We start from the raw sequence: 144179 nt of genomic DNA on the forward strand, positions 1-144179 counted from the left end.
TAGGAGCATATGTCAAAGCATGTACGTACGATCGTTTATTGGGGGCAAGTACTTGTCCCACAAGTTATCTTCCATTCTAAGGGCCCCCTTCCTAGGCCAAGCCTATTAATATTCAAGGATAGTTGTCAAGCTTACTTTTCTATACACCATGACCTTGTCATTTACAACAAAGCATGTCACATTTAGACCCAATCACCAATGCGATTTTTTAAGGTGATCATTTAAAGCTTGATACATCCTTTTATCCATGGCTTTCTTAACTTGTGTGCATTACCTACATTCCTTTTTTGACATTCTTCCTCATGCCATAATTATTTATTCCCAACTCCAATCCACTACATGCATAGGCCTACTCATCCTTCATCCCCTAGAAAAGGTTTTCCATTATGGCTACACTCTTCATGATCTTCGAAATGTAGTACCTACTTGTACTTTCATATTTGGAGTCATGTTTTGGACAAAACAGCACTTTGATCAGACCTATGAATCGTGCAAATTGAAGCACTTTGGATCATATTGGTTTATTATGGGTGTAACTCTACCACCTATTGTCTTCATGAATCTTGAGAGAGAAGATGAGGCATCAAGGTACAAACGTCCATGAGCATATCATTTGCCTAGGGTCAATTCTTATGAAAGAATCTCAATTGCATGTAAAGCATCATTGTTCCTAAGCAAATTGCATCCGTCATTCAAGTAGAGTCAATTCTTATAAATAACCCCAAGTGTGTGGTAACATTATTGCTCCCTCAACAACTTATATCCAACTTTACCAATATATTAAACATATTGCTTCTTTCACAATGTTTTGCAAGGGTAGAGAGAGGTTGACTTGTAATTCTATGATAAATGACTAATTATTTGGTTTACTTTGATAGTAGCTACGAGAAAAAGTCTTTAGCAAACTTTGTGAAGATGTAATACTAGATCAAATATCAACTTGGTTATCCATCACATAATTGAGAGTGGGAATTATGTGAAAATTTGCATGTAGGCCAAAGTTAACTTTCCAAACACCTTATGTAGTTGGAGGCTACAAGAAAGAACAACTAAATTATAGTGCTTGGGAGAAAATCTAAGGAATTGTCACATCAACACAACTAAACCTTCCTTTACTTTGTAGAAGATGAAAGGTGAGAAGGATCGAAGCTTGCATGGGAGAGCTATGGCGGGAGAGCAAGAGCGATAGAGAGAGAGAGAGAGAGAAACTCACAATGTGGGAACTCCAATAGTCACAATGTGTGATCGGCCTTCCCTTTATTCATCTGTCACTAAAAGAATAAGGAATAAAGTGACGGTGACGAGCGCCTGTGCGTACTATTAGTGTAGTAATACGTGGGTGGCTAGGTGGAGGCGCCTTTACCCCCAACAAAAGAAAGACAAAGGATGTGACACATCAACTCAACTAAGAACCTTCCTTCACTCTTAAGACTCTTGTAACTTCATTTGATACTTATACATTATTTCAATTCACTCGCATTGAGTCCAGTCATTATATAATTGTTGCACATGTAGAAGATATATAGGAATCATGTGGCCACAACTAAAACACGAGTGAATGCCACCCCAATCAATTCCTTCTAAAAGGAGACTTAATTTGCTTCTACAAGACACGATATCATTGATATCTAATTTAACAATTGTGAGCCAAATATGAATTGATTATGATAGATTATGCATTTTCTTATGGAGCACAACTATTTTGCCATTCCCTTGTTTAACCTGGTCACATTCATGAACCTTTGAGTTGATATCATGATAACATTTTACAATATCCAAATTTTAAAAGGTGAACCCAAATTGCACTTTATGCATGGTAATTCCCATGCCTAGCATAGCTAAATTTGTAGCCATAATTAGTTATCTTATCCTCTTGCATCAACTAGATTTTGTGTATCCATTTCTTACCTCACATTATATGAAACTCGATTTTGCATATATATTTCTTACCTCACACCATATGAATATGTGCAAATAATAGCTTACTATGGCAAGAAAAATTATGATAAGTGTGAATAAACTCAAAAGCATAATAGAATACTAGTATTTGATCCAATCACATGAACCTATCCCACTATTAAGTGAGAGGTGAATATTAAATAGTATTCTTCATTTTAAACCCACATGAACCAAAATAATATATTAATGTTTTTCCCAGTAGTTCACATAAATGCTAGTCCATGTGTTGTTATAGTGCTAATAATGCTCCAAACTTGTCATGAAGATTGCATTAAGAACTTCTATCACCATCATATATGCATGTGCAACTAATGCCACTAATCAATTGACCATTTTTCATGCATAAATCCTAGATAATGGCAAACCAACATAAAGTACCACATCTACAATGGCAACATGCAAATTTGAGATGAGAGGTCTAATTTAAAGTTATCCATTTCCAACCCACCAACCTCATAAGACTAAGGACTATTGATTACCGTACATTTTTATGTTCCGTTTTCTTGGGCATTTGGTTATTAAACTTTCCCTAAAGAGGGCTATCACTCAATTAAGCATTATGTAATGCATAGTATTGGAACAATTTATACATATTGTTCTCTTTAGTTTATTAATCATAAATAAATCACAAGCCTAGTTATGTAGGACTTAGGATGCCACTCAAACATGTTTTTGAAATAGATTGCTTTATGCTTGTGGTGTGGACATGGGCAAAGTGTAAAGAGATGAAGATTGTCCCAATATAATTTGTACTATGAAAGCTACAAACCACATAATCATGTAAAGCACACTTTTTGCACAATTCAAAAGAAAATCAGACATTTCTATGAATTAAAGCTCACTGCCATGACTAAGAATGATAAATAGCTTAGGCTTCTATTTGACAAGTGCAGAGTAAATATGAGTCTTTTCTTTGACAAGTAATTAGTAATAGAACCTTTCCAACACATGGATGTGCATCTCTCTATGTGTCATAAAATATGAAAGACTTGATGTATGGATGCAACCTCCACATGCTCATTTAGGAAAAAGAAATGTCAAAACAACATTTTGTGTGCATTTAAAGTCATTCCATAGGTACGATGAACGAGACTCTCCAAAAGTCTAGGGAAGCAAATTTTATCTTTTAGATACAAAGTATGAGGAAAAAAGAACATCCTACACAAGTGCCATTGCACCTTACACTATCTAAGTGTAAGTACCAAGATAGGAGCCTCTCCCACATGTAAGCCATTAAGAAAAACATTAACTGATATTAGGGAATTAAATGCCGAAACATGCCTTCTCTCACCCAACCTACATGCATGCAAGAGGGAGCAATTCAGACAAGAGGCAAAGACTAGAGGACAATAACCTAGCTCCTCTGCTAGGGCATGGTGGATAGGAAGAACGTATGGATTACAAGCAAGCTTTGAAAAACATAGAGGTCGATATGACAACATTAGAAGAGTAGCTCCTCAATGAACAAGCCCACTATAATCAAGTATGAAAAGTAGTTATTGCTCAAACTAGTAAGAAGATGCATAGAGCCATGGTCGTATGTCACTTGACAAGGTCAAGCAGAGGTATTTTTATAATTTTGTGGGCCGTCCTCCTAGTGAGGAAGAGTTCTCTCACTGGTTTGATAACACATATCAAGGCAAAGTAGCACTTGTGCATATAGATATGTTGGAAATGCATTTTTCCTAGTACTCATGGGTTCTCACGCAAAGTGTGACTGGATATTGGCATTTGTTGTTGGTCATAGAGGGAATCTTGCTCTACTAATTTCTCCTCTGTACATTTCTCTTCCATAACATAATTTCAATCCACAAAAGAACTTCCCAAAGAGCTTCATTTCTGAGATGCCGTATAAACCTAATTATAACTAGCCTAAGTTCATCCCAAAGCTTTAACATCCTTCATTTAGCTCACCAACATCATCAAAGAGAGATACCTTTAGATTAATCTTACTCTGAAAACTTGCAAGTTCCATCCACTTCATTATGTTTCAAATACCTTTAACCTTTTGATATTCCCCCAAAAAAGTGGGCTAGGAATTCATCGGCCTTGCATTAGCATCACAAAAGGGAGTTCCACCCTTTACTAGTCCTATCTTTTTCTAAAACGCCATATTGAGTCTTCTAGAATATGTAATCTTCCAATCTGAAATCTCCCTTCTTTTCCAAGTCATGATTTTAGCCCTAGGGTACTTTTTCCTCCAAGGTAATATTTCATTCCCTTGAACTGTTCTATTTCCAATCATTCTACAAAAAGGATTCCCGTAACAAAAACTATGAACCTCATGTTAGCTACAATATCTCCATCCTACATCAGATTGAGAACCAAGCCTTTGACCTTTTCACATTCATGCCAACTCTTTGTCAAATCAATCCAAACCATTTTCCTATCTATTAGTTTTAGCATTCACTCAAAGCTTACAAAAATGTTGGATTGAAGTATTACTCGAATCTTTCCTCTTCATGTAACTCCAAAGATTCTTAACACTACTAGTTGTTAAATACTTAATCAATGGGTATACCAATTTTAAATGACATGATGATGGTCACCAATCTTTCATTTTGTAACTAAGAAAAGCCAATCTTCCCTTTGACATTCGGCTAAAAGTGCGCATATATATATCCAACCCCATCCAATTCAAAGATATAGGGTCTCAAATATTATGCTAGTCCTAAACACCTTTGTCAAATATAGACTTAGAAAGTTTAGGGTTTACTTTGATAGATGAAACATGCTCCATGAAACATGCTCCTCATAAGCATCTTCAAAAAACCAAAAACGTGATTTAGATCAAAAGCTCCATGACTTTCTTCAAAGCCAATTCACTTGACTATGACTTAATTTAGATTCTCTTTCACAATCAAACCATAGACTAAACCTTCTTAACTATTGAATTTTAAGAATAGTAGTTTGGCTATATTCGACCTAGAATCTTGCTTATATTAGTGCTTGACAATGTGGTGTTTGTTTAAGCTAATTCTCTTAAGTTGAAAACTCTACCTTATCTTTCAACCTCTCTACACTAGACAACCCTTCTTACTGTAAGAGCAATACATCCCATGAAATAGAGTACCACCTGGCTTTATTAGCATGATTCCAAAGAAAGTCACAAACCTTCTGTAAAGGATCCCAAGTAAACTTGCTAAGTTGGAAATCATAGCTACAAAATATATAGCAAAGCAGCCAACATGCACTTTAGAAGAACTATCTTCCCTTAAAAGTACTAGGGCATAGCATCCCATTTCTCCACCTTGGCAACAATTTAGCCTCCAATCATTAAATATTTTCCTTAAGAGTGATTGTAATTCCTAGAGGATAGCCTAGATATCGACACGTCTTGATAAGCTTGAATTTTCATTGGTTAAATTATTCATGAGTGTTAAAATGTATGTATGGTGCTAGAGGCACATGTAACTGAATCCCATAAGCAAAGTGAGGTGTGTATCCAAGCCACAAGGCTATAAATAGATGTACTTGCTCAACCATGAATCATCAAGTTCTTCTCCATTTCATAATTGTCTCAATTTTGTTCTTCTTCTTGCCTCCTTAATCCCTTATCTTCTCTATGCTACTCTACCATGTTTCTTGAGATGGTATCAAAGCCTCTTTCCTCGAGGCTATGAGGAAGAGAGGCATCCATTGCTCCATAGGAGGTGAAGGAGCTCAGGAGGTTCAAGGCTCGTGTAGCTCAAGACAAGGAGGTGTTGCTTATAAGGCTAAAGCTTGTTTTGAAGCTTACGAGGGTGTGGACTCTACTTGAGTTCAAACAGGCTACATTAAAGAAATGTATCCTATCACTTGGTCATTATCATTTCAATTCATTTAAAAGGCTTCTATTATCAAGAAGGAGAGGTTTGTAGCCATTGAAAGGTTGAGTTCTCAATTTTCATTACCCACAAGCAAGGGGCTTGCACAAGGGGGACTACTTGAGTCATGTAAAGGGCATGCTTAAGCAGGGGTCTAGCTCATGCTCAAGTTGCACTTAAAGGGCCATCTTGTCTTGTAAGTTAGGGGTGTACTTGTCTCAACAGAAGATAGAGATGAAAAGAGGAAGAGAAAAGAAAAGATCCTAAAATCTCTTCAAAATATTGTTGCCCTACTCCAAGAGGATGTCATTTTGCATATTGAATACTTTTTTGTAAGGACTGTTCACACCTCCACTATCTAAACTAGTTCATCTAAAGCCCATTCTCTTAAGGACAATTCACACTCATAAGCACCTGAAAGGTCATAAAAGTGTTACTTTATGCAAGTACTCATCATTAAAATCTACGTTCACAAAATGTCTAAAATCATAATAGTGGAAAATTTCAATGGCAATGGTTTTCAGACTTGGAAAATGAAAACCATTTATCACCTAATGCAAAAAGTCATTCAAGGAATATTTGAGGAACCCGAGGAGCCTAATGATCTAAATTGGAAAAGAAAAAATAGTAAAGCACTCTCGATAATAGCATGGGGCTTGTCAGATGATGTTCTTCATCACATAATAGGAATTACAAAATCAAAAGAAGCATGGGATCGATTGAATAAAACCTTTAGCTCCCAAGCAAATAACTCAAAGATAAATCTTCTAAGGAAAATTTTCAAGCTGGATTTAAACAATTATGACACCCTAACCTCACTGACTAAGTGAATTCAAAAGCTTGAAAGTGCAACTATCTTCCATTGGTAAAGATATTGAAGAAGATGAAGCCAATGTCATACTACACTCAATAGCGTGGATAAAGCTAAGAAAGGCTATGAGCAAGCAATAGCAATGTTGAGGAATGTACCAAATAGAAAACTCAACTTAGTGGAAGAAGCTTTGTACGAGCAAGAGAGCAAAATCAAAGAGAAGGCCCAAGAGAGTACATCAAACCCCATAATCTCTACACTCTACAACAAAGGGCCTTCAAAGATTGTCTATAGGGCATGTGAAAAAGCAAGACACAAGGAGCAAGATTACTACAAAAAAGGGAAGCCTAAGTGCAAGAACTGCAAGAAATTCGAACACACAAGAAAGAATGTTGGAGCTAGAAAGTAAATTTTGTAATAGAAATGAACTGTGAAGAATGCCTTGAAACCCTTTTCTAAGTGAAAATTTGCATACACTTTTGTTTTTGACACTGCATAGGCTAGAGGCCTTGCAAGCATTCAAGGGGGGTACCTATGCTCTTAGGTGTACTTGTCTAAAGGATGAGATACCACCAAAGCGGGGTGTCAAAGTGTGTGTATGGTGCTAGAGGCACATGTAACTAAATCCCATACGCAAAGTGTGAGGTGTGTGTCCAAGCTACAAGGCTATAAATATATGTACTTGCTCAACCATGGATCATCAAGTTATTCCCCATTTTATTATGGTCTCATTTTTGTTCTTCCTCTTCCCTCCTTAATCCCCTATCTGTTATGTGCTCTATCATGCTTCTTGGCAATGAGGAGAGTAATACTTCAAGAAAATAATTTTAGTCCTACTCTATCACAAAGCCAAATATGTTTACAAAAAGCTAAAAGTTTTTCAATAAAGCATCCCTAGATCCCTCTCTGATTCCAATATGTTGGAGATATCATATGCAAAAGACTTGAACATGAATTAATTCCCGAAAGGAAGATTAATTCTTGATAGATATCAGCCCTAATTGATAGACATCTTTAAAGGAAAGAGATCCAATGAGCTTCCATTTAAATGTACTCAATGAGTAGCATTATTGAACAATTCACAATTCTTATAAAACTCGACCCAAAACCCATACTTTGCATGTTGTATACATTGAGCTTTTGACTTACCTGGTCATAAGCCTTGTCAAAGTCCATGTTGACCAAGATAAAATCTTTCTATCTACTTAATGCCAAATCCATAACAAGGACTAGATTGAGTATGGAATCTTATATCTTCCTTCCAAAAACAAATGCTATTTTTCAAGATTATCAAAGACCCCTTTTCCATGAGTCTATATGATAGATTTAGAATAATCACATGATGTCATTGAGACATTTATTGCTACTTAAGGACTTAGAGAGAATCTTAATCACACCAATATTTAAAGATTGTGCATTGACCCTACAAATCTACAATGGCTTAAGAATCAACATCAAAATCATCACAAGTTTCCCTATTCCTTTGAACATTGCTAGTACATTCCATAAGGATTTGGAGACTTACCATGCTTCATTTACATTAGAGCAAATGTATCGTATCACTTGTAAGTATCCTCTCAATCATTACCTTAACATTAGAGGGGGAAAAGTTCCCATAACTTAAAAATAAACCTTGAGCTTATTAACAAAATTCAAAGTCTTGATAGATTCAAAACCAATAATCAAAGGTAGGTGTTCTTTAAAAAGGTCCTAGATGTATCCATTGTCCCATTGTCCTTGATTATAGCTCTGGCTTCATGTAAATAAAAGATATAGCCTCTCTCATTTGTTTCACCTTCAAGGAATTGAGCTAGAAAGGTGTAGATGCATCTCCTTGCACCAATATCTACAGTTTAGTAGCTTCAAACCTATCTACTTGTTTCTTAGGGAAAGACTTAGCTTTTGGTAAGAGTATGCATAAAAACCAATCATGAGGATGAAGAAAAGGAATAGAAAGAATAGAACTGTGAACTAGGTTACAAAGATCCAATGTCTTCTTCTTATTCAAAGCTCTAAATTTGCCATCATATTTTGGAAGCCACAGTGATTACTTTGATAAACTACAAGCACTATTTAAAAGGCTTCCATGAGTTATACTTCTAGCTTTTCTCCACCCTTCCTTGATCTCCTTTTAGAAGGGCCTAATCAATCAAGATGTACATATTGAGTTTGGGGGGGCAATCCTTCATTAGATCTCTCACATATGAACATCCTAAATATACAATGTAGAGGATAGTGATCCAACACAATAACATCCAAAAGCAAATTAATTTGTAGTTAGGATCTAGCCACCATCCTCCCTTATTAACATACATCTTATCTAATCTTGTTGTTCACCAATGAATCCCAATATGATTATTATGCCATGTATAGAAATAGATTTTCACTTTTTTAACACCAAGCCAAAGTCCTACAATTGATGACTCATCATAAGATCATTCCAACTTTCCTTATATTATGTGATTATGTTCCTTATTCTAGCATTGGAAGCATCCATGAAACTTAGTGGATCATTTCAATGACTCCAAAGTATTTAAGCATTTCTCTCAATTTTGAGAACTTTGTGTTATGAAGCAATTGATGAAATATATAAGACCTTGTTGAAGCACTCTATGAATCCAACAATCTCTCCATCCATCCAAATGGAAAGGTCTAAAAACATGGCCCATATAGGGCATTTGCATTGTAGCACAACATTGGAAGAAAAGATTGAGCTCTAAGTTAAAGCATAAACTAAGACAAGTTTCTAATCAATAGCACTTGCACCTATGAATCAAATCTCTCTCACTCTAAGACCCAACCAAGTCCATGAAGAAGCCTTTCGAATAAATTTGTATTGACTAGCATGGCTTTGGCTTTGGCGAAGCTAAATGCAACCCACTTTGCCAAAGCCATCAGTCATGCATTCTTAATTATAGATTTTGCAATGATGTTTTACACTTACTCGCATTTTACCATGTGCTCAAATATTTCCAATAAGCACATAAAATTTTTAAAGTTTACATGTTGCAATGTGGATATAACATTCAAAACCAACTCCTTGAAATGATCTAATTAAATATTGCTCAATGGTGGTATTGAACATGGATGGAGCACATTTACTAATATGTATTTGACACATACCATAGTCATTGGATTACTCTTGAGGTTCATTTGCTTGTAATGAACCAAATTTAACACATATAATTGCATCTCTATGATTATGTTTGGAGTAGTTAACATTTGCAATAACCAACTCAAAAATGTATTTCTATGTATTAATGCATTGGTCCACATTTGCATCACATCTGGTCCAAAATAATTATTTTAGTCGCATAAGATGTTGAGCATATGAGTAACATTCCGATATATTCTCATAACATTACATGAATCATATTGGCATGGAACTAATGAAATTCACATAGAAAAGTGAGGTGCAAATGGACTGTATGTTAGTCATGTAATCCACCATGCCCAAAAATAATATATGTTCCAAATACATGGCTGAAAAGAATGCATGTAAACCCTTGGAGCACCCATTGTAACAAACCAATTTATTGCTCTTTTTTGCACTAAGTTACCAATGTTAATTATTAAAAGTTCACTATTTCAAAATCAATTGTTTGCAATTCAAGTTTGAGAAATCTAAATTCGAATATATGGAATCTTATAGAAAGCCCTACTAATGAGTAGGAAAAGTTTTAGGACTTGAAATAAGTCGTCTCAAACATTTATGTGTTCACTCACTTTTCCCCGAATATAGTGGTAAATCTATTATTGAAAGTGATACCTTGTTCATGATAAAAAGTACATCCATTGTTAGGCATTTCAATGGTATCTTCTAACATGGGAGGTGAATAATGCGTGAGATGTGCTGATAAATAATTACTCCTTAAAGGTTTCAATAGACCAATAATGGAGGTGAATCATATATACAATGTGCTAGTAAATAACTGGCCCTTAAAAGGTTGCAATAAAGCATTAAGGGATGAGAATCACACATATGATAACCTAGCAAATAATTGGCCCCTACAAGATTGCAATAGACCAATTGTGAAAGCTACTACGAATGATCCAATGAGCAAGAAGATCAAGCTGATAAGCATCATTGATCTTTTTAACTACCTTGAAAAGTGAAATTCAAGGGTGAGCTTAATAGTTGAATTATCCTTACCCTCTTTAGGCCTTCTTTCTTATATTCCAATCCAAACATGTTCCTACTTTAGCTAATATATGTTTGTTGACATGAAACACGGTATTCTTGGGCAAATTATAGTACGTATGATTGTTTAGTGCGCATTTCGCACATATGGAATGCTAGGCCGCTTTGCGGCGACTTCACCACCATGAAGTGGCAAGCAAAGTTGCCATGCTATTGCACAGCAACTTCGCTCAACAATCCATTTCTCCTCTTTCTCTCTTCTCTTTTCCCTCTCTATTTCCAATTTTTTTCTCCTTTCTCTCTCTCTCTCCCCCCCCCCAATTTTCTATGTCTAATTTTTTCTCTCTTTCTCTCTCTGCCTTCTATTTTAGTTTATTTTCTCTCCTCTCTCTCTCTCTCTCTATGTTTTCTTACTCCCCTCTCTCCTCTCTCTTCCTCTCCTCTTTTTTCTTTTTTTTCTCTCTCTCTTCATTCTCTCTTGAAAATGTTTCCTTCTCTCGTTCTCTCTCTCTCTCTCTCTATCAAATTTTATCTTTCCTCTCTTTATTATTCTCTCTCTCTGTGTCTATATTCTCTCTTCTTCTTCTTCTCTCTCTCCTTTTTTTTCTCCATAGTTTTCTTCTCTCTCTCTCTCTCTAGTTTTTCTTCTCTCTCTTTTAAATTTTATATTTTCTCTCTCTATATTTCTTTCTCCATGCTCTCTCTCTCTTCTTCTTCTCTCTCTTCCTTTCCCCCCTCAGTCTCTCTTAAAGTATGTAAATTTTATATTTTTCCTGTCTATAATTCTCTCTTTTTATGTTCATATTCTCTCTTATCTTCTTCTTCTCTTCCTCTCTCCTTATATTCTCTCTCCCCTCCCCCTTTTCTTCTCTCTCCCTTTCTCCTCTTTTTCCTTATTTTCTTCTCTCCCTCTCTCTCTTTTAAATTTTATCTTCTCTCTCTCTCCTTTTTCTTCTCTCTCCCTTTTTCCTCTCTCAAAAAACATTTAAATTTAAAAAATTATTTTCTCTTTTTCCCCTTCTCTCTCCCTCTTTTCCTCTTTCTACTTCTTCTTCTTCTTCTCTCTCTCTCCCCCTTTTCTTCTCTCCTTGCTTTTCTTCTCTCTCCCCCTCTCTCCTCTCTTTTCCTTCTCTCTCCCTCTCCTCTTTTTTCCTTTTTTCTTTCTTTCTTCTTCTTCTCTCTCTCTCTCTTCATTCTCTTTAAAAAAATTTATTTTCTCTCTCTCTTTTAGTTTTTTTCTCTCGCTCTCTTTTCTCTCTCAATTTTTCTATTTCCTCTCCTCCCCTTTCTCTCCCCCTATTTACTCTCTCTCAAATTATATATTTCCTCTCTGTCTCCCCTCTCTCTCTCCTCTCTTTTCCTTCTCTCTCCCTCTCCTCTTTTTTCCTTTTTTTCCTTTTTCTTCTCTCTTCATTCTCTCTTTAATTTTTTTCTCTTCTCTCTTTCTTTTAAATTTTATATTTTCTCTCTCTATAATTCTCTCTCTCTCTATGTTCAAATTATATCTCTTCTTCTTCTTCTTTTCTCTCTCTCTCTCATTTTCTTTTCTCCCTGTGTTTCTTCTCTGTGTCTCTCTCCCCCTTTTCTTCTTCCCCCTCTCTGCTCTATTTCTCTTCTCTCTCTCTCCTCGTTTTTCTTTTTTTCTTATCTCTTAAATTTTATGTTTTCTCTCTCTATAATTCTCCCTCTGTTCCCCCCTCTTGTTGAGAAATGACAATTTGTGTATGCTCCAGAAAGAGATACCTTGAATCCCACATGCATAATGAGGAGAGTGGAGAAAGGTCAGAGACTATATAATGATGTACTTGGTTCACTTTTCAATGCAATGTCATAGTACTTTTTGTCCTTCAATCAAGTGTGAGTGTCATTGTCAAACACACAAGATTGTGTTTATAAGTCCAAGTCTCAATCTTGGAACCTAATTCACTTGACAGTTGATCTTGTCTGTGTCTATGTCTACGTGAGTCCTGTCTACATCTTCCATCCTCCATAGCTCATGCCATGCTCTAGATCCACATCTTCTGACGTCTCTCTCTCATCTTCTTTCTTTTTTGCTCTCTTTGTATCTTTCTCTCAATTTTTTGTTCTCTCTCTCTCCTCTTTTTTCCTCTCTCTTTCTCTTCTAAGTTTTTTTCTCTCTCTTTTCTCTCTCTATTTTTCTATTTCTTCTCTTCCCCTTTCTCTCCTCCTATTTTCTCTCTCTCTCAAATTATATATTGCCTCTCTATCTCTCTCTTTAAGTCAAAAACTATATCAAAAAAGGTTTAATTTAAAAAATAATATTCTATTTCCTCTTTTTTTCCTCTCGCTCCCTCTTTTTCTCTTTCTTCTTCTTCTTTTTATTCCTATCTCTCTCTTCTTTTCTTCTCTCCCCGATTTTCATCTCTCTCTCTCCTTTTTTTCTCTCTCTCTTTAATTTTATCTTTTCTTTCTCTATATTCATATTATCTCTTCTTCTTCTTCTCTCCCCTCTCTCTCTCTCTCTCTCTCTCTCTCTCTCTCTCTCTCTCTCTCTCTCTCTCTCTCTCAAAGTTTATCTTTCCTCTCTCTATAATTCTCTCTCTTTGTTCTCCCACTCTCTCCTCTTCTTTCTTTTCTTCTCTTTTTGTATCTTTCTCTCGGTTTTTTATTCTCTCTCCTTATTTTTCTTTTCCTCTCTCTTTCTTTTTCAAGTTTTTTATCTTGCTCTCTTTTTATTTTTTATTTTCTCTCTATTTTTCCCTTTCCTCTCTTCCCCTTTCTCTCCCCCTATTTTCTCTCTATGTCTCACAGTCAAAAAAGATTTAAATTTAAAAAAACTATTCTCTTTCCTCTTTTCTTCCCTGTCTCCCTCTTTTCCTCTTTCTTCATCTCTCTCTCTCTCCTCTTTTTTCCTTTTTTCTCTTCTCTCTCTCTCTCTCTCTCTCTCTCTCTCTCTCTCTCTCTCTCTCTCTCTCCGCCCCCAATAGTATTTCTTATGTGTCTTATTCTTGATTTTTAATATTTTTCCCATGCTTCTTTGTCTTCTTTTTCCAACAAACTATCTTTTCATGCTCCTTCATAAGTCTCTTTGCACTCTGTGTTGTTTTGCACCTTTACACCTTGTTTTGTTTCGAGGGTTAACATTACCCCCCTCTTATAGAGCTAAGTGCCACTCCCATGGTACTAGATGGTATGGGTGGAGTGTTGAGGGTTGTCTGGGAAATGGTACTTGGGGCTTTTGGGAAACTGATCATGTAGAATAAGCATGCAACATGAGCTTAGAGATTGTTAGTGCTAAGGACATGTTGATTGATCAAAGAGAGCCTTCGAAGTTGTTGGCTAGTTGCATGGCTACAAAATGTACCTGTAAAGGAAGAGTAGGTGCACTACCTGGGGGGTGACGACCTTACCCTGAGTGCATTATGCAAGTGGTGGTGGAATTGGACGAACCCCATGCAAAGGGTGTTGTCCCACACTTGAGGACCCAATCCATGGAAAGGGGAGGTGCTTCATATGACTTAGGAAGACATGTCTATCATAATGTCTTGCCCTTGATGTGCCCTAAGTACATGAAGTGGGGAGGGGCTAGGGGTTCAATGATCCCTAGACGTAGTGTTCATGGCACTCATATATCACAAATGAAACAATGTATGTTTTTTCTTTTCTTTTTCTCCCTCACTCCCTTTTTCTTCATTCTTCTCTCTTCTTCTTCTGCTTTTTTTCTTTTAATATATAATATAAATAAATTACAAGGATGGATGCTAAGTTGCATCCTATTCTCCTGCAAGGGCAGAGCTAGGCGGAGGTTTGAGCGACCTACTTAGGAGAGACTAGTGTTGGAATATTACAATGTACTCATATAAACATGTACTTAGAGAATATCTAGGAAGACAATATCTAGATATTTAGGGGAGCTAGATAAGATTAATCTAGAAGATGTGGATGATACTTCACTAAGAGAGCCTACCATATCCATACCTTCATTGTATATATATGTGTACTCTCAGCTATTCCAATGTAAGTGTGTAAGCAAGTGTGCATTACAAGTGTGTGGTTCATTATCTATCTCATTGTCTCATTATCTCTCTCTCTCTTTCTCTCACAATCACTTTCACTACATGGTATTAGAGCACACCAAGCTCCTGAGGGCCTAGGTTATTAGCTTTCTAGCTTTTGTCTACTCAATTAATCCTTATATTATTTGTTATATGCAATCAAAATCAATTGCCTTGTATGACGATTAGTAGGATTTGAATCCATGTTAAGGTAAACTAACCTTATCCACATGCACCTTATCCTCATTATCTTGATCTCATCTTATCCTATCCACCTACTTCTTGTGTATTCTTATCATCTTCACCTACTCTTATCTTCTTCATTATCACCTCTTCTTAAGAGAGAGAAAGATATTTGTTCTCTTTATCATTATTATCCTTATCTCATCTTATCTCCTCTCTCTACCTACTAGCAATATTTGGCATTTTGAGCATCTCTCCTTGATTTCCTCACCTACTCTCTTTTTCTTTTTGTTTTCTCTCTCCCCTCTTTAATTCTCACCTATCTCTCCTTGCCAACTTTGCTATTCTCATCTACTTTATATTCTCCAAATTTAGTGAGAGAAAGAGAGAGAGATAATGAGACAATGAGATAGAGAATGAACCACACACTTGTAATGCACACTTGCTTACACACTTACATTGGAATAGGTGAGAGTACACATATTTATACAATGAAGGTGTGGATATGGTAGGTTCTCTTAGTGAAGTATCATTCACATATTCTAGATCAATCTTATCTAGTTCCCCTAAATATCTAGATATTGTCTTCCTAGATATTCTCTAAGTACATGTTCATATGAGTACATTCTAATATTCCAACATTCCCCCTCTCTAGAAAAGGTTAACAATATCTTCTAGAGCACACCAATCTCTTGAGGGCCTAGATTATTAGTTTTCTAGCTTTTGTCTACTCAATTAATCCTTAGATTATTTGTTATATGCAATCACTATTTCTCAATGTGCAATCCTGAATCCCTACACATGATGTTATCCTACCATCACGTTCCATCCACACTATATTTATTTATGTCCCATAAATCCCAATCTATCAAATCATCATTTCTTTCTATCCTATCCTATCCTACCTTCCTCTTGCAATCATCTTGCTCTAATTGTATACCCAAATCTCAATCATTATTCTACGTTATATGGCAACAACCTCATCAACAATCGCAACTATTCTCTCTTCCAATTTTCTCTCAGTATCATCACGAAATGGTCTATCTCTTGCCTTACCCAAATCATCATTTACGAATTGTATCTTTCTCAAATTGGCCAACTATTTTGGCCTTCCAAAGGAGGGAAAAAGAATTCGACTGCTCGCGTATTTCACAAAAAACCTATTGATTTGATGTACATGTTGTTGTGAAGAGAGCTCTTTGGAAAGGTTGAAGGCTACGTTATTATGATTGAGTTCCAAAAGAGGGGACTACCACATTCTCATACTTTGCTAATTTTAGAGCAGTCTTTCAAACCTTCTTAAGCATGCCACGATGATAGAATGGTTTGTGTTGAGTTGCATGATAGAGTTAAGTTTCGAGCCTTATTTGAGATAATTTCAAAATGCAACATTCATGGCACTTGCGAACAATTGAACCCCAAGGGTCTTTGCATGGAAAAGGGTAAATGTGCTAAAGGCTACCTTAAAAAATTAGTGACATGATAACAATTGATAGTTTCGGCTATCCCATCTATCGAAGGTGAGAGGATGCAAACACGGTGACCATAAAAATTAATGTTATTGGTAATCAATGGGTTGTTCCATATAATCCTTTCTTAAGTAAGAAGTATAATGCACACATCAATGTAGAGGTGTGCTCGACAATGGCGACTATTAAGTATTTGTATAAGTACATGTACAAGGGACATGACTGTGCAACCATAAAATTTTCTACCAGTATTGATTTAGCGCAAAATGGTGGCAATTTTCGTGAGGTGGAAGAGATCCTAAGTTATTTGGATGCACAATATGTTTCTACCTTTGACATGTTGGCGAATCTTTGATTACTCATTGCACAATGAAAATCGTGACATACAACGGTTGCAGGTGCACTTGCCTAGTGAGAACTATGTGGTGTTCCAAGATGCAAATAATATATCAGATGTTGTGCAAAATGAAGATCTCCAAAAGACTACCCTTACTAAATGGTTTGTGTGCAATTGCATTCATTCAAAGGCTAGAAATATCCTTGCTATCAAGACTTCCCAATGTACCAGGTGTGGAATGCATGACATAAGATGTGGACAAAGGGAAAGCATGGGAATACATGTGGTTGGATGTATTTTGTGGCACCTACTCGTGGTGAGCTTTATTATTTACATATGCTTTTAACGGGGCATCGGGGGTGTACTTCTTTTGAAAATCTGTGTACTATTGATAATGTGGTCTATGACACTTTTAAGGATGCTTGCATTGCAACGGGTATGTTGAAGAGTGCTAACGATGATGCTATTGTAAAGGCAATCAACCGCCAAGACCCACGAACTACTTATTGTTCAAGCATTCAAGCAAGCACTAATGGCTACCTCTCACATAGTTGATGCGATGTCCCTCTCTACAAGTGTATTGAGCTCACCTTGATGCCCGATTGAGTACCTTCCTCTCTCGAGCACTCTGGTAGCCCCATGATCCTCGAGGCAAGCTCAAGCAACCTCAATCCATCTCCACCAAGCTCCATCCCCCATAGCCGCACGAGACAAGAGAAGAGGAGAGAAGGGAAGAAGATGAAGGGAGGAGATGGGGAGCTTCTTCTCTTCGATCCCTCACTCTCACACACTCACTCCTTCACTCTCTCACACTGCCTCACTCCCTCACTCAAGCGCAAGCTAGGAGACTAGAGAAGAGAAGAAGAAGAAGAAGAAGAAGAAGCTTTCTGTCACCTGCCCAAAATGCTCTCCCATTCACTTTTTGAACCTTATATACAAAAACCCTCTTTCCCTTGGGCAGTCTTCCCCTTTTTACATGGCCAGCCATAGCCTAGGCCCTTTTCTCCATTGTTCTCCTATATTCCTAGTTTCCTTCATACTGTCCATCTACCTTTACAAATTGCATGCCGACGCTCTTTTACAGAGGTTTTGGCAACACCTTTATAGTTAAAGGTTCACCTTCTTGCTTTGTGGCTTCCCTTGTTGCGTCTTGTACTCCTGGTGGTTGTTCCCATACTTTCAAATTTCTTCCAAGCCCACTCTCTTGTAGGGCGCCTTTTCCTTTTTTTCGTTGTGCTCTTTTCCTGTCGATGTCTCATTTTTCGCTTCCTTCTCTTTGCAGTACACATTACCCCCCTCCTAGTTGAGTGCCAGTCCCATGGCACTATTGGTGGTGAGTTGGACATCGCTACGGGGGCAACAAGGTGGGGTTTTGAGTCTGAATACAAGCCGAGTTTGGAAGGTGTATTGGAGGGATGTAGGGATCTCGAAGGCCTTGCATGGAGAGAGGTTGATGGGTGGATCCCTCTTTAAAATTGAATATGGTGTTAGATGGATCTATGTCCTGGCCCGATGCGGTTGCCTTCCTTGGTGCTGTTCCAAATGAGCTTCTTCATTCACTTTCTGATTGGGTCAGCCTCAGTGTGCCCCTACTTTGTTTTACCTGCATGGTGGTATCATCGTATAAGATGGGAAATGCATTGCATGGATGATGGGGTCTCTGAAGCTGGTGGTTGGGACCCTTGTACGTACTTGAAAAGAAAAGAAGATGCACTATCTGGGGGTGGTTCTGCCTTACCATGGAGAGGATGGTGCTCGTGCTTGTGGAACTAGGAGATGGGTCTAACCTGGGAAGCCTTGGGTATGTCCTGCACTTGAGGACCCAGTTTGTGCATAAGGGAGGTGTGGTGCAAGGGGCTTGGGGTGACAAGTCGAACCATTGGCAAGAATTACCTTGCTAGGTATGTCCTACCCTTGATGTGCTCCAAGCATGTGTCGTGGGGGACGGGGCTAAGTATGGGAATCCTAGGTTCAGTGATTGTGGTGCATAAGGTGTTTTTTTTTCTTCAGGATGTAGATGACTATATCCAGCTTTGAATGCAAGGGATACTTTCAGGCCCTATCCTAACCTCCCTTGGACAACGAGGTGGTCCTAGGGATTTAGTTAAAAAGGTGTGTCTTTGTAGATATTCCTTGATGTTAGCCTTTGCATTGAGAGGTGTGGTTGATAAGAAAGGATGGTTGCATCTCGTAAAGTTGCTATCATTCATGTCTTCAAGGATTCTCATACAAAATGAGGGAAGTAGGGTTGCCCTCATCATGAGCCTAGCCATAGTGCAGCTATCTATTCCTAGGTTAATATAAAGAAAGAGTGGAAGAAGGTGGGCTTCCTTGGTTACTAGCTTTTGTTTAAGCAAAAACCTAATGATGCTAAGGTAGTTGCAAGTGGTTATGAAGGCTGGGTCTGGGTAGGAAGAGAAATCCTTGAGGAAGCGGTTGATGGAAGGGTGCAAGTCCCCTACTCTAAAGGTCATGCATTCTTTGGGAGTTGTTGCATTAACATTGTAGACCTTCGAAAAGTCATACCTCCCATGCACCCCCTATCATAATCCACTCTATGTCTACGAGGGTAGGGCATGTAGACGGGAGCATTCCATTCTTCCCGCAGCATGCTGCAAAAGGCCATCCATGCACAAAATTGGTGTCCCAAATCCTCCTCCGTTTGGCTGCACCTCATAGCCTTGGACGGTTTTGGGAACCTAATAGACCTTGTCTTGCCAGTAGTTCATGGGCTCCCAACTCCATTGTCTAATTGTACTGCTTCGCTACTCTACCCATCGGTTCACTAGAGTATTGCCCAAAAGAATGATTCTTTCCACTACCTCCAGGGGTAAGACTCGGTCCAAGGCTCATGGGTAGAGGAAGGAGAACTCAAAGGGTTGGGATTGGAGCTCCTGTTGTTGCCATATAGTTAGCTCTTATTGCCAATTGATGAGGTGGTGATCCTCATTAGGTGGCATGGGCTCATCAAGAAGCTACTGTGGCCGTGCTTGTGCCCTCTGTTGGGCTTGCTCCACAAGTTCTTGTCTTCTTCTTCTTGCAGCAATAACATGCTCGGGAACTTGGGCACTCTTTGGCTCTTCTGGGGGTAGATCAAATAAGGGTGGACTGGCCTCTCTGATTTGTGGTTCTTCTTCGAATGCCTGCTCGAAGTCCGGCCCTTCCTCGATGTCTTGTTCCATAGTGAGTTGGATTGGGGGTGGATGGAGCTGCTCTTGTTTCTCGGATCCAAGTTCCCTAAGCTCATCGATGGAGAGGCCAGCTTATCGCAAGTAGCTACATTGCTGCTCCTTGGTTATGCCCGTGCTGAGAGGGATTGTGCACTCTTGCGGGCCATACCTCAAAGCTTTGGTTGTCAATTCCAACTTTCTCTTCATTCTCTCCACTGAATCCTCGCCTTCAACTTGTGTGACATGAAGAATAGTGCTCAAAAAGGCTTACCTCTACGTGTTGGAGCATCTGGATTCTGTGAGCACCCTCTCACACTCCAATATTGCTAGGCGCTCTGTTAGTCCTCACACTCTTTCAAAGTTCTGCCTCTCCCATTGATGTGCCTTTTCTTCCAAGTTTTCCCTACCCCTCTCTATCTCTTGAGACAACATCATTACCACCTATTCTTGCTCATTCCACACTTCCATCATTTGAGTCTTCTCTCTATCCCGGCGGTTCAGCTGCTCCTCTACTATCCTCCTACCTTGCTCAGCCACGGAGCACTACTAGTAGGCTTCTACGATCCTTTCTGACAGATCTTCAGTAGTTTGCATGCATCTTTCTAGTTCCGCCTGGTGTAGCTTCCTTTCGATCATGGCCATGGCCATTAGTGCCTCCATCTCCTCCTGAGCATTCTCCAAGTCGTCTTGTAGGCTCCTTGTGGCTTTGTCGATGGCCTCTTCCTTCATTTCCAAAACGGCTCCTATTTCTCTCTCCAACCTTCCTTGCTCTTCCATCGCTGACCATAGCTAGAATACCAAGGCATCCTCCTACCCTTGGCATCATTCTCCCAATGCTTGGTCTCCTTCTTGTTGTGGGCTCTCCCATAGTTCTACATGCATAGCTTCCACCCATGCCATTCATTGTTGGAGCTCAACATATTGTTGGATGAGCAACTTGTGGTCTCGATGCTCCGCCACTAGGTCTTGGGCTTCATCCTCTAGTCTTTGCCTTAGGCGATCTTCGCTCTCTTGAACCTCCTTTTCTTTGGCACTGAGTTGCTCTTTCAAGTTTCGAATTTCTTTTTGATGCTCAACGGCTTGTTGTGTCTTCTCTAGCCATAGGGCCGCGGCAACTTCTCTTTCATCCTCTAGTTCCATAGCAACGGCCTTCTTCTTTTTCTTAGCCCTCTCTAGTTGGGCTAGGAGTTCAGCCACATAGGCATCATAGTCCGCAACCGGGGGCATCGTTGTCAGTGTTGTGCTAGATACTTCCAACTGTTGCCACTTTGGGTCTTGCCTAGACTCGGTGTCCGCCGTAGCCAACCTTTTGGATCCTGGCCCTGGCATCATTTCTTGCACTTTAGTGACCAAGAATTGTACCATGGACATGAGCTGAGTGGTGTCCATGACAGACGCTAGCTCCTATGTGGTGGAGGTGGTGGTGGCAGTCTGAGATGTGAGAGTCGAAGGTAGGGGATGCAACGGGGCCTTGCCCTTCCCCGCGATGACTAGGGCTACTTCAGCGCTGCCGCTTGGTTCGCCTTTGTGCTGTGGGCTCAAGGTGGCCATTCCTCTGAAGCGGTGGGTCTCCTCTATAGACCTATGCATGGCCTTTGCCATGTCTTCATCTTCCTTTCTCCTTAACTCTTCTACCTCCTTCTTAGCCCTTCTCTTTCTCTCATCTTCGGCCCTCTTGGACTCTTTTTGGGCCTTCCTCAACTCGGCCCATTCATCCCTTGTCGTTGTTTCCTTTGTCTCCTTGTGTAGCTTTGATGGAGTTTCCTTCATTTGTGCCTTTAGCTCTCCTTGGCCGAGACTACATCTCCTGCTCTTTGTTATCGCTTATAGTCCTTTCATTTGATGGCACCACCTGTTTATGGTGAGGCAATCGGTCAGGGGTTTCCCCTACTCCCTCTCCACCTTCCTCTGTGTTATTCAAGGCCTCCTAGATGATGGCCGCTAGGATTCCACCAAACCCGATGGTGGATACATTGGAGGAGGACTTCTTTTGAGCTAATCTTGTTGTGGAGGCCGGGGATTCTCCTCCTTCCACTGCTCTACCCATGGTCAAAGATTTTGCTGAGGTTTCAATAGTTTTTCGCACGAAGGCATTCCAATCTATTTCATCTGGGGATTTTGTTGCGATTCTCTCCAACATCGCACCCCGATTCTATTCATAAGGGCATTGTACCTTTGACTGGAAAAGAGAGCATAGACCATCTTTTCCTATAGTTTGATCTCAGGATTTGGGATATCTGCTAAGCTTATCCCATCCACTGTGCGCACGGCATCTTTGTTCATCCCCAGCATGCTATACACATCCCCCTTTGGGCATCCCTCTATTCTACTAGTCAAACCTAGGGCCTTCTCCACCACTGCAAGGTTCAATTCCACCTCCGCTTGGTGGGATTCTTCCCCTTTCTTGATTGTCACCATGCCACATTTCCTTTTGGTATTGAAGCTCCTCAAAAATTATTTGCACTTTTTGTAGTTGACCGACCCTTTCTATGTACTTCTGTAGGCTGCACTAGTCCGCGAGTTGTTTTATAAGCTGCTCCTCCATGATGGCGTCTTCTAGGTTTAAGGCATGCTTGGATGTGAACTATTGTAGCCTCTCGTTTCTACCGTCAAGTCATACTTAGCTTGCTCCTCCTCTGTGAACGGAAGCTTGCTACCTTTATCTTGCCCTACCATTTTAGGTTTCTGTCATATATCATGGTTCACCATTAGTAATCTTAAGACATTTTCTTGCTGGAGGACAAATAGGGATTGGTCATGCTTTTATGGAAAGAAGAGCATGCTTTAAGCATAAAAAGTTAATTTTCCGTCAAGCAGTTCTATTCATTTATAGGATTTTATGATACTTTCCCTTGATTTTACCTTACATCCTCCCCCCTTGGGAATGAGAAGAACCCTTCCTATGATTAGACATTGGAGCACAGTATGGCACTATCTACTTTGTCATAAGCCAATCGTAGAAATTAGGATTGTATTCCAAGTGGGCATGATGATGGAGATTATAAGGACTAATGCATACTTGGGTAATGTAACTTAGGACATCGGTTAGAAAATTTCCCGAATTGATGTGGTTAGCCACATGTAGCTCCTCTTCCATGTAAGGATGCAATCAATGTAAAGATAACCTGGTCATCTAGGTGTTTGTTTCAAGTGATGGTCAAGACCTTGAAAGAGGTTGATGCTATATAAGTCGGGTCATACTCGATTGTTTTGATGGCTCGTTGCTGCTCAACATTAGTCATTATTTAGAAACCCCGTTTCTCCCACTAGATATGTAAGTTACACCATTTTTGTAGGAATGAGGAGTCAGAGTTAGCCAGGCGAGTGAGTTCCTCAAGCTCAACAGTTGACGCAGGCCGTTGGGGCTTGCAATATAATGCTATTAGTCATCTGATGAGCATTTGCTCTTTTGAGATTTCACCACTATCGATCAACACCTTTGAGACTTTGGAGGCTATTATAGTCATAAATTCGTATTCTTCCCAAGTGCAGGATAAGGAACGAACCTCAGCAGCAACAACAAGGGGTTCGTCAAGCAAGTTAAGGTCAAGTCTTTCGTAGCTCCTTGCGAATGTGGTAAAGGTGTTATCCAAGAGCTTGATGCAAGTCATTAAGTCATCTCCCGTATTCTCAACAAGGTCCTTGGTGACTAATAGAAATGATCGTCGCTCATAGGAGGGCCTAAGACCTGTTGGCGGCTAGGGTGAAATTTAGCAAGACACTAATGGTTCGAGGGACAATAGACTTGATAGTGGTGTTTCTAAGGGTAGCTCCGTAGTCTGATACGTGCATCTAGTGCTGCTTTGGGGTACTAAGGGTGACTCCACTGGCACAAATGGTGCATTGCCCTCTTCTTACGCACAACCACTGAGGTGCCAAGCTCTCCGGACCTAGATGATTCTGGGATATCACGCAGCTGTTTGGGTTGATAGATTGGTTGGGGTTTTTTTACCGCAATCGTCGCTAGTTCTGTATTCTTGGTTGCTCAGGTTTTTTGGGTGTTCACTGCCTTAACAAGAGTGTAGCTTCCTGGGGGTGTGGTGGCAAGTGATGATCATGGTTGGACTATGCTTCTAGGGTATTTCTTCTTAGGCACCCATATCCAGGTGTTGCCTTCGTAGTATCCTTAGGCTTGCAGCTGATCTTTGGGGATCCATTGCGCCTTGATTGTGTGCCTATGTTGATAGTGCCAGATCAATCGCTTAGGTTTTGAATGATAGTTGTTAGTCTTGCAGGGCTGTGCTTGTTGGCTACAAGTAGGTCATTTTTTGTGGTTTTGCACCCATTTAAGTTTAGGCACAGTGGCATTGGGGATGGCCTTATTTGGTGGTTTTGTAGTCTGGGCGGGTTGTGATGACTCAGGATCCCCATCCTTAGGCTTGGTCCAAAGTAGCTCTATTGGTGGCATGGCAAGTTTGGGTGGAGCCTCGCTATCCTTGTTGAAAGCTGTCATGATTCGAACGTTGCCGATGGCAAGGTGAATACGCTGCAAATCATAATCGGTGTTGCAATGTGCTTGCTTCTTAAAAGTGCGTCCTAATAACAATTATTGGCCTGCATTTTTTGTATTTGGCAACACATAGAAGATGACTGATAGGCTCTCAGACTCGATAGAGACTGTGATCTTACACTTTCCTAGAAGTGTATATGACTTGCCCCCGAATGGGCTAAGCTTAGCATTGGTGGGCTATAACTATGGTTGACCAATGAGGGTTCAATGAGCGTGAGTCAAGACATTGCAGTCAGCTCCCTCGTCAATCAAGATATCAAAAGTGTGCGTGCGCCAAGCGGTGGCCGTGATGCATAGGCATGTCGGTGCTACAACCACTTCATCCTCATCCTCTAGTTCAGTGATGGTGGCTACGTGGACATTGATAGGGACTTCCAGCATAGGCGGCTCATGCATCGGGTGTGTGGGAGGGTAGTACTTCTTTATGCAACTGCCATTAAAGAAGCCTATGCCCTCGCCTTCAAGGGTTTCAAGTTCTACGTTGCATGTCCTACTAATGGTGCGCACTCGAAAAGGTCCCAACCCTCCGAATTTCATTTTCTGCTTGTGGCCCTTTACAGAGTAGAGCAAAACAAGATCCTCCTGCTCAAAGTCATGTTGTTTGACATGTTTTTTGAACCACATCTTCCATCGTGCTTTCTCACAAATTAGGGCATGGGTGGCTAGGAGCCGAATCTCAGTGAGTCGTTCCAATTCCATGAGGCAATTGGTCCAGGCTTCCTTCCCTTCCCATCTCTCCTACACTGCTGTCCTCAGGCTAGGGACAAAGGATTCTAAAGGCAAAATTTCCTCATTCCCATAGGTCATCCTGAAGGGCATTTGTCCCACAACCGTTTTATGGGCCGTCTAATGAGCCCATAATGCTACCATAAGTTTGTTGTCTGAGTTCGCGAGGTAGAAACTACCTTCGTAAGGACGTTGACTAAGATCTTGTTCATGGATTCTGCTTGGCCATTAGCTTGAGGGTAGTAGGGTGAGGATTTCCTATGGATGACTAAGAAAGTTGAGAACAGGTGGGCAACGACCTCCTTGATGAAGTGTGTGCCTTGGTCGCTTACTAGTTCAATAGGGCAACCAAATCATGAGATAACTTGCTCCCACACGAACTTCGTTGTGGTCCTGGCATCGTTCTTCCTGGTGGCTCATGCCTCTGCCCATTTTGTAAGATAGTCAATTGCGATGATGATGTATCTAGTTTGTGAGTCCACGGGCAAACACAATAAGCCGGATCCTAAAAGTGTTAAATGCATTTTCATTAGCTATGGAGATGCAGGAGAGATGGGTTATCGTCTATGGGATCCGCAGTCGCGAAAAGTGATCTGCAACCATGATGTCATCTTTCATGAGGACAAAATGCATATGCAGCCGGAGAAAGTGGTTGAGGTACGCATAGTTATCTTTCAGGAGGAGCCACCTGCTCCCGTTCAGCCCGCCGCTCCACGACCAACTAGACAACGTGCAGCATCACCTGATGCTCATGGTCCAGATGTTAGACATGCTGATGTTAGACAGGACATCACTCAGGTAGCAGAGTCTGGATTGAGGCATTCTACTAGAGATAGACGACCTCCTAACCATTTTGTGCCCTCTATGGATTATTTATTGGTTACAGATGCAAGAGAGCCTCTTACTTATGATGAGGCTATGCGCAAGGGTGGTTATCACTCTTGGGAAAGGGCTATGCAGTCTGAGCTTGACTCATTACATAAGAATAAGACTTGGGATTTGGTTTCTTTGCCTCAGGGTAAGAAGGCTTTTCCATGCAAGTGGGTATACAAGCTGAAAAGTACCCCTGGACACCCCAAGCCGGCATGTAAGGCTTGATTGGTTGCTAAGGGTTTTAAGTAGGAGCATGGTATTGACTTTGATGAAATTTTTTCTCCTGTGGTCAAGATGACCACCCTATGCTTAGTCTTGGCCTTGGTTGCATAGCTTGACGTGGACTTGTACCAAATGGATGTCAAGACGGCTTTTCTACATGGAGACTTGCATGATGAGATTTACATGGAGCAGCCTAAGGGCTTTGCAGACCCTAGCAGGGAACACCTAGTGTGCAAGCTAAAGAAGAGTCTATATAGCTTGAAGCAAGCACCTAGGGAATGGTACCATAAGTTTGATGCATTCATGCAGTTACAGGGCTACAGCCACAGCGCTATGGATCCGTGCTTGTACATGAAGAAAGCCCGTGACAATTCTTTACTGATTTTGGTACTCTATGTGGATGACATGCTTTTAGCAGGGATAGTTCATGAGGAGCTAGATGCTCTTAAAGCTCAGCTCAAAAAGAGCTTTGAGATGAAAGATCTGGGACAGGCCTCTCATATACTTGGTATGCGCATTACGCGGATAGATCTCAGGGACTACTATATCTATCACAGAGGGAGTACATTCATAAAGTCCTTGAGTGCTTCTACACATGTAGGATGTTAAGCCTATTGGCTATCCATTACCTTCTCATGTGAAGGTTTCATAGGCTGATTGTCCGCAAACAAATGAGCAGAGGGCCGAGATAGCCAAGATTCCCTATGCATCAACCGTGGGCAATCTTATGTATGCCAAGATAGCCACCCATCTATATACTGCTTTTGCAGTTGGGGTTGTGGCACATTATATGGCTACACCTGGCAAGAAACATTGAGATGTCGTGAAGGGTATCATGAGGTACTTGAAGGGCATAGTAGATATGTGTCTTTGTTATGGCAGCCAGGATACAAGAGTCGTGGGATACACTGACTCTGATTATGCAGGACATGCAGATAGTATGAAGTCCACTTCTGGCTATGTGTTCACCTATGCTAGAGGGGCTATCTCTTGGATGTCCAGGGCACAGAAGTGTACGGCCCTTTCTACTACAAAGGCCGAGTATATTGCAGCCACAGAGGCTTACAAGGAGGCTATCTAGCTAGGCCATTTGATTGCAGACCTTGGTATGACAGATACTATGCCTACACTGCATTTGGATTCTATGAGTTCCATTCAGTTGGCCAAGAATCCGATCTTCCATGCGAAGACGAAACATATTGAGGTGAGGTATCACTTCATTCGCGAGGTCGTTGAGGACAGGTCTGTTGACCTTGTTAAGATTCCGACTGAGCTGAATCTTGCAGACTTGCTCACGAAAAGTCTCACTACCAAGCGCTTTGCCTTCCTTAGGAGATTAATGGGCATTGGATGAGATGACATCTTTTTCCTCATCCTGTTGTACATGTGTACATGTTGTACTGTCTTTCCTTTTTTTCTCTCACTCAGGCAGATTCGCCTTTAAGTGGGAGGTTGTTGGGGGTAAAGGCCCCTCCGCCTAACCGCCCGTGTATTACTACACTGACAATACCTACCACTGCACACTACATGTGGTGGGTGCTCGTCACAGGTCACTTATTCTTTATTCTTTTAGTGACAGTTTGAATAAAGAAAGGCCCGGCCACACATTGTGGTTGTTGGAGTTCCCACTTTTGAGTCTCTCTCTCTCTCTTGGCTCTTGCTCTCCATCCGCCCTAGCTCTCACTGCCCAGCTTCTTCCTCCTGGGTTCCACTTTCCTTTCAAGAAGTGCCAGCTGGGCTCCTCTTCCAAGGAAATTCATCGGCCCGTTCCCCAAGTACGGCGGGTTGTACTGCTGGACATAGGAAAATCTCCTAGGCAACCTACAGTGCATGGCATCGTGGCCAAATCTACCACAGTTCACGCAAGGCCTCGACCTAGGGTCCTGGTACTCGACTGGGAGATGGTGGTCACCACAATGTACTCATTAGACGTGCGGTCATGTTGGTTTCCTTACCGATTCCTGCAATCATGCTAGCTCCTTTCTCACCTCAGCTAGCTCCTGGCCTTGATCTATACTCTTCCCCTTGTCCTACATGCTAAGAGTTGATTCCTCGCTCGAGGTGGTGGTCCTCTCTAAGGCCCTCTCACTGGAGTTGTCGTGGTTCAAACTTCGAGAGTTTCTCTCTCTCAACTGGTCATCCACCCTAATTGCTTCATCAAAGACTCTAGCTAACATGTCTCGCTCTAAATGAGAGTTACTTGCCAAAGCCTTGTACATTTCCTTGCTATGAATTCCATTCATGAGCACGGTGGAGACTGCTCTTTCATTTGGTCACTCATTTATGGGGATCCTCTTGAAGAGGTTGTGCACATGAGTGACGTAGTCTCTTATGTCCTCGTTCTTTTGGTTGACATTCATCAGTTGGACTATGAGGTTATCAGAGTGTCTTGCTTTTGAGAATCTCCTAATGAAGAGCTCTTTTAGTCAAGCAAAGTTTGCCCGCTCTACCATGTCTAAGCTGGTATACCATGTCCTACCCTTATCGCCTAAGCAAAGTCCAAAAGCTTGGGAGCATTGTGCAAGGGCCGTGAGACTATTGGCCTTGCAAACTTGCTCGAACTACTCTAGAAACTATATGGATCGCTACTAGGCTAGTACGTGTCTAAATACTTAGCTACTGTAGGGATTTTTTATTGGCTCTTTGCCCCCTGAGAAATTCCTAGGCCTGAGAGTAGTGAGGTCGCTAGTGTTGCCTCAATAGTCGTGTTGTAGATGAGACGCTTGGTCACAAGCTCACTTAGCATGAGGTTTGCCTCTACTGCTCTCTCTCTCTCTCTCTCTCCACGATAAGGCTAGCATGTGTCGAGCCTCGTGGACATCTATATCTTGTTGCAGCTTCCTAGTTCTCTACTCATGGTTGTAGGTAGCTATGCCCTGCAATGCTCTCCTAACTGCTTTCCTCTCTTCCTCTAGGCTTGCCACTACCTCCTCTACTGGCCTTCCGTAGACCACCATCCTGATCAGTGCGTCGTACTCGTTGACCATGTCTTGGACCACGACTAGGAATTCACCCAAGTCCAGCTAGTCATCTCCCTAGTCTGTGTTTGCTCCTAACATTGTTCCTGCTTCCTGCTGTATAAGGTTGTCGATTAATCCGAGCAGCTCTAGTAGCACTTTGCCCTCAATCTTGTTGTCCTTTCAATCCCCCTGCAGTCTTCGCGGACCTTGTTAATGGGGTTATGGGGCACTTGACTATGTGTTGGGGCCTCTTCCTACTAGTGGGTTCCCTTGAGTTATTAATTCTACGTATATTCCTTGTTATCAAAAACAGTCCTCAACTTATGTACATGAAATGTTGGGTGCTCTGTTGTGCATGGTGCAAAATCAGGCTTTCTATCATTTTCTAGTGCACTTATGTGGAAGAAATCACTGTGTGGGGTGAATCTGCAAAATGATTATGCAATTTTAGTTATCCCCCCTTCTTCTTTACGACCTAATATGGCTCTAAGTGCGGTCTCTGGTCGTTCCTAAGGATTGATTAGGGTCTATATTGCTCCCTTTAGTTACTGGCTTTGGCGAGCCATGGTGGGTTTCTAGGGATGTCTTGGTTTCAATCCTGGCTAGCTCTGAGCTATAGAACTGGTCCTGGGTCTGTATATTCTTATTCTGGTTTGTGTTGGTCCGATTCCCAGAGTTGGACTACTGTCCGATTCTGGGTAGTCCAACTCTCAAAAATGGTACGATCGGACAGCTTGGTCAAATTCCTACTAGGTCCAATTGAGTGGTATTCATATTGGACAAATGAGATGTCCGATTGGGGAGGTCGTCCAATTGGATGGTTGGGTGTCTGATCGAACTATTGCTTTAGTCGGACCGAAGAGGTTGGTCCGACTGTTAAAATGTGTCTGGCTGTCACAATGTGTCCAACTAGACAGTCTAGTGGTCCGGCTCTTATGGTCAGATGGTCCTACGAAGTGACGAAGCACCACATGACAATTCTGATTGATTTCTTCAAGCACATCTCACGGTCCCCTACAGGACTTTCTAGATAGCAACAATGACATACAAGGGAGAGTTTTCACTAAATCTAGTGCCCCAATCTCTTTTGCTCAGCAAGTCTCTCTCTCTCAAACTCTCCTTAATCTCTCAAATGAAAATGAGGTCTCCCTTGCCACTCATGGCCTCTTATTGCCCTGCCCAGGTCTAGATTTACCTTAGTCTTACTCCTCTTACCAGCATTTAACCCAAGATTTCATTCTTTTGCCCTTCTTTTCCCTCTTTCAAACCGGTTATGCATCAACAAAAAAAAAAACCCTACTTTGTGCTCACATTGTTTTGATCATATCCTACCTAAATGCAAACAAAACTTATAAGACAATATTCCTACTTCTCCAGCCTACTCATCTACACATCAAAAACCCAAAATACTTACTTGCACTAATGATTAAAATACCTAAATCTCCTATCTACCTCAAGCTCCAGTTCGGGGATGAAACCCTTACTTTGATGCTCGATTTGAAGTGTGCAAGCACTCAAGCTTGAATCCACTGATCCTAGAAACGGAACCAAAATCTAGAGGCGATCAACCACCAAGACCCATGGGCCGCTTATTGTTCAAGCGTTTCAAGCAAGCATTAATGGCTACTCTCACATAGCCAATGCGCTATCCCTCTCTACAAGTGTAGTCAGCTCACCTTGATGCCCGATTGAGTACCTTCCTCTCTCGAGCACTCTGGTAGCCCCATGATCCTTGAGGCAAGCTCAAGCAACCTCAATCCATCTCCACCAAGCTCCATCCCCCATAGCTGCATGAGACAAGAGAAGAGGAGAGAAGGGAGAAGATGAAGGGAGGAGATAGGAAGCTTCTTCTCTGCAATCCCTCACTTTCACGCACTCGCTCCTTCACTCTCTCACACTACCTCACTCCCTCACTCAAGTGCAAGCTAGGAGACTAGAGAAGAGAAGAAGAAGAAGAAGAAGCTTTCTACCACCCACCCAGAATGCTCTCCCATTCACTTTTTGGACCTTATATACAAAAACCCTATTTCCCTTGGGCAGTCTTCCCCTTTTTACATGGCCGGCCATAGCCTAGGCCCTTTTCTCTATTGTTCTCCTATATTCCTAGTTTCCTTCCTATCGCCCATCTACCTTTATAAATTGCACGCCGGCGCTCTTTTACAAAGGTTTTGGCAATGTCTTTATAGTTAAAGGTGCGCCTTCTTGCTTTGTGGCTTCCCTGGTTGCGCCTTGTACTCCTGATGGTTGTTCCCATACTTTCAGATTTCTTTCAAGCCCACTCTCTTGTAGAGAGCCTTTTCCTTTTTTTTGCCGTGTGCTTTTCCTATTGATGCCTTGTTTTTTGCTTCCTTCGCTTTGTAGTACACATATGCTATGTGCTTTTGGAAGAAGCTACCTCATTTTCTGCTTCCTTCGCTTTGCAATACACATATGCTATGTGCTTTTGGAAAAAGTTGCCTCCATGCAAACCAGTGCTCAACTTCATACTTTGTTTGTTGCAATTTTGGTCTTTTGTGAGCCAACTCGGCATATCTACTCATGGGAAAGATTTTTTGTGCCAATGGTCGAGGATATCCTACATAGATTGCAACTACAACGTGTCACGACTCTCCCAGTGTTCTATAATATGAGGCATCTAACATGGCTTTGTTACATCTCTAGGACTTTTTATGTCATATAGAATGAAGACTCTCTGATTTGATGGATTGCCAAAACCTCATCAACCATACTCTCAATTGCATGCTAACCCCTTCTGCAAGATGAGTATGCATGCATCACATCTAAACAACATATGGTTTTTGAATCTATAGAGACAATGTTGAATGATGTATAGAGAATTGCCTTTGGTGCAATTATGGATGCTATTGATGCACATGTTAGGGGTCATATAAGTGCTTGCTTGCAAAGGTGCACATTGGTGGTCATATAGCGTTGGCTATAGCATTGTGCAGCATTATACTAGGTGGTCGCCTTATTTTGTGGGATGAGGCTCCTATGGCCCATTGATATGCCTTTGAAGTAGTTGATAGAACTCTGAGAGACGTTATGAGCTGTGATATGCAATTTGATGGAAAATTTGTTTTATTTGGAGGAGATTTTAGGTAGTTCTTGCCAATTGTGGTGAAGGAAACATGCGAGGATATTGTTAATGTTGCATTGTGTTACTCTGATTTGTGGCATTATGTGAGGGTGTTAAGGCTATCCGGAATATGCGTGTTAACCCCAACATGAAGAAAGAAAAAGGAAATAAAAAAGATGCAGGGCAAAGGCGGAAAAAAGGTAGCTCGACTTAAGAAAGAAGATGAGAAAAGGCCAAAAGTGCAAGGGCAACCTTAAAAGTCCAAGGCAGCTGCAAAAGGGGAAAGATGCATTTTAAAATACAAAGGCACACCCTGAAATCTTGTAAAAGAGTGCCAGGCAGTGGAAAATCCAGAAAGCTAAAATAAAAGACAAAGACAAAGACAAAGGCCAAAGCAAGAGAAATGGAAGGCAAAGGCGCACCAAGAAAAGCGTAAGATAAAACTTGTATAAAAGAGCACAAGCGCACTGCGGTTTAATTCAAGGAGCGTCGGGCTCTCACTCGTGCAATTTGTAAATATAGATGGATAGCGGAAAGGAAGCTAGGAAGATAGAAGGACAATGGGAAAAAGGGCCTAGGCTACGGGCCGACCATGTAAAAAAGGGAAAAAGGGATGACTGCCCAAAAGGGATTTAGGGTTTTGTATATAAAGTTGAAAAGTGAATGAGAAGCTCATTCTTGTGTGTGGAAAAAAGTGGCTCTCTTATTCTTCTTCTTCTTCTTCTTGCTTGCTTGCTTGAGCTTGTGCTTGAGAGAGGAAGTGTGAGAGTGCGAGGGAGTGAGTGTGTGAGGGTGAGGGACCGTGGGGTGGAGAAGCTCTCCATCTTCTCCTCTCTTCTTCTCTTATCTTCTCTTCTCTTCTCTTGCTCGCGGTGATGGAGCTTGGAGCGTGGAGCTTGAGGATGGAGCTTGCTTGAAGCTTGCACTTGGATCATGGAGCTACCGAAGTGTGTGGGAGAGGAGGTAACTCGAACAACATGGAGGTAAGCTCACTACACCCGTAGATATGGATGGCGTGTCGACTATGTGAGAGGTAGCCATTAGTGCTCGGCTTGGAACGCTTGAAGCAATAAGCGGTCCATGGGTCTTGGTGGTTGAGCGAAAGCTCCCAAATTTTGGTTCCGTTGCTGGGACCAATGGATTCAAGCCTTGAGCGCTTGCGCACTTCGAATCGAGCATCGAAGTAAGGGTTTAACCCCGAACCGGTGCTTGAGATAGGTAGGAAGAGAGGGGGTTGAAGATGGTATTCGATCTCCTTGGGAAATAGGATTTTTGCTTTTTGAGATTGATGTTGTGAGATGGAGTAGTGTAGGTATTTACTTTTGTGATTTGGATGCATTAGAGTAGGAGAAAACAAGAAAACAAATAAAATAAACACTAGGGTTTATTGTTGCAAAACAGGGCAAAAACAGGGTAAAAATCGTGCAAAACTGGTAAAAAACTCGCTTGTGATGCCTAAGATCGGCAAGTGAGCTATTGGGGGCATCAATACCATACCCGGGAAGGGGTATAAGGGCTAAAAGTGGCAAGAAAGGCCACATTGTGCACTGCATGGTTTCAGGAGAGCAAGAGAGAAGAGGAAAGCTTGGTGAGGGGATCCGCTTTGATCTTGGCATCAAAGAGATATTTGGCCAGCCCAGGTAATTCTACACCTTCCCCTACATAAGTAGGATGGATCTGGAGCTGCCTGACTAGGGGGAAGGCCTCCAGCACCCGACACGGCGAATTTCATGAGGTTCGACGAAGAAACGTGCAGCGCCCGGCATGTCTGAGTGACGGCTACTCTGGTCCGAGGCCCAGAATCGGCCCTCGGACCGCTCGACTCGACCCACTCGGCCATTACCACTCGAACGCCCAAACTCAGCCCGTTCGAATCGAGCACTCGGACTACCTCAGAATTCGGCCTTGGCCCATTCGGCCCACCTGACCTGGCCTCAGCCTACTCGACTTGCAGACACCCGGGTTCGAACCGGCCGAATTTGGCATTCGGATAGTTACATACGGCCCTTCCCACTCAGCCCTCAAACGTGCCGAATCGGGCACTCGTACCCTACAATTCGGACCAGTTGGGCCGAGTGTGCAGTTTCACCAAATTCTCAGAAAACTTAACCTGACCCAGCTAAAACTCAGCAACGCAAACTGTCGAAAGCCCTTAGAATGCTCAGAACTTGATTTTGGCACATGAAATAGGCAAAATCGTAGGGCGCAGCCGCTTAGTAGCTAGAAGTAGGCAGTTGCGAGACCATGGACTTGGACGCAAACCGCTGAGTGGAAAATCCTGATTGGACCCAAAAACGAACGATGCAACAAATTAGAAAAACTCTAATCCCCAAAATTGGCCCCACATGCTACATAGAGCGAAAGGCGCATCATAGATCCACCACAGGGCCAAAACTTCGAGCAAGTGGTTTAAGATTTGGCTGAACGATCCCCCAAACTACACATGGTGTTTACCGTAATGGCCCTGTGGACCGGGAAGGGGATTTCCCCCCAGACCCCAGCAGAGGGAACTCTGCCCCCTCTGCACCTTCCCCAAGTAGGTTGGAGAGAAAACGCATGCCGTGGGACAGGCCCTCCAACTTAGACCCTCGGGTAGTAATGGCTCTACACGAGCATGGATTCTCACTTGAAAAGGAGCAACCAGAAGCCTGCAGCCGAATAGAAGCAAACAGAGACCCTAGAACCTCAACGGGTCTATCTAGCCATCAAGGGCAAAAAGGCACACTACAAGGACACATGTACATTGTGTTCAAACTACGTCTAGTCAAAGCAGAATGCAACATCATCAAGCTACCAATGCGGGGATGACTAGACATGACAGTCCTGACGATAGATGCACCCTGAGCAGCGCTGCATAGACAACCCAAGATCTCCGTAGAGAATCCACGTCGACTATGCAGCTAGGGACTCAAAGGCATGTATCAAAAGGCTTAAAGCTATAAACCAAGACCCGGACGATGAAGACATAGTGCCACCTGCTTATCTTAGGGTCAAACTCACCGCAAAAAGAGAGCATAGTGTTGATGCTCTCATTGATGAAGGAGTAGATTTCAATATCTTGACTTACGAAGCATGGACTCTACTAGGTCTCAAACCGACAGATGCAACTCTTAATTCTTACGGGGAACACCCACAAACACTTCTAGGGAACTGCAGAATCCTTGCAACTATTGAAATAGAAAGCTTGCCAGTCCTGTTCTATGTTCCTCCAAATAGCAAGAATTGTGGAAAGGAAATCCTCCTAGGAAGGCCCTTCAAAAAGGCAACGAAGTGTGAAGCCGACTATATAGCACAGAGGATACACCTAGCACTACCAGGTGTGAGGATAATCACGACTTTTAGCAAGGGTGACCTCACCAAACCTCAAGGGAAGGGCAAGGAGCATTCTGACATACCAAGCAAGCCTAGTAATGAGAGCAAGGAGTTGTTGAAAGAGTTGATACAAGCGCAGGTTGAACGGAGAGAACCAGTGAGTGAGGCCATACTTGAAACAAAGAGGTTAGGAGACAAGCCCAAGGATAGGGTTTGGACTTACAAATATCGTAGAAGATCACGAAAGAAGCCCAAGCCTTATAGACGAAGGTATCAATGGAGAGCTAGCACGACGCCATGATGGATATCCAAGGCATTGCTTCATGCTCAAGGGTATTATGCAGGCAACCGATGGATTTGGGTACCAAAACCCCCTGCTAAACCACCTCGGTCAGAAGCCCAAATTAGGTCAAAAGCAACAAGGCATGGGAGGAACCCTAAACAAAAATCCGAGTCTCGAACCAAAAATATTGGAGTGATTGTGCCCCTCACGGTTGAAATCAAGAAACCGAACATGATCCATCAAAAACTAGATCCTCAGCCTAGCGTGCTTAGCGAGCAGATATCAGAGGGATCCATCGAGTGTGCACAAGGTCCACTAGTGCCCAAGGAGCCTTTGACTTCCCAAGAGGATAATGAGCACCACAAGCACAACGTCACTCATGATAGGGCTGATTGCTCACCAAAGCTAATGACGGAATCCTCCAACAATCACGAGCAAATCATTCAGCCGGCGCCAAGTCTACCTAAGAGTCCTAGGTCTCCTACGTCCTCTCTTCCCAAATGGACCCAGGAAGCACAACGACAGTTGTCTATGGCAGGGGCTCACTCCCAATCTTTGTCTCCATCAAAGCTTCCAAACACCCAAGAGGGGAAACATGACACTAGCCGTAGCTCTCGGCCCAAGGATATACCCGTGCAACCCCATGTGACTGGATCAACTCAGGATCGATCTACACAGGTGAATGCTCAGAGGACAACAAAAGACACGACCACGTCCGGCCCAGGGACTCGACACTGCGATCCACCAAGAGTAACTAGCCCACTGGACTAAACGCCACTACTTCCAATCAGGGATCGCAGCAGTCACAGCCCTCAGCTGTGACTACACCCCTTGCAGAACGTGTCCCTAACAATTCATCTGTGGAGGAGGTGCCGCAGCCAATATCCTTGACAACTCCAATCCATCCCAAGCACCTAAATCCTAGGCTCGAGGAGAAACCCCTCAAAGATGTGGCCAAGGAGATGACGCATCAAACCACTCAACCTAGCAAGGCTATTCAGCGGGCCGCGGCTATGTTCCATGAGGACACACTAGAGAAAGGAAATGCTAAGGCCCAACCAGGCACAGCAAACAGTTGACCTAATCCAAGGTCCTGAACCATTGAGAGATATGCCTTCACTGACCAAGAGAAAGAGGAGAAAACAACACAAACAACAGCAGCTACAGATGGTCGTGGACCCCAAGAGCATTGAAACCAAGAGCGCTGTAGAGCTGGGGAATAAAGCATCAAGTCCATCCACCAATGAACCCATTGATGTCTCTCCTAATAGCAGTGAAACCTCAAGCACACCGTTGCCATCAACATTTGCTTTCAACACTCAATCCACCGACAATAGAACTCTCATTGACCAATCAAGAGTGGAGATAACGCTGTCACAACAGGGCAAAAAATTCATACCAGTCACGTCCAAGGAGAACCATGACACAATGACGAAGCCTCAAGAGAAACAGGGAAACCCTAAGCGCATGAGCACTCCTAGCGTTGACCAATCTTGCTCATCTAGGCTTGAGCCCCTAGCTCCACTAAAGCCCAGGCAAACTCCTAGAACCTTGCGTGAGATGGCAACCGAGCAAGGCCTCGTTGAACATAGAAGTGTCGCAGAATGCCTAGTTGAGTTGGATGCCAAGCTCAAGGTGTTTGCACATGTCTATGTCCTGGCGGACATGCGTGCATTCCCTAAAGAGTAGCTTGGAGAATACTTGCCCTTTCCTTTATCTTGGGAAGAGCAAGAACATATTGACGAGCACTATAGCAGGCTCCTGCACGAACGCTTGCTACTCATCTCGGGCGAGGAAGCTGATGAACTGCGCTTAACTGTCACATTCAATGAAGCGCTCTACCAACCGAATCTCTTAGAGATAGAGCAACTAAAGTAACTGTCAGAAGGCCGAAGTCGATTTGAACAGCATTGGTGTGAAAACCGCGTTGTAATGGCCAAACTAGGAGCTAAGATCATGACAGTCTTTGAGGAGCGATTGGCCAAATGGTAATCCCAAAGAGACCCAACCTATGTGGCACCAACTTCCCTTCGAGTGCTGACTGCCATTCGGGGCACGGGCTTGGATGAACCAAGCCAAGAAAACCCTCTGCTTGATAAGGTTCTCACTGAGGAGGAGTTACATGTCACCAGTAGACTCGGACAAGGTTCCATGCTACTCAGTGTGGCAAAATATCTATCAGTATTGAGTAAGCTGCCACGTGTACTAGATGCGTGTGCCACGCTTCAGTACAATCCCGAGTTCTACAATTGGTTTCTATCCTCGTGAAGTGACAGGGATTCGTAAAAATGTATATATTTAAACAATGATTTTTGTGTCACCTTGTATAGACACTATCAACACACACAAGCAATAAAAAGTCAAGCGCAGACTGAAGAATCGGGGCCAACAGGCTAGGCTAGGCCGGTCCCCCTTTCACATGATCATGTCCGCCTCCGGGCAAGGGGCATGCACCCCGCATTGCCACCATGGAAAGCACTGACCAACATCTCTGATGATGAAAGCAGGGAGCAGTCCCTCTCTATATACTTTTCCCTTTCCGGCCTATCCTTCCGAGGATGAGCCCTCCCAAACGCAGGACCACTAACCGATGTAACTCGGCGTGAGTCAAGATCTGGTAGTAGCTAGAGGCTAAATGGACACCATTACGGGGGCCATCCCTCTACAACGAGTATAACATGTTCCGCACCTTCTCTTCTAGTCATATGCGTTTGACAACCCACACTGAAATCCCTCCTATGTTAACAATCTTATTCCGTATCAAGGCCTAACCCTTGGATTGCATCTTGCAAGCCCCCAGAAGGAAAACATGGAGAACCAACGGGCAGCTGGCAGACAGAGACACTCTTTGCGAACGACGGGAACATGCTGCACACGCCCCTCCGTGGTGCGCTATGTGCCCACTCTCAAGAGATATGCAAAGAAACGCGGACCTAAACGGCACCGTCCCGGACTAAGGCCTGAAAATCCTTGGACCAGGAAAGTTGAAGCTCAGCAAAGTGTGCAAGCTGTGGCAACACCAGTTGCACAAATCCCCCACAAGCGCTCAAGCACCAGATGCCCAAGCGAAGGAAAGGCAACCAGGGACATGGAAGAGTTCAACGAATTGTTTAAAGGCATTTTGGAAATGATGGTGGCCTGGGACTATACCATCCATGTCCCGACCGACATGTGCCCTGCCCGACCTCACAACAATCCCGCACGAGCACCAGCCCAGTTGCCTAACCAATCGGACTCGTCCCGCCTAGTAGAAATCGACTAAGCCCCTATGATGTACAAGCAGTTTGACAAGTTATCAGGACCTAACTTTTTGTCTTTTGATGAGTAAAAGAGCAACTCCCACTTGTACAACTTCTTCTGCCTATCGCTAATGTATGCCGCATCTTTGACAAGTGATTGCATGGGCATTGCAATTAACATCATAGCATTTCGAAAAGTCATGTTTTAACGTAACTACACCTGTTCAATTCCTTAACGAAATCAAGCATGTGCTCTCACAGTGTGACAAGTGGATGCAGGATAACACAGGCCTTCGTGCAAACATGCTCAATGCATGGGTCACCAAAGAACCACAACATTGCACTAATCGCAACAAAGTCACGCTGCTGAACGCGAACAATCACCCTTGCGAGTGCCCACATCACATAAACCAACGCATAGTCATGGGCTACATTCTCTTCTTGGGTCAAGCTCTACACTCACGATGGGGGACGCTGCAACCGTACCGATATCGCAACAACGGCTCCCCTAACAACGAGGCTAGGGCCAAATCATCACGACCATATCCATTTCCTGAGCCTCCGAGGCTTGACATGTTCCGACACATTGAAAGGCTCATAGCCTCCGCATATTGCAATGGTTGTACTGTGGTACACAAAAAAAAACGCACCTACGGGTCCTCGAATTAGGTGCGTCCAGTGACCTTGGTCGACTGGCTCCGTCCCTAGTCCCCTAGTCCCCCTAGCATCACCCACAATAGTTCAGGGCACATCAAGGGCAAAAAAGCCCTAGGGAGCTTGTCTCTCCTGTAGTTAGACCTGTTACCCCGAAGCATTCACACAATTTCCACTTCCACTCTGCCTTAAACCCATGGCAATCACTTGGGGCACGCCCTGCACGAACGGCCATGAACAGTACACCATCCCCATCCACAGGCCCAATGTCTCCCACCTATGGCTCGTACACTATCCCCATGCCCTATCCTGCTACATCTACAATCACAATGCACAGGATGTCACACCCACCTTCACATGTACTTCTTTTCACCATGGACCACTCTGCTTCATCCACACGACGTTATGAGCCACCAGGCCGCAATCTTCTGCCTACATAATGTCTAAGTATGCACAAGCACTCACATAATATCTGCATAAAAGTCTATACACAGTTTGGGTCCTCAAGTGCAAGGCAATACTCCAAGCTTGCTTAGAGTTTGACCTGTCTCCCAAACTCATCAAAATATGTCTTGTGCATGCTAAGACGACTAGCACTACCCCTTAGGGAGAGATCACCTGAGAGGTTTTCCACTTGCAGGTATTCAAGACTCCAACGGTAGCGCCTTCAACTCTCCATCAATGCTCAACTCTAAACTCTTGTCCTTCACTCCATCATCACAATCACCAGAGAATCATCACGTGCAAACTCCACCAGGAGCATCCCACGCACACCAACCCTCGTGCCAGCTATGAATGGCCATTTCCAACAAAGAGTCACCCTAGCGCCACCTACAACAAGCATATCACCAAGCCAATCGGAATAGCCCGTGCCCCCAATGACCTTCATTTGCACCAACCTCAGAACTCCCCCAAGGCAAACCACAACCGTCCTTGCCACCCACGTCTTTGGTGCATGCTACCGCTTTGCTACCTACGACGGTGAGTGCCATGGGACTGGCACTCGTCTAGGAGGGGGGTAATGTTAACCCCAACACAAAGAAAGCAAAAGGAAATAAAAAAGATGCAGGGCAAAGGCGAAAAAAAGGTAGCTCAACTGAAGAAAGAAGAGGAGAAAAGGCCAAAAGCACAAGGGCAACCTTAAAAGTCCAAGGTAGCTGCAAAAGGGGAAATGTGCATTTTAAAATACAAAGGCGCACCCTGAAATCTTGTAAAAGAGTGCCAGGCAGTGGAAAATCCGGAAAGCTAAAATAAAAGACAAAGACAAAAACAAAGGCCAAGGCAAGAGAAATCGAAGACAAAGGCGCACCAAGAAAAGCACAAGACAAAACTTGTATAAAAGAGCGCAAGCACACCGCGGTTTAATTCAAGGAGAGCTGTACCAGTGCAATTTGTAAATATAGATGGGCGGCGGAAAGGAAGCTAGGAAGATAGAAGGACAATGGGAAAAAGGGCCTAGACTACAATCGGCCATGTAAAAAAGGGAAAAGGGGATGACCGCCCAAAAGGGATTTAGGGTTTTGTATATAAAGTTGAAAAGTGAATGAGAAGCTCATTCTTGTGTGTGGCAAAAAGTGGCTCTCTTCTTCTTCTTCTTCTTCTTCTTCTTCTTCTTCTTCTTGCTTGCTTGAGCTTGTGCTTGAGAGAGGGAGTGTGAGAGTGTGAGGGAGTGAGTGTGTGAGGGTGAGGGACTGTGGGGTGGAGAAGCTCTCCATCTTCTCCTCTCTTCTTCTTTTCTCTTCTCTTCTCTTCTCTTGCTCGCGGTGATGGAGCTTGGAGCGTGGAGCTTGAGGATGGAGCTTGCTTGAAGCTTGCACTTGGATCGTGGAGCTACCGGAGTGTGCGGGAGAGGAGGTAACTCGAACGGCATGGAGGTAAGCTCACTACACCCATAGATATCGATGGCACGTCAGCTATGTGAGAGGTAGCCATTAGTGCTCGACTTGGAACGCTTGAAGCAATAAGCGGTCCGTGGGTCTTGGCGGTTGAGCGAAAGCTCCCACAATGCGAGTGTCAAAAACTGGTAATGTGGTGGACAATGGGTTCATTTGTTGGATTCAAGGGATAGGAGATGGACTGGGCCTTACTGAAGATTATGATAAGTTGTGTGTTCCACGTAGCATGGTGTTAAATGGACACTCTATTGAAACCTTGATCGACAGTATCTATAGTGACATGTCTAGTGTGGGTGACTATACAACGTATTTCAGTGAGAGTGAGCTATACTTGCATCGCGGAATACATATGTGGCTACTGAAATGAGTGTGCATTGCAATTGATGCCAGGGGAGGTTAGGCAGTATTACAATGTAGAATCGATTGCAAAGATAGATGACTTATTTTTTTACTCTGTTGAGTATTTAAAGACATTGGATCTTGGAGGTGGATTTCCTCCTCGTTTATTATTGCTAAAGGTAAATGCATGTGTTATTCTTCTTAGAATCCTAAACCTAGGAGAGGATTTGTGTAATGGTATGTGGTTGATCTATAAGACCTTCAATAGAAAGGTGATAGATGTTGAGATACTAACGGGGGTAAATGTGGATGAATGGGTTTTTATTCCTAGGATTACTTTTATTTTCAATGTTGCACAACTACCATTTACTATGAAATGGAGGTAGTTTCCCATCCGATTAGCATTCGCTCTATGACGATCAACAAGTCACAAGGACTGACTCTATCTATTGTTGGGCTTTATCTAAAAGCCCCAGTATTTATGCATGGTCAGTTGTATGTTGCATTTTCAAGGGTGAGATCTTTGCATGGTGTGAAAGTCCTATTGGGTGACAAGGATGGGGACATGACCACAAACATTGTGTACAAGGATGTACTTTGAATGGTGTAGTGATGTGCATTGCTATTATATCGACCATGCAGGGTCACTGGTTTGGCATATATGTGAATTGCTCTTCATGCCATGTTTGATTAGCATACACTCTTTTGGAAGTGGATATGTTTCATGTTTTAGTATTTATTCAACTTTTGCAAATGCATACCCTAGAGTGGGGCTATTACTTGCCTTTTGACTATCAAAAGGAGCACAGTGCACGTTGCATGTAGTGACGAGTGATGATATCATAAGAAGGACGCTTGCAAGAGTTGTTGAGCATTTACATGATAATGTCAACATAGACATTAAGCTCCCAATTTTTATTGAAGTTGTACATTGTGGATATATGCAATGTTTTGGGGTGCATATGTACGAGGTTGACCACGGGAAGAGGTTTCGATGCTCTCACACTAATAAGATACCGAGGCATTAGTTTAAGTATGGGTTCAAGGCTTTGGATTGTTTTGTTACACTGCATCAATGTTTATATTATGGTACACAAACACACAATTATATCCAATTTCATAATGACCATATTCTATTATTCCTCATCCTTTAAAAGCATTACCTTGCTTATGCAAGCACTCTCTTTAAAATGGCCAAACTCCATAGTAGCAATAAGCACTATCTATGGGTGGGTAACAAGTCCGTAGCCACAAATTTGTGCTTTCTCCCTACTTCTAGGCACATAATCACCACCTCCAATAGATCCATGATTGCAATTATAAGAATTGCCTTTGCCATACGTATGTGAGCCTTACCTCTAGAGGGATTCCCACATCGATGGGATAAAAAGCTACATCTTTCGACTACTTACTAACAAATGTATTCGAACCAAGCTTTATTTCTTCTATTAGTGAGAGAGATATCAACTCTTCAAATTCTAGCATGGAGCCACCATAAATTGAAATGTGTCCAAAGACTCATAATCAAGACCTAAGCCATTCAAGGTTAGTAAAGCAAGATCATCACATCTAATGGAGCATCAATTGATGTTAAAGTCTCAACTATCTGGTAAACTCATGTTCTCTCTCTGAGCTCTATGAAATCTCTGGTTAAGCTCAATTATTTCATAATTACAAGCACATACCAAACATTAATCCCTATTATCTGCCATGCCTCCTTACATATGTTTATTTTCTTTGTGTGAAATCAAAATCTTAACTATGCATATCAATATCAAATGGAAGATTGTTCTAGTCTTCCCAATCCAATCTTTGAATGTTTTCTTTTGCTCCTCCATAGGGTTTTCTTTTGGTAGCTCAAGGGCACGTATCCTCTCCTCTAATGAGATCTAACAGACCTATGCGTGCCCCCTATCAAAACATTATCCATTTGATCTAACCAAAAACTATAGATGTCCATTGTTAATTTCTCACCCATAATCTAAGTGATCCAAGCATTTTCCAACAGCATGGTTTCAATTGTAAGAGCACAATGCCATCACACTTCCGCTATGAATAGATAATGGAGCATCCAAGTTTTTGTGCTAAAAATGTGGCACAATTTGCATCCAAAAACAACCTCAAAACATGTCAAAAGGAGATATATAAAGAACCCCTAGAAATTGTCTTTATATAGCTCAACAATGCTCTAATAGCCAAAATTGAGTACATAAATTAGCCCAACAAAATGAGCTTATGCAATCAGCCATAACACTTTGATGGTTCTTAAAATACATGAATGGTATATATGTTTTGTGGGGGCATCCTTACACTTCTATTTCTAAATGACCATGCTAATTATAGCCCTATGGCACACATGCTAATGGTATGTCAAGGAAATAGAATTCATGTTAATATTGCCTTCTACTTTGGGTGGTTGCATAATCGTATCTATTTAGTTATCTATCTTGGTTGTAGAGGTATGAAAGTTATAGATGATTTGAAAGTAGCACAATCGGATGATTCCCTAGTGCACTAAATTTGAAAATCAGCACACACCCTGGCTAAAGCCTACACTTTTTGTAGGGTTCACATGGCCCCTTCATCCTTCTAACTTTGAAGAGAGTTTCATATTCTTGGCTAGTGAAGAGAGTTTCATTTGTTTTGCTAATGAAGATTTCGATGTCCCTCATTGTGGTGGGGTTGTTAATATGGCATTAGTTTAGAGTAGCACTAGTAGGGTCTAACAATCTTATTCATGCATGGATCTGAGGGCAAGTGTAGAAGCTATTAAAAACCAAGATAAGGGGTCAATATGGTAGTTTCATGGTAGCTCCCAACCCCTAGATGGGGCCCTAGATGAGGCTAGAATCTAGAACATCTAGGTTACAACAAAGAAAAAGAAAGAACATCATTTGTCACTTGAATTGGGGATTGTGCTCTTCCTTTGATCCTTTTGTGTGACAAATAGATCTTATCCATTGCTTACCTCCATCACAAGTGGTAAAAGCAAAATTTTCAACCTTGGCTAACATCATCCAACAAATAATGACCATGTTACCTTATGGCTCCAAACATCAATGCTCTATTGTAATTTTAGGATTTAAGCAACCTAAGGCCAATTTTAGGTACATATTGTATAACTTCCATAGCTTGAAAATTTGAAACCATTATTAATATAAAAGAATATGATACTACAAACTGCACTCCCCTTCATGCCAGAGGTTGGCAATGTGCCACAAAAAGAAAGCGCATCTCTTAAATGGTTCATATGATACTTTTCCCAACCTCCTTGCCTCAACCCCCCTTCTCTCTCTCTCTCTCTCTCTCTCTCTCTCTCTCTCCTCCTCCCCCTCCTCCTCCTTCCTTGTACATACCCTGCTCTCTTGTTGATGACCCTTACTTACATCTCACGAAAAAAAGATGAAATGAAAGCTTCAAGAATTGTGAGAAAAGATTAACAAAGCTTCTTATACTTTGCAAGGGAGAAGGAGATCCATGCGTGCTTTGCCTAAATGTGGCCATTATGGACATTGTGGCCCACAACCAACACTTCTTCGTGCATCTAGGGCACTTGGGCAACACCATGATTGTGGAATAACATTCTTGGCTGTAGTTGTCAGGGGAAACAATCATTACAAAGTTGGAAAAGGGCTCAAATGGCAAAGAGGTCATGTGTGGGGAACATAGGTTGGCTATTTAGAAGCTCTAATTTGGGCACCATCAAGTAGGAACTTGATCAGTGATGCTTCAAAATTTGAGATTGCTTCGATAGGCAAGGGACAATCATTCATGGCTATTTAAGACATTATAGAGGGCAACCTCAATTTGGTGAGATAAGTTCAAGTAGCATGGGGTAGCTTGAGATCATGAGAAGACGATTGAGAATGACAACTCAACTTGGAGGATGTGAGCAATGAGAGAAAAAGAGCTTGAGGTGAGTTGTCCTTTTTAGGTGGGTGTAGGCAAGGTGTGAATTGATCTTGGTTATTTAAAGGGTCGCTTGTGAAGTTGATACTACTAGTTAAGTATTTTATGTGTGTGTGCATGCGAGAGAGAGAGAGAGAGAGAGAGAGAGAGAGAGAGAGAGAGAGAGAGAGAGAGAGAGAGAGAGAGAGAGAGAGAGAGAGAGAGAGAGAGAGAGAGAGAGAGAGAGAGAGAGAGAGAGAGAGAGAGAGAGAGAGAGAGAGAGAGAGAGAGAGAGAGAGAGAGAGAGAGAGAGAGAGAGAGAATGTTGGTGGGTGGTTTCTCATTTGTTGTGGCTCTCAAAGATAGGCCATTTCAAATTTCTCATGTTTTTCTTTTGCATTATAACCCAAAAGATATCTTGTCATATGTCTCTGGGTTCTCCACTCACTTAGTGCATATGGTCTCTCTTGTCTCGAATTTGGAATTTAGATGTTGTCGGAAACTCCATGCATCTACAAGGATTGGGTTTTTGGAAACCCCAAAATTTTAGGATCAACTCAACCACATGTACTAGTGATTATTCACTTTTTGCACTTTTGGGAATGTTTGCATAATTGGACTATTCGTAATGCCATTACTTTTTATTCTCCTTTAGCGTGCATAGCCATATGGGTCTTTTTAGAGGTCTCCTTTAGTGGCATTCAAGCATGCAAATCTTTTGACTAGGGATGATCTAGCTCCTTGACACACTGCCATCTCTTTAGTCACTTTGTATGATAGTTAGTGAGACAACATGGTAAGATTCATTGTACATAGTTAGAAGAGCTTAAATGTAAACTTTGAAGTACCAAGGCAATTCCTTTAGTAATCATAAAAGACTATACATACTTGCAATAACCACAACACATTATTTATTTAGATAATATTCTTTCAATAAGCATCATCTTTTATACACATAGATGCAAAGTTCTAAATGACTTAATGCTAAAATATACAAAGAAAAACACTTGGGAGACAAATACTTCAATATCCTCTATAATCAATGCAAAACCCTCACTATTGACTCCACTCCTTATTGATGTATCATCTCATAACCAACCTAAACCCTAAAACTAAACCTAACATCTCTCCAAACTACATACTTTATTGTGTGTGCTCATACACACAAGAATACACACATACATAAACACATTACACACACAGAGAGAGAGAGAGAGAGAGAGAGAGAGAGAGAGAGAGAGAGAGAGAGAGAGAGAGAGAGAGAGAGAGAGAGAGAGAGAGAGAGAGAGAGAGAGAGAGAGAGACGTACATACATACACACACACACACACACGCACGCATGTATGTATATATATATATATATATATATATGAAATTATTTATTAATGCCTACAAAAGGAAAAAAGGACCTAGGAGGACCGTGAGGGTACGTATCATCATAAGAAATCCCTAATTGGTCATTGATGTACATCCTCAATCTAATCCATGTAGAGAAGAACTTAGGGGGCTTGGCTTTGGCCCTCGAGCAATGCTTTGCTACATCCCCTTGTGCATGTATCATGTGTCTATCAGGATCTAAGACTCTTGGATTTGCTAGTTGAACCGCTCAATCAATCAATTCCCTTAGGTAGGTGTGAGCTAAAGTTGTGTAGGGGACTCCTTGGTATTCCTCTCCAATGTAGATTGAGACTAGTCTTAGGCTATTTGTGTGCTTCTCATAAAGAAATCTGTGAGAGATATCTAGACGGTATGACAAATTGGTGTTCTACCTTAGAGGATGGTCTCTCTTTGTTGTGATATCACTCGTACAAAAGGACCAAGGCATCTCTAATTTAGATAGTCCATCACACACACACACACACACACACACACACACACACACACACACACACACACACACACACACACACACACACACACACACACACACACACACACACACACACACACACACACACACACACACACACACACACACACACACACAGAGAGAGAGAGAGAGAGAGAGAGAGAGAGAGAGAGAGAGAGAGAGAGAGAGAGAGAGAGAGAGAGAGAGAGAGAGAGAGAGAGAGAGAGAGAGAGAGAGAGAGAGAGAGAGAGAGAGAGAGAGAGAGAGAGAGAGAGAGAGGTGCACATGTATCTAGGTATGTGTATCTAACATAGCTATCCATAGCATTGGGCACAAGCTTTCATTTTTCTTGGGATCTAGACCCTTAGACAATGAGTTGAAGCTGGCCATAGTTCCATGTCAAAAAAGAATGAATAAACAAGTGGAGATTAGTCTATACTATCTAAGAACCATGTTCAACAATACTTACATTGAAATAAGTTAAGATATTAGGATGATAACACTACCTTTGTCTCCCACATTCATATTTGTGCAAGAGTCTAACCTTCTCATTACATGTTTGAGAACACTCATAATTTCATCATGCAAATATATGCTCTTTTTATTTTTTGGGTAGCATGTTTTGCTTCTCCTTACTCTATCCCATGAATACTTCACTTTACTCACAAAAAGCTTGCTTTTGCTCTTAGAAAATGAGAAGTGAGGTTAGTAAGCTCGTAAATTACGTGATGCACTCATTAACGGGCATGGTTGATGATTAGCTAGTTGTCAATATGCGGTCTCTCTTGAGATATCTGGTAGAATTGGAAGGATATAGAGAACATAATAGTAGAGTTCTCCTGCCTTAGGAATAATGGGATGATTGCAAGGTCTAGTATGATTGTGCAAGCAAGGTGATCACACTAATGAGCTTATAGAAGATCTTCATGCAAAAGAGTTGTTGTCAGAATGCTAGAGCAAGAGAGTGATTGGCTGCCGGATGATTGACTTTATTGCTCCGTGGGTAAAAAAAAATTGCTAATCCTGTTAGGGCTTCACTAAAACCAGCTTTTTTGTGAGATTTTGTGAGGGCTTGATTAGGGGTAAGAAAATCTTGCTACCACCATTCTCATGGCTCCTTCGTGGAGATTGTTAGAGGTAAGATTATAGATCAAGGAATAGTTGGAACTTTGAATACATAATGATTTGTGCTACCGACGAAATGAAACATGGGGTGTAAACTCACATATCCACAATACTGACGAAGATCATAGATCAAGGAATAGTTGGAACTTTAGATGTGTAATGATTTGTGCTACAGGCGAAATGATAGGTGGGGTGTAAACTCAGATATCCACAATACTCAACCCATACTCAAACCACTAGACTATGGTTCCATTGGCTGAAGAGTCCCAAACTTGGCCAGTGTTTTTATGAAACTGTTCATAGGTCGGAAAAGAAGGAAAGGAGGAGAGCTGGTCAGTGTTGTCTTCTGCCCTGTAGTTGCAACTTGCCGATTCTTCCTCCTTTTTATATGCCGGCTGGTCCCCGCATCACCATCATCATCGTCTGATCATCACGCAGACAGACAAGAAGGCCCTGCACAGAGACGTAGACAGAGAGAGAGAGAGAGAGAGAGAGAGAGAGAGAGAGAGAGAGAGAGGAATATAAGAGAGAGATTCGGAGCTTTGCCATCCCCGGAAACCCTATCCCGCAGCTCCTCGCCATCGCCACAGAACAAAATCCAAAGCAAAAACAGAGTGAAACCCTTGCTCTTCTCATTGTGTCCACTCCCCATCGGTTCTATCGATCGCCGCTGAATGCTCGGCGTACCTTAGCTTTCCCTATCTCACTCATTGACGCATAACACACCAAAAAAAAGGAAAGAAAGGGGGGAAAAACGCCGTTATGGGACAGACTTTCCGGAAGCTCTTCGATAACTTGTTTGGGAACAAAGAAATGCGGGTATGTGTCCCTTTTCCTGCCATCTTCATTGGGATTTGTAGCAGAGTAGTGGGATCTGTCACCATTTATGATTGGGACTTACACGCTTGGCTTCAATTGCATTCAAACTATGAAAATCCTGCATAAACACTCGCATTAAGAGAAATATGGTGTTTGCCGGTGACTGAACATTCCCATGTAGGGTGGAGTCCGATCATATCTTACTGTGAGCTTGCTTTTTTACGGAAGCAGCAGGTAAGTTACACTGATTATCATATCAGCAGGTGGATTTAAGTGCAGTGACACGAATGACTCATTTGGAGCTCACAAGATCAAGCCTATCTGTCCATCACATCAGTAAAAGAACTGCATCACAGTTGTCAAATAGAAGCTAATATGTTTGTTATGGGTCCTGACTCAAATTCTTTGGCACTGGACTGTCCATCTGATGGAATTACCATTACTTGTTGAATGTATATGACAGCAGCTAGTTATCTCTTGCAACACAGTTTGGCAGACACATTGGATCATTCCTTGAAACAATAAAACCAGCAGTTGAACAATTCATGAGACTCTGAAAGTGAACTGGTTTCAAATGGCCACATGATTTCCCCCACGCTTCAATCATGAATAATTAAATTTGGCAGAACAGTTCTCCCTTTTATTTCAAGCACATGCAGGATGCCATGACAAATTGCTTCGTTTGGCATATAGCACAGTGTGCAGTACACATTATATTGCTCTTGAAATGGGACAAAAATGTGACATTGGAAGGGCTGAAAGTAGACTGAATGTAGAGAAGTTGGATAAGGATCAGGGTAGTCTATCAAATGTTTGCCTAGACAATTTGGACTGAAACTCACTAGGATTGCTTGCCTTGTTGATTTCATCATTGAAGGACTTGCCATTGTGCCATTGCTTTGCTTGTGATGTTGCAGGTCATGAGGTTGTGCTATGTTGGTAATTCATTTGAGATATATCCATTATATGAATGGGAGATCATTAAGCATTTGTAGGTCATACTGAAAATTGTCAACAAAGGTGGTTACATACTCTATTCATGCAGGCTGGAATGCAAAAGATCAAATAGGATGTTTGTTGGCAAAGGATATTTGTTTAGATGAGCTTTGAGAGCTATTATTCAGGAATCTCCTCACCATAATGTTAGCCCGTGCAATCTTCAACAATGAGTGGGCAAGACAACCAAAGTGATCACTCTAAAAGTATTCAAGTGGTGATTTGTTTGCTTTACATGAAAAGTTCTTTTTTGATAGTCTTAAGTCGATCATCGTAAAGCTTATCTTCATTTGGTTGCAATCGGGGCACTGTTTTGTGCTGCTTATGGTTGCTCCACAATGAAATCTGACTCAACCTCAAAAGTATGTAGACTCTTCTTTTATGGCTAGGGAACCCCATAGTGTGTGATATAGAGGGTGCCAAATTTTCCTTAGTTTCTTCACCATTATGTTAGGCCATTCTTCAACAATGAGTAGCCTAGACAACCAAAGTGTTGAACCTATAAGCTACTCGTATGGTGATTTGCTGGCTTTTTATGGAAAGTTTTTTTAATGGTCTACTCATTTTTTGTTGCTTGTGGTTGCTCTACATTGAGATCATGTTAAGGGAACCTTGAGTGTTTTTTGTAGAGGGTGTCTAATTCTCAAACTGATCACAAACTCATTGCAAAAACTGACCCCAAACTGATCATAAACTCATTGCAAAAATTGACCAGCAATCAATGCAAAGATTGATCCAAAAGTGACCATGAATGGTTCTCAAAGTGATCATAAGCTGATGCAAAAGTATAGTTCCAGTGCTTGGGTGAAACTCGTACTCATCTGCATACACTAAGTAGTGGCTGTCAAAAGATGACGTACCAGTGAGATAGTAGGGTTGGCGGGAAGGAACATGGAATGAACTCAGCAAACATGGAGAAGAGAAGAGAAGAGAGAAGAAACTCTGATGAATGGAATGATGAAGTTCTGAATCATGGAGTGAATGTGATACAAGGGAACAAGGGTGCTGTAGCACAAGGAAGATGACGAAGATAGCCACAAACCACGAACCGCAATGTCCTCCTGAAGGGGTGTGAGGGTAGTGGAGAGACTGGAGAGAAGAGGTGACGGACTGAATGAATCAGTCGTAAGGAATGAATGAGAGAGTGGCCTATAAATAGGCACAGTCAGTCTAGGATGGCGCCCCTTTTTGGGGCTGCAAACCCTAAACGCAAAACGTAGAAACGCAAAAACGCAAATTGTGGGTGAAGGGTGGTGAAGGGTTTCTCAATACCCCCTCTCAGGCCCAAAAAGGGGAACAAGAGAAGAGTGAGGTGGAGATGCAATGCTACATGCTGAAGAATGCTCGTGCAATAGGTGCCACTTGGATAGTGTCCCTCGTGGGGAAATTGTTTACTTGCCCAAGCGCCCTAGTACAAAGATCATGAAAACATGCAATGCATATAAGGAATGTCGGACTTTGTGTGGTGCCGAGAACCATAAGGATATGCCCGTACTCAATCTCGGGAGGTGGCTCCATGCTGACCAAGTGACCAAGGCAAGAAGATGTAGAGAACCCCTAAGATCCAAGATTTCCACCGCAAAGGAAACTTGTAGTAAAGAACAGTAGATAGAGTGAATTGGAGAACCCGAAACTCAACCTCAGGAGAGAAGCCACTAGCTCTGTGCATCCATGTTGGAAGGAAACAAAGGCCACGTCACCAAGTCACGGTTGAACCTCAGAGGTCCAGATGTAGGTGGTACTTGAAGATCTTGGGTATCAGTAGAAGAGATGACTAGTCGAAGACAGCCACCCCAAGAAAGTAGAGGATGGGTGAAGAACTTCATGTGGAGTAGGTTCCCCCTCTGAGGTGGGAGATAGAGGAGATCTCGCTGAAGTCAAAGAAGTAGATGGCTCCTCTGAGAGCAAGGAAATAACATCCCCCTCTGAATCCCCTTCTAAAGTAGATAGGAAATTCAAAAACTCATGGATCATGGACTCTGAAATGTTTGATGATGAAGTGCCGCCAGTCGTGCTGAAGAAGGTACTGGGATGCTGAAGAGCTCCAGAGGTAGCCTCTCGAACTTGAGTGACGAGGGTGGAAAAGGGTGGGGCTCAGAATGAGCAAGAGGTGGGCAATAGTCTCTATCTCTTAGTGGAGCAGACTGGGTAGCCGAAGAAGAGGAAGGAGTCGAGCAGCCACTGTCTCTCGAAGGAGCAGACTGATGAGGAGATGGTATCAAATAATCATTGTCTCTCGATGGAGCGGACTGCAGATCCATAGGTCGTGGAAGCCACTGCACCTAAAAATAAGTGGGAGAAGACTGCCGCTGGCATTGCGACGATCTCTAGGAGATCGTTGTGCCAATCGATCCTCCATGTGCTCGAAAGGACTTAGTGCGCATCGGATGCGTCTTATTGCCTTGAGCATAGTACTCTGATAGCTGATGTAGAACGATCTCTGTGGCCCATAAAGGAGAGGTGGCACAAGGAGTGCTTGGTGGAAGATGCATATACTTTGGGGGGGTGGGGAGCAAAGGTTGAAGTCGGCAAGCATCGGTGGTGTGTCTGGTGATGCTACAATAGGAGCACCCAGTAGTTTGGATATCTGTTGGTAAACAAGCCATGGATACCAGCGTGCCTTGCTGAAGAAGGAAGAGGTCAGCCACTATGAACCACGAACCGCAATGTTCGTCTCAAGGGGTTTGAGGGCAGTGTGAAGCACGAACCACAATGTCCGTCGTCGCAAGGTGTGGGAGGGTAATGGAAGGGTTGGAAGTGAGCTACCAGTGGGAGGAGGATGTGACCAGCAGTAAGAGGTTGCAACCAGTAGAAAAACGCAGGTTAGGAGAGAGAGAGAGAGAGAGAGAGACTAAAAACGCAGGCAGAACAGCGTGCAGGAGGGAGAAAGACTAAAAACGTAGATAGCAGGTGAGAGAGACTAAAAACGTAGGCAGGACAGCCTGAGGAGAGAGAAAGACTAAAAACGTAGGCAGCAAGACTGTGATGATGTGACAGGCTGTACGACAGCAAGTCTGCATAGGAACGGCAATCGCCTGACTGAAATCAGCTCCAAACTGCGTGAAGAGGGTTGAAAATCAGGTGCCAAATGATGGAGACAGCAATGGACAACTTCGACTGAGATGTCCTCAGTGAACGGGGTGTGGGCAGTAAGCTGAAACACCTGAAATCTGCAAAAACGAGATTTTGATGCAGCAAAAGAAGAGAAGTGGAAGTCGAACCCGCCACCAGTCTTTGCCTTCACTAGAGTGGAGGATCTTTGCCGCTGTTTGAGCAGATCTTGCTCTGATACCATGTCAAAAGATGACGTACCAGTGAGACAGTAGGGTTGGCGGGGAGGAACACGGAATGAACTAGGTAAACATGGAGAAGAGAAGAGAAGAGAGAAGAAACTCTGATGAATGGAATGATGAAGTTTTGAATCATGGAGTGAATGTGATACAAGGGAATAAGGGTGCCGTAGCACAAGGAAGATGATAAAGACAGCCATGAACCACGAACCACAATGTCCTCCTGAAGGGGTGTGAGGGTAGTGGAGAGGCTGGAGAGAAGAGGTGATAAGACTGAATGAATAAGCCGTAAGGAATGAATGAGAGGGTGGCCTATAAATAGGCACAATCAGTCTAGGATGGCGCCCCTTTTTTGGGGCTGCAAATCCTAAATGCAAAACGCAGAAATGCAAAAACGTAAACTGTGGGTGAAGGGTGAAGGGTGGCGAAGGGTTTCTCAACAGTGACCTCATGGCAAACATACTGTTAGCACAGTACCTTGAATGCATGCTAAATACATCCGAGATCCACTACATACGAGAGCTGTCCACAACTAGTGGAGTGGAAGTGCTACCTCCGGTCCTCCCCCTTGAGCATTAGGCAATACTCTGGACCCTTGCTCTACTGGATCTGACTGAGACTGAACTAAAGTTGGCTCTAACTGAATGGCATCTAGGTAAAAGTGCAACAATTGAGGATGGTATGTCAAGTCATCCTCTTCAATCCACTTTGTATCTGTTGGTGGTGAAACAATGTTGAAGTTTTACCAAGAAGCATATAGATACTTTACTTCTAACTTTACTTGCCTCGAAACCTCCACTAGGTTGTAGGGCTTTTTTCCCCTTATGCATTGCGATGCTTTATACTTTCACACTGCTACGATGCCAATTTAACTAATATGCAGCATTGCATTTAGTTGACTAGCTCTTCATGTGTACCTGACATGCTAGGAGCATCGGATGCATTAGTTTTTTTTTTTTTTTTTGGGCATACTTTAGATCATTGCAATGTGACTTTGCATAGGAATTTACATATTATCAGCCATACCAAGATATAGTTTCCCATACATTACATGCGTTACGAGCAGCAGTTTTCCTTATGAGCAACACTATACGGAGCATTTGCATGACCAACATTAATACCATGAGTCCTAAACACAGTGGGCTGCATATATGCAGTGTTAGACTTGCCACTTTGTGCCCCAACATCATGCCAACATTGCTATACATGGGGTTATGCATATTACTAGCCATACCTGGATACATTGGGCCTTGCACACCACGCATTGGTTGCTGCATACCATAAGGAGTTGTGTCATACATCTCCATATGCGGTCCTTGACCCACCATAGTATGAAAACTAGTGCCACTACCAAAGTAACTTAGCTGTTCCATAATTGCATGTATGCCCTGCTGTCCAAAAAGCATTGGATTGGCACTTCCAAGTTGGTCTTGCATATGTATCAATTGCCCTACTGGCATCATTTGCTTATGCTCACTACCCACATTTGAAACATCATGCTATTGTATTGGCTCTTCCTTTGGTGTATCTTGCTGTCCCGAAGCTCTCGAAGATGATTTTCTCTTCTTGCCTTTGCTATCCTTCTTTAAGGGTTTCAAAAAGCACATAAATCGATGATCATTTGCCAATTGCATAAACATTTTAGTTGCTGTCATTAGCTGATCTTTAAAATGGTCATAAAATTCCTCTTGCTCTTACTGGTCATCAACTTCAAGAGACCTAGAAGGACCCACCTCTTGTCCCATCATTCTCAACTTGCTGTCCATCTTGCGTGCCTTGTCCAAGATTAGGCAATGCATTTTTCCCAATACTTTGCGAATTTTAAATTTGAGAGGCATGATCCTTGCTTGATTCCATCTCACTACCTGAAAACATTCTTGCTGTAATGCTCAATTGAATATAAATTCAGCACTAGAGTTGTCATGAGGACATGTATTTTTGAAACCTCACTTAACATGTGGATTAATTTTTAATCACATGGTTAAGTAAATGTTTCACATGTGAGGTTTAATTGAGGTTAGGGTAAATTTATGAGCCCAAGACGCAAGGAAATCACGAGATATCAAAGACAAAAGTTGTTATAAGTTATGCTGCACAGGTACTTGGTAATATCTGGTGTCAATCGTTGGTCTAGGTCATTCATTTGGCCATAAGTGTCAATTGTTGGTGACACCAGAGAAGTGGTGTTTAATGGTACCTAATGTCAATCTGATGGTCAAAGATGACGCAAGGATACTTGGAAATGGAAGTTGACTAGCCAATCTAATTATTGGCTAGTCAGATTATTTTTCTAGGCATTGAAATAATTATTAGATTAATTTTTAGTATTTGAAGACTGAAAATTAACATTTAATTATGGATAATGCTAGAAAAACCATTTGGGAAGGTTGCCATTTGTCCAAAATGCCCATGCAAGATTGCAAAACTTCTTTAGAGACTGGAGAGAGGCATTTTAGTGCATTTAGCTTGCAAGAGAGAGGGAAGAGATGTTGCTGGTCTGATCTGTAGTCATTGGAGGACCTTCTGAGGCAACAAGGGGCAGGAGAAGACCAATGTAGTAGGTGACAACATCTACAAGTTGTTAAGATAGGGCAGTAGCAGTAAATGACTGATTTTCTTCAGTTTGCGAAAAAAGTCTGAATTTTCTCTCTCTTCAGCATTCTCTCTCATCTCCCATCCTTTCTACAACCTTGCTCTGAAGATTATAGCATTGAGATCATCAAGGCTGAGAAATTTTTAGATTTCTCTACTGTAAACCCTAATTTTTAGATTTCTCTCTGAAGATTTCTCTACAGCTTGGGAAGTGTGCTAGAATTTGGAAGCTCCAGGACTTGGATTCAACAGGGCTGAAGCTGTTTTTGAGTCAAATTCAAGTGGAGGGACCAGCAAATTTATGAATTTGGGGCATTTTCCATCTCCATCAAAGTGGGTGAAGGCCAATTGACTACCCAAATCAAGGGGCAAATTAGACGGAAGACTTGCTAAGGGGTGCTAGTTTTGGGGCCAATAGGGTGTCCATTGTCTAACATTGTGAGTTAATTTGCATTTCTCAGTTTTGTAATAAATGTTGCTGTTGTAACTAAGTTGTAATCACGAAATTATCACTTATCCACGCAAGGAAGGTTGGTTTCAAGAGCAAAGCTTCTCACCATCAATCAAGTGTCTTTGGCCTACCAATTTGAGGGAACTGATGGTATCTCGGCAATGGAATCATGAAACCAGCCCTTCTTCTTAGAGAGGGTGGTAATTCCTTGATTAAGCAATTAATTATAACAATCAGTAAATAAACATAAATTAAAATGCACAATTTACCTCAATAATCTTGGACAATAGACATCCAATTGGCCATAAAACTGACGCTCCTTTTGGTACTTCTTTAACTTTAATTGCTAATGGATTGAGTACAAGTTGAGATTTCACAATCTCCTTTGTTGATCCAAAAGCCCCTTGTTGTATATACAATCAAGCAATTTGGGCCAATTGCCCCTTGATTTTCACTCAAGAATTGCACAAATGGAACCACCTATTGGCCAAATGTTACCCCAATTCACAATGGATAGCTTGGCATCTGAAATCCTTGTCAATTCCACGAATTTCAGGTGCTGATTTTAGTGTACGATGCCTTCTCTTGTTGAGACGGGTCCCAAGGTGGTTGCTAAACCCTAATTTTTGTAGAAATTTAGGGTTTACAATAGAGATCTTCTGCTATCCATCAAATTTGCCCAAGATCTACTCAAAATGGCTGAGAAATGCTGAGATCTCTTGAGAATGGGTTGGAGAAGGTGAGAGAAAGCCAAGATTTTCTTCATGAGAAAGCTCTAAATTCTGCATGTTACCTGCTCCAGCTTGCATCTAATGCTGTCGCCTACTGCCAGACACCTCCAAAATACTATCACTTGATTAGAAATGCTACTGCCAACCCCTAGAAGGCGACTTCTTGTTGTCCCTTGCTTGTTGAGGTCCCCAGCAGATGGCTGTCTTTTGTAACAAATTGTTGTTTTTTAATTAGAAAATGGACCACAACTCTCTCTCTCTCTCTCTCTCTCTCTCTCTCCCAAGTTGTAAACTAACTGGATGGCTGAGTTCGAATCCCCAAAAACGTTTTCTTAGTTTGCATGGGCATTTTTGCCAAGTGGTAGCCTTCTAAACCCATTTTCAACATTATTTAGCCATTTAATTAATTTTTAGAATTAAATGGCTAGAATTAATTTCAACCCTTTTGACCTTGCCTAAAATTAAATGTGCTCGTCCACAATTAAATTGGCTAGGCCATTTGCAACTTGGATTGGTCCCCAACCTCTGTTGACCCTTAGATTGACATTAATTAATTAATTAATGCTAGTCCCTAGTGTTACTACCGATACTTATTGGCCAAATAACTGTCCTAGGATCAAAATTGACACCAATTGAACCCCAAGCCCAACTAGCATAACTTATCACAACTTTTGCCTTTGACATCCACTGCATCCTTGGGGTCCTTGTCCTGTTACCATGAAATAATTGCCATGTGCATCACGTGCTAAACAACCTTGGACATTTTATTAATAACTTAATCAAATGTTATTAGCAAGATAAAAGCATCTCAATATCTCACATCCTTGTGACATTGACTGAGACATTGGAGCTTTGACAGTTTTCCACCCTTCCTAGAGTGTGCATTTTAGTGCACTATACTTTTTAGTTAGTTTTAATGTGTTCACACTGGCTGTTTGAGACATCCAGCTTAGTGCATTTCCTTTTAGTGTGGTTGGAGGCTGTATTCACACTTCGGGTGATCATTTATTTGTTGGCAAAAAGCATTTCTTGCAGTAAACTTATCGCTAGATGCTAGTCAGCCAGATTTAGGCCATCCTTTTGTAGCAGTCAGTGAGTTCTGATCATGATCAGCTATTTATAGCTGCTCCAGCTCATTGACAGCCACCTTGTCTTGAAGACTTCAGCACTCTCCATCACCCAGTGGCATTTCGCCATTAGCCAATGCTCATCTTTTCAGTCTAATGTGGTACCCTCATTGATGCTTTGGGTTGTGTGCAAGAATAGATCACTCCACTTTGTATTCAGCATTCTTTTGAGTTTAGTGCAGATTTCTTCTTCCATTCTTTGCTTTCTCTTTAGTCTCTGTCTTCCATAATCTCTCCATGTTGGTGTCCTTTGTTGCACATGGTATCATCGCCAAAAAGTTCTATGAAGAGGAGGCTATACATACTTGCTGTTTGGTGCAGATTTGTCGCAAAGAATGCTGATTTTTTTGCATTGTTCAGGCTTTCTACAAAGTGTGGGGGGCATGTACAATTTGTTTTGCAGGAGTATAGCTGATTTCTTCTCCATTCAGGCTTCTCAGTAAAACTAGCGGGCCTTCTCAAATAGGGTGGTAAATGACCTGATCAAGCACTAATTACAGCAAGCTTAAAATTCACATAAACTGAGAATACAGATGTTACCTCTTAATCTTGGACAATAGACTCCCAGTTGGCCCCAAAACTAGTGCCCATTGTGGTGTTTCTTTAGCTTCTCTTAAAATTTGGATGAAGTAAAGTGAGATTTGGCTCCAACCTCCTTCACTTTGCAATGCATGTTGCTATAAAAAATAACTAGCAAGCCTTCAATTGGATTTGCCCCTTGATCTAATAGTGAATTGGCCTCTAATTGACCCTTGGCTAATCAAAATGAACCCCAAATCCAATTGGGATGGTTGGCTTCTTGAAATTCTGGCAATTCCTCAAATTCCAGCTATTGATTCCAAGTTTTGACCCTTTAATTTCCTGGCATGGGGCTCAAGGTGACTGCTAAACTCTTGAATCCGGCACCTCCAATGGCTATAATGGCTGAGATTTGTTGAGGACCTTTGAGAAATGGCTGGAGAATGAGAGAGAAAGTTGAGGAGAGAGAAATTTCTAACTTTTGTCACGAAAGTAGGGCCTGAATAGTTGGTATATGTTCCAAACAGCAATATATGCTGCCACTTGATGCCTAAGAGCACCATAAATCCTGCCGCCATGCTGTACTTGCTGTCACCAGCATTTGGAGGGTCATAAATGCAGTTGCCTACTAGTCTTGTGCTCTCTATTAGCTGCTGCAAGACAATTTAACCAAGTAGATGTTTGAAATCTGCTCCAAACAGGTGTCTACAGTCTCTCTCTCTCTCTCTCTCTCTCTCAGCCTTCCACTTTGCTAGAATGAACCTTACAAGCCTCTACTAGTCTTCCCTTTACTTGTGTGGGTAAATTTTGCCAAGTCATAGCGTTTTAATTGAAAATTTCATCCGTTTAATTAATTTTCAGAATTGGTAATTTTGAAAATTTCAAAAGTAATAATTTTGAAAATATTTTTCAGCCCTTGTCCTTGTGCAGAAAATTTAATGTGCCCATCCACAATTAAATTGGCTAGGCCATTTTGACTCCCAAGTGGTCTTGTGCATCTTTGACTCTTGAACATATTTTGACTGTTGATACTTATTGGCCAATTAAATACCTTAAGCCAAAATGGACACCACGCACCACCTAGTATTTGACCAATATAACTTAATACAACTTTTGCCTTTGACACCCATTGATATCTTGGGATCATTGGTCTATCATTGTGACTTAATTGACTATCACATCACATGTGAACCTCACGTGTGCACATTTTATTCATGTCTTAGTCAAAATGCCAAGCACAACATTAAAATTTCACATCCTTGTGACATTCGGCATCAAAGCATAGTAGTTTGTTGTGTGTTTTGCATATTCTTTGACGAAAGATGAATCACCAGTTTTTTTGGTTTGATGATGAAGAGGACAACAACTTTGAAGACTAACACTCGCATTGGTCTAATCGTTACAACAATTGTCACGATTGTTGTGAAGATGACCAAATTATCATTTCCCTGATCGCATAGAGATTGACATTTTGATTGGTTTGGAAGATTGGAGTAGCCTTGTTCGACTCCTCTCCTTGTTTCTACACAAGCTATTGAAATACCCCGTTTGGCCATTTAGACACCAAGTGTCTATTCTTCCATCATTATGGAGGAGGATTGCCTTGATGACACCAAGTAACGCCTTTGGTTTTGTAAAGTGGAGTATATATTGAATAACTTTTATCTATGGGGATTTAGTACTACCTCGATACCTCGTCTAGTAGAGGATTCCTGTATTGGTTCCATTGTAGATCAAAGCTACTCTTTGGGATCGGCTTAATTCTCGAGTTTGATCTTTTCTTTTCATGAGTTCACAGGATCATGCCATTTTCCATGTTCATAGACTCTGAACTGCAATAGAGGTTTGGACAAAGCTTTCTTCTCTCTACTGTTGAAAACCTTTGCCCATTGAGTTACCATAGAAAAGAAACTTTGAATGCTATCTATTGATACATCTCCTTCCATGGAGGACCACATCAACAAGATGGAGTTGTGAGATGAGCTTGCATCCCTTGGCAAGAGAATTTCATATGAATATATGGCAATGATTCTTATAACTCATCTTCCATCTCTGAAGTATGATGCCTTTTGTATGAGCTTACTCACCTTCAGACTTGGGAGATCATTTTGTGGGAGAGGAACTAGTTTGGCTTGTTTTGGAGCATCAAGAGTGACTCAAGGAGATTGGAACCAGTGGATCCAACTCTACTAAAGTTTTTACTACAAATTTGAGAGGGGACAACAAGAAAACAAAGAACAAAAAGAAGCAAGAAGACAAGAAGGATGAGAAGAGTGAAAGATGAAGTGCCATGTCCACACTACAAGGGTATTCATCTTTAGGAGAAGTATTGTCAAAAGTACCCACATCTGAAGCTAAGCACCAAGGATGGTACTAAGGACTTGAAGGCTACACTAGCGACTACCATTGAATTAATCTCTTATTTGTTCATGGTTTAACGCAATTAGGGACTCATCTAGTCTTCACCCAAGATACGATCACTATTGAAGATACATTTAAGGGTACTCTGCTATGGAAAGGTACTCAAAGCAAGTGAGCTCTAGAAGCTTATAGCCCTTGCAATTTGGTCTTCACATAAGCTTGGGCTACTTTGTCATGTTGGTTATGGACACTTGAATTTTGATGTCATTCGATAGGTGTCTTGGAATAAGTTGCACCCTAGCTACTGTGGGGGCAAGTAGCATTGGTAGTCTCATCTGAAGCTTGCTTCTAGGAGGGCATCTACTTGACTTGAGTTGGTTCACACCAACTTGTGTGGTCCTAATGCACACGGCCTCCCTTGGGAAGGCCAAGTATCTAATGTTGGTGGCCGTTGATTTTTGTAGCTATTATGTGTGGCTCTACTTTCCGAAAAACAAAAGCGAGGCACATTCCAGCTTCTATGAGTGGGAGGCATTGCTGATGAAAAGTAAACTACTTTCAAAGTTTGAGGTGTTTGAGTTGACCACAATGTTGAGTTTTGTTCAAAAGCGTGATAGGTTTTGCAAGGAGCATGGGACTTAGATGGAGCACTCCCATCTGAGAATGGTGTGGTGGAGTATGCGAATTGGATCATCTCTACTATGGTTCACATCTGTCAGCTTGCCTATTTTAGGGTTGCTAGTGTGTCATCTCCTGGTTTTAAACTCTTGTCAAAGTCAGATAGACACATTGGAGCTCTAGCTTTTTTAGTGTGCATTTCTTTTGTTTTTGACGCTTTTTCAGTCTGTTAGTTGGCTTTCACCCTTGCCAGTGCCTACTTGCCTCTAGACTGCCTAGGATGCCATGTCATCATTTTTCGGATTTTTTTGTGTAGTTGGATTGCATTTATTGCAGTCGTGACTCATAGGATATTTTCAGTAGGTTGGCCAAATGTACAGGCCATTTTGGCAGGTCAGCCAAATATGGAGACATTCAGCTATTTATAGCTGATCCTCCCTACTTGGCACACATCTTTTGCAGGTTGCTCCTCTGACTCCGGCATTCTCCTCCGTCGTTGGTACTGCTGTTTCCATCATCATTCTCAGCCTAATTTGATGCCCTCAGTGATGCCTCGGGCTGCATGCAAGGACTGTTCAGTCCACACTATTGTATTCAGCATTCATTTTCAGTCAATGAAAATTTCTTCCTTCTTTTTGGGGTGTTAGGGGGGGGGTTGTGTGTGTGTGTGTGTGTATTCGTGTCCTCCTTCCATTGCGCACTCTCACTTGGTATCATAGCCAAACGAGAGGACACAGAGCTGTGTGGAGCTAAGACGACCATTTTATTGTTGAGGCGACATTGCACATTGTTGACATAGTTTCTCCAAATCAGTGTTTGCTTTGGGTGGACCATCTACATTGTTTCTTGTGCAAACCTGTAGCTGATTTCACTGTTTGATGTGTTGTCTACAGCAAATGCAAGTTTTCTGGTTCTTTTACAGGTCCTTGAAGATGTTTTATCACCAATTTGAAGGCTTTGATGACTCAAAGGATGAGGTCTCTCATCATTCCTCTGAAAGGCTTTGATGACTCATAGCATGAGGGCTCTCATCATTGCTTTGAAAGGCAGAGAGATTATTGCGCTAGCTCTCGCGAAGAACGAGAAAAATAGAGATCACCAAGTCTGTTTTTATGGCAGCCTTCTCCTCTTCCTTCCTTCCATGTTTCCCACAAGATGCGACGCCATGGTCTTAAGATGCCTCCGATGGCACCCTCAGTGCACGTGCTCGTACTTCCTTCTTTGCCCAAGGAGGACCGTTTGGATGGTTCCAACTATTCATTGTGGTCATGTAAGGTGGTGTGTATCATCGACACCTTCGACCTTTGGGAGTTTGTTTCCCATCCCGTTCCCTGTCCCGTGGAGGATCCCATAGTGGGATCTATGATGGGTCGTGTTGCCTTATGGGATCGGCTCAACTCTTGAGCTAAATCCTTTCTTTTTATGAGCTTATAGGATTCTATCCTAGTGCATGTTTGCAAATTGAAGGCTATTGTGGAGGTTTGGAAGAAGGTAGCATCTCTTTACCATTAGAAGATGTTTGCTCACCACATATCTCTTGAGAAGAAGCTTCGGATGTTCAATGTTGATGATTCTCCTTCCATGCAGTAGGACCACATTTTGGAGGACATGAGAGATGAGCTTGCATCTCTTGGATGGACTATATCTTCCAAGGACATGGCCATGATTCTATTGACTTAGCTGCCATCTCCAAAGTCGATGTGTTCTACACCAGTCTTTTGACTTTGAGGACCTAAGATATACTTCTTTGGGAAGACCTTGGCCCGCTAGTCTTGGAGCACGAGGAGTGGCTTAGAGATATAGGTACCAGTGGATCCGACTCCACAAAGGCTTTTACAAGAGGCTTGGGGGGAGGGGAGAAGGGAAAGCCCCGGGCTAAGAAACAAGAGGGCAAGAATGGCGGTTCAAAGGATTCCAATAAGAAGCCTTAAGTGCCCCTATTGTGGCAAGGGCACTCATTTTGAGGAGTATTGGTAGAAGTATCCCCATTTGAAGCCCAAGGAGGGGTCCAAGGATTCGAAGGCCACACCCGCTACCACAGAGTCTGTCATCGTACACTTGTTTGATGTGGAGGATACGGCACTTGCTTCTTCTTCTGAGAAGAAGCCTTAGGTCATGGATAGTAGGGCTTGTTTCCACATTACTTACCGCCAAGATTGGCTTCAAGACATCAGATCTGAAGGTGGAAGAGAGAATGGTAGTAGCAAAACGTGAAGCAATGTGTAGGTATGAAGTGCAGGAGTGAAAGCGACGCGCGCGCACACAGAGAGAGAGAGAGAGAGAGAGAGAGAGAGAGAGAGAGAGAGAGAGAGAGAGAGAGAGAGAGAGAGAGAGAGAGAGAGAGAGAGAGAGAGAGACTCTCTCTCTCTCTATAGGTTCCTCTTTCTTTTACGTGTAGGATTTATTGGCGATTTGTGAAGTTTACGATCATTTTCTACACGGAATCTGTGTGTGTGTGTGTGTGTGTGTGTGTGTGTGACTGACAGAGAGCAATGGATTACCAATACCAAGCGGGGATATCGTAATCAAACGAACTAAGCGACCGAGCTTATGAGAACAGACAGAGCTCTGTTTGGCAACTGTGTTACAAATGAACGAGAGAGAGAGAGAGAGAGAGAGAGAGAGAGAGAGAGAGAGAGAGAGAGAGAGAGAGAGAGAGAGATTTGGTCGGAGAGAGAGATTTGGTCGGAGAGAGAGATGCAGTCTGAAATTTCAGACACACACGGAATGGATGGCGTTGCTGCGTGCGCGTTGGGAGTTTGATCCGCGTTGTCGTCGCCTGGCCATCGTTGGCGTTGCCCGCTATCCCGTCGACGTCGCCTGACCTGCGTCACCTGCAGACGCCGTCTGACGCCTTCTGCTCGCCGCCTGCAGTCCCCTCGCCTGCCCCTGACGCCCTCCACGGCCGTTGAGTCCTCCCCCCTGCTGTCGGACGGCCCCTTGCCTGCGTCCCCCACCCGCCTGTACTCTGCCCTTTGCGCCTGCTTCTCGCCCCTTCGCCCTGCCCGTTAGGGTTTCGGCTGATAACGGACCCTGCCCTATGCCCCAGACCGTCCTGCTCTGCCGTCGACTGCCCGGCTGTTGCTCTGCCCTCCTGCCCCTTCACTGTTAGGGTTGTGCTTTGCCACCAGGGTTCTTGGGACAGGCCACGGCTGAGGCTGACAAGTAAAGCTTCGCTTTCATCAGCTGTGCGCACTGCTCTCCTGTCTAAACTGCCATTGTTCGTTGATCGCCGTCTAGTCCATGTGGTGCCATGGCGCCCCATGGCAGATTTTGAGCGTCTGCTGCAACGTGAATGCCCTGTGTGGGTTGAAGTGGAAAACTGTCCGGCTGTTTATTGGCCACTGCTAAAAGACACCATGGCCGCTGTGGGCACTGTTCTGGTCCCCCCAAGCCTAAGGGCCATGAATCGCAACCGCCTGTGTATGTTATGGGACACTGCTTGAAAAAGGCCTGCTTGGTTACGCATCAACTGCTCTGGCATGCATCCTTTACATTTTCGTTTGAAATGGGGCAACTTTGCAGGTCATTGCTTTTCATGTGGAAAATTGGGGCATTTTATGGCTGAATGCCCAGAGAAGCACCACACTTCAGATGCCGAGCATGTTGCGCAGCCCATGGAAGATATGGTGTGTGATGCGCCGTCGCAAGATGCCACCCAGCCACCTAAAGTTTTGAATAAAGGTAAACAACAGGTCTCGGGTTTGGATTCTGGTGGCAATGACTGGGTAGATGTACGCGCGAAAAAAGGCAACAGGCATGCTGCTGGCATGATGGATACTGTGCTTGTTGCCTCACCAGATTCCATGCGTACGTATATGCACAGGAAAGAAATGATGTCTTCAGAGCACTATGCTCCTGCTATGGTTTCCTATGCTCCCCGTCAACAGACAGCTAGGAGAGTGTCTTCAGATGGTCCTAAGGGTCCACCCGCTAAGCTGGCTTTTGATACTCGAGGTAAAGTCATTACCCCATGGGATTGTCGTTATCTCCGCTCCATCTCCAAGTCAGCGGATATGCCATCCACTTCCAAATCTGGTCGTCAGAACTCTTTTGCCGTGTTAGCTGATTTCTTGGATGAGGGTGTCCTAGACATTCTCGCTGAAAAGGTCTCATCGAGGCAAGCTGTGCCTCGTACCCGATCCTCTTTTGAAACCACATGAAGATAGCTACGTGGAATGTGCGAGGAATTTGTTCTCGCCACAAGTAACATGCCATGTGGACAATATTGCATGAGAATCAGTGGGATATCTTGTGTGCTATTGAGCACAAGAGTCATAGTGAAGCAGTAAAGTTGTGGATTGCCATGGTTTTCGTTTGTTCTATGCAGGGACACATGCTAGGCAGTATTCTGGTGTGCTTATGATTGTACATCAAAAATATCAGCCGGTTCTTATCAAGAATGATGTACATGGCCGCTTTGTGGTGATTGAAATTTTATTTGAAGGAGAGATCTTATGGTTACTTGGCCTCTATGCTCCGAACGATCCTCTATCTCGCTGGGAGCTTTGGCATACCTTGCAGAGTTCCTTGTCCCTTGGCAGACTGGGTTTTTTGATGGGGGATTTTAATATGTGTGTTGATTCTTTACAGTCCACATCAGAACATTTGGTAATGGATGCGCCGGAAAGACGTACGTGGCAGCAGTTGGCTTTTGCCGTTCTTAAGCAAGATCTCTGGTCTTGGCTGTATCCTTCTTCTACAGGGTTTACCTTCCATTCTGCCCAGTATGCCACAACATGGTCGCGGTTAGACCGCGTATACATCATGCAGGATGATGATTTCCTTCCTGAGATGCTTGAAATGAAAGTGTTACAACAATATGCATTGTCGGATCATTTCCCTCTGTAGCTTGAGCTCCTTGCACAACCAATTGCACCTTTCGAGCAATTTCTGGATAGACTCTCTTTGCGTTTCAACTCGTCTTATTTGAAGCATGCAATCTTCCAGGGCTATATGCAGCAATTGATTGATCGATTCTTATTGGATTTCTCATCTCAGGGCACTGCTTCCTTTCAACGATTGCTCTCCAATGTGCAGTGGGTTGCTCGCCAGTATGGGATCCATCATGCCTCTCTTTGTCGGCGGCGCCGACAAGCAGCCGAGGAACTGTTGGCTTTGGTTCGTTCTTTGCTAGTGGACACTCCCGATGACGCATTTCTGCTATCACTGGCAACGCGTCTGGCTGATCTTATTAAAGAGTTTCAGTTGAAATCCTATCAGCAGGTCAAATTGCAACATCTGACGGACACTCTACAAGACAGTGCGTGTCAGACCCATAAGTTTTTTCGAGCTCTCCATGCCTCTCCTGCTCGAGAGAATATGACGAGGCTCTAGGATGAAGAAGGTCAAATGGTTCTTGATCCGCAGATGATTGTGAATATGTGTAGAAATTATTTCCTCGACCTTCTTGGTTCTACTTCTCCGCCTTCAGGCCAAATTACTCATGCTCGTTCAGTTTTTTATGATCTGGTCCGCAATCAGGTTCCTCAAGACATGCAATCTACTCTGGAGGCAGATATTTGTGAGTCGGAGGTCATGGATGTTCTGTTACACTTGCCTAAGGATAAAAGTCCTGGCTGGGATGGTCTTACAAATGAGTTCTTTGAGTTTTTTGCCACCCAGCTCGTGAAACCTTTGACGGCTTTGTTTCAGCGGGTATGGGAAACGGGGATTATGCCTTCCTCTTGGAAAGAAGGTCTTATTAAACTGCTTACAAAAGTTCCTTCGCCATCCATGTTGAAACAATGGCGCCCAATTTCTTTGATGGGTTCTATGTATAAAATCTTTTCCAAAGTTATGGCGAATCGCCTCCATAAGCATCTTCCTGCCATTGTGCATCCTCTCCAATATGGTTTTATTAAGGGTAGAAACATTTTGCACAATGTCTTAAATGCGCAACTGGAAATTGATTATGCAAGGCATTCAAATCAGGAGGTCGTACTGGTTCAATTGGACTTGGAAAAGGCTTTTGATTATCTGGACTGGTCTTTCATTGCAGAACTTATGTCTGCTATGGGCTTTGGTGCCCGGATGTCTCGTCTGATCTACACTATTAGTGTTGCAGCATCTTCGCGGGTCATGTTGAATGGAGGCGTTACTAAGCCAATTGTCCTTGCCCGCTCTGTCAGACAGGGGTGCCCTTTGAGTCCTCTCTTCTTTGCCCTTGCGACTCATCTGGTTCTTTCGATGGTATCTCATATGGCAGCTTCTACTCAGTTGGCTGGATTGTTGCTTCCCTCTGGACAGCACTTCATTGGTCAATCCTTGGCTGATGACAGTTTTATGATTCTGCGTGCGGATAAAGATAACCTTCACAAAGCATTAGATGTTTGGGCTCTCTTTGGTCAGGCTTTTGGTCTTGGCATTAACGCCTTGAAATCGGCCATTCTCAGCTGCACGGAGTCGGATTTGCAGTCACTGGACTGGCAGGGCATGGTTGTCCCCCGTGGCTCCATTGCCAGGCATCTTGGGTACCCTTTGGGGGTTGATGTTCCCCCAAAGCAGCTATTACAGTGGATTTCACAGAAACTGGCGGCTAAGTTTCTGTATTGGAAGTCTCAAGCCTGGCCCTTCCATGTTCGCCTCAAAGTAGCCCAAACAATAATGTTGCCAATGCTTACATATTTCTTGCCATTGCTACCCTGGACTACTACGACACTGAATGATCTTACGAAGTCTATTCGTTTCATGTTATGGAAGAAGGATTCCTTGCATGCGGGTATTTCCTGGATTTCTTGGTCGCATGCATGCACCCCAAAACGCATGGGTGGAGGGGCTATTTTGGATGCCTACACTCATATGCTGGCACTCCACTGGTCTCTTTTTCGCGCCATGTGCTCGGATTGTCATCCTTGGGTCGTCATAGCCCGTTATTTTCTTGAGGATCACGGGCTTCTGCATGGTAATACCCACATCCGCAGTTCGTGGTGGCATGTTCTTAATGCAGATTCTCCGTTCTCCAGTTTTTCCTCATCTTTGCTTGCCCATTTGGTGTGTTCCTGGAGACTGGTCCTCCGGAAGTCTCAGTGGCATCCAGCGGAGGATCGTTTAGCCACTAATTCGTTTCAATTGGAATTGTTGGCAGTCTCGTGGTTAATTTCGTGGGACGGTAAACATGAGCTTCGACCACAATTCAACCGTATGGCACGTTTGGGCTTAACTTCGGTCACGGATGCTACTCTTCCCAGTCGCAATGTGTTCATGTCGTTTCGTACAGCCAGGAGGCTTTTCAGGATCCCTCGTGGATACAGGTATTTATGGGAACAGCTTTTGAGGGTGCTTCAGAGCAGACAACCCTTTCCCGCCCTTGCTACGGATCGTCCCTGGCAGGATTGGGACTTTGCAGGCTGGCTGAATTTAGAAAAGGCTTCAGCTAACCATGTGTATCATCTTCTGATTAAAGATCATCAATGGCTGGTTAATAAAGCTAATATTCTATGGGGATTGCATAAATCCTGGTCATGGTAGAGGGTAATTGTGATGGAGGGCTGGTCAAATAAGACATCATTCAAATATAAGGTCTTTCTTTGGAGGGTGATGATTGGTGGTCTTCCGCTTGCTTCAGCTCTTTCAAAGCGCCGAATCTCCAATGGCAACTGTTTCTTTTGCATCATCACTGTGGAATCCGCCCGTCATCGTTTTATTTCTTGCCCCCTTGCTCAGAAAATCTGGTCATTCTTGTCAGCCGTCTGGCGAGCGGTGGTTGGGTTCTCGCTTTGCCCGTTTGATTGGGTTTTCGCACAGCCCAAATATCCCACACCGACACAGCTACATATGCAGATCTTGTTTCACTTTCTTCGATATTGGGGCTGTTGGCACAACTGGACCATTCTGAAGTGAGTGATGCGCTGCGGAGATGCAATGTCCGGCGATGAAATGTCAGGTAAAGAGCAAAACACGTGAGCAACAACAGCGAGTGAGAGCGAGAGATGCAAGATGTTCTTGGGTACAATTGGAGTGTGTACCACTTTAGGTTTTTTAGATAGATATATATGAAAGTACAAGTGTGCTAAGGGTGCGTTCACACCCGTGCACATATAAAAGGCACGATGGCCCTTTATTCCCAACAACCTCCCACCTAAAGGCAATGTGCCTTAAGAGGAGAAAAGAATCAGCTAAGTCTAAGTATGTACAAAGCTGAAATACATATATCTATCCAACTCCCATCATCTGTCGGCAATGAGCAAACCGCTCTGCTGGAAGACCCTTCGTGAGAAGATCTGCAGGATTATCATCTGTATGCACTTTGACAAGCTCAATGCTCTTGCTGTCAAGTACATCTTTGATGAAGTGATACTTCACCTGTATGTGCTTCGTCTTTGCATGAAAGACGGGATTCCGTGCTAGCATGATAGCACTTTGACTATCACAATGAAGAACGGGTAACTCTGTAATGCCAAGATCTCCCACCAGACGTGAAAGCCATAAAGCCTCCTTGCATGCCTCAGTAGCAGCCACATACTCTGCCTCTGTAGTAGACAATGCAATACACTTCTGTAGCCTGGAGATCCAAGAGACTGCTCCTCCTATGAAGGTAAACACATATCCAGAAGTGGACTTTCTACAGTCCGCATGACCAGCATAGTCTGCATCCGTAAAGCCAACGATAGATGCTTTCTGCTTTCCAAAGCAGATGCACAAATCACTTGTGCCTTTGAGGTATCTCATAATACCTTTCACTGCTTTCCAATGCTTTTTGCCAGGGTTTGCCATATATCTGCTAACCACTTCCACTGCAAAGGCAATGTCAGGACGTGTAGCAACCATAGCATACATCAAGCTGCCAACAGCTGAAGCATATGGAATCTTGGCCATTTCAGCCTTCTCATCATCAGATGTAGGGCTGTCCTCTGCACTGAGTTTCACATATGGAGGCAATGGAACACCAATTGGTTTCCCCCCCTCCATATTGAAACGCTGCAAAACCTTAGAGACATACTCCTGTTGAGATAGAAAGAGTAATCCTTTGGACCTATCTTTGAGTATTCGCATGCCAAGAATGTGATTTGCATCACCAAGATCCTTCATGTCAAAGCTGCCATGAAGACTTTGCTTCAACGAATCCAAGGCATGAGTATCCCTGCCAGCAATCAGCATGTCATCAACATACAGAACCAAGATAATTAGGCTGCCATCTGCGGCCTTCTTGGTGTACAAACAGTGATCCACTTGACTTCTTTGAAAACCTTGAGACTGCATAAATGTATCAAACTTATGATACCATTCTCTTGGTGCTTGCTTCAGCCCATACAAACTCCGTTTGAGCTTACATACCATCTTCTCTTTGCCTTTAGCCACAAACCCTTCAGGCTGCTACATATATATGTCTTCATGCAGATCACCATGTAAAAATGCAGTCTTTACATCCATCTGTATGAGCTCCATATCTTCAGCTGCAACCAAGCCCAAAATGGTTCTCAATGTAGTCATTTTGACTACAGGAGAGAAGATCTCATCAAAATCAACTCCATGTTCCTGCTTGTACCCCTTAGCAACCAATCTGGCTTTGTACTTTGGCGAGGAACCAGAAGTGACCTTCATCTTATAAACCCATTTGCATGGAAGCGTTTTCTGCCCTTTAGGCAACTGCACCAAGTCCCAAGTGCCGTTTTTCTCAAGAGATTCCATCTCTGACAGCATGGCTTTATACCATTTCTTGCTGTCCTGTCTGTCCATTGCTTCCTTGAAGCATGACGGCTCACCACAGTCAGTGATCATGACATAATCAGCCACATTATTTACACCAGGAACGAATCTGTCAGGCTGTCTAGTAGCCCTAGACGATCTCCTAACCCAATGATCATTGTTTGCTGGCTGTTCAGCCTGCATATTATCATTTACAGCTTGCTGTCTTGGCATTTCAGCCTGCAAATCAACATTAACAGCTTGCTGTCCTGGCTGTTCCTGCACATTTAGTGGCTCATCATTATGGGCAATGGCTGGCTGATCATTTCCAGCATCATTTTCTGCATTCGCAGGTTCATTTACAGCAGGTATTTGCTACTGTACTGCGGGCACATTTTGCTGTCCAAAAGGTACTTCTTCCCGGAATACTACCCTACGAACCTCCTCAGTCTTTTCGGGCTGTTTATGCATGCGACCTTCCTGGAAGATAACATCATTGCTGCGCACTGTTTTCCTTTTCACGGGATCCCACAATCTATACCCCATTTCACCCTCGTCACCATATCCTAGGAATATGCATTTATAGGACTTTGGCTCAAGTTTGCTGCGGTTTTCCTTACGAATGTGCACAAAAGCCTCGCAGCCAAACACTCGTAAATGAGCATAAGAAGGTGGCTTGCCCGACCACGCTTCCTGAGGGACTCCCCCCCCAAAGACCTGTTTGGTGACCGATTGATCAAGTGAACGGCTGTCATAACAGCCTCTGCCCAAAAACCATGGGGTAATGCAGCATGAGACAGCATAGTACGGACTTTATCCTGTATAGTCCTGTTCATACGCTCTGCAACTCCATTCTGGGGTGGATTATGAGGGGCAGTGAGCTCCCTTTTTATCCCTTTGCTGTCACAAAATGCCTGAAAGGCCTTGGACACATATTCCCCACCATTGTCAGAGCGAAGACACTTAAGTGTCTTATCAGTCTGATTTTCAACCAATGCCAAGAAGTTTTTAAACTTGTCAAGTACTTCATCCTTGCTACGAATGGGGTAAACCCATACCTTCCGTGTAGCATCATCGACAAAGGTGACAAAGTACTTCTTCCCCCCCAAAGACAATCCTGGCATCTGACATATATCTGAATGTACTAACTCTAGAGGTGAAGATTTCAAAGAAAGAGATTTCTTATGAGATGTCTGCGCATGCTTACCATAGACACAATGATCACAATGCTCAAAATCAGCATAACGGAGACAAGGCAAGTAACCCAAACGAGAAAGAACTTTCATTCCTGTTTGACTCATGTGTCCTAACCGGCCATGCCACAAAGAAACACTTGGCTGCTCGGTTACTGCGACAACATGGTCACGCACACTAGATACATGAAGAGGATACAGAGTATCACTCTTTGAACCCCTGGCAATGACTCTAGATCTTGTACTGATCTTCCATTTTCCATCGCCAAATGTGGTATGATAACCATCATCATCTAGCTGCCCAGTACTGATTAAGATCTTCTTGAGCTCAGGTACATGACGAACATTCTGAAGAGTAAAGACAGAACCATGCTGAAACTGAAGCTGCACACTGCCAATGCCTGCAATATCACATGCTGAGTTGTCCCCGAGATGGACAACACCATGTCGACCGCCTGTATAATCGGAAAACCAATCTCTGTAAGGGGTGACATGAAAGGAGGCACCCAAATCTAAAATCCAGGTATGCATGTCATCAGCCGAATCGGCAACCAATGCATGGGCATCAAAACATGAAGACACGAAGAGTACATCGTTCCCACTGTCACTGTCCTGAGTGACTACATTCACCTCTTCGATCTTGACGCTGCTCTTCTTGGGCTGGCTCTCTTTCTTGTCTTCCTTGCTGTCCTCTGTCTTCTTGCCTTTCCCTTTCTCTTTCTTCCACTTGTAACAGTCACGTTTGAAGTGACCCTTTTTGCCACAGTGGTGGCATTCCACATTCTTGCCGCGAGACATGCTGCGACCTTTGCCATCAGATTTTCCCTTCTGCTGTGATCTGCCCCTGGTATGCAAGGCACTAGACGACTTACTTGATGCATTATTTTGCCTATTCATCTCTTCCATAAGCAAAGAGCTTTCCACGTCAGAATACATAAGCATAGCATTCGAGTTACTCAAGGCAGTCTTGAATGTATCCCAACTCTCTGGTAGAGTGCAAAGCAGAAAGGTAGCTTTAAACTCGTCATCAATGACAAACTTCAAAGCAACCAGCTGGCTGAAAATTGAGTTGAATTCACTCAGATGATTTGACATAGCAGTTCCTTCTTTCATCCGCAAATCCATAAGCTTTTTTAGCCAATACACCTTACTAGCTGCACTCTTCTGAGCATACAATTCCTCCAGTCTAGTCCAAATGGCATAGGCAGTGTCCAAACCCTCTATGTTAAACAGCAGAGCATCAGAGAGAGATAGCTCAATGGTCGAGCGTGCAAGCTCGTTCAACTCATCCCAGTCATCTTGTTCCACATCTGCGGGCTTTACCCCTTTGGCCTTGATCGGCTTAGCCTGCTTCTTCTGCAACAGGATATTGTAGCATTGCTTTTGCCACACTGCAAAATTATGTGCACCCTCAAGTTTCTTGATGTGCATAAGATGGCTGCTATCGCTGCTGCCAGCCATGATTTTCAGTCCAAAATATGACCACAAATTCAGCAAATGCAGACCCAAACTGTCAAACAAGTGACCAAGGTACAAACAAGTACCAACCAGCAATAAGTACCAGTTAAAAGCAGAAATTTCAGATCTGCAAATCAATTTTCAGAAGCACTAAATGTTGTGCTACAGCACTCCACAACTGATGACAGCTGTTCCAAGGACAAATACATCACATTACATGAGAAGTCCCAAATTTTAGCTGCAATTTCTGCTGTACATGCACCCACGGGCATAAAATTTGACCCGCACGGTCAAAAGCCCCAAAGTTTTGTGCTCAAAACATCAACCATACATCTGCACTGTCTCTGACATGCATAGAGTAGACCAATTTTGCCAAAATGAAGCAATTTCAGCAAAACCCCCAAATTTTTCAAGTGTCGGGCGTCCAAATTGCATGAAATTAAACCCGCATGTACATAAAATGACCAATTTGCGCACAAATTTTGCTCAAACAGCAAAAGCCCCAAATTGCACGGGGTCCAATGTGCATCAATGTCAAGAAATTGGGTCAATTTCAGCCCAATTTTAACATGTACATGAAAAGCCCCAAATTTCGGAGGCAAAATGTCACAAATTCCTGCAATTTCTGAGACAGAATCTCACTGTGTGTCTTGCTCGTGTCAAATCCGGACAAATCCCCAAATTTGTGGCTCAAATCTGCCCAAAAAACAGAACTGTGCTTACACGCGCGAACTCCCGTCAGTGGGCAAAGGGGGCAGCTTGCAGTAAACCTTTGAAAATTAAAAAAATTTGCAAGAGAAATTTGACGAAAACTGTCCCATAACGTGACGACTGCTGCGTTTTGACCTGCCGCCAGCGTTTTGACCTGCCGCTAGCTGCACGTGGCCTGGAAAGTCACGAACTGACCTGGCGTGACCTGCTTGACTAGCGCCTGTGCAAAACACGTCACTTCTGACCTGCGCCTGACCTGCACGCTGCCTGGAACTGCACGCCTGACTGCACACTGTCCAAGAACAGTGACGAGCTGACCAGAAAATGACTGTCTGACCTGTGCGCAACCTGGGAAATGTCGCCTGGCTGAAAAACGTGACCTATGGACTGCGAGAAGCACGAACACCTTAACCGAAGCTCTGCACGGACTGCGAGAAGCGCGAACACCTTAGCCGAAGCTCTGATACCAGTTTGAAGTGAGTGATGCGCTGCGGAGATGCAATGTCCGGCGATGAAATGTCAGGTAAAGAGCAAAACACGTGAGCAACAGCAGCGAGTGAGAGCGAGAGATGCAAGATGTTCTTGGGTACAATTGGAGTGTGTACCACTTTAGGTTTTTTAGATAGATATATATGAAAGTACAAGTGTGCTAAGGGTGCGTTCACACCCGTGCACATATAAAAGGCACGATGGCCCTTTATTCCCAACACATTCGGAATGCTTTCCTTTTTGATTCTGCTTATAATGTTCAGCGGCATATTGCTAGGCTTTAAGGTTTCTTGTATTGGCAGATAGATCTTCTTCGGCACTCTGACATCCTCTCTCGGGAGGACTTACGCCCCTGGCACATGGCAATTTCCTCCGCGTCTTTGCCATGATTTTGTAACTATTTGGCCCTCTGGTTCTTGTAAAGCCATCGTATATCTTGTAATCATGAAAACTTTTTCGTAATTAATACAATTACCTTTTACAAGAGAGAGAGAGAGAGAGAGAGAGAGAGAGAGAGAGAGAGAGAGAGAGAGGAGCGCAAAACCGCCAGGATCTGGGAGCACACAATTGTGACCCTTCACAGGTCAGGTAATGGTAGCAATTGATCTACGCTTGGCTGAAGATTGTTGTCGAGCAGAGCGTGCGGACTGGACATTCTTCTATTGATGACTTCTCCTTTCAGCGACAAAATAGAAAGCGACACTTTGGCTCTGCAATCTAATGGCATCGACAAGGCCTTTCTCGATCAGCAGATTGGGCAAGGGAATGACAAAGACTTTGCTGATCCGAAATAGCCTCCGGGTGGCGATTCCTCGGCTGATGAACTCGGGCCATTGCAGGATAGTGAAGGGATGGCTAAACGTCGTAGAATGTCGGTTGAAGAACCGGTCTTGGGCCCAAATTTGTCTCAGCCAGAGGTAAATGTTTCGTGTTCACAGCCCGATGGATCTTTACAATTCATGTTGGCCACTGCGAATCATCTTATGTCAGAATATGTCCATCATAATGAGGATAAAGCTAACGCACTACCGGATGGGGATCAAGTAGTTGCAGTCACGGGAACCGACTTGGTTCTACAACAGATAGCTGCTTTCCATGAGAGGGCAGCCATATTTTATTTTACTGGAAGGACCCCTTTGATCACCAAAATTCGTGCTTGGCTGCAGTCTATGCTTGCCTGTTTTGAACAGTGCTCTGAAGAAGTTTCAGGGCGTATGTAGGTTCCCCTGGTGGAAGAGATTTATGATGGCCCGAAGGGGTTCTTTGAGGTTTTTTTTCGTTCTGCAAAAGTACGGGCTCTTATTATGCAACACATTCCTTTGTTTATGGATGGGCAACTAGTTCATGTGGTCCCTTGGAGGCCCATGGCTGAGTTTCAGGAGGTGCTAAGACATGCATGCCCCATTTGGGTAGAGGTGGTGGATTTCCCTGCGCATCTCTGGAGACTCCTCCCTCTAGTTTTGAGAACCATTGTGGAGGTTTTGGTGGAACCTCGGTTGGCTTCCTACAATTGGAATAGGGCATGTATGCTTTGGAATACAGGGGAACCTTGCTCGACAAAGATTTGTTTTGAGGTTTAAGGGCTACAAACGTTGGTGTATGAGTTGAAATGGGGTACTTTTACAAGACATTGTTTCAGATGTGGCCAGTTGGGCCATTTCATTTTGGAATGCGACAAAAATATGGAGGTAGGGCAATGCTCTATGGACCTAGATATGGAATGCAAGACCACCTCCCTCAGCAGATGATTCAGAAGCCCGTGGTTGATCCTGAGCAGCTTTTTCAACATGATCGTAATGAAGGCAAGAAGGACGTTTCCCATGTTGATGGGGAGCGTGCTTTGCTTGCGGGTGGGCGGAACTTGCCTCTTCAGGAGGATTCCTGGGTTACAGTTGTTTGTTGTAATGCAAGATAGGATTCTCGCTCCACTCCTGCTCATCCTCCGCCACCCCCTATCACTCAAACCTTTCAACGTAGAGGAAAGGGGTTTTATATGAAACCCCAATCTTCGCGTGCTCCAGCAGTAGAAGATAAAAGGCCTTTTGATTCTACTTTGCACTTTAATGCGCATGGGAGGCTTGTGCCTCCTCAGGATGTGTTTTGCTCCCAGCAACAATACTTCCCTTCCCGTGCTTCCATTGCTGGCTTGCAGAGGGCAGATCTTGTTGATGTTATTCAAGGTGAAATGGAGAGATTCTAGGTTGCCAAGGCTATGGATGCAAAAGGGAAAGGGAAAGCGGTGGTTCAATAGTTCTTTTCATTTGTGATTCATTATGAAAATTGCTCTGTGGAATGTGAAAGGTATTTCTTCGGGCAAAAAGTAGTACCGGTTGTGGAAAGTGGTGCTAGCTGGAAAATAGGATGTTTTTTGTGCTGTGGAGCATAAACAGCATGCTTTGGCTGGATCTTCATATGTATATAAGGATTATGCAGTTTTCTTTAGTGGTCGTCCTCCTCACAGATCGGGAGTTATGTTGGCGGTCAAATCCTCCCTACATCCATCGTTGGTCTCTCAAGACCCTCGTGGCCAATTTTTGATTCTTGAAATAATTCATGAGGGTGAGTTTTTGTGGATTGTAGGCGTGTATGCTCCTTCTAATGCAAGGGAACGTCGTCAGCTTTGGGAAGACCTACACTGCCTTGCCATGGCTCGTCAAGGCTTTGTTATGGGTGATTTTAATGCCTGTGTTTTTGTGGATCAAGCGACCTTTGTGCATTCGGTTATGGATGGTCTTGAGAGACAGGCTTGGGATGCTCTTGTAGCGGCATCTTTGAAACAGGACATGTCGTCCTGGATGTATCCGTCACAAGCTGGATACACTTATCGTTCTTTTCAGCATCTAAACACTTGGGCCAGACTGGATAGGATATATATCTGCCAAAGTGATTTCTTCTTGCAGTCATCGATATGCAAGTGGAAAAACAGCATGTTTTGTCAGATCATTACCCTTTGATCCTGGAAATGAGCCATAGACCTGTTCATGCATTTAAGGCCCTCCTTGCCCATTTTCCTCTTCGGTTTAATCAATATTTTTTGCAGCAAAATCAGTTTACGGAAGGTGTTCAACAACTGATAGCCTCTTTTAGCTTGATGGTCCTATCTACAGGGATGGAAGCATGGGCGGTTTTTAGGGATAATGCGCGAGCGTTATCCCGACAATATGGTATTCAGCATGCTTCCTCATTTCGAGCTGAATTGCAGCATGCTCAATCCTTATTAGCTTATTCCTTGTCTCTGTGTCGGACTGGGGATTCCAATGATGACTTGCTCACATGCATTGAATGGTTGAAAGGCAGGGTCCAATCTCTTCAGGAAGAGGAATATGCAAAATACAAAATGCTGGCCAGAGCTGAAGCTTTACACGATAACAACTGTCTAACTCATCATTTTTTTGCTCGTCTGCATTAGAAATATGCCAGGGAAAATATTGTGCGCTTAAAGGATGGGTAAGGTGTTTTGGTGATCGACCCTGCCTCTATTATTCGGATGACTGTTGACTTTTATAGGGCCTTGTTGGGTCCGCAAGAGATTCTTTCCGATGCTGTTCTCTCTACTCGAACATATATTTGTGACATGGTCAGTAATCAGGTCAAACTAGAATGGGTGAATTTGATGGAGGCTGATATTTTTGAAGATGAAGTGGCAGAAGTGTTGTCTCACTTGCCTCGAAGAAAAAGTCCAGGCTGGGATGGCTTCCTAATGAGCTGTTTTCAGCCCATGTGCAACTGCTTAAGGACCCATTAACTCGCTTATGCCAGCAGGTGTGGAACTCTGGTATGATGCCTACGGATTGGAAGATTGCTGTCATCAAGTTGTTGCCCAAGGTTCCCTCTCCGACCTCTTTGAAACAATGGAGACCCATTTCTGTTATGTGATCGTTATATAAATTCTTCTCCAAAATTATTGCCAACGGATTGCAGAAAGTTTTTCCGCACCTCATTCATCCACGTCAATATGGTTTTATTAAAGGTCGGAATATAATGCACAACATTTTGAATGTTTAGCTCGGAATTGACTATGCCAAAGCTTCTAGCCAGCAGGTTGTTATGCTTTAGTTGGATATTGAGAAGGCTTTTGATCATGTCAGCTGGTCTTTCTTGCGGCAATTAATGTCTACAATGGGGTTTGGACCCCGTATGATTTCTCTAGTTGATACTATTAGTCAGGGTGCTGCGGCCCGTATTGCTCTTAATGGAGGGATTACAGAGGAAATTGCCTTATCTCGGTCCCTTCAGCAAGGCTGTCCTCTCAGCCCTTTGCTGTTTGCTTTGGTAACTCACCCCATGCTCTCATTGTTGGATAAGTTGGCAGCTCAAGGTCAGATATTTGGCTTGACTCTTCTTGGCGGTGACTAGCTTGTGGGTCAATCTTTGGCAGATGATTCTTTTATGTTCCTTAAGGCGGATCGTATTAATGTTAACCGGGCATTGGTGGCCTGGAATCTTTTTGCTTTGGCATTGGGTCTTCACATTAATACTCAGAAATCCACCCTTCTCTATTGTACGGAGAATGATTTGCACACCTTGGGCTGGAATGGCATTGTGATCACAAGGGGTAATATAACCAGGCACTTGGGATATCCTATTGGTGTGGAGGTTGCTCCCCGAGCCTTGGTGGATTGGATGGCCTCCCGAATTCATGACAGGCTCATGTATTGGAAATCCTAGAGACTAAAAGTGGCTCAATGCATTATGATCAGTATGATCTCATTCTTTTTGCTATTGCTTCCTTGGACTAAGAAGTCCATTTTGGATTTGGTTCAGCCTATTAGATTTATGCTCTGGAAAAATAAAGGCAATAGTTTGGGGCAGGTATGGATCTCCTGGCAGCATGTGACCACTTCGAAAAGGATGGGGGGTGTAGCTTTGCTAGATGTCAATTTGCATATGGCCGCTTTGAGGCTATCCCTGTTGCAGAGTCAGTGTCATCCTTGGTTAGACATTGCCAAATTCTTCATAGAAAAGACTGGCATCTCTCATGGTAGCACGGTTATTCATGCTTCCTGGTGGCATGCGCTTAATTCTACAAGGCCTTTAAAGGTTTCCCAGTCTTTTCTCCTTTCTCATTTGATAGCTTCCTGGCAGAAGATGCTTTGTTTTGTAGTTTGGCATCCCCCAGATATTCGAAAAGAGGAAAATTTGTTGCAAGAAGAAATACTGGCTTCTTCGAGGTTATTGGATTGGCCACTAAAAGATTTGCAGCGAGACAAGTTCAATCGGATGGCTAGGTTGGGGTTGAAGACAGTCTGTGATGGTGTTATTCTTGGGCAGCCCTGCCTTTATTCTTTTAGGCGTATTCGTCAGTACTTTAGGGTGCCTCGTGGATACAGGGACATTTGGTCGTCCATCCAGGACAGTCTTCAGAGGTTCTCTCCTTTGCCTGTGTTATAGCCATTGGATCCTTGGCGTGATTGGATGTTTGTGCTTCTTGATGATTTTGGGAAAAGGTCAGCTAATCAGATATATCATTAGATGGTGGAAGCCAAGAAATGGGTCATGGGGAAAGTGAATAGGTTATGGCATTGTAGGGACAGTAAAATGAAGTGGCGGGAAAGATTTATCCAGCTTTGGAAGTCTAAGGTCCCGTATGAGGGAAAAGTGTTCATGTGGCGGCTACTCATTGGGGGTCTTCCAATGGGTGAAGTGATCTGTGCCCGAAAGATCTTTGCTGGGCATTGTGTTTTTTGCACTACGTGTGATGAGACATTGCTTCACCTCTTTGTCTCTTGCTCTGTGATGCGACAGATCTGGAATTTCATTTCCCGTGTGTGATTCTCGGTGACTCAACACCGCCTATTAGTTCGTTCCTGGATTATGGGAAATATGTCCTCTATGCCCTCTTTGAGTTCAGATTGTTCTTGCCTATTTCATTTCCTTAGATGGACATTCCTGTGGCATATATGGCGTACTCGCAATGCCTTTATTTTTGATGCAGCATCGGGCATCCATGGGCATGTGACCCGTGTGTGTGGAATAGTGTTATGGCAAATCTCCTCTATGATGTCAGCGGACCTGGTTCTTCCGGATATTGTTGATTAGGGGGTTGGCGATTGTTCACTCTATTCCAGTTGTTCCTTCTGTCTGATCTATTAGTACTGTTCATGTAATAAGTTGTTCTGAGAGCCTGCAGGCCTCATGTACATAGTAGTTACATAGAGAGTGAGAGAGATATAGTATGCTGACCTGATGGTCTGTTGTAATAGAAAGTAAGAGTTACAGAGAGAATGTTGACCTGATGGTCTGATGTAAATATTCACTATGTAATTGAATTTTCTTCATGAAAGAGAGAGAGAGAGAGAGAGAGAGAGAGAGAGAGAGAGAGTGTGCGTGTAGACTCCACGATTTGGTGTGTACCCACAATGTGTTGGTACACAAAGATTAAAGGATATATTTATACTTTGGGGTTTACGGGTTTTACCCACAAGTGTGCATGCATATGTACAAATAAATAATACATGTGTAATACATGGGAAGTGAACAAAGGGCCTTTACACCCCAACCACCTCCCACTTAAAGGTCCAAAGTGAACCTTTAACCACTCCCAGTAGTCGCATGCAATGCTTATGCTGAGCCTTGCCAAGACTTTTAGTAAGAACGTTTGCAGGGTTATCTTGCGTTTTAATCTTGGTTAGTGTGACCAGACCATTTCCAGAACCTATTTGATAAAGTGGTACCGCACATCAATATGTTTGGTGCGCGAATGAAACATGGCATTCTTAGCTAGATACACAACACTCTGGCTATCACATCCCAACGATGGAGTACTCATAAACATGTTGAAATCTTTGGCAAGTCTGCTCAACCAAATAGCTTCCTTGGAAGCTTCAGTAGCTGAAATATATTCAGCTTCAACAGTACTCAGTGCTACGATTATCTGTAATTTGGAGCACCAAGAAACTGCTCCTTAGGCAATTGTAAAGACATACCCGCTAGTGGACTTGCGAGTATCCAAGTCACCTGCCATGTCTGCATCACAATATCCCTGCAAACTCAATGCACCTTGTCCATTGCATATACACTTTCTTTGTGTACCCTTAAGATATTTGAAGATACACTTGACAGCCTCCCAATGTGCTTTGCCAAGATTAGACATATAGCGATGGACAACTCCCTCTGCATGAGCAATATCCAGATGAGTAGCAACCATAGCATACATAAGAGAGCCACAAGCTGATGCATAAGGAACTCCCTTCATTGCACTGGCTTCCATCTCATCCTTTGGGCTGTTGGCTTTGCTAAGTTTAATGTATGGAGGCAAAGGGACTCCAAAAGACTTAGGTTCAGCCATGTTAAACCTGTCAAGTACCTTTTCAATATACTTTTCTTGTTATAAGAACAACAATTTCTGCTTTCTATCTTTGCTGATCCTCATGCCCAAAATAGGCTTTGCATTTCCCAAATCCTTCATAGAGAAAGCTGATTTCAGCTGATCCTTGAGATCATCAAGACTAGTTTTTGTCTTCCCAGCTAGCAACAAATCATCTACATAGAGAACAAGTATAATAGGGCTGCCATCAATATCCTTCTTTGTGTACAAATAGTGGTTTGCATGGCTGCGATTAAACCCATGAGAGAGCACAAAAGTATCAACAAACTTCTCGTACCATTGTCGTGGTGCTTGCTTCAATCCATACAGGCTGCATTTCAGTTTGCATACCGATTGCTCTTTGTCAGGAACTACAAAGCCCTCAGGCTGTTTCATGTAGATCTCTTCATCTATATCACCATGCAGAAAAGCTATCTTCACATCCATCTGGTACAGCTCCAAGTCAAGCACTGCAGTGAGAGCAAATAGCACACGTAGAGTGGTCTTCACAACTGGAGAGAAGACCTCTTGGAAGTCAATATCTTCCTTCTGTGCATAACCTTTGGCAACTAATCTTGCCTTGTACTTGGGTTTTCCTTATACACCCACTTATTTGGAAGAGCTTTCCTTCCTTTGGGTAGAGGCACAAGATCCCAAGTATCATTTGCATACAAAGATTTTATTTCTTCCTGCATTGCAAGCTTCCACTTATTGCTGAATTTACATGACTTTGCCTCTTTGTAAGTAAGAGGCTCACTCTCATTTGACGGCATAACATAATGCACAAAGGGGTCAAATCTTAGTGGCTGCCTTCTAAAGCGAGTAGACTTGTGTACCCAATGATCCACATGTGTTCTTTGGCATTGGCTCTACATCAAGAGGTAAATAAATTTCAGCATTTTCTGGCTGTTGCAAACCATGTTCAGCATGCTGTTCATGCTGTTCAACACCTCATCTTGTGGACCAGCACCTACATCTTGCTGTCCAGCACCTTCATGAGCATCTCTTTGCTGCCCAACTTCTTCTGGCTCAAAGATAACAGGCTGATCATCAATTTCAGCCTGCAGTAAAGCATCATGAGGCTCCTTTTCTGACATAGTGGGTGGCTGTACATGGTGAAATTTGACTCTCTTAGAGTCTTCATCAGAGGCCAAAGCATTTTTCAACTTTGCCTCATTAAACACTATATCTCGGCTGCGTACAATTTTCTTGGACTGAGGTAACCATACCCTATAGCCCATTTCACCTTCATGACTTGTGTACCCAATGATCCACATTCTCTGGCACTGGCTCTACTTCAAGAGGTAAATAAATTTCAGCATTTTCTGGCTGCTGCAAACCATGTTCAGCATGCTGTTCATGCTGTTCAACACCTTCATCTTGTGGACCAGCACCTACATCTTGCTGTCCAGCACCATCATGAGCATCTCTTTGCTGTCCAACTTCTTCTGGCTCAAAGATAGCGGGCTGATCATCAAATTTCAGCCCGCAGTAAAGCATCATGAGGCTCCTTTTCTGACATAGTGGGTGGCTGTACATGCTGAAATTTGACTCTTAGAGTTTTCATCAAAGGCCAAAGCATTTTTCAGCAACTTTGCCTCATTAAACACCACATCTGGGCTGCGTACAATTTTCTTGGACTGAGGTAACCATACCCTATAGCCCATTTCACCTTTATGACTTGTGTACCCAATGATCCACATTCTCTGGCACTGGCTCTACATCAAGAGGTAAATAAATTTCAGCATTTTCTGGCTGCTGCAAACCATGTTCAGCATGCTGTTCATGCTGTTCAACACCTTCATCTTGTGGACCAGCACCTACATCTTGCTGTCCAGCACCTTCATGAGCATCTCTTTGCTGTCCAATTTCTTCTGGCTCAAAGATAACGGGCTGATCATCAATTTCAACCTGCAGTAAAGCATCATGAGGCTCCTTTTCTGACATAGTGGGTGGCTGTACATGCTGAAATTCGACTCTCTTAGAGTCTTCATCAGAGGCCAAAGCATTTTTCAGCAACTTTGCCTCATTAAACACTACATCTCGGCTGCGTACAATTTTCTTGGACTGAGGTAACCATACCCTATAGCCCATTTCACCTTTATGACCATAGCCCATAAAGGTAAACTTGGTGGACTTAGCATCAAGCTTACTTCTCAGTTCATTCTTGACATGTACGAATGCATCGCAACCGAAGACATGTAGATGGTCATGCGAGGTTGGTTTGCTAGATCAAACCTCCTCAAGGATGCCATTCTTTGAGGACTTGTTAGGAGAACGGTTGCAAATGTGTACCGTGGTTTTTAATGCCTCTTCCCAAAATTCATGAGGGAGATTAGCAGTGGACAGCATGCACCACACTCTCATACACAATGTCATGTTATATCTTTCTGCCACACCACTCGAAGAAGGGCTATATGGAGCTATAAGCTCCCTTTTGATACCATGGAAATCACAAAAGGACTTAAATTCAGTAGATGTGATTTCACTCCCATTATTTGAATTTTGTTTTGAGACATCTCAGCTTTTTCTCTGTTTGAATGGTCATAAATGCATGAAATGACTTAAATGTAGCGAATACATTACTTTTCTTTTTCAACAAATACACCCAAATCTTTTTGGAACAGTCATCAATGAATGAAACAAAATATGCAGCACCTCCCATATATTTTATAGGCATACTACACACATCAGAATGCACCAACTCCAAAACATTTTGTTTGCGAGAGACATTGGAATAATAAGAATTTCTCACTTGCTTATCAAATTGACAATAATTACAAAAGTCAAGCTTTGAGCCCTTAGCATCAAGCCTTTTCAAAGAGGAAAGAACTTTAAGTTCTTTTTGGCTCATGTGACCCAATCTCTTATGCCAAAGCTCTAAATGAGAGCCAATTTCAGCAATAGCAAGAAATTTTCCAAGTAAGGCTTTGCAGTGCAAGCAATAGAGCGTGCCCTTTTTGCAGCCCTTTACAACAAGCATAGAGCCCTTTTTAAGTTTCCATAAACCACCACCAAACATTGTGGTGTAACCATGCAAATCTAGCTGCCCACAAATAGCAAACTTTTCTTGATGCCAGGTACATATCTAACATCTTTGAGCACAAGCTTCTGACCATTGTTGAAAGACAAATGTATGGTGCCAATCCCATCAATACTGCAAGCATGATTATTACCAAGGTAAACCTTGCCATAGCTACTTGCATCAAAGGTAGCAAAGCACTCCAAGCGTGGAGTCACATCAAATGAAGCACTAGAAATGCCAAATCATCATTTCCTTCCACATTGCCTCCCACTCAAGAGCAAATTCGATGGTATGGGATGGCTGTGACGCCATGTAAAGAAATGCTCTATCACAAAAAACACAAAAATAATCGTACGACAAATGCACAGATTGATAAAGAACACAATTAGGGTTAGGGTAACAGAGAGACCATGAACACTATGAATAATAATGAATGAATATTAAATAGAATACAATGCTCAATGCAGCAAACACACTATGCAGTGAAGAATACTGATCGTTAAACTCTTATGTCTTGAGGATCGGGACAAAGAGTATGAATTGGAGAGTTTGTCATACTCTAGTGGATCTTGAAACACAGCAAGGCAGCCTCTGAATGTGTTTGGCAATAGCAAACATATTAGTAGGATGCCGGATTAGTGAAGATGGACATCAGATTGCAAACACATCACAAACTGATGATGTGGCAGCTGGCGATGGCTAAAATCAGCAAAAGGCAGCACTGGGGAGCTCCAATCAGGCCAAATGACAATAGAACAAGCAAAACGCAGCCAAGGACAGGTCGCCCACTATAGGCGACAACAGTGTAGCTCAAAAATCAATTGAGCTGATTAAATATGCAATTTTTAACTGGATACAAGGTTTGTTTTTATTGAGTTGTGACACTTAGTAATTTGCAAGGCCATTTTTGAAAATATTGTAATGGGACTATTTTCAAAAATCTTATTTGTTAAACATTTAAAGCATTAATTACTCTTTTGTGCTTATTGTTCTTGTTATTGTTTTAAAATTCTCTTGTGTGTTTAAAACATTTATTTTGAGGATAGAGCCTTTATTTTCTCATGTTGCTGGCTCTTTACATAGATATGAAGATTGTTTTTCTTCTTTTCCCTTCCTTTTTTCATTTCAAAAGCAAGACATCTTATTTTGAGGCTAAAACATTAAGATTACTTGTGATGTGATCAAATCCATATTCAAAGAGTTTCTTATAGTAATTTGTATATAAAATGTCATACTAATCTTCTATAGGCTACAGGTGGTGATGCTTGGGTTGGATGCAGCAGGCAAGACAACTATACTTTACAAATTGCATATTGGAGAAATACTTTCTACAGTTCCTACTATCGGTATGTGGTCTTGTAAAAGCTATTTACTTCAGCATTTTCTGTATTTATAGAGCTATTCTACATGTATTCTACACAATCATATTTACATGTATCAAAAGAGAACTTGCTAGGTTTCAGCATTCTTTTGATTGCAATTTAGGTCTCCTATGCAAAGGTACTCCCTGTTCCCCACCTTCTCTTTTGGATCCAAGCTTGTCGTATTTCTAAGAAACCTCTAAACACTGGATGGTGGAGCAAGTATTGCAAACATATTTGAGTGCTCTGCAAGGGCAAAGTAACCCTTGTTAGCAGAGTATTTGTCAGCTCATGTGTGAGTCTGAGCTTGATCTGGGCTGGGCATTTTTATTAGGTATTTTAGGTATTTTTCTGGTGTGGCATTTTATGCCAGTGGAGCATTTTATGCACTAGTCGGCCAGCATTTTCAGCCTATTTATACTCAGTGGCTCCTCCTCAGTCAGTCACTTCATCTTCACCATCTGCAGACTCTGTAGAGAGAGGAGCCAGTGCCAGTGCCCACACAGCCAGTGACTCACTGTTGTATGCGACTGTCTCGTGTTCAGATATATGGATTCCATTTCCCGTGCATATATCTGAGTTCTCATCTGTATCGTGTTCTTTCTTTTCTTTTTGTCTTGTGTTTCAGCAGTTTATTTCAGCACATGTTTATGCTTTCACCGCTGCTCCACTTCTGACATGGTATCAGTTTTCAGGATTTGTGTTTCTGCTGTGTTTTCTTGCTGATTTCAGGACTGTTTTGTACCCCTGCTGATCAGACGACTGCTGTCGCAGCCAGGCGACCTGTTTTGGGGCTGTTTTCAGCCTGCGTTTTTTTGCAGTTTTGCCATCGCCTGCTGCCTCCGCACCCTCTGCTGCCTACGCACCCTTTGCTGCCTACGTTTTTCATCTGCAGCTGCTGGCGACAGTTTTCTACCTGTTTTTCTCCAGTTTACAGCCTGCGTTTTGCTGATTCAGCATCTCTCGTGGCTGGGTGACTGTTACTTCAGGCCGTTTTCTCTGTTTTTGGCAGTTTTTGACTGATTTTTTGACTTTCTGCAGCAGATTTTGTCTTCTATTGATCAGCTTTTGGGTTATATTGCATGTGAACTCTCTTTTTCTGTAGTCTGTGCTTGTGTTTTGGCTGTGTTTCCTCTCTAAATTCCATCTCTTCTCTACTTCTCTTCTTCTCCTCTCCATATGGCTCCTCCGTGCACTTCCCTTGATGATAAGTTGCATGAGACATCCTTGAGATTACAGGGGCGGCTTCCAGCACATTATGGAGGTGAGGCTTATGTAGCTTCAGAGAGGGGTGACAGGAAGAAGAAGTCGAAGGCCCAGTGTTACCACTGTGGCAAGAAGGGACATTTGCGGAAGGACTACAAGAAGTTAGCGGCTTCCAGGAAGAAGGAGCAGAAGACGAAGCAGGATGTTGACTCTACCGATGAGTCCTCTCCTTCATCAGACTCCGACTCCTATCCTCCGACCAAGGTGAAGTCCAAGGCGCGGAAGGGATCCTCTTCTTTGGATCGCGGGAAGGGCTTGGTGGCCCCTTCCTCAGCTGCTTTCTAGTGGTGGTGATGAGGTCATCCCTCACGACTCTTTTGTGCTAGAGAGGGAGTGTGAGCAGGTGTTCAGATGGGGCAGCCGCACCTCATCTATACTTTTATACAGGTGCACAGGTTCCAAAGAGGGACATCCGTGATGCATCGACTTCAGTCTGGTGGAATCAAATCCTGGAGCTGGGATTGACATCCAGGTTCATGCTGAGCTGGTTATCTGACAGAGAGCGGGAGGCTTTCGTCTAGAGCTCACATGAGGGGACACTTTGGCGGTCTGGCCAAAGGCGGGGAATCCATGGTCACCTATGTTCAGAGGCATTTTTGACAGGATGGTCTTGTATGCTACTGCGAGATATTGGTAATGGACACAGAGACATGCTATGCTCTTCTCTATTTTCAGGTGTTTGGTACGATCGACATCGACATCAGGTTCTCTCCGAGGCACCTTGGTGGTGGCTTGATCACCCACTGCTTGGGTATTCATGGTTCTACTTGGTGGTTCTATGTTGTATAGTTTCTGATCCCTATTCATTGTACTATTGTATTGTATCAGATCACTCATGATCTGAGAGAGGGTGTTAGCAGAGTATTTGTCAGCTCATGTGTGAGTCTGAGCTTGATCTGGGCTGGGCATTTTTATTAGGTATTTTAGGTATTTTTCTGGTGTGGCATTTTATGCCAGTGGAGCATTTTATGCACTAGTCGGCCAGCATTTTCAGCCTATTTATACTCAGTGGCTCCTCCTCAGTCAGTCACTTCATCTTCACCATCTGCAGACTCTGTAGAGAGAGGAGCCAGTGCCAGTGCCCACACAGCCAGTGACTCACTGTTGTATGCGACTGTCTCGTGTTCAGATATATGGATTCCATTTCCCGTGCATACATCTGAGTTCTCATCTGTATCGTGTTTTTTCTTTTCTTTTTGTCTTGTGTTTCAGCAGTTTATTTCAACATATGTTTATGCTTTCACCGCTGCTCCACTTCTGACAACCCTGACTACATAGTTTGAATGCAACAATCGCATGTTGGCCTTTGTGATTGGAGAGATGTATGACCTCATATAGCAGTGTCTATTGTATGAACACCTAATTTACAATGTTTGTATTTGCTGTGTGTGTGGGACATTTTTTTGACCTATTAAGTATGAAATTGGCACAATTTCATATGGGGCAAGTGGGCATAAGCCTGCTCAATATGAGACCCATCTCTAGATGGAGCCACATCCTGTAGCATCCTCTTAGCATAGTACATTTCATGGGTTGTGCAGGCAGTTTATTGGCTCAGCATTAGGCATTTGTATTTAATATAGGTGGTATATTTCAGCTTTTTGGCTGACCTGCATTTATGGCCTTATTGATGGATGGCTGACCTGATTATTATTTTTCCCCATTTCTGTCTATTTATAGGCCACCTCTCCTCCATGCCATTATCATTCATACATGCACAGTGCATTCTGCTGGAGAGGGGGAGTTGGAGAGCACTTTGTTGGTTACCCACAGTCCATGTGGCTGTACACACTCTTTGTGCTTTTATTTATGGATTCCATTTCCCAAGTTTATTATTTTTGAGTTCATGTATTCTTATTCTTTTGTTCAGTTCTTTGTGCATACAACAGCTTAATTGCTTTGCTTTTGTTGCTCCACATTTCTCTAACACTTCCTGTGGCACACTATGATGAACACTTGATTTACAATGTTCTGATTTGTTGTGTGCGTGGGTCCTTTGTCTGAACTTTTCAAGTACAAATTTTCCTTAAGCTCTGAATGAAGAGCAAACTACAAGGTACTACCCACTTTTAAATGCACAATTTCGTATGGGCTAATTGAAAAGGAAGATAGATATATACCTCCTTTGGGCATTTCATGCTGCTTGATTGAAATGTTTCAGTCGTGAAATATGAAAAGAAGGGTAACTTTTTAGCTTGAGGCAGAAATTTATCAGCTGTTCTTAGGATAAGACAAGAGAATTGGGGGGATGTTCTAGGAGAGTGGACCACTTGTCCCAATCACTATACCTAAGACGTGGCATGACATGCTAGAGCTCTTTACGATGTATGAGACAGCCATGAGTACCTCACCCAATGACATGTAGTCTGGCAAGTAGAACTCTTCACATGTAGAATGGTTACATGACATGGACGCCATTGATAGATTGCAGATAGGGAGAGCCTGGGATCATGATGGTTTAGTAGCTGAACACTTCTTGCATGCTCGTGATATACAAATCCCACTCTTAATATACATGTTTAATAGGTGCCTATGTGAGGGGATTCTAGACAGTTGGAAAGGTGACTCCATGCTACCACTCTTTAGGAGTGGAGATCCCATGTTCCCTATCCCTATAGAACCATAATGAATGGCTACTATCTAGCCAAGATCTATGGCTGTACCTTGAGCATGAGTTGAGCAGTTGGCAGAGACACCCATGCAATTACAATTAGGGCTTTGTAGAGGAAGGATGTGCATAGGGGAGGAGGGTATACTATTGCTTTGTAGACTTCTATATAGTCCTTGACATTGTGGAGGCTATAGAACATTGAGTGCTAGAGGAGTTATACTGGGGGATCTATGCCTTGTACAAATTACTGATAGGTAGAGTTTGCACGCGAGGAGGGTTGTCAGATAGTTATCAGCACCATTGTGGTGAAGTTGGGATGTTGCCCATTTGACTCTATCTAGTTTTTATAGTGATGAGAGAGGAGACTATTGATAGATCAAAAAGCGTAGTTGCTCCCTCATGAAGGTGATGATATACTTATTCTAAGGTATGCATATGATATTGTGCTTATCTTTGATTCCCTCAAGGTTCTATATTAGCATTTGAATGCAACGTAGACCTTTTCCATAGATAGAGGCCTCTTAGTGAACCTTGGGAAAACCAAAGTTATGTGTATAACACCACTTTGACTTGGGTGACTTGTTTAGAGTACCATTTTACTTTTGGTATAGAGCTTATTGAGATTGATAGATCTTATGTATACTTGGATGTGACCTTCAAGGGACCATAGTTTACCATGTGGAAGGTAGTAGCAGTAGGGGCACTTGAGAGACAATGTGCACGTACAATTCTAGGAGCCATGCATTTGTTAGAGATTGTCATCCTGTGGACAGCATTTTTCCCAGTTAGGCTGTGTACATATGCAGTTTTCCAGCCGGGCAGTCATTTGAGAGAGTTTCAGTGTGTGGAGCAGGTTTGCCACGTCAGCAGTGCCACATCAGCAATAGCCATGCAGGATGCAGTCAGACTGCCACGTGGCAGTCTAGTCTGACTGTGCAGTCCAGTCGGCCAGATTTCAGCACAGTCGGCTGCATTTAATGCAGCTGACCTAACAGTTTTTTTACTTTTTCTTCAGGCTATAAATAGCCTGCCACCAGCACACTCATTCTTGCAGTTGCAGATTTCAGGGCAGAGATTGGGTAGATTGCAGCAGACTTCGAGGTGTCCAGCGGGGAGACATTGTCGAGGTCGAGATACACATGCATACGGATTGCGCCCGTGTACATATTTGCATTCCTTTGTATTCAGCATACTTTATACAGCAGATCTTCATGTTCTTCTCTCTCTCTCTCTCGCTCTCTCTCCGTGTTCACCCTACTCTCTCCCATGCTTCCGCACCACTGCACTCTGACATGGTATCAAAGTAGTGAAGATGGATTGACCGAGTGAAGAACCATCTGAAGAGGAGATTTCAGCAGGGAGACATTGTCGAGGTCGAGATATGCAGACATACGGACTGCTCCCGTGTACATATCTGCATTCCTTTGTATTCAGCATACTTTATGCAACAGATCTTCATGTTCTTCTGTCTCTCTCTCTCTCTCTCTCTCTCTTCTCTCCGTGTTCACCCTACTCTCTCAGTCTTGGTCCCACGTTTCCGCACCGCTGCACTTTGACAGCATCAAACTCAGTCCCTTTGATGCATTACCTCTCTCTGTGAAGGAGACATCTTGCTCCTATTGGATGAGGAAAGGTTTGCTTATAGGGCAAGATTGATTGGAGATTTGACTTCTATGATGGATGGCAGCCCATGGAGAGCATTTATGATGTAATAGCACATGCGATCCGGAGTAAATTGTCCGTATGCCAAGAGATCATTAGAGCAAAGCTAGGCGTTGCACCTATAGTCACATAGGCCCTCTTTAAGGTAGTGACATTTCTTCAGAGACAGTGGGAGCTTCCATAAGTGAGATACTGTTGCTTAGCACTCATTCATCGAAGTAGTAAGTACTAGAGGGAGATACACATTGTTTGTATGCCGAGATGTGTAGTTTGGCTCCATGGGATGAGGATAGATGTATTCCCACCTTTTGACTATAGCCTTGACTATCCCACACTTGAACTAAGCCCACTAGAGCTGAACCAAGTGATGAGGATGGATATAGTGATATTGGATGTTGAGAAGACTTGGATGAGCCTTGTGCAATAGCTAGGGACAAAGATGACACTACTAGGCACAATTTTTGCGCCTCTCCTAGGACGGATTTGTCACACGCCCATCATACATGGATACACATGCCCAACATAGCCTTCCATGCACCATCGGTCACAGATTCATACTTCATCATGTTAGCCATGGATAGGGACAGGGTGATATGAGATTATCATGCTAGAGGATTGGATTTGCTAGTTATGTGGGATAGAGGTAGACTTAGATGAGCATTACATATGCCATTGCAAAATCTATTGTGAGATCAAAGGAAGATAAGCATTGCTTGAGTACGAGGACTTTAGGTACCTAGGATTGTTCTTGCTCGAGCTACGTTACATGGAGACACCCTTGAGAGACAGGAAAGTAGTGTGAGGAGAACACCTTAGGGTTTGTAGAGAAAACAAAAAACTCAGAAAAGAGACTGTTGAAGGCCGAATTATTTGGATAAATGTGTTCAAAGGACTGTAGCGTTGGTATACGCTCGGCCTGAAACCTCACTCTCTTGGGATACAATGAATGATCAGACCATGTGCTGGGAACACCTATAAATGGGCCGCATGGGTTACTAAATGAGGGTAGGTTGGCCATAAATGCTGGCTGACTGCCTGCTGATGGCATGGCAGGTTTGGCCGACTTCTTGCTGGTGACATGGCAGCTCTGGTCTATCGGTTGCCTATTTCCTGATTGCACATGCCCATTGCCTGGTACTGTCTGCGGTGTTGCTTGCCTACCCATGTTGTCCACTTGACCTGCATGATGATCAGCCCGCCCACATGCAGGAGATTGCTTCACATAGATTTCCTTCTTTAAGTCCCTGTTCAAGAGCCCAAACTTTACATCCAATTGGTAGATTGGCTATCTCCTATGGCTTGCAATGGTAAGCACTGTTTGAATTGTGTATGTGCAGTAGGAGCAAAGCTTTTGGCCACCAAGCAAGCCTTTTCTTGTCCAAAGTATCATCGTTGTGGTCTTAAAGTCCCACTTCACTCTAATCACCTTGCTTTTGACGGGCCTAGGCATCCACCTCCATGTGCCATTCCCTTCAATAACCTTTGATTTCTGTTCCATGGCCCTACTCCAATGAGCATTTTGTAATGCCTCTCCAATGGATGTGGGTTCCTTGTCCTCTATGGAACATGCCATCAGCCTATAATTGATGTGAAAGAACTCTTCTATATATGCTTGATTATGATGAGAACGTTGTGGCTGTTCTTGCTACTCCCACTTCTCGAGGATACTGTCAATGGTTGTGTCATGGAGGATTTAATGAATTTATTGGGGAGGAGGCTGAAACTTCCCTAGCTCTTCGATCTCGAACTTTGTCTCTAGAGCAACTATTGGTTGGGAGTCCGGTAGCAGTGCAACCTCCTCGGGAGCCTTAAGCTCTTATGTGCACTTGAATTGGTGGTGGTGACCACCTATTGCCTGGATCTCCAAGCATGGGGTGCTACTCACCCCACTTTACGATCGGAAGCTCGCATGTCTCTGCCAGGGTGGACATCTTGGGTCTTTGGATCATAAATGCAATATCCCAGTGACTTTGAGAATTATAGCCCATGAACACCTATCTCGTGGACTTCAGATCCAGCTTATCATGCTCTTTCCATGGGATTAGGGCATCTATGTCATACCCAAAGACCTTGAAATAAGACACAATAGGTTTTTCACCAAAGCATGCCTCTAATGGGGTCATTCCTTGAACAATTAATGTGGGTGATTTGTTAGGGATATGGACAGCTATGGCTACAACTTCTAACCATAAAACCTAGGGCATCTCTTGATGTTGGAGCACCATCCTTGCCATCTTGGCTGCTTTTGCTCCAAGACTCATTCTTAGCTGGTATTTTGTGTTTGTAAATTCCTAATTGATCCCATGCTCCATATAGAAGTGAGCCATTTCATTTGAGGTAAACTCCCCACCTTTATTAGCTCTGATTGTTTTTAACTTCCTCCCAGATTGGTTTCGAAGATTGACCAGTCTTGAAAGTTCAAGAAGGCATGTGACTTGAGCGAGCATATGTTGCATGAGGTTGAACTAGGTGGTGTAATTTGATCCATTAAACCTTGTCTTGTTACTGAAAGCATTTTTAGCAATAGCAACAGGAGTATGCATGCTCAATGAATATGTTTCATGAGGTAGGATCAAGTGATGTAATTTGATCCATTAAACCTTGCCTTGTTAGTGAAAGCATTTTTAGCACTAGCAATAGGAGTACGTGTGCTCAATGAATATGTAGAGTGGCTTGTGAGCCCCAAAGAAGAAGGAAGGTTAGATCCTGAAGCTCTTGGGTGTCCTGAAGGAGAGGTATTGGAAAAAGAAGCTCTAGGGAAACTCAAAGGAGTGGAGATACTAGTGTGTGTAGGTCTAGAAGTGGGTGAATAATTAGAACCATATGGTCATGGAGCCCCAAAGGATGAGAGAAAACATAACTTGAATGTCCTGGGAGACCCGAAGGAGCACTTGTAATGGAGGAAGCAAGCCCCCTTAGGGGTAGAAGATATCAAGTCCAGTGGGAGATGAAACCCCAAACTTTTGTTGAACACTTGCTCTAGGGAGTATTAACACAAAGGGCTGAGGGAGGGGGACTACAGGCACAAGTGGCATACCAAAGGCATGTTAGGAAGTTGTGATTGACTAAATTGACCATCTTTGAGATTGGCAGTGCGCTAGGTGCATGAACTGAGATTCGATGACCTTGAGCACCCATAGGTATGTACAGACTCTAATACAAAAGAATCCCTATCATGAAACTCTTGGATCCACTTGGCACAATAGCTAGGGCCCAGTATAAGTCTTGAAATCTTGAAATGAGAAAGTTGAGTTGGCAAAGGTTATTAGAGATTATTCATCCAGGCTATAGTTGGGTGTAGACAGTTCTCTTGGGTGGAGTTATGCATTTTTCCTGTTGGTCTTGGGCACTTTCAGCAGTCATCGGATGGAGTCACCATTTCTTCGGGCAGGTTGGACATTAGACAGCAGGAAGATGATTATGCCATGTGGTAGCAAGAGGTCTAATTGCTGAGTATTTGAGTCATTATGGGAGGAGTTGACAACATTTATGATCAGGTTGGCTAGTTTTGCTGGCTGCCTGCATTATTATTTTATTGCATCTTTTCTTCCACTTGCCTTCATCACTTGTGTCTTTAGTTGATGGAGAGAGAGATCGGCTCGAGGAGATACTTCGATAGCCCGTTTGTATATTTGCCTTCTTCATTTCAGCATTCATTGACTGCGGATTTTTGCATCTTCTGTCTCTTTTCTCTCTCCCTCTTCTGCACATTGGGTCAAGCTGAATGCTTGCATCTGATTGTTCCTATGTCTCTTATGTATATTGGTTGTGATAGCCCACATAGGGCATTCGACTATTGCTCAAGATATATGGTTAGAATTGGATCATCGGATGACTGCTATGAAGCGGGTGTCTTTGGAGGTACAAATGTGGACGTTGAACTTGACCAAGTTTGGTTCCATGGGGGAGCATTTTAATAAGCTTTAGCAATTGTAGATGCAAGTTCAAAATGTAGGGAAGGCGATTACCTCAGCGGACATGGTGATAACTCCTCTCTCACAGTTACCGCTCTGATTTAGTGCATTCTACTCTGCCTTGATTGCTTCAAGGCAGATAGATACCCTTAAGTGGGAGGAGTTGGTTCCGATGGTCTTGGATTAGAAGGAACAACTCAAAGGATAAAATGGTCCAAAGGCGAAGATGTTGAGCTAAAAATGCATTACAAACTGATTAGCTCTTTAAAACAGTCCCAAAATATGTAAATTACCAAAAATTTCATCAAATGTGGTGCGATCCTAGATAGTTTCTGTATCCCATAACCAAAACCCTAATTTGGGAGGATCCTTTTGCATTTATAAATAGATAGGCTGTCCACCATTCACTCTATCCTTGTCTTGCAGGTTTCAACCATCAACCCTCTTTTACTAGTTGTCTAGCTCCCAATGACTGTTGCTACATAGTTTATAGTGGTCGCCTAGCTTCCCACTACTTCGATCGATCAATTTCCATCATCTTTAGGCGGTTACATTGTTGTGTTTACTAGCTCCGGCCCTAGAGACTGCTTGTTTTTTGGTTTCCAGCCTGCTACCCTTCCATTTCCAACATTGGCCTGATTTGCGTTTGCCTATAAAGCAGGTCGTTTTTGTGTTTTCAGCACTTTTCTTCATTAGCCTCTGCTTCGGCTGGCGGTTACTGGCAATTGCACTTGGTATCCGACACACATCAACACCTCCCTTAATCTACTCCCATGAGAGCCACTGACTGTTGGACAGCTTTGCCCTTGAGCATTTTGTACATTCTATCATTCATTTACAACATTGACTCATTTACTTCAAAGTCCTCTTTCTTCTCTATTTGTGTTTTGCATTTATTGTGTACTGTCTGAGTTATTGTGTCACAGGGTTTTCATAGCTGACCCAAGAGGTAGGTCATTCACGGCTGTTTTGACAGGCCATGTGCATAGTTTGATCCCCCCCGCCATCTGGTGGATGCATATGCTTCTGGATCACTGTACCAGTGCACAATGCACATGTTTCTGGATTCAGTTTCCAGTATTTCTCTCTGTCCAACATCTGGTATTGTTTTTGCGGAATTCTAATGTTGGACATGAGTATTACCTGCATACTCTAGCCTCTTGTATTCTTAGCTTTGCAGTCAAGATTGCTGCTGTTTTGACAGACAGCCTTGTGCATAGTTTATTCCCTACCATCCACAGGATACATATGGTCTGGCTTATGAATTCGGTTTCCAGTGTCTTTCTATCTTCAAAGCTCAGCATTCTGGTATTATTTGCTGGATTCTAAGATGGACATGAGTGTTACAGTAGCATGGCTAAGCATACTTCATTGGACATCCCTTGTTACTAAGTTTAGAAATCTTTTCCCCTTTCTGCATTTATTTTATGTTTGGCTCTTAATCAATAGTTTGATTGCTCCAAAATGGGATGTGTATTGATTTGTCTTACTAAATCAGGAGCTGGCTATTGCCATGAAAGCACTGGCCTTTTATCTGCTTCAAGTATTCTTGCAATGCTTGAATTAGTGATAATTGGAGTATGTGTTTTGAAGATTTTTTTTTGACAGCTTTCGCGTCCTTGTATCTCTCTTATAGTTGTGGAAGCTGCAGTGATTGGTTATCCTATGCTGGCACTCTTCTCTATGGAACAGTTTGTATGAGAACTTGAGAATAAGTTCACTAACTCAGCACTTGTGTTTCCAGGTTTCAATGTTGAAAAGGTGCAGTACAAGAATGTTGTCTTTACAGTCTGGGATGTTGGTGGGCAAGAAAAGCTAAGGCCACTTTGGAGGCACTATTTTAACAATACTGATGGCTTGGTAAAGGCATTCTCCTTTTTGGTGCTAACTTGTTAATGCAAAATGAATATTAAAGTATAATAGCTATAGTAACTATCAAAACTTTTACAAGTGACCATTTAGGACTTGTGTTTTCAGGCTATAGACTCGGTGTGTGTTGCTCATATCTTGTATCACTTCTTTTTCGTCATCTTCTTCTCCTCTCTCTCTCTCACTCTCTCTCTCTCTCTGTGGTTGCAGATCTATGTTGTTGATTCACTGGACAGAGAGAGGATAGGGAAAGCATGTGCAGAATTTCAGGTATCTTCTCTATACTTCTGCACTCATGCTTGCTTGCATCTTCATGGAAAATATAAGGTGAAAGAACATTTGCACATTTGACAATGTGTGCATCTAGTCTTATATCTTGAGAAGAGCTCATTCTGAATAACTTCAGTTCTACAAGTTGAATACAATGGCATCTGAGATACTTAACACATGGCAGTTTGTGATAAGGGATGCTATGAAGTGAGCTTTAGCAGTAAGTTTCACAAGTCCCTTGTCTGAGTTCAAAAACAAGTACATGGGTGACCTTAATATGTAGACATGCTGTAAGAAGGCTGGCATCATATTGGATTTGGGATAGCTTTTTGACTAGTTTTTATGATTTAAGAGCATGAGTGAACAGTGGATTTTGTTGCATATATTCGAGTTTCTTATCCCTCTCCCCATGGGCCAAAAAGCGAGCGAGTTTTTTGTCCATGATTGTGAAGTTTTTTGCAAAAATGCAAATAGGTTAAGGCTTGCTCTTCAAAGATCCATGTAGGGCTGAACCTTTTGAATATGGAGTGTCATGTGGCTCTTGTGAAGGCACCTTATTGTTGACTTATTCCGGGTAGCAGGCAGTAAGATTTGATGTATCTGCTGTGTACTTGTTGTGGAATCCCTTGGTCACTAACAAGTCATAGTGTTGGACAACCCTTTGAAATAAGTAGAAGGCCAGCCACTTGACGTGTGGATTTGGCTTGTGGAGGAAGTTTTTTCCAGTGGAGTAGAGCTTCTGCCAGGCTACCACATCCACTGCCTCCTTAAATAAGGGAGAGAAAAGTACTGCTATTATTCCAGGATGTTGTACCAGGTTCAGCAAGATTGCTCACCTTTTGTGAACATGCAAGAGCTGGAACCTTGGTGTCATAGAAGACCCTTACGGTAGCAGAATAGGGAGAATTTGGTTGTGTGCTCTCTCATACATCTTTTGCTGAAGGTAATTACATAGCATGCTAGCTGTGCTTGTTTGGGGTCACTGATGGAGTCTAGCCTTGAAAAATGGAAAAAGACTTTGAGCATTGAATGGAGTTACTATGGAGATATATTATGAGGGATCTTATTAGCAGTCGTGTCATTCCATGTCTCTCTGTGTCCATCTCTTGGTTGTGAGCCTCTGTCTACGTCAAACAAGAACGCTTGGAGCTTTGGCATTAGTCATCTCTGTCAACCTTTCTGTCCATGCTCAGCAGTGTTCATCCTCAACATTTACTCAGCCTTGATTGTGTTAGCAATATTGTCAGCTCTTCAGTGAGTTTGGGCCATGCCTAGTATTAGCATCTATTTTAGTATTTTATTTATGGGTATTTTATGCTAGATTGGTATTTATGATGCCAGTCGGCCAGCATTAATGCTGGCTGACCAGCATTTATTTTAGGCCCATCTCATGCTTATTTATTGGGGTTCCTCCTCCTCAATCATATCATCATTCACCTGGTGGACTTCCTATTGGAGAAAGGAGCTGGTGCCAGTGCCCACACAGCCAGTGACTCACTATTGTACGCAAATATGGACTTCATTTCCAGAGCATTCTTCTGAGTTCTCTTCTTTGCAGTGTTCTCTCTTTCTTTCTCTTCTCTCCTGTATTCAATAGTTTATTTCAGCACTTGTTTATGCTTCCATTGCTGCATACACTTCTGACATGGTATTAGAGTTCAGGATCTTTGCTCCTGCTGCAGTTTTTCTACTGATCACAAGTCTTCCCTTGCTGATCATTGCCTTTTCCTTCATGCAGCACACTGGCTACAGTGTGGTGACTGCTGTCTGCTGTCCGTGGCCCTATTTCCAGCATTCTGTAGGCTGTGTTTTGCTCCAGCAAGCTGTGTTTTGATTTTCTGCCTTATTTTATTGCTGATTAACCTGTTTTTGATGTACTGCTGCATTTTCTGCATCTACTGCTCCTGCAAGCTGGGTGACAGCATCTGCTGCCTTCTGACAGTTTTTGTTGGCGGTTTTCCATTTTCTGTAGTCGATGTTGTGTGATCTGCTTGTGAATACTATGTGTGAACTCTTTTTGTATAGTCTTCACTGTTTGGTTGGGTGTACTCTCTCTCTCTCTCTCTCTCTCTCCATACCTTCACTCTATCTTTTCTTCTTATCCTCTCCATATGGCTCCTCCATGCACTTCTCGTGATGATAAGTTACATGGACTTTACTATCTAACATGGATTGCTATCATGTAAGCATGGTTTGTGTAGAAGCGGTGACGGTACATTGTTTGTGGAGCGATTCCACATCCTTAGCGTCCTTTTCTAGTTCTTGAAGATCTTGATGAGGACAACCATGAGGAAGCTGTGCTTCCATGGGATATGGACGATGCACGTGCCTATTTTGCTCTTCTTCAATGTATTCCTAAAGAATTTTTATGGGCTAGTACCTCTTGCACAAATGTTGTATGAGGCACCTTCCACCATGTGTGCAGTGACCCTTTATGGATAACTTCAGCAAATGAAGTTCGAGTCTAAGGACATCATTTAGTCATTTTTGCTCTGTGTTACATAGGTATAGGATAAAATTCTACACATGCAGTCTGCTTTTTCAAAGGCACATCTTGCGGGGATAGTACTCTACAAGCTCCCCGTGGAGTTTAATGGAGTGCCAATGCTTTGAGAGCGCAGACATCCTCAACACCTATGAGCTTTACCCATACGTCCTTCATGTTGCTTGAGCATGGGGCATCTTTGCATCTATAGGGGAGGCGTTCGTCTCACTATGGAGGTTTTGGTGAGGCTCTTGTAGCTTTAGAGAGGGGCGACAAGAAGTTGAAGGTCCAATGTCATCACTGTGGTAAGAAGGGCCACTTGCAGAAGGATTGCAATGAGTTAGCAGCCTCACAGAAGAAGAAGGAGATAAAGAAGAAGCGGGATGCGGACTGCTCCGATGAGTCATCCTCTTCCTCAGACTCAGACTCTGATCCTCTAGCCAAGGAGAAGTCCAAGGTGCAGAAGGTATTCGCTTCTTTAGACGAGGAAAGGGCTTGGTAGCTCCTTTCTCTACTGCTTTCTAATGCAGGTGATGCTGTCATCCCTCACGACTCTCTAGTGCTAGAGAGGGTGGTGAGATGGGGCAGCTGCATTTTATCTATAGAGGTATATAGGTGCATAGGTTCGAGAGAGACGTTCTTGATGCATTGACTAAAGTTTGGCATGTTCAAACCCTCAAGTTGGTGAGATGGGGCAGCTGCACTTTATCTATAGAGGTAAATAGATGCATAGGTTCGAGAGAGGGACGTTCTTGATGCATTGACTAAAGTTTGGCATGTTCAAACCCTCAAGTTGGGCTTGACATCCAGGTTCATGGTGGGCTGGTGACAAAGAGCGGGCTTGGCTCCTAGTCTTGTGCTTACATGAGGGGACACTTTGGCGGTCTAGCCAAAGGCGGGGAATCCATGGTTACATATGTTCAGAGGCATTTTTAATAGGATGGTCTTATATACTATAGTAAGACATTGATGTTGGACATTGAGACATGCTATGGTTATTCTCTATTTTTAGGAGCTGGAACAATTGAGATCAACATCAGGTTCTCTTCGAGGCACCTTGGTGGTAGCTTGATCGATCACCCACTGCTTGGGTATCCATGGTTTAATGATGTCGGTCTTCGTGTGGTGCCGAGAATCATGTGGAGGAAGATGATGAAGCATCCCTACTGGAAGGGCAAGAATAGAAGTCATTGCCATGATAGCATCAAGAGAGATGTTGCATGATCGGCCGTGGGAGGGGAAGTCTCCATACTGGTAGAAGAGCAAAACTCCCAAGTAGAGGGAACTATGAAAGGAACAATGTGCAGCTCCCATCTCCAGTTCAGGAAGGTTTGGTGCAAACTTGCATGTTTCTCCTACACCGAAATACAAAACCTTGCAAAAAAAAATCAAAATCTGCAAGCACAAAGGTGAATAGTGAGGTGCTCCAAAAACAAAATTGACAATAAAGGAAAGCAAAATTGAGTGCAATGCTAGCGGAAGTCTAAAGGGGAAAAGGCTAAGGATGTGGTCACCATTGCGTACATCGAGGTGGAGAAGTGGTCATAGAAGGTGCAATGGATGCCTTAAGAATGGATGCGTAAAGTGCAATAGGTGAGCCACTAGCAGACCAATCAGATAAGCCTTCAGGAGTAGTGAAGGATATAGGCTAATGAGGTTGTTGGTGTGTCGCATGTTCAGTAGCCATTGGGGTAGATGGAGCAGATGGTGTAGCAGCAGGAGGCGTAGCCCTAATGGATTGGCCAGACAGAGTGGAGGTAGTTGCAACAGTTTGTTGTGGTTTTCTAGGTGGAAGACCTTGGGCCTTGGTATGACATTCCTCGTCCACACGGCCGCATGTGTAAAATCTATTTTTCTTAGGAATTTGTTGTCAAAGTAATCGTGTTTTTTTGGTTCCGTCGGAGAAAGGGGTGTCACTCTTGTTTTGGCTTGCCTTCACATCTTGCGAGTTCTTGACACTGTTGGATTTCCCTCATGAAGAAGAGGCAACTAACCCTTTCCCCTCTGAATAGATATGTGTGGACAACGTCTTGTGGACTTGATTGTGCAGCCTCATATAACGCAAGAAGTGGCACTCGAACTCATAGAAGGTTGGCAATCTAGATAGTGAGATAATGTGCTAGATAAAATGAAAGTATTTGTCGGGTAACTTGTTCAAGAAGAATGCGACCCGATGATCGTCTCAAATTCGAGGAGCCAATAGTGGCAAACTTGGCGAGTAATTGTTGATATTTAGCCAACTTGAGTTTTAGATCATCCCGTTTCTTAATGGAAAACTCCTAAAACTCAAAATCGAGATTGATATGTCGAGTGCAATCTTGTGATGCATAGCAGTCATGGAGATGACTCTAACGCTGAGATGTGAGGAAAATGCTGTAATTCAGAGTGGAACTCAGAAAGCAGTCCCTAAATTAACTCAACATTGGCCGTGGCATTGCGGTCTCTCCATTAACACATGTGATTAGAGTGAACTAATCGAGGGTCCAATATAGGCTTAGTACCAATGACGAGGTCCCAAAGATCTTGAGATTCAAGCACTTGTTGCATGAAGTTCGACCAAGTGGTGAAATTTGACCCATCTTATCCGTGAAGGTATTGTTGGCCATTGCAACATGAGTGGTAGTGCTAGGAAATAGAGGTGTGTAATGGGGATAGGGTGGGGAAGTGGAGTATATTGGGGAAGTAATCCAGAGTGCCCACTATGCATATGAGAAGTATACACAGTGGTTCCAAATGTGGGCATGGGCGGACTATGTATATGGGTATTGTAACTGCATATGGAGCCTAGGGTGGAGGGATAGGGACATGTGGAGCAAAGGATGGAAATGGCTGCATAGGAGTGACCCAAGGGATGTGTCACGACAATCCATAAGCAGAGGATGGATATCCTTGTGTTACAAAGGTCATGTGGGAGGGTTGTGAGTATTCGAGAGTAGTGAGGGGAATGTCCATCACAGCCATCCTAAAGGGTAACGATGTGGGAAAGTGGGGGTATGTGCAAGGTACAATGTTAAAGGTTGGCATTCCCCCCAATGATGCACCTCGAAGTGTAGTGAATGGAGGGTAGGTAGAATGTGGGATGGAGGAGAAAGTGTTAGGAGTGGAGATGAAAGATCCAACTCCTAGTATGCTTTGAGGGAAAGTGGAGTGTAATCGTAGGTTTTGAAATGAAGATGTGAGCAAATCAGAATGTGGCGAAGATTGTGATGGGATGGGGGGGAGTTGAGAACTGTGGTTTACTTGCTCAAATGAAATAGATGGTAGAGATACTTGATGAAGGATATCTGCTTTGAGAGTCTCCTCTACTAAAGTTAACATACTAAAAATCATGCGGATCCTGCACAACAAAAGAAGAAACAAGAGGGGGCTTTGGCTCAGACGACTCAAGAGGGTTATATGTGTTGAGAAACCCTTCACCCTTCACCCGCAGTTTGCGTTTTTTTGCGTTTTTGCATTTTGCGTTTAGGGTTTGTAGCCCCAAAAAGGGGCGCCATTCTAGAGTGACTGTGCCTGTTTATAGGCCACTCTCTCATTCATTCTTTATGGCTGATTCATTCACTCCGTCGCCTCCTCTCTCCAAGCTCTCCACTACCCTAACACTCCTTCAGGAGGGCATTGTGGTTCGTGGTTCGTGGCTGTCTTCCTCATCTTCCTTGTGCTACGGTACCCTTGTTCCCTTGTATCACATTCACTCCATGATTTAGAACTTCATCATTCCATTCATCAGAGTTTCTTCTCTCTTCTCTTCTCTTCTCCATGTTTGCCAAGTTCACTCCGTGTTCCTCCCCGCAAACCCTACTGTCTCATTGGTACGCCATCTTTTGACATGGTATTAGGACTGGATCTGCTCAAACAACGGCAACGATCCTCCACTCCAGTGACGGCAAAGATCGGTGGCAGGTTCGGCATCCACTTCTCTTCTTCTTCCGTTGCATCAAAATCTTGTTTTTGCAGATTTTAGGTGTTTTCAGCTTGCTGCCCACACCCCTTTTGTAGAGGACATGGTAGTCTCAGCTGTCCCTTGCTGTCATCTACAGTCTGGTGCCTGTTTCCAGCCTTCCACCCGTAGTTTGCAGTTGTTTACAGCAGAGCGACTGTTACTGATCACTCTCCATTCAGAAAACAATCTCGTTTTTGCAAATTTCAGGTATTTTAGCTTGCTTCGCACATCCCGTCGCAGAGGACATCGCGGTCCAAGCTGGCCATTGCTGTCTACAACAGTTTGGCGCCTGTTTCCAGCCTATTACACACTGTTCGAAGCTGATTTTAGCACGCTGATTGCTACTGTTGGTTTTTCTTGCGTTTTTAGTATTTCTCTCTCCTCACCTACGTTTTTCTACTGGTTGTAACCTCTCATTGTTGGTAGCATCCTCCTCCCACTGGCAGCTCACTTCTAGCCCTTCCATTGCTCTCCTAGCCCTTGAGACGGACAATGGGGTTCGTGGTTCGTGGCTGACATCTTCCTTCTTTAGCAAGGCACAGTGGTACCCATGGCTTCTTTACCATCAGATGACCAGACCACTGGGTGCTCCTACTGTGGTATCACCGGACACATCACTGATACTTGCCGACTTCAATCTTTGCTCCCCACCCCCTCGAAGTATATGCGTCTTCCACCAAGCACTCCTTGTGCCACCTCTTCTTTCTGGACCATAGAGATCATTCTGCATCGGCTATTAGAATACTATGCTCAAGGCAATAAGATGCATCCGATGCGCACCAAGTCCTTTCGAGCACACGGAGGTTCGATTGGCGCTTCGACCTCCTGGAGATCGTCGCAATGCCAATGGCAGTCTTCTCCCACCATTTTCAGGTACAATGGCTACCACGGCCTGCGGTTCTGCAGTCCACTCCATCGAGAGACAACGATTGTTTGATAGTGTCTCCTTGTCAGTCCACTCCTTCAAGAGACAGTGGCTGCTCGACTCCTTCCTTTTCTTCGGCTTCTCGGTCCGCTCCATTGAGAAGCAGCGACTATTGCCTACTCATTGCCTAGTCTGAGCCCCACCCTTCACCCTTGCCTACTCAGGTTCGAGAGGCCACCTCTAGGCATTCTTCACCACCCCAAATACCTTCTTCGACACGACCGGCGGCACTTTCTTCGTCATCAGACATTTCGGAGTCCGTGATCCATGAGTTTTTGGATTCCCTATCTACTTCAGAGGGGGATGTTATTTCGTTGCCCTCAGCGGGGACATCTACTTCTTCGACTTCAGGGGGGGTCCCTCCACCTCCCATCTCAAAGGGGAAACCTACTCCACATGAAGTTCTTTACCCATCCTTTACTTTTTTGGGGTGGCTGTCTTCGACCAATCATCTCTTCTACTAATACCCAGGATCTTCAGGTACCACTTAGATCGGGACCTCGGAAGTTTAGCCGCGACTTGGTGACGAGGCCTTTGTATTCCTTCCAGCATGGATGCACGGAGCTAGTGGCTTCTCTCCCGAGGTTGTGTTTCGGGTTCTCCAGTTCACTCTGTCTACTGGTCTTTACTGCAGGTTCCCTTTCCGGTGGAAATCTTGGATCTTAGGGATTCTCTACATCTTTTTGCCTTGGTCACTTGGTCAGAATGGAGCCACCTCCCGAGATCGAGTACGGGCATATCCTTATGTTTCTCGACACCATACAAAGTCCTACATTCCTCCTATGCATTGCATGTTTTCATCATCTTTGTACCAGGGCGTTTGGGCAAGTGAACAATTTCCCCGCGTGGAACACTGTCCAAGTGGCATCTGCTGCATGAGCATTCTTCAGCATGTAGCATTGCATCTCCACCTCACTCTTCTCTTGTTCCCCTTTTTGGGCCTGAGAGGGGGTGTTGAGAAACCCTTAATCCTTCACCTACAGTTTGCGTTTTTGCGTTTTTGCGTTTTGCGTTTAGGGTTTGCAGCCCCAAAAAGGGGCGCTATCCTAGACTAACTGTGTCTATTTATAGGCCACTCTCTCATTCATTCCTTACGGCTGATTCATTCAGTCCATCACCTCTTCTCTCCAGCCTCTCCACTACCCTCACACCCCTTCAGGAAGACATTGCGGTTTGTGGTTCGTGGCTGTCTTCATCATCTTCCTTGTGCTACGGCACCCTTGTTCCCTTGTATCACATTCACTCCATGATTCGGAACTTCGTCATTCCATTCATCAGAGTTTCTTCTCTCTTCTCTTTGCTTCTCCATGTTTGTTGAGTTCACTCTGTGTTCCTCCCCACCAACCCTAGTGTCTCGATGGCACGTCATCTTTTGACAGTTTGTTCACCTGAAAATCAGATCGCCCAGCCTGAGTAATGCTGCCCCAACAAGCAGGAGGTTTTGTACAGCAAAACGGAAATGTATAGAGAGCTGAGTGCGCAGAAACTAGGGCCTCTCCAGCAGAAATAAAGTTGCCTACCAGCGAAGAATGCCACTCTGCTGTTAATGCAAAGTTTCCAGCTGCTTTAGAGGAGAAATCAGGCTGACCTGGTTGAAAAACACAAATCTGCAGCCCCTAAACTGGTGAGCAAAATGGCTGGTACCTTGAACAAAGTGCTCTTCTTCGATCATGTCCAGCTCCCACACGTGGATCTAATACCATGTGAGTGTGCAACAGAAAGGAAAGTGAACACGCTGAGAGAGAATAAAGATGAGAGAAGGAACAATGTTACTGCAATGGCTGAAGATACAAGGCTGCAATAGTCAGCCCCAACATGTAGCTCTGTGTGTCAATGTGGGTGCCAGATGGTAGTAGGGGGATGAGAGAATGATGAGGGCGGGCTGATTACGAGGGATCAATGATGGATGATTTGAGAGTGAGAGGGCAAGTTGCCTATGTATAGGCAATTGGGGCTACAATTGGTAATACAATGGCCAAGCCCAAAATGTGGGCGCCCAAGACGGCCTAAAGCACCCAAAAAGAAATGCATTAATATGCTCCCCATTTTAAGTGTCTAAAGCACATAAAATGATTGACAAAGACAATGTTAGAGCTCCTAATGTCCTTGTTTGACTCAAATTGAGGCTCATAGGCAGGGGATGACCATACAAGACACACATGACTACTAGCACCATCTCCACTAGGTGTGTCTTTCTACAAGCCATATCCCTTTGCCCTCCCTTCTTCAACAAGCTATGGGTTTGCTTTTTTGCATAAAGGTTTACTGATTTTCCTCTACTAATGTCTTCCTCCAAGCATGATGGTTCCATTCCTTAGCAATGTGCATCCCCTTTTTTTTCACCTAGGGATCCTCATCATGATGAATCACCAATGATATGTAGTTTTTCTAGAGTTTGATATCAAGGTTTCATCCCTGGTTATCACCAAGCGTTCTCACTACAGAAAGAATCATTTAGAGATGTAGTGTTGGACAATAGGTGACATCCATCCATACCTATTTGTCATGTGAGTATCATGACATTCTTCCTCGACCACCAACCTTGGAGCTTTCTAACAGGTTTGGATTATACCTTCATTGAGTAGACAGTCCGTGTGGAGGTTACTACCTTAGGAGTCATCGTAGGTCATCGTGAGTATTCCTTGGCTTCTATTCCTTCATCAACGTAGGGTCCTCGACATCTCCATATTTCTCCATCCATTCCCTTCAAGCTATTTTTCATCCATCCTGTCCCAAAGGTTCTTTCCCATCCCCCACCTTTATCGTAGGTGGTTCCTTTGAGGTCCCTATCTCTTTAATAGGGGGATTTTGATATCGGCGATGTAGTTGTAGATTCCTTGGCCCTTTTCCGAGTTTCAAAGGGGATTTCTAGGATCTTGAGGATCTCTTTCAAACATTTTCATCTTTACAAGGCCTTTTCTTCACATAGCAACTTCTTTCCCTCTTCTCTGATGCACCCTTCCTTACTGCTAGCATGCCCATCCTATACCCTTTGGTTCTTGAGGGTCTCATATGGCACTTTAGCTTTTCGGCACCCTCCATAGCTCTTCCCTATTGTCATTTGGTTAGGCTAGTGGTTTGGCTCATCCATTCCTGATTGGAGACCACACTTTGAGGTTCCTTCATTCCCTTTGGCATCAGCAAGCCACTTGCTTCTTTGGATTTTTTTTGGCAGATGGGGTCATACTTCTTTTTCATTGACATTTTCTGTTCTTCCATTGGGCCTTTGCTACCCTTGGATCCATTGCAGCCTTTTGGGGCTTTCTTCGAGGTTGTTTGTGGTGTTTGAATCTCCTCTTCTGTTCATTGTTCCTCGAAAATGAAAGCATAATGGGTGCGCCAAATGTGCCAGAGGGCTGCCCATCTAAGAAAATGGAAGAGGCAGGGACGATTTGATTGTAAAGTGGACAAAGAAGGCATCTTGCCCAGGACCCAAGAACGGATAGGGATTTGTTGCCGAGTCATTGAGGTCCACACACGGGAAACAAAGCTCCAAATCTGTCTTGCTAGATGGCAGGATATGAAGAGGTGAATTGGCTTTTGTACAAAGATACATTTACCAGGTGAGATCTTGTGGGCATGCAACACGTCCCCAATGGGAAGGCCTCCAATAAGCAGTTTCCATATAAAAACTTTTCCGTGGTAAGGAATCTTGAACCTCCACAATTGAAGAAATCGGTCCTGTCACTTCACTCTGCTATCCCAAGCACGCCAAACTCTATTGACTTTTTCAATGACTCATCTCTTATCCTCTACCATCTTATGGTAGATCTAATTAGCCAACTTTGTCTGAAAGGCATTAGGTTTCACAATCATCCAGTCCTGTCAAGGGGAAGTTGGCTAAAAAGTAGACCACCTCTCTCTCTCTAGTCCGCGTGCATGCTCCCTCTTGCTACACTTTCCGCTTATGCATGCAGAGTCACAGATCTGTTGTGAGGTGAGTTGCTGACCAGCCCTTAGCTAGTTGCCTTGTTGGTAGAGCCACGCTTGCCCTTGCCTCAGAGCTGCAGTAGATACTTCCTTCAGCGACTACTATGACTTCTGTGCGTGCCAATAATTTTCCTGTGATTTTGTTTGTGATATTTGAATCTTCAGCAAACATGCAGCAAGGATAAGGATATGAACTCTCATTATTCTAACTTAGATTTTGGGCTCTAGGGACTCTTGGACAGCCCAAAATCAGGTGGGGATTGGGTATGCTCAAGATGGGAAAATGTTTTGGTGCATTCACAGTTAGCTATTTGTGTACAATGGCCTACCAGCTTAAGCAATTAGATCACTTCCAAATTGACATTTATGTAAACAATATATTCTAGGACCTCTATGGTAGATAATCCAAGGTAATACAAAACAAAGTGGATGTTTGAGTTGTCTTTTTTGGCAAGCGAGACAAAGGGTTAGTCATGTACAGGTGGCTGTTTGCTTGTATGTTTGCATTGAACAGCCTCACAAGACATAGGGTAAGCAAGTGATGCAAGGTGGTGTATGTATATGAGACCAAGCTAGCTGTCAAAAGATAACTCTAGTCTGCAAGAATTTGTAGATGAAGGATTCCAGTTGATGATCTATCTAGGTATCAAAATATTACTATTTAGTCTGCAACAAGGCATTGTAACATGATGAATACTCAATTGATAGTTTCGTTTTGTGCTGTTGGTTGAGAATACAATCTTTATCTACACACTTATGCCACACCCCACACACATCCTTCCACCCGCTCCCTCCTTTAATGAGGACTTATTAAGACCAAAAAGATGCTGCAAGGAATGATCATTCAATCTAGTACGTGGGGAGACTGATATTCTCTTTGTTTTCCAGGCCATTGTAAATGATCCTTTAATGAGAAACAGTGCGATTTTGGTGTTTGCAAATAAGCAAGATATGGTATATCACATTATGACTCCATCTGTATATGATAAACAGCGTGTGCTGGAAGAAGTTTTCTGATAAGATTGTTATTCTTATATTGCCAGAAAGGAGCTATGTCTCCTGCTGAAGTGTGTGAAGCATTTGGGCTTTTTAATCTCCGGAACAGAAGGTGGCATATTCAAGGTACATGCGCACCGAGAGGTGAAGGCTTGTATGAAGGTCTGGACTGGCTTGCCGGTACTTTAAAAGAGATGCAAGCTTCTGGGGTTCCTACATCGGTGGGTGGGACAGCAGTTTCTCGTTAAATTTTGGGTTCCATGGCTGGAATACAGTGCCTTGTGATTTTGTATGTCGTGTAAATGGGCTTGTATAATGTGCTCATTCTCATCTATCATCTGAGCTGACACTATTGCACATAGTGCAAGTTTGGATACTGTCACCATGGTTCTACCTGATGGGTTCGAAGGGGTAGTGGTACAGGAAACTACACTTTGTATTTTAAGGGGTTAATTTCCCTATAACCTAAAGAGGGAAAGCTCATTATTTAATACTATCAGGCAGAAAATGGTTGTGGTTACAGAGCCATTATCCTTCTATTGGGTTCTAAAATGAGCATTTGACCAAAATCTCTTCTAATATTTTACTTATGGCATCTCTGTAAGATAGTCTCATATGCATTAGCATGCTCTAAAACCCAACAGCTCTATGCAGCCAGCCTGATAAAGAAATCTCAAATGGACAATGGTATTAAACCTGTTTGTGCGTGAAGTGTGCTCGCATTTGAGAGGCGAACCTGTTCAGAAAACAGGCTCTTTTCTTGCCCTTGTAATGCTAAATTGCTAATTTCAGCGCTCGAATTCCTTAGGGGTTTAATGCCTATGCATGATTGGGGTGTGTAGTTGCCATGGTATCCATTTAGTGCCTTGTGGACATGCCCATGTGGCTCTCGACCCTGTGGGGTTGTGTAGATGTTTGTCAGTAACACTGATCATTATCATCACCCTCTTATCTTTTAATTCAACTGTAGTTGAAATTTTGCAAGGAAAATGAGGAGAATCAATGTTTTTGAATAGGCGTTTTAAAACTAACAAAGCAAGTCGTAGGTGACGAAACCTATAATTGAGCAAGAAAGGAATTGATTTTCCACAAATCACACAGCAATGAAAACTCAACCCACTCAAACCAATTGGGCTACGCCCCAATTGGCAACTTTGGAATTAGTAGCAGAGTTTGAAACCCTTTAATGACTAACTGTTTGAATTAAATTTCTCGCATACATAAAATGACAAATTTGAAACTCAAATCATTAGTTATTATAGGGTTTGAGATGGTTGGTCATTATATTCAAATTTGTGACAAATTTGGAACCTTATAATGACAAATTTAAATCAAATGAAACTCAACCTAGACATTCACATGTCTGTATACATCTTTGAGAGCACATATACTTATCTGCACTAGCAACCATATATACATGCCTTCTCATGCACGTATGTAACATCCAAAGCAGTCCAAAGTCGTGTTTATGTTGTTAAAACAAGGGGAGTTGCTTCAATTGCTGAAGGCTTTTCTTAAATGTGTTTTGACAAACATCACAACTAGCAATTGTGAGCATGGTTGATTTTGTTTTGTATGTATTAGTAGAAGTTATGCTTGTCTTGCAAGCACTTGATAATGGCATGCTTTATTCATTAGGAATATGAAAGGGATCTCTTTGATGAGACCATTTTGAGTTGTTTTAACAGATGGTTGATGTAGTAGAGATTTTTTGTTGAATATAGAACTTGACATACTCACTGAGATTCTTTAGAACTTGCTCTTCCTCCAAAAGACAATCTTTGATTTGGATGAAGACCATGTCTCCCAAATAATTGTTTCCTATTTTGGAGAGTTTTGCTGCTTTGTGTAGCTCATATGTGGGATAAAACCTTTGAACCTAACATAATCTAAACCTCATAAAGCTCTTATTTTGCATGAATATGTGGGCTTTGCTCTCCTCACCAATCATCTAAACGTAAGGAGATGCTCAAATCTATTGTAAAACTACTTGAAGCTTAGTGGCAATCCTCTAGAGCTTTTGATGTTGATACATCATGTACCCATGTTATTAGACACCTAGTATGCAAAAGATGCATAATTTCCTTTGTGCTGCTAGTGTTGTTTCTTATGGAGGGCTAACTACTGCAAACCAAATACTTTTAAGCCTAATGTTTATGATTTGCAATATAGTCAAAAACTAAAAACTGTTATTATGGTTTTTTATTTCCTTCATTTGTAAATATTTTACAATGTGAGATTAATATGAATAGTGGAATATACAAAGATCTTGGTTATTTTCTATATTTGTAATTATTTTGTAATGCAACATTGATATTAAGAGTGGCATATTTACAAGTTTGTTCTTATGCGAATTCTTTAGTAGACTAGCAATAAATAAATAAATATAAATGCATGCATCTTTTTAGAGTATGAAAGGATTCTCAAGATGCTTGGGCTATTGGGGTTGCCCATGTGGATTGGGATGGGCCACTTCACTTAGACTCAACTTTGAAGGTTAAAGTACCATTTGAAGGGAGGTTTATCCTTCACAAAAAGGGTAGATATGATTTTTCCCTTCATAATAAGAAAGAGTAGTATACCCTTCTAATCTCTTCACAAAGAAATTAAGGTTTTAGCATACCCATTCAAATAAAATTTTGGGCTACCCTTGAAATTCTCAAAATGTAAATTAGATGTAATAAACTTGATTGCTTGATATACTCCAAGAAGAGACCAACATGCACTATCATGTACTATAATTGTGAAAGCAATGAAGGATTGGGAATGATTGATTTGGGCCAATATTTCTCCCACTTTCCTTAGACATTTATTACCATCACTTGTCTAATGAAGATCATGGAGTTGCAATTGTCATATTGGTTATATACAGAGGGAAAGCCCTTGCTTGCTTGGAAAAATGAAGGGGTTTATTAACACATGGAAAAAACATATAGCATTACTTTTTTCATGTTTTGGGTATACTTGGATGGGCAATAGCTCCTACCAACTTGCATGCATGTGCCTAAGAATAGAGAAGACAACCTATCCCCTCATTTTCAAAATACTTTCACATTGAATGGAATTTTAACTTCTAGCATCACAATGAAAGGTGATAGGCCTAACCTCTAGGCTATGTCTCAAATCATAATGTTAGTCGAGTGTTTTAGTGTCTAAAGGAGTGCTCAGAAAAAGTGTTTTTCTCAAGTGGTAAAGCCCAAGGCAAGTTCTCAAAGAAACCAATTTTGATCTTCAAAATTTATATGCAGTATTGGTTTTATAACTAAATACTTGAAAAATTTATTGGTATTTTGAAGGGTATAACAAAATTCCAATTGGTATTTTCGAATTTCAATGGTAAAAAATCACTAAAATGCCATTTTTTGTTAGCATTAGTTTGTCAACTCTAAAGAAATAACACTAAGTTTTGTGGATTTTGAAGTTGAGTGAGGGTAGGGGGCTAGTGGTGAAGGGGGTGAACGGTGAAGTGGAAGCACAGAATGGAAGCAAGAGCTATGTTAGAGAGAGAGAGAGAGAGAGAGAGAGAGAGAGAGAGAGAGAGAGAGAGAGAGAGAGAGAGAATGTGGGAACTCTAACAATCACAATGTGTGATGGCCTTCCCTTTATCCAAATGTCACTAGAAGAATAAAGAATGAAGTGATAGTGATGGGCGCCCACCACCTACAATGTATAGGTGTGCGGGTACTGTCAATGTAACTAATACACAGACGGCTGGGCATAGGCGCCTTTACCCCCAACAACATCCCACTTAAAGGCGAATGTACCCCTAATGAGGAAAGAACAAGAAAAAAGTGACAAAGTACAAATGTACATAAGTACAATAGGATGAGGAAAGACATCATCTCATCCAGAGCCTATCAACTTCCTAAGGAAGGAAAAGCACTGTGCTAAGAGACTTTTGGTGAGCAAATATGTAGGATTTTGGTTAGTTGAGATCTTGACAACTCTATGGACTTGTTCTCAATGTTCTCTCAAATAAGGTGGTAATGCACCTCAATGTGCTTCGTCTTCGCATGGAAGACTAGATTCTTGGCCAACTACATAGCACTCATAGAATCTGAATGCAGTGTAGGGACCACATCAATAATGTAGAAGATAAAGGACAACCAATAGGCTTAACATCATTTAGATGAAACCATTCAATGACATTCTGGATGCACTCCTTCTGTGACAAGTAGAGAAGCCCCCTAGAGCGATTGCGTGTATTGCCCATCCCAAGAATACGTGAGGCATGTCCCATGTCCTTCATCTCAAATCTCTTTTTGAGTTGACCTTTCAAGGCATCCAACTCATCATAAACACTCCTAGCAATCAGTATATCATCCACATAGAGGATCAAAATCATAAGGGTGCCATCATGAGCCTACTTCATGTATATCCTTGTGAATGCATAAAGGCATCAAACTTGTGATATGATTCCCTAGGTACTTGCTTAAGGCCATAAAGGCTCTTCCTCAATTTGCATACTAGGTGGTCCCTGCGAGGTTCTGCAAAACCCTTAGGCTACTCAATGTAAATCTCATCATCCAAATCCCCATGAAGAAAAGTCGTCTTGACATCCATCTGATAAAGATCTAAGTCAAGGTGAGAAACTAAAGCCAGTACCAAGCGTAGGGTAGTCATCTTCACAATAGGTGAAAAGACTTCATCAAATTTCACACCATGTTCTTGATTGAAGCCCTTAGCAACCAATCTAGCCTTGTATGGTAGCTTGGGACATCTAGGGGTACTTTTCAACTTGTACACCCACTTGCATGGCAAAGCACGCTTGCCACTAGTTAGGAAAATAAACCAAATTCCACATGTATGATTTTTCTACAATGAGTCATACTTTGACTACATGGTCCTCTCCCAAGAGTGGCTATCACCTCTACGCATGGCCTTATCATAAGTAAGAGGCTCACCGATATCTATCACCATAACATAATCCATAGAGGGCTCAAACCGTACAAGTCATCATCTATCTCTAGCAGACCCCGCAGGTTGGGGGGACTTGGACATCATGTGGAGCATCATGGACTTGGGCCACTGGAGCATTAGCCACTATAGCAGGTTGTCTAGTTGGCTGTATAATAGCAAGAGATCGCTCTTGAAATATCACCCTACGTACCTCAACGACATACTCAGGTTGCTTATGCATTTTCTTCTCATGAAGAACATCAAATAACCTTCCAAGCTTGTGGATCCCATAGGCGATAGCCCATCTCACTTGCATCTCTGTAACCAAGAAAGATGCATTTCCTAGACTTAGGATCCAGCTTATTGCGCTCCATCCTTGGGTACATGGCAGAAAGCCTCACAACCAAAGATACAAATGAGCATATGAGGGAGGTTTTTCAGACCATATCTCCTCTTCAAAACCTGATAGTTAAGAGCAATACATGGGTACCGATTTATCAAGTGTACGGGAGTAGTAACTATCTCAGTCCAAAAAATCACACCACCTAAATGACTTGTAGGGCATGGGACCACATACATCCAAATGAACAAAAGCCAAAGGCTCACCCATGTGTGTCATACCAAACTTTTTATGCGTATTGTGTGTCTACCTGCCATAGAAAAAATGATCACAAGACTCAAAATATTTATAGTCAAGGGGGGGCACAAGATATTTTAAACGGGTAAGCATTTTCATTCCTTTCAAGGGCATGCGCCCAAGGCGATGATGCCACAAATATTCATGTGGAACTGTATCCATTGCCAAAATATGGTCAACTAACCCAAATACAAGCAAGAGACATAGAGTATTAGACTTACCACCATGTGCAATGGCAAGATTTCCATGAGTAATCTTTCATGAGGAATCATGGAAAGAAACTACATAACATGCATAATCAAAAGTGCTAGTACAGATAATGCTCTTTGTGAGAGCCAGTACACGACACACATCATGAAGAATAAATATGTAACCTAAACCAAATTGCAAGTGGACATCACCAATACCAATTATCTCAAGTGCTAGGTCATTACGCAAACGAAGAGATCTAGTCAAATTACGGTAGGAGTGAAACCACTCTCTATGAGAGGTCACATGAAAGGAAGCCCTTGAATCTATCAGCCCAACATTGAGTATACCATGACAAAGCATCAGTAAGGTGCTATGAAGTATGAAGAGAAGAAGCTGCAAGCATGAAAACATCATCAAAGTCAGTGTGCACAACATTAATCTCTTCAATCTTAACACTAGACTTGTTAGGGATAATTCAATGATCATCATTTATGTCATGTAATTTATCCTTGCCTTTTTCTTTGGGCTTGTTCTCACACATCTTATGGCATTGTGGCCGAATATACCTTGCTTTCCCACAGTAATGACAAGTCAATGAGGGCTTACGACCATGGGACTTACTAGAAGACTGCCCATGTGATTGAGAGCAAGATTGTTGAGTGTCTCTCCCACGACAATCATTAACACTCCTACCAGTATTGCCTCTAATTGTAGGTGTGAGAAGCATCTACATCCTTTTTGTTAAGCTCTTTAGTCAAGAGTGCGTCCTCTACATCCTACAACTATGACCCATCGGCAGGTATGTTGGCACACATATCAATATGAAAGGTATCCCATGATTCAGGCAATGTAACTAAGAGGAACAAGGGAAGAAGAGTACCCTTGAATTCAATCCCCTACGAAGACAAATGATTGATAATGAAATGAAACTCATTTAAGTGAGCTAACATAGAAGTGCCCTCCTTCATGCAAAGGTCCATGAGTTGCTTCAGCCCCACCAATACATTTGAGAGGAGGGGCTCTATTTTTAATAGACATTGCGAATCTTTTTCCATAATTCCCATACGGAATGCCCATCAGAGACAACATTATAGAACACATGCTTAGAGAGGGATAAGATGATGGTGGACTTACATAGCTCATCTAATTCAGCCCAAGCCTCTGGATCAACAGGTTGTTTGGGCTTGACACCCTTATGTTTTAAGGGCCTTCCAATAGCTATACTTGGTGCCATCCAGGTTGTCAATATTAAAGATTGTTATCACTCGAGTCACTAGCAGAATAAAGGCAAACAATTGCACAAAATGTCAAACAAGGCTACTTTAATTACTGCAGACAACCCTAAAACCACTGCTAAATCAAGTTAAAACAAAGGGGTACTAACCAAGTAATGAATTTTCCACAAACTCAATGCAAAGAACTATCAAATGAAGGTGATTGCTTGCATAAACAATGCAGTAAACTACAGTCACAACATGCTGAAAACAAAGTATAAGAGTAAGAAATCAATTGCAAAGATGGGCAACCACTAACTACCAGGGAGTAGGTCCAACCAGTAGTGAGTGAATATGTGATTGGCACCAAGAACTGTCAAAGGATCAGTGTGTCAGACTGAGATACATCCCATAGGCATAACCATCATGCATAGAGCAAGTCTCACGAGTAACAAAAGAGACCAGCCAAAGGCACAACGAATTGAGCAACGTAATGGAAGCTTAGTACATAACCAACCAAGATGCATACATCACTAACAACATCGTGATAAAGATATATGCTGGTTCAAAAGCAGTGTCAGATCAGTCCACTAAGCATCAATTGCATACATCAAGCATGACAAGAGCATGTATATGTCACCAAGTCCCATGGTCTCATTGTAAGATCCTCAAGCTCAATTGTGTAACCAAATGCTCAATGTAATATCCAAGTGTCAAGTAGAACACTATATTAGGGAATTTGAGAATTCTCATATAGTTTGGGAATTCCCAATATAGTTAATATTTGGCCGCAGTCAAATCTTATCCCCTTACTTGAAAGTGGAGTGTACTCTAATTACTATATAGGTTATCTTTTCAAGTCCCACTTTGAAGCATGGGTTAAGATTTAGCCACATGGCCAAATCTTTACCCCTTATTTAAAAGTGGGACTTAGGAGATTCCCAAATTCTCTAATATGGTGTTGTAGTGGCTCCCACTAGAATAAAAGTTGAATGCCAGACAAGCAAACAAAGCTCAAAACATCATGTGGAAGGCATCCATACGTCCAAGATCCAAGTAGCATATATCCGAGAGCATTCAACCCAAGTAGCTTGCAAAGCTCTTACAAAGCGTCAAATAGCCATACGTAACAGTGAATGACAACCAACTTGAATATTCAAAGGCTCAAATCTTAGCTTAAAAGCAATCTGGGAGCATAACCAAGCATGCAAGTTCAACGGTATACCCTGGTATAGCATCCAAAATGCTCGGGAAGCATCCAAGAGCAATAGGCATGAAGTTTATATGATAGAATAACATTGAGCCCTACTTATTACAACAATACAAACCTCTGTTAAATTGAGAAAAATAGTGGTAGGGCATACCCACACACTTATTACATCAAATAGACATCCCGGGAAGCATAAGTGACCTCCAGACAATGAGTGAAGGGCTGTCTAGAACTATAATACAACAAACTACAAATTGTGAGCTAATGGGTAAACCCAAGAGCTCCAAGAACTGATGTCCAAACTCATGCCAAAGGTGGTGGGTACAATGCCAAGTGATTGCCCAAGGCCGAGAGCAATGCCAGGAGTTGGAGATGAGGTAGGATGAAGCAAATCTGAGCAACAAAGGGGGCAACCCAGTCAATGAAAATTGCACCTGTCTTTCTAGGCTCAAGGCTGAGGTCATTAGATCTCAAAGAGAGCTCAGTGAAAGCTTAATAAATCTCCAAGACATGCCTTGATGAGCTGGGAAGTAAATGAGCAACAATACATACCTCCTCAAGCTGAGTTGTGGCTGCCATTAAAACTATGAAAACTAAAGCTTTTCTCGACAAGCTGAAGCAATGTCAGGTTGAGCTCAAGCTCTTGAGGAAGATGGATCTGATACCAGTTGAAGGGAGTGAGCCCTAAAGTGGAAATACGGAGCGGAAGCAAGAGCTATGGTGGAAGGAGCAAGAGCAAGAGAGAGAGACACACATGATGTGGGAACTCCAATAGTCACAAGGTGTGATCCGCTTTCCCTTTATTCAAATGTCACTAAAAGAATAAAAAATAAAGTGACACTGATGGCGCCTACCACTTGCAATGTATAGGTGTGTGGGTATGTGGGTACTCAATGTAACTAATACATGGTCAACTAGGCACATGCGCCTTTACCCCCTAGAGGTGGTGTGTGTAACCAACCTCAGTGCTCTATGTGACACACACACACACACACACACACACACACACACACACACACACACACACACACACACACACACACATGTATGCGTGCACGTGAGTGTGTGCACACACTCTCTTAGGCCACCTACCTCCAACAAGATGAAGTAGGGGCTAATAGTCTAGCCTTGCTGGTCCGTATCTAGATGCACTTGGTGGCACTGACATGTTTCAGGATGTAAGGCATAGACTTGGAAATATTTAATCTATTAAAGATTTAAGGGCCAAGGCTTTCAATTCAATCCTTAAAAAATTAATAGTTAATAAGTTTGTAAAACTGATATTGTCATAGAACAATTAAATAGTGGAGGGATTTAATGAAAGGATGCAAGACAAACATAATTCTCCTATTCAAGACAAAATAATGCAACCTTTGGACTTGAAATGATGTTATATTAATTGAATATCAAAGCTTACATCAATACTATCAAGGGCCCTCCAAACTCTTCACAACCAACGCGACATGTTGTCTCATTATAATGCCCATCTTGGTGACTAGCTAAGTAGTACCATAATAACTTTTTTACAACATACAAGGTGCCTTCATCATTATGCATGCTAATGGAACCCTTGACCTTGGGTTTGACATAGATCTCAATACCACTTGCGCTAGTTGGTCTTGGTGAAATAATGCAATCTTTAAATATGTTGATGATACAAGTTAGTAACACTAACCAAGCTTTACTTTCATTACTAGACTACTAACAACGTCAAGCTTTCATTAAAGCCAACTTGTCCATGAACCATTGTGTGTATCCATAGTCCTCTAGTTTTCTCAATAAGAGATTTGCTTATATGGATCAATCATTTCACGAACACAGGAACATAGCGTAAGTGGTACAATGATTGTAAGTCACATGAGATCTAAATGGTATTAGAGGACATTGCAACAAGCTGGTTTACACTACCAATAGAATGTGTTCAATGAAGTTGCACTAGTAACTATAGTAACAACTTGGTTAATGATGTTAGGAATTGGAATACGCTTTATCGTTGAGCTTGCAATCGGTCATTTGGGCTAGGGATCCTTTCCTTTTTGGGCTAGATCTCTTGATGGCTCTACAGCCACATGTAGTTGCACTTTTTCTAAGCTCTTATTTAGGAGAGGGTCTAAATTTTTGTTCCTTGGATTGGTTACTTTGTGTCTCACTTGGTTTTGTTTCTTTCTTAGGGTTTCAACATTCTTGTGGATTTCAAAGTTTTAGGGTCAATCAAATCGTTTTTCTTTTGACAATTTCCTCTTGATGTGCGAATTGAGGCTTATGCACAAACGTACTTTCATTTTTTCCAAACAACTTGTGTCTAGATGCTCAAAGCGATTCCTTGAATATAAATTCCTTAAGGTTTCAACAAATTTTCACAAGGGACTCAAGTTCCCACAAGCTAAATGTGATAAGGGAGTCTTTGATCTTAGATGCACACAAAACTGCTTTAAATCTAATGCCCTAAATATGGAGGCCTAACCCTAGGGTTTCTATGTAAGACCATGTACTTATGAATGTAACCCAAAATGACTATAGGTGCATCAATGTACAATACAAGCTGAAATCAAATGTCTAAATGTTGCTTAGAATAGTCCCTACCATGTAAAAAGTATTTGAAATTAAGATCAATCTTGGTGAAATAGCTTGCACATAGTGTCTTTTAATAAGATCATCTATCCTAGGTAACAAACATTCGTTCTCAGCAATTACTTCATTGAAACCTTTATAATCAACATTGAAGCACATCATGCTTTTCTTCTTTTGAAGAAGGATGGATGCACCTTGTGTAGATTTGCTGAATTCAATAAAGCCTTTTGCAAGATAATTGTGTAATTGTCTAGCTATCTTTTCTTGCACAACAATTTTTATTATTGTTATAAGCTTTGTACTATAGCCTAAGGGCAAGACAACTATTTTTGGTAGCAGTCGATTTATTAGGTTGGTGTTAAAGTATTAGCCAAAAGCATATCATTCATGCAAGGAAAGCAAAAAGCCCAAAAGAATGCACTCCATGATTTTTTAGCACAAAAGCTAGGAGACACAAATCCATGAATACGCATTCATGAGGGAGGTGCTTGTCCATATATGGGGGCAAATTGTACCTATTGTCTTATTTGCACTCTTGTCTTGATTTCTCTCTTAGTTAATGTTCTATCAATTTTTGGTTCATTATTGGGTATTATATAGTGAAGGTAATAACATTTGTATCCAAGTGTGAGGTGAATAGTTTATCTATCAACATTTTAGAAGACTTCATCCATCCTAGAAAGATTCATCACCATCAACATCAGGCATTCGTATATTGTTTGTTGGGCTAAGACTTTACGTCGTGGCTCACAAGCGAATTTTGTTTCTCTTTCCAACAAGTGTGACCACTCTCCAAAGGAATCTTAATACTGTCACCTTGTCCAAAAAACATGAATCTAGAGCAAAATCACACATTGAAGTGGTACAAGAGAAAAGAAGTGATCTTGTGTTAGAGAGAAGAAGAGCTTAATCAACAAATATTAATGTAAAGATGCCATTGCCAAAATCATGAAACTACCATTTGCAACATGGACTTATGCCATCTTGGTCATCCCACAAATTGAATGGCTACTGCTCATTCCCAAACCTATCATTTTTTGTTGATGCCTCCCTTTTTTTTCCAACACCTAAGCCTAAGATTTAAATCTTTAAGCTTTATAGAAAATTAAAGTAGCCAAATTTCTAAAGTTGGATGGGGAAATATATAATAAGTCCCTTCCACCATATTGAAGATATGAAACCTTGAATTGTTTTGACAATACTACTTCAACCACAATACAAGGCAGCTTGATACTATTTGGGAAGTAAACCACAATACAAGGCAGTGCATTCTCATAGATTCTTCAATTCAAGGGCCTCTCCTACTCAAAGGGGTATTTTTTTCTAAATGCTACCCCCTCTTTTGAGTTAAGAATTTATTTATATGCAAGAGTATGCATGATCATAATGGATCTTTTGTGGGTATTCTTAAGAAGTTCACCTTTGAAGAATACTCGAGCATCATTGTAAGAGGAGTATAAACATCTAATGCAAAAAAATTCTACAATTAGTTCCAAGATGTCAGGATCTTTGGCTACAAAGGACAACATAAACATAGATCTCACTCCAACAATCAATTGACCTCATTAAACATAATTTGGTGAAAGTTACCAAAGTACTTCAAGAGTGGGAATGTCAAAATGAAGCATCACAATCCAAGGATGACCTCATTTCTCACATCGTCCAAGGCATCTTCGATACACAACTAGAAGGATAGAATTTATCCCTATGTCTTTTCAATTTTCTTAATTAGATGACAAAAAGATGGAAACACTATTTTATCTTGGTCGAGAAAATTTGATGATTATTTCAATGAAGAACCTTTTCCTAGAAAAGATAAATTAAATGTGCCACCAATTATTTGATGGATAAAATTTCACTTTGGTAGAATATTCTTTATCATAGTCCCAATCATCCTACAATTTGGGACAAATTTCAAGAAAAAGCTAAAGAACCAATCCTTCCTTAGTTTCACTTTTATTCTAGGCAAAATTGGGTAAGCCTATCTTGGCAAGAAGGAGATAACATTGCTATCTACACTGAAAGATTCTGGCAAATACTTCTTCTATTTTGCATGCTTGAGGAAGTCCTTGAGAATATACTCCCACAAATATATGAAAATGGTATTTAAGCCAACATCCAAGCAAGTCTCAATACACTTTACCCTTCTTCTCTTCAAGTGCTACCTCTTATACGCATGATGTAGAAAAGGAATTTCAAATCATTGCACAACTTGTTAGAAATCAACAACCTAATAATCAAACTCACCAAATTTATACCCCAATGTAAGTAACAACTATAACTTAAAAAGGTCAACTCTTTTTGCCCTATCCTTCTTCCAACATTGCGGGCATCCACTCTTCCAACCTAAAAATGGAGCAAAACAACAGCTTAGGGAAACCAAACAAAACCTCAATCTACTAACCTCCATGCTCAATATAAGAGACCCAAATCAACTCACTACACTCATGTGGTGAACTTGGACATCATTGATTGACTATCCATGTGAAGCTATCATCCAACATCAACACCATTCTTGAACTCCTTCATAATGTTGAGAAGCTACCCAACTAGAATTGATGATTGATTTCCTACAAAAAACAATACTTTAATGAAGGAAAGTCATTGATACCTATTTCTTTACATGCTTTAGTTTGAATGAAGGAAATTGTGAAAGATTTAGAGGTATTGTATTGCATGGTAGTAATAATTTATATGAAACATTTAGAGGTCTTGTATTGCTTGGTAGCAATTACAAACCAAACATTCACTATAGAAGGTTAAATTTGCATTTCAAGGCATTAGATACAACAAAACAAGGAAAATTAAGGGTTTAGAAATCACCATGAATACATATAAAGGTTCAAATTGGCCATTGGTGGAAAGCATTTGAGGTGTATGATGTGGGCCATTTTAAAGTCAAAGGCGAAGTGGAGTGTAAAATCAAATTTAGAAACAAGGAAGAAGGGTCGTGCCATTGGACATTAAGGTACTTGAGGCACAATTTCATGCCAAAAGACCTTAATTTATGGGAGAATGTGGAGTGGGCAGCCAAGGAGGCCAAAAAAGGCCCCAAAATCAAGTGGGCATGCCTGATTTGAAGGTTCACTTGGGCTAAACTTTAAAGGGGTGCAAGTTTTAAATGTATCTAGTGGCTTTGAAGAGACGAAGAAGGAGAAAAAAGGCGCACAAAAGAGAAAAATGAAATTATGTCATGATTTCTTGTTCTCCTCATTGCAAATCTTCATCATCTAACACTTTTGATCACATATTCAGAGTCTACTCTTTGTCCCCTATGCGATGATACCACTCTCGCACGATGAATCGAAGAAATAAAAATGCTAGTTTTTCAATATTTCTCTCTCCTCTACATTCTGGTTGGTCTCTCCCCTCCCTTTCTACACACATAAAGCATGTTTCTTTGAGGAAGGGGGATGGGAGTGAGAGAGGGAGAGGTGAGAGGTGAGAGTGGGACCTAGTGACCTAAATGGACCACATTAAAAAAATAGTGAGCTACCTTGAACACTTGTGTATACATGAATTTGGGCACTTGGTTGTGTAAGACTTACACACATCTCCACATGCACACATGGTTGATGTTCATCAACTACTACCACTATCCCACATGCACTTATGCATGCACACACACACACACACACACACGCAACATATCCATATACATATTTCATACTCACATGCACCCACTCATAGCATAAGATACATGCTCATCTTCAACATAGGGATATCCATTAGTGTGAAGCATCACAATCACACCTTTAGGTCACATGCATGGGACCACTCTTGCCTCACATAGGCATCTACACCTATAAGAGCACTCATGAATCACATCCTTAGGTGCATTTCACATAATAGTACATTAGGACTAAGAACCGCACACATAGCATTTCCATGGGGGAAACACTAGGCTCTAGGTTGCACACGCAAACTTACGTGTCTAGGACCACATTACTCATATGCAAAACCCTAGTTACTTTGTCCAACGTTACTCAAACTCAAGAAGTTACGAGCACACTTTCACTAAGTTCACATGCATACTATAGAGGCATCCTCATTCCATAAATTCTAACATAACCATTTTTAGGCACGAAGGACACACAATCTACAAAAGTGCTCATAGACTTATAGGCATCCCATAAGATTTAGGCACTTTCTATAGAACATTTCCTTCCTATAAGCACCTAGTCTAAAAATACACCGCTCATAGGTCCACACACACCCACACCCACACCCTAGTCTTAGGTTAGTTTCCTTAAGAGTACTGATCATCCCTAGCCAATCCATTTCCACCCATTAAGCACCACACTAAATATAGGCACAAGTGCACCAAAGCCTAGGGTAAGCTTATCACTCCTCCAATGGTTTAAGTATCTTGCATACTCATATAAAAACTTTCGATATGCTTAGGGTAAATCTCTTTTATGTACACTCCACTTAGGCTCATATACTCTTCTAGGATCGATTCCTATATCATCTTAGAGAACTAACACAATATCTAGGCACAAAATACCAAGACCTATGCCAATAGGGTCTCATATATCACATCACACTCTAGCTATTGTAGAATTTATATGGCAGCACAACAGACAGAATTTGAGCGTGATGCCCAAACGAGTTGCCTCCTCCCTCAAGCACACCGATAGCTCCACAATTCATGATGCGAGCGCAAGCAACCTCAAACCTTCACCTTCAAGCTCCATCCTCCATAGCCGCGCAAAACAAGGGAAGAGAAGAGAAGAGAAGAGAAGAGAAGAGAAGAGAAGAAGAGAGGAGATGATGGAGAGCTTCTTCTCCTTGATCCCTTACCCTCACACACTCACTCTCTCACACTCTCACACTCCTTCACTCATGCACACACAAGCAAGCAAGAAGGAGAGAAGAAGATGAGTCCACTTTGTGTTCCCATTGTCCTCCTATCTTCCTAGCTTCCTTCATACTGCCCATCTACCTTTACAGTTTGCACAGAAGGGAGTCTGGTGCTCTTTTACAAAAAGTTTTAAGGGCGCCTCGCATTTAAAAGTGTGCTTTTGCCTTTGCCTTAGCTTTTGAGACTACCCTTGCGCTTTTGGTCGTTTCCCTTCCTGCTTCTTTCGTTGTGTCCGATTTTCTTCTCGGCCACCTCTTTTAGGTCCTGACTTGCACTTTTTTACTTTTTTCACTTTTTCTTGTACTAAGCTTAACATTACCCCCTCCTAGCCTACTGCCAATCCCATGGCACTGATGGGTAGTAATTGGAAGGTGGGATAGATGTAGCCAATTGGCTTTTTTAAGTTTGTTTGCAAGCCCTTTGAAAGGTGATAAGGATCGAAGAGAGCTATGGCGGGAGAGCAAGAGCAAGAAAGAGAGAGACAAGAAATGGGAACTCCAACACTCACAATGTGTGACCGGGCCTTCCTTTATTCAAACTGTCACTAAAAGAATAAAGAATAAAGTGACAGTGATGGGCGCTTGCCACCTACAGTGTGCAGTGACGGTGACTGTCAGTGTAGTAATACATGAGCGGCTAGGCGGAGGCACCTTTATCCCCAACAACCTCCCACTTAAAGGCGAATCTGCCCTAGTGAGGAGTGAAAAGAAAAAGAAAAAGATAGTACAACATATACACATGTACAACAGGATGAGGAAAGACGTCATCTCATCCCATGTTGTTAACCCTCAAATGAACAAAGGTGGAAAATCCGAAAAAGCTGAGGCAGAAGACAAGGCCAAGGCAAAAGTGAAACGGAAGACGAAGGCACGCCAAGAAAAATCTAGAAACACAAGAAGCGCAGAAAAGTCCTAAATAAGGGAAAAAGGCGCACAAGGAAAAGCGCAAGTCAATACTTTTGTAAAAGAGCGCAAGCATATCATGATTTAATTTAAGGAGCGCCGGGCTCTCACCCGTGCAATTTGTAAATGTAGACGGACAGTGGAAAGGAAGCTAGGAAGATAGAAGGACAATGGGGAAAAGGGCCTAGGCCACGACTGGCCATGTAAAAAATGCATGGCCCTTTCTACTACAGAGGCCGAGTATGTTGCAGCCACCACTGAGGGTTGCAAGGAGGCCATTTGGTTGGGTCATTTGGTTGCTGACCTTGGTATTGATGCTATCCCTACACTGCATTCAGATTGTATGAGTGGCCTAGGCAATGTTGGGGGTAAAGGCGCCTCCGCCGTGCCGCCCCATGTATTACTACACTGACAGTACCCGCCACTGCACACTGCAGGTGGCGGGTGCCCGTCATGTCACTTTATTCTTTATTCTTTTAGTGACAGTTTGAATAAAGGAAGGCCCGGTCACACATTGTGACTGTTGGAGTTCCCATTTCTTGTCTCTCTCTTTCTTGCTCTTGCTCTCCCGCCATAGCTCGCGTGCAAGCTTCGATCCTTCTCACCTTTCAACTGGTATCAGAGCTTGCATTCTCTTGCTTGAGCTCAACTCGGTGCTTCCCGACCTTCGCATCGACTCGCTTCACGCATTGGATCTCCATCCCGACAGCCATATCCGATCTCCCCGAGCTCCCGTCACTCCCCGGCTTCCCGAGCACCTTCCCAGCCTATTGAGGCACCTTCAAGGCATTGATACTGAGGTATTTGATCATTCTTTCAGGGTTTTATTTCAGTTTACAGGTTGCAAACAGCAAGGGTAGCCATGGCTTCAAACTCTTGAAGCTTATTCCCCTCATATTGTGCCTTACACCTATCAAGGCTCAAAGAGGCTTGTCATAGGCCTTTGATAGGCCCTTCTTGAGCCCCCCATTACCCCCTTTTCAGCCCATGTGGAGCAGCAGCAAGTTCAGCACCAACAGGGCAGATTGTATCATTTTTTTCCAGGCTGTGAGCACTCATCTACTTCAGCTCCACACTTGGCCATTGCTTCTTGCTCTCTACCTTGATCAAGAGGGCTATAGACTTCATGTTTGATGTCATTCAAGCTTTGGGCATTGGTCTTGATCATTCGGGGCTGATCTCTTTAGATTTGGGACTATCATAAACTGTCATAATAGGCTGAAAATAGGGCAGCACCATTGGCATTAGCATTTGTTGCTTATACTCCATTCCGGTTGTGCTATTTGATGCCCGTATGCGGTCTACATGATGCCTAGTGCCTTGGGAATGTATGCACATGATTATGCCATGATTTTGGCCTGAAATATTGGCTGATTTGGGACTTTTATTTACTGTTATACAGTGCTGGAAACAGGGCAGCCACACTTGGCATTGGCATTTGATGCTTATACTCTACTCCGATTACCTTGTTTGATGCCCGTATGCGGTCTACTTCCTACCCGGATGTATTGGGGATGTATGCATTTGGTTTGACCATGATTTTGGCTTGAATTCGGGGCTGAATTCTACTGTTTAGAACAGTAAATACATGCTGGAATAACAGTGGGCTGAAGGTACTTTACATGCTTTGGCACTTACCTACTGATACCGGATGTATGCTTTGAGCTTTGGCATGATGTCTCTGACATTTGGGGACGACTTGGAGCATATGTATGAGATTATGGGATGCTTTTGAGCTTCACATTAGCTCCGTCTTCACTGGCATTTGGACCGACTTGGCATGCTCGTGGACCGCCTATGCCTCATGTCTCTACTTGACAATTAGGCTTTTGCATTACATGCTTTGGTTCGTGACATATGCTATTTGGTTCGTGTATGCCATACCGACATTTGGAGCTTGGATTTGGATGTATTTGAGCATTCCCGGCTTACTTGATCACTGATCTTGGTTGCTATTTGGATGTCATTTAGTTGACCGAGAGCTTATTTGGGCTTATGTATTGCTTCATGGTTAATACGACCGGTGCTTCATGTATGTCATGCTCTCTTGGATGCGCTTGATGCATTGGCAGGGTCACTTATCACTGGTGCTTTCTCTTGGGTTGTTTGAGCTTCTGAGCTTGCTTTGTACACCTTTTGTGCTAGTGGAAGCATTTTACATGCTTGCTTGACCTTTGACAGTTGCATGCTATTGGAGCACTTACATGTATTTGGAGCAGTTTATGTCTTGAGCACCTACATATGCATTGAGACTTTGGGATCATACTCCGATCTTTATGGATATGCATTGATGTACTCTTGGTTCACAGGATGCTTATGAGCTGAGTCTCATATTTGGATCTTTCTCTTTGAGCAGACACCTATTTGTGTCAGGTTTTGGCAGTTACAGGAACACTTTGCCTAGAGTGTCTGGGGGTGTGCCTTTCACTGGTAGATGTTATTTTGACATGCTTCGATGTTGAGCTCATGTTCTTTTCACTGTCATTGCCCTTGCTTATGTCCGTTTCATGCTGGCTTTGGACCTAGCATTGTTTGCTTGACATTGGATCCTATTTTGGGACAGTTTGCTCTCTAGACTGCATACCTGCAATTTATTACAACAAGCAGTTATTGGTGGACTGAGGTGTACTTTTCATGCTAAAATATCCTGATTTGGTGTACCGCACTTAGTACTAAGTGGGCAGCAACTTTTGGCACACTTTGCTCGCCCTTTGGACCCCGTTTTGGTCATTTTTGGGCAGTTTCTGTAGTAAAACAGCAAGCAGTTTTGGATTGTTTGGGCATTTCCAGCCTGCATAATGGCATCATCTTCACATGATAGTGCCATCTTTAACATTACAAAGTTGGATGGTACCAACTACTCTTACTGGAAGAGTCAAATTTGGCAGGTCTTGGTGCAGAAATCTCAGATTAAGCCACTTCGGTTGAGTGGGGAGCAGCCTGAAACTATGGACAATGACGACTGGCTTGAACTTGATGAGCTATGCAAGTCCACGATTGTATTGTCTCTCACTGAACAGGTACATTATAATGTATTTGAGGAAGCACAGAGTGCATGGGATCTATGGAATAAGATCAAGAATCTTTTTGATAAGAAAAGTCCGGCGAGTCAGATGTACTGGTTGAAGCAGCTTATGGATCTGCGCATGAAGGATAATGCGACTATGTCTGCTCACTTGAGCCAGTTCCATGCTATACTGAAGAACCTGACTTCGCAGGATATCACCTTTGGAGAGGAAGTAACTCCTCTTTTCTTGCTTGGGACTCTGAATGAGTCATGGGATGTATTCCGCACTGCTCTTTGTGCCTCTAGTGCTACTCTAAAATTGGCAGATGTTGAGAGTGCTCTTCTTCAGGAAGAGGCGAATCGCAAAAACTTGGATGTCTCTCGTGGTAGTCATGCTTCGACAGTTAGAGGCAGGAATGACTGGTATGACCGTGGTAATGGCCGAGGCCGTGACTCGCAGAAGGGTCGGTCTAAATCTCATGGCAAGTCGCGTAGTAAGTCGCGTGGGCGCAATGCAAATGTCACTTGTCATCATTGTGGGAAAAAGGGCCATATTAGACCACAGTGTCATGAGTTGCGCAATGAGAAGCGCAAGGATAAGGGAAAAGATAAAGTGTAGGAGAAGTCCTTTGATCGCAGCATAGTACCTGCGAAGTCCAGCGTCAAGATTGAGGAAATTAATGTCACGCAGACTGAGGAGTCCGATGGTGGTGATGAGTTTATACTTGCAGCTAGTTCTTCTGATGCTTCACACTTGACTGAGACACCTAGTATGTATGCACAGTGCTGGTTATTGGATTCAGGTGCGTCCTTCCATGTGACGCCTTACCGTGAGTGGTTTCACTCTTACCGTACTGTATCTGGATCAGTCAGACTTGGAGATGACAGGTCTCTTGATATTGTGGGCTGTGGAGATATTCAATTGCAATTTTCCACTGGCAGTTCCTTTTTGCTCAGGGATGTACGTCATGTACCTGCACTTACGCGCAGTCTTATGTCTGTAGGACAGTTGGATGATGTAGGGTTTCATGTCTGTTTTGGGAATTCTGCCTGGAAGATCACCAAAGGCAGACTTGTGCTTGTTAGAGGCGCCAAGGCTGGCAGCCTCTATCCTCTTGTTGTATCTGGGTCTTCTGTAGACCATGTTTTGGCAGTGGGCTCTATCCCACATGTATCACTTTGGCATGCCCGTTTGGGGCATATGTCTTTGAAGGGAATGAAAATGTTATCTGGTTTGCAGTATCTTCCGCCTTTGGACTATGCATGTTTTGACTCGTGTGATCATTGTCTTTATGGTAAGCAGAATAGGTCTACGCATAAGAAATCGGGTAGGCCATGCATGAGTGAGCCCTTGGCTTTGGTGCATTCAGATGTTTGTGGGCCCATGCCGTGTATGTCTATGGGTGGCGCGAAGTACTTTGTTACCTTCATTGATGATTTTTCTAGGAAAGTGTGAGCTTATCCCATAAAGCAAAAATCCGATGTCTTGGTAGTCTTTCAGCATTGGCTCGCTCTTGTTGAGAACCGACTGGGTATAGGCTGAAATGCCTTAGGACAGATAATGGGGGAGAATATGTCTCGCATACTTTTGAGCAGTTTTGTGATGACAGGGGTATTAAGCATCAGTTGACCGCCCCTTACACCCCACCCCAGAATGGTTTGGCTGAGCGCATGAACAGGACTATTCAGGAGCGTGTCCGCTCTATGCTTAGCCATGCAGGCCTACCACAGAGCTTTTGGGTTGAGGCAGTTAGTACGGCAGTGCATGTCATAAACCGATCGCCTTCCAGTGGATTGGATTTCCAGGTTGCAGAGGAAGTTTGGGCTGGTAAGCCACCCTCTTATGCGCATCTTCGTGTCTTTGGATGTGAGGCATTCTGCCATGTGCCCAAGGACAAGAGGAGTAAATTGGATCCAAAGAGCATTAAATGCATATTCCTTGGCTATGGTGAGTCAGGAGAGATGGGCTATCGCCTATGGGATCCGCAGGCGCGGATAATAGTACACAGCCATGATGTCGTCTTCCATGAAGACAAGATGCACAGGTAGCCTGAGAAGGTGGTTGAGATCCGCAGAGTGATCTTTCAGGAGGAGCCTAGAGCTCCAGCACAGCTAGTAGTACAACCTGCAGCAGTTCCTCCACAGGGCCAGGGTGTTGGACAGGCAGCAGAGCCTGCGGTGAGACGGTCTGCTAGAGACGGACGTCCACCTGACAGATTTCAGCCCTCTATGCATTATGTTTTGGTTACAGATGCAGGAGAGCCTTTCACTTATGATGAGGCTATGCACAGGGGTGACAGTCACTCCTGGGAGAGGGCTATGCAGTCTGAGATAGGCTCCCTGCATAAGAATGAGACTTGGGATTTGGTTGCCTTGCCTAAGGGCAAGAAGGCTTTGCCATGCAAGTGGGTGTACAAGCTGAAAAGTACTCCTGGACACCCCAAGCCGACATACAAGGCTAGATTGGTAGCAAAGGGTTTTAAGCAGGAACATGGTGTGGACTTTGATGAGGTCTTCTCTCCTGTGGTTAAGATGACCACCCTGCGCTTGGTCTTGGCTTTGGTTGCACAGCTTGACTTAGATCTATATCAGATGGATGTCAAGACGGCTTTTCTACATGGGGACTTGCATGATGAGATCTATATGGATCAGCCTAAGGGCTTTGCAGAACCTAGCAGGGAGCACCTAGTGTGCAAGTTGAAGAAGAGCTTGTATGGCTTGAAGTAGGCACCTAGGGAATGGTATCATAAGTTTGATGCCTTTATGCAATCACAGGGCTATAGCAGGAGTGCTATGGATCCGTGTCTTTACACGAAGAAAGCCCATGATGGCAGTTTGCTTATCTTGGTACTCTATGTTGATGATATGCTGATAGCAAGGAAAGCTCATGATGAGCTAGATGCTCTTAAATCTCAGCTGAAGAAGAGCTTTGAGATGAAGGATTTGGGACAGGCCTCAGATATACTTGGGATGCGCATTAAGCGCGATAGGCATCAGAGGCTTTTGTATCTCTCACAGCGGGAGTACATTCATAAAGTCCTTGAGCGCTTCCGCATGCAGGACGTAAAGCCTATTGGCTGTCCATTACCTTCTTATGTGAAGGTATCACAGGCCGATTGTCCGCAGACAGATGAGCAAAGGACCGAGATGGCCAAGATCCCTTATGCTTCAGCCGTGGGCAGTTTGATGTATGCCATGATAGCCACTCGTCCAGATATTGCGCATGCAGTTGGTGTTGTGGCACGCTATATGGCTACACCTGGCAGCAGACATTGGGATGCCGTGAAGGGTATCATGAGGTACCTGAAGGGCACAGCAGATATGTGTATTTGCTATGCCAGCCAGGATACAGGGGTCGTGGGGTACACTGACTCCGATTATGCAGGACATGCAGATAGTAGGAAGTCCACTTTTGGCTATGTATTCACCTATGCTGGAGGGGCTGTCTCTTGGATGTCCAAGGTTCAGAAGTGTACGGCTTTGTCTACCACTGAGGCCGAGTATGTTGCAGCCACTGAGGCTTGCAAGGAGGCCATATGGTTAGGCCGTCTAGTTGCTGACCTTGGGATTGATGCTACACCTACACTGCATTCGGATTCTATGAGTGCCATTCAGTTGGCTAAGAATCCGGTCTTCCATGCGAAGACGAAACACATTGAGGTGAGGTATCACTTCATACGTGGTGTTATGGAGGACAAGTCTGTTGACCTTGTCAAGATCTCCACTGACGAGAATCCTGCAGATCTGCTCACGAAAAGCCTCACTACTGAGCGCTTTGCCTTCCTCAGGAGATTGATGGGCATTGGATGAGATGTTGCCTTTCCTCATCCCTTGTACCTATGTACATTTGTACTGTCTTTTCTTTTTTCTTTTCTCTCTCACTAGGGCAGATTCGCCTTTAAGTGGGAGGTTGTTGGGGGTAAAGGTGCCTCCGCCATGCCGCCCCGTGTATTACTACACTGACAGTACCCGCCACTGCACACTGCAGGTGGCGGGCGCCCGTCACGTCACTTTATTCTTTATTCTTTTAGTGATAGTTTGAATAAAGGAAGGCCCGGTCACACATTGTGACTGTTGGAGTTCCCATTTCTTGTCTCTCTCTTTCTTGCTCTTGCTCTCACGCCATAGCTCGCGTGCAAGCTTCGATCCTTCTCACCTTTCAGGCAATATCTGGACGAGTGGCTATCATGGCATACATAAGACTGCCCACTGCAGATGCATAGGGAATCTTGGCCATCTCGGCCCTCTACTCATCTGTCTATGGACAATGAGCCTGTGATACCTTCACATAAGAAGGCAATGGACAGCCAATAGGATTTACGTCCTGCATGCGAAAGCGCTCAAGGACTTTATGAATGTACTCCCTTTGTGATAAGTAGAGGAGTCCCTAATGCCTGTCATGTGTAATGCGCATACCAAGTATGTGAGCAACCTGTCCCAAATCTTTCATCTCAAAGCTCTTCTTGAGCTGAGCCTTAAGAGCATCTAGCTCATCATGAGCTTTCCCTCTATCAGCATATCATCCACATAGAGTACCAAAATCAACCTCACTGATCTTACTCAGCACTCGCAAGCTTTTGGTCTATGCTTAGGAGATAAGGGTAGGACCTAGTACATGAGTTTGGACATTGCTAAGTGGATTGACTTCAACAACCTCAAGAGTCTCTTCATTAAGAGATTCTCTGAGCCTGGGTACTTCGATAACCTTCTAGTGTGGTTGATGAACATCGAATAGAAAGACAAGGAGGACATTAGAGACTATGTCACCCATGTGCGGAGTCTCTTCAAGAGGATCCCAACAGGCGAGTGACCTACCAAAAGAGCGATCTCAGCAATCGTCATCAATGGGATACAAAGTAAGGAACTCTATAAGGCCTTGGCAGGCAATTCAAGCTTGTAGTGAGATGCGCTAGCTAGGGTCTTTGACGACGAGGCAGTCAGAGTGGATAACTAGCTCAAAGAGAGAAGCTCCAAGAGCTCAACACGAGAGGAGATTAACACTAGAAACTCTAAGAGAGTTTCAATGTTAGGTGAAAGATCAGGCCCAAGTACTCACAGGATAAAGGAAAGGGCACGAATGCAAGCCAAGAGCTAGCGGAGATGAAAATGGAGCTAGCCAAATTACAAGAAATGATGAGACGACTAACACGCCCTCATATCCAATGCATTTATTGTGGCAAAAACCATGTGCCAATCGAGTGTCAGGACCCAAGGTCTTGACCTTGCATCAACTGCGGTAGGTCCGATCATGATGTCATGTATTGTAGACTACCGAGGAAACTCCCATATTGGCATCCATACGGATGGATAGCCTTACCTAGTAAATAGGCTGCAAAACTTTTTCAAAATGGGACCCCCATTGGCTCTCCCGGCACCTAATGACGCCAAATCAATCATTCCTAGAATGGAGATAAACCCCACAGGCACACCTCGACCACCTCGACCCTACGTAACCCATCTATCGAGTGACGCTCTAGTCCACTATGTGGAGAAGTTGAACGACGAAGAGTCTTACGTACACCCCTACATATTGTATGACAAAGAGGGCAATGCAATCCTTATGGATTACCGACCTATATCGGTGATGGCGTTAGGTAGAGGTAGAGGTAGAGGTAGAGGTAGAGGTAGAGGTAGAGGTAGAGGTAGAGGTAGAGGTAGAGGTAGAGGTAGAGGTAGAGGTAGAGGTAGAGGTAGAGGTAGAGGTAGAGGTAGAGGTAGAGGTAGAGGTAGAGGTAGAGGTAGAGGTAGAGGTAGAGGTAGAGGTAGAAGTAGAGGCAGAGGCTTTGGAGGGCAGACCCAAGAACCAATCTTGTGTTGGAACTGCAGTAACCCAAGACACATCTCCTCATATTGCCCTAAACGGGAGCAGACTAATCAGATCTTAAGATGCCCAGAGTGTGGAATCACTCACTTGTTTGCCAAATGCCCTAGACAAAAACCACCCCCTAGTGTGGCAAACAAGCCATCTGTACCATTGGGGCTGTTTGGAGTTGAGACATTTAACGAAGAGAACACACTTATCCCATTGCATGTCATGACCCTCGCCCCCAAACAAAGCAGGCCAGCATATCACTGCCTAGACCCAACAACTTAGATGCAGTCTCAATTGGAAAGAAAAGTCGTAGGCGAAGGAGAAAGAAAGCTGACACGCAAAGATCACTTTAAAAACGAAGAGTGCTACAACAGTGCCTGCTAGAAAAAAGGTGACAGACGTAGAAGTAGAAACGTCAGCTCCAAAGATGGCTAAGAAGGGGAATGCAAAGGTCAGCGAGTACCCCAACCCGAAGCACCAACTCAAGGCCAACTCAAGTCCATTGAAAAGGTTAGGGAGTGGGTAAAAAGCAGAGCTTAAGAGGAAGAGACAACAAATGGTGGAGCAAGCAAAGCAAAGATTGAAGGCCAAGCCAGTAGTGGTGCCAACTGCGACCATCCCACCAAGCCAGGACGACGGCTCAACAAGCTTTAATGTTGAACTTGTGATCTGGGAGTAACAAGAGACTGCTAGAAGGCCCTTCGACCTTAATTTCCGATTCCCCACCAACTTGTGTAGAGTACTGCCAGTTAAGGTGGTGGAAGAGGTGATTAATGTGGGAAGCCGGCTAGGAGACAAATGGACCTCTAAGAGAGAGAAGAATCCCACCCTATGGGAGACTGAGGACGCATATTTTTGGCAAGATAAAATTTTTGAAGTGCCCAGGGCTGTGAAGGGCTATGAGTGCCAACCCACATGGAGGAGGCACATTTTTTATGTGAACATGGACACTTGGATGGGTTTTTGTAACACCCTACACTTCATGCCATATCCGAGAAGGGTAGGAGTGGATTTTAACCCAAGCATCCATGGCCGGTATGACTTCCCATGGATCTACAATGCCAATGCTACTAAGCCTGAAGAGGCCCTCATTTTCATGCCAAAGGACATATATGATTCTATAGTCCACTTCATCGACGAATTCTCCTCATTTCCCGATTCCCGCCTTCATCATGACATGTAATTATCTTAGAGTGCTTAGGATACTACTTAGACAAGATCCCACACCACAAGAGCATTGCCTTCCACCCCTCTTTTTTGATCCCAATGCAATAGACAACTACGCCATGGCTAGATTGATGACATGACCTATTCTTACTTCTTTCATTTTGCTTAGCCCTCCTGGAAGATATGAGTGATGTTGAGATATCGAGCTCCACTCGTGATACGCCAGGGTGACCGTTGTATATTTATGTCACCGACTTGTCAGTTGCAGACGCGGTTGGTACACCGCCCATGAATAATAGCTACATGATAGCTATCCTTATCTACTCTAGTTCGTGGCTCAGTTAGTATGCCACCTTAGTTAGTTGAGTTTGGTTTGAGACCCATATATAGGGTTCTTCTATTTCTTTGTACTTGAGTTCTTTTGGCTTACACAACTAAGAAGAGGAAAACTGTTTTCAGCCTCCACCCTTGTGTGTCTTCCCCCATTGTGCAAGCAAGAAAGCTTCAAGCGAGACTCCTTCCTTCTCTCCCACAATCTTGACATGGTATCAGAGCCTTGTTCGTGGTAAGGAGCTCAAGAAAGCAAGCCAAGCTCGCGGTGGTCTGGTAAGAGGAGCAGTGTTGCTTTCATTTCCTGTTTTGGGAGCAGATCTCTGCAGGTAGCACAGCCGGAAATTGCAGGAGTGCATTGTCTCAGGTTGAGACGCCCTTCGCGGTGAAGCAAGAGGGCAGTATATGCTGCGGGAGAGGGCTTTAGCCCCTGGCGACCTTGTTTTTTTTATTTGAGGCCATTTCGGGGCCTGTTTTGCAGACGGAAGTTTTCTGCACGCACTCAAGAAAAGGCTCAGTTTTATGCTGTGCGACCACTGTTCTACAGGTCGGTGAAAAGTTACTGTAGAAATTGCATCGTATGCTTGTGCGCAGAGACATTGGGAGTTTCAGAATCATCCTTGGTTCCTGTTTATGCAAAATCGTCACTAGGAAGTGACTGTGTGGTCAAATACCACTTTCGCCAGTTTTGCAGATTTGCCCTTGTGAGGGTGAAGCTGTGTTTTTTGCAGTGACAGAATTTCTTGCAGTATTCTGTAATGGCGTCTGATTCTCTTTCACAGATTGTCACTGAAAAGCTTGACAAGAACAACTTTCAGGCATGGAAGTTTAGAATGACGAATTTCCTTATGGGAAAAGGATATTGGGAATTTGTTGCAGGAAATGAAGAAGAACCAGTTCTTCCTGATGTTCCCAATCAACAACAAATGCAGGCATTTAAAACATGGCATGAGAGAGCCAGGAAAGTTATGTATTGGCTGTCTATCAGTATTTCAGACTCTATGATTGTGCATATTCAGGATGCAAGTACGCCAAAGGAGGCATGGGATACTTTGTCAAAAATGTATAGCACAAATACGCAAGCCAGGAAAATGCAGCTCAAGCAAGAGTTGCATAATGTGCAAAGAGAAAGTATGAGCATCAACGACTACCACATGAAGGTGAAGAAGATTGCAGATGCACTTGCTTCCATTGGGTCGCCAGTGGAAGATGATGATTTAGTTTCCGTGACCTTGAATGGTCTAGGAAAGGATTATGCACAGTTTCGGACATCCATTTCAGTTCATGAAAGATTTCCTGATTTTGAGGAGTTGATTGCTCTTCTAATTTCTGAGGAACAGAGAAATGGTGGTGCATCTTCTTCAGGAGGAACTTCAAAAGAAGCTGTCTTCTACTCAAATGCTGGAAGAGGTAGAGGCAGAGGTAGAGGAGCCCGATTTGGAGGCCGTGGCAGAAATCAGAATATGCAACAAACTCAAGAAAACCAGTCCTATGGAGGAGGACGTGGTAACTCTAGAGGCAGGGGGAGCCAAAGAGGTCGTGGTGGATGGCAAAGAGGCCAAAATGCAAACAGTAATGTTGAATGCTACTACTGTGGTAAAATGGGTCATATGGCTAAAGACTGCTATAAAAAGCAGAATGACATCATGAATGGAAAACTGCAACAAGGGAATTATGCATCTTCTAGTAGACAGGGTGATGACAGAAATGAGCATTTGTTCATGGTGCAGCACATGAACAATTCTATGACAAGTGCAGAAGAAAGCAATGATGTATGGTATGTTGACTCAGGTGCATCAAACCACATGACAGGTCATGCAGAATGGATGGAGGATGCAAGGAAAATGGAAAAACCAGGATTTGTGGAGACTGGTGATGATACTGCACATCCTATTGTGCAGATTGGAAAAATTCCCTTGTCTATGCAGGGTGGGAAAAAGAAATACCTGTCCGATGTATTTCATGTCCCGAATATTACCAAGAATCTGGTTTCAGTTGGTCAAATGGTTGAACAGGGCTTGCAGGTCAGATTTAATCCTCATGGATGCTTTGTTGAGGATATGAAAAATAAAGGTCGCTTGATAGCAAAAGGAAAGAAGAAGGGCAGAATGTTTACATTGGATGCAGACATGTCTGAATTGAGTGCAGCAATGTTTGCACATGGGACCGGTGTAGTTGCAGATATTGATATCTGGCATAAACGCATTGGTCATGTTAATGTACAGCGACTTAAATCAATGCAGGCCCAAAATATTGTTGCAGGATTGCCCAAATTCAAGGTTGCAGAAATGCATAAGGTATGTGAAGCCTGTCAGTTTGGAAAACAGGCAAGGAAACCATTTCCTAGACATGTTCAAGAGAGTGAGAAGCCATTGGAATTAATTCACTCTGATGTGTGGACAACTAAAGCTGCATCTCTTGGAGGCTGTCATTATTTTGTCAGTTTTATTGATGACTATAGCAGAAAAGTTTGGGTGTATTTTATGAAAAAGAAAAGTGAAGTTTTTGGGCATTTCAAAACTCTTAAAGCTACGGTTGAAAAAGAAACAGGCTTGCAGATAAAATGCCTAAGGTCAGATGGAGGGGGAGAGTACCTCTCAAATGAGTTTGCAAAGTTCTTGCAGGAGCATGGCATAAAGAAGCAATATTCATGCAGTTATACCCCACAACAAAATGGAATTGCAGAAAGGAAAAACAGGCATATTGGAGAGGTATCTCGTGCCATGCTCAATGAAAAAGACTTGCCAGATTTTTATTGGCCTGAAGCAGTTGCTACAGCAGTCTACATAATGAACAGGACTCCCACTGCAGCAATACATGGAATGACTCCAGAGGAGAGGTATACTGGTAGGAAACCAGATATTTCTCATTTGAAAATTTTTGGTTGCATTGCCTATGTACATGTGCCAGATGAGCTGAGATCCAAGTTGGATCCAAAAGCTGAGAAGTGCATCTTTATTGGTTACTCTCTGCAGCAAAAAGGGTATAGATGCTATAACCCTTCTACTCGTAAGTTTACAGTGAGCAGAGATGTTGTTTTTGATGAGATGAGTAGCTGGTATAAACCAGTAAATGTGATTGATGATGAAGATGCACAAAATGGTAATGCTACACAGAATTCAGAGCAGCAGTCACAAAATATTAGTGGACCTGGAGCGTCCTCTAGCAGTGGTTCACATTCTTCGCCATGGACAGGCAGATTGAGATCAGGAGAATCTTCTCAAAGCAATGCAGATAGTGGTATGCAGGTATCACGAAAAGGAAAAGAGAAGGTTGATCAGCCCATGTTTGATGTGAATGCAGGTCACTCTTATGTGGATGGTGAATCCAGTGGCTCAGAACAGAGCATTGATGATGAGTTGGGTATTCCTTCTATTGTTACACCTGGAGTAAGGAAGACCAGGGATGTTTTGAGAGCACCTGGGAGTGAACCTACTTTGCGCAGGTCTACAAGAGCTAGGTATCCTGTGGATAGGCTGAAATATGATGGATTTACAGCCATTTACTATGCATATATGGTCAAAGTGATACAGGAACCAGAACCCACATCTTTTGAGCAAGCCATGGGAAAAGAAAAATGGGAGAAAGCCATGGATGAAGAAATGGATGCCTTGGAAGTAAATGCTACATGGGAGTTAGTACCTTTGCCTAAAGGTAAGAATGCAATTGGCTGTAAGTGGGTTTATAAGGTGAAGCACAATGCTGATGGTTCTGTGAACAGATACAAGGCAAGATTAGTAGTCAAGGGGTATGCACAAACATATGGCATTGACTATGAAGAAACATTTAGTCCGGTTGCAAGGATGGCAACCGTAAGAGCAGTCATTGCTATGGCTGCATCAAAGGGATGGTCTTTACATCAGATGGATGTAAAGAATGCCTTCTTGCATGGTGATTTGCAAGAAGAGGTCTATATGGAGCAGCCACCAGGTTATGTGCATGCTGTTCATCCTGAGTTTGTTTGCAGGTTGAAGAAAGCCTTGTATGGCTTGAAGCAAGCACCTAGAGCATGGTCTGACAAGATAGGACAGTATCTTGTCACTATTGGCTTTCAGATTTCCAAGGCAGATTTCTCACTTTATGTGAGAAAAACAGAGAAAGGTATTATGCTGCTTGTCATTTATGTTGATGATTTGATTATGACAGGTGACAGTGATGAAGATATCCTTCATGTGAAAATGCTATTGAAGCAGAAGTTTGAGATGAAGGATTTGGGAGAGCTGCGTTATTTCTTGGGCATTGAGGTGATTAGATCACCAAGTGGGATACAGCTCTTGCAGAGGTAGTATGGATTGGACATGCTGTCCAAATATGGGATGACAGGCTGTAAGCCTATTTCAGTTCCTTTGGAGCAAAATGTGAAGCTGAGCACAGATGCAGGTGAGCTTCTAGAAGACCCTACTATGTACAGACGCATAGTAGGAAGTTTGATTTATATGACTATTACCAGGCCAGATTTGAGCTATGCTGTTGGATTGGTAAGTCAGTTTATGCAGGCTCCAAGGAAACCACATTTGGATGCGGCTAGACGCATACTTAGGTATGTGAAGTCCACATTGCAGTATGGACTATTTTATGAGACTGGGGTTCAGATACAGTTGCATGGATACACTGATGCTGATTGGGCTGGTAGTATTTCTGATAGACGATCTACCAGTGGATATGTATTCTCTTTTGGGAGTGCTGCAGTCACTTGGAGCAGCAAGAAACAGCCTACAGTTGCCTTGTCGAGCACAGAGGCTGAGTACAGGGGTGCAGCAATGGCTGCATGTGAGGTAGCTTGGTTGCATAAGCTACTTTATGATATGCATCAGTCTACAGATGGGCCAGTTGTCATTTATTGTGACAACATGAGTAGTATACACTTGGCAAATAACCCAGTCTATCATGCTAGAACAAAGCACATTGAGGTGCATTATCACTATGTGCGAGAGAGGGTTTTACTAGGTCTTATTGATCTAGTTTATGTCAGCACAGAGGATCAGGTAGCTGACATATTCACGAAAGCATTGGGCGTAGAGAAGCTGCGCAAGTTCAGAGACCTGCTTGGTGTGCAGGAATTGGGATTGAGCTCGAGGGGGAGTGTTGAGATATCGAGCTCCACTCGTGATACGCCAGGGTGACCGTTGTATATTTATGTCACCGACTTGTCAGTTGCAGACGCGGTTGGTACACCGCCCATGAATAATAGCTACATGATAGCTATCCTTATCTACTCTAGTTCGTGGCTCAGTTAGTATGCCACCTTAGTTAGTTGAGTTTGGTTTGAGACCCATATATAGGGTTCTTCTATTTCTTTGTACTTGAGTTCTTTTGGCTTACACAACTAAGAAGAGGAAAACTGTTTTCAGCCTCCACCCTTGTGTGTCTTCCCCCATTGTGCAAGCAAGAAAGCTTCAAGCGAGACTCCTTTCTTCTCTCCCACAATCTTGACAAGTGATAGCTGCTTCACCCACTGCAATTACCCATTTCTTTCCACCACCACTCTCCAAATATTCCTGAATCTCAGAGGGTACATGAAGAGCTGGCAATTTCTTAGTAAATCTCGTAAGTCCCCCAACTCCACCCTCTCTTGACATGGATGACAAAGACTAGCTCTCATCATGACTATGTAATTCAAAAAAAAAAGGGAGAAAGAAAGAAAGAAAGAAAGAAAGAGAAGAAAAGAAAACAAACAAAGAAAAATAAAAAGAAAAGAAGAAAGAGAATTAAAAAAAATGAAAAGAGATGGAAATCAACTTATGTCTTCTGACCGATCTTGACATGCTTAGCCTATGCCATTACTACATGCTAGTTACATTGTTTGGAGCCTATTGCTACTGGAGCTCAGTCTTGGCTTGACCATGGATTCCCGGAGCTTACTTGAGCTATTTATTGGCTTGCCAGAGTTGTATCTTGGGATGTACTTGATGTCTTACATGCTTATGGATGCTACATACGAATGCTCTACCACCTACATGTCCCGGATGTACCATTGATGCTTGAT

At 42.9% G+C, this 144179-nt stretch overlaps 1 protein-coding gene across 1 annotated transcript; it reads left to right on the plus strand.

The window, feature by feature from the left end:
• The first annotated feature begins 49145 nt into the window (after positions 1-49145).
• On the plus strand, positions 49146-111940 carry LOC148012143 (ADP-ribosylation factor-like). Its single transcript, XM_087669633.1, has 6 exons — positions 49146-49665; positions 87415-87505; positions 98718-98833; positions 99053-99112; positions 111281-111346; positions 111436-111940. Exons 1-6 carry the CDS (start codon positions 49609-49611, stop codon positions 111634-111636), a joined length of 591 nt encoding a protein of 196 aa, XP_087525759.1. The 5' UTR covers positions 49146-49608; the 3' UTR covers positions 111637-111940.
• Positions 111941-144179: the final 32239 nt, after the last annotated feature.

Source organism: Lygodium microphyllum, chromosome 27, assembly GCF_053477565.2.
Source record: "Lygodium microphyllum isolate KBCC chromosome 27, Lygodium_microphyllum_v1.1.10, whole genome shotgun sequence".
Taxonomy (NCBI): domain Eukaryota; kingdom Viridiplantae; phylum Streptophyta; class Polypodiopsida; order Schizaeales; family Lygodiaceae; genus Lygodium; species Lygodium microphyllum.

Excerpts from the sequence above, each read along its gene's own strand:
- LOC148012143 (XM_087669633.1), top strand. The coding sequence starts at position 49,609 with ATGGGACAGACTTTCCGGAAGCTCTTCGATAACTTGTTTGGGAACAAA. Across the intron at positions 98,834-99,052 it reads TTAACAATACTGATGGCTTG|ATCTATGTTGTTGATTCACT; the intron begins GTAAAGGCATTC and ends CTGTGGTTGCAG. Across the intron at positions 99,113-111,280 it reads AAGCATGTGCAGAATTTCAG|GCCATTGTAAATGATCCTTT; the intron begins GTATCTTCTCTA and ends TTTGTTTTCCAG.